This window comes from Erinaceus europaeus, chromosome 9 (genome assembly GCF_950295315.1).
Source record: "Erinaceus europaeus chromosome 9, mEriEur2.1, whole genome shotgun sequence".
Classification (NCBI taxonomy): Eukaryota; Metazoa; Chordata; class Mammalia; order Eulipotyphla; family Erinaceidae; genus Erinaceus; species Erinaceus europaeus.
The window spans coordinates 80,222,231-80,341,433 of record NC_080170.1 but is presented as its reverse complement, the minus strand read 5'-3'; the positions used below and the strand labels follow the sequence as shown (position 1 = coordinate 80,341,433).

Below are 119,203 nucleotides of genomic sequence, written 5' to 3'. Positions count from 1 at the left end.
CTGGAGTGGGGAATTACCAGACTTGATAATAAGGGGAGAAAGCAAATACACCAAAATAACTGCAGTATCTAGCTAATATGAAGTGAGAAAACAAGCTTAGGAGTGAACACTGGGGAAATGATGAATCTAGGGAGACAGTCTAATAAGGAATTTAATAGCTGGTTGTTAGAGGATTATAGAAAACAGATCTAATACATCACTGGGATAGTTTCTGAAATGTGAAGGGGGAAATGTGGCCCATTGTAAGTAAAGTAGAAGCACAAACTGTGGAGTAAAGAATCAGACAGCATAGAGTAGTTGGGATGTAGGAGTGAGATTGATATATAAACTAGGAAAACTTATGTCTGTATTTCCCAGGAGAATCTACAAGAATTTCATTAATCAAGGCAGTAAGAGGTACACATTAGCATTATTTTTACCTCTTGATAAGCTTCAAATGAAACACTATACAAGTGGTCAAGAATTATACTTGCCAATAAGTGCAGCAAGCAAGTAGAAAGACCTAAAAAAGAAGACACCATAAAGTACTTAATCAAATATTTTCTACTTAGACCTAGATACTCTCTTCACCTACTTCCTATTTCACTTCCCTCAATCACTCCAAGGCTATCCTGTCACATAAAGTAAGGACTACAGACACTGGATAAAGGCAAAAGACCAGCACACACTAAGCATGACCTTTTTGGTCAGTACCAGGCCACCCTGCCATCTGGGGCACTAGTCAGGGAATCCTGGGATTCCCACATAAATATGATGGTCCTAAACTTCTAACAGATCCCTCTCTCCACCATCACTGTCATGTCTATCAGGAACAGCATCATAAACCTTCTTGTGGGCCTCTATAGGACCTTGCCATCAATATAGAATAACAATGGTAGGAACTGGCCCACTCTCTGAGAGGAGGCTGGGTCAACATACTCTGCTACTCAAGGTAGGCTGGCCCTGAAATGAGTGCAGCCTGGAATGTTCCTGCTATGACCATGAAATGCTAGCTCAGACCAGTTGGGATGCTGAGGTTATGCAGGCTCATATGCTAAATATGAATAGTCATGAGCCCCAGATCAGATCTATGGGGTATACAGTTAACAGTATTTATAAACTTTCTCCGTATTTGGGAGTTACTCTCTGCCCTGATCCAGCGTTCTAGTCCTATTCCCAACTCTGACACCATCTTCCCAAATAGTACTTCCTGTCTACCTGCATGTTAGCCATCAGGCTCAGGCAAAAATTAGCACTTCTGCTCTCCATAAAGATCTTTGGTCCATACTCCCAAAGGAATAAGCTTCCAGTGGATTGGAGGGGATATGGGACTCTGGTGGTGGAAATTGCATGGAATTGTATCCCTTGTATACCACAATCTTGATCATTTTTTTATTAAATTACTAATAAAAAAAGAGAGAGAGTATAAGGGAAAAGAGAAAGAGAAGTGAGAACACAGTACTGCTCCATCATCCATATAGCTCCCTTAGTGCACAAATAATAGTAATAATAATAATAAATATAATAAAAAATAACATTAACATAATAAAAGCACAGCTAATAATGCAGTAAACCATTTATTGGACATCTCATATGTACTCAACATTGAGTTGGGTATTTAAATATTTTCACATTATAAAATTATAGTACATATACATTAATAATTAAAATAACCATATATTAGATGTTTAAAAATCCTAGGAGTTCAAATATTATTCACATGAGGCAACTGAAGCTGAATGAGCAAGATTAAACAAATTATCCAAGATAGTTTGCAACTGGTAAAGCAGATTTGCTTGTGAATATCAGGTTCTGAACTTGCAGTAGACACTGGAAAAACTTTTTCTGTTTTAGAATTTCTTCTAGTGTCCTTAAACCCCGAATACACACACACACACACACACACACACACACACTCATTTAAAAAACTTGGGTTTGGTTTTTTGCCAAGATTTCTGTTGCTGCGAAGACCTTTCTCAAGATACACTCCTAAACTCTTATGTGCTACTATTTTCTTCAAGCAATACTTTTATTTACTGCGTTATCTGTTCATCTAAGCAGCATTTTTATCTGGATCAGGTTCATCTGACAGCCCCAGAGAGATTTTTCCACCCCTACATGCTTCAAATCCCTTATGCTAGGAGTTTTGCTTTTCTGTCACCTGTTAATTGATTCAGTTTTCTCAGAACTTTGTTTCTTAAAGCAAGAGTTACTTATGCCTTGCTAAGGGCATCCAGGAGAAAGGGAAGCAGAGTCAGAACTAGAGTCTACTTCTGTTTAGGAGTAAGGCTCTGAGAGAACAGGTGTCAGGCAAGATGTGCTTGTTGGTGGGCAAAGAATAAGAGCCACAGGGATCAGACTATAACTCATGACAGGAACAGTTGTGGAAGTAAGCCAGGCATCATGGAGGTCCCAAAACCCATTCTTTCTCACAATACTCCATCTTCAGTTTAATGTGTACAATAGGCAATGAGTGTACATTTCATTTGAGTCTTCTTTTTTTTTTCTTTTGCCAGAGTGCTAATCAGCTCTGACTTAATGTGGTCTGGGGAATTAAACCTCCTCAGACTAGCTGGAGGCATAAAAACTTCTCAGACAAGCAACAGTTGAAGGAATCAAGTATCACCAAGCCTTCCCTGAAAGAAGTTCTGAAAGGTCACCTATAAACAGTCAGACCACAATAAAATGCCATGTATCAGAACACTCCAAAAATCTACAAGAATGGCATTAAAATATCTTCAATCTTTAATATCAATAAGTGTCAATGGCCTGAATTCACCTATTAAAAGGCACAGAGAAGGAAAATGGATAAAAAAAAAAAAAAACCCAAAAATATTTTGTCTACAGGAGACTCACCTAACTCAACAAGACAAACTCAGACTCAAAGGGAAAGCATGGAAAACTATCATACAAGCCAATGCCCCCACAAAAAAGGGCAGGGACAGCTATTCTCATATCTAACATGATAGACTTTAAAATAGATAAAATTTAAAAAGATAGGGATGGACATTACTTAATGCTCAGAGGATCAGTCAAGCAATAGGACTTAACAATTATTAACATTTATGCACCCAATGAGAAGCCATCCAAATACATCAAACATCTACTGAAAGAGCTACAACAATATATTAACAGCATCACAATAATAGTAGGGGACTTCAGCACTCCGCTCTCTCAACTTGACGGATCATCCAATAAAGAAATGAGGGAGTTCACAACAAAAAAAGGAAAGCTACAGACCAATATCTCTGATGAACATAGATGCCAAAATATTAAACAAGATCCTGGCCAACTGGATACAGCAGTATATCAAGAAGATTGTTCATCATGACCAAGTGGGATTATCTCAGAAATGCAAGGCTGGTTCAACATATGTGAGTCAATCAATGTCATTTACCACATCAATAAAAGCAAAACCAAAAACCACATGATTATCTCAATAGATGCAGAGAAAGCCTTTGACAAAATCCAACACCCATTCATGCTCAAAACTCTACAAAAAATGGGAATAGATGGGAAATTTCTCAAGATAGTAGAGTCCATATATAGCAAACCTACAGCCAACATCATACTCAATAGACAGAAGCTGAAAGCATTCCTCCTCAGATCAGGGACTAGACATAGCTGTCCACTATCACCATTACTCTTCAACATAGTATTGAAAGTTCTTGCCATAGCAATAAGGCAAGAAAAAGAAATCAAAGGAATACAGATTGGAAGGTAAGAAGTCAAGCTCTCACTATTTGCAGATGCTATGATAGTATATGTAGGGAAATTGTGAGGATGTGGTTGAGCTTGGCAGGGCTTGACTTGAGGGGACATACATCCTGTCAATCTCAATCTCTCTCTCTACTGAGAGGTTGAGCAAGGAGGGACACAACCCCCCAAGGTTTTCCTCGTCTTCTCAGACTCCCTGCCTCACAAAGCACCCTGCATTCCTGATACTATGGCCTGCTCCTTTATTATCTACATAATAATTATTTTGCCTGAAAGATCCCCACCCATTCCATTCCTCTGATCTATCTTCTTTCTACCCTCAAGACCTTCCCTGCCTGCAGGGCATTATTAATCGTACCAGTTAAAACTCTCGTAACAGTTGCTAAGGAAATTCCTATCATTCCCAGCACCCTTTTGCCTTTCTCTGCCTCTTTCCAAACCATGTCAAGCCATTTCAGTTTCCAACTTGCTACTTCTGCGTCCGACTTTTAAAAAGCCTTGGCTCTCTGATCAATGAAGAACTGAATCACCTCACCACCAGCAGCTCTGTTCCTAAGTCATCTTTTGCACGTCGCTGAGTGAGTAGCAGCCCAGGCTGGCTCCGGTCGCATTCTCTCTAACCCAGAGAGTACATGCCCAAGAAGAGGCACCCCCACACTACCCGGCAAGTATACATAGAAAAACCTAAGGAATCCAGCAGAAAACTACTGGAAGTTATTAGGAAATTATAGCAGGGTGTCAGGCTACAAAATCAATGTACAAAAATCAGTGGCATTTTGTTATGTAAACACTAAATCTGAAGAAGACATCCATAAATCACTCCATTCACTGTTTCAGTAAAATCAATAAAATACATAGTAATAAAGCTGACCAAAGAAGTGAAAGACTTGTATACTGAAAACTATGAGTAGAATAGAAACTGATACCAAGAAATGGTAAGATATACCATGCTCATGGATTGGAAGAATAAATATCATCAAAATGAATATTCTCCCCAGAGCCATATACAAATTTAATGTGATACCCATCAAAGTTCCACCAAGCTTCTTTAAGAGAATAGAACAAAAACTACAATCATTCATCTGACCTGAAAACACTTAGAATTGCCAAAACCATCTTGAGGAAAAGAAACAGAAATGGAGGCATCACACTTCCAGATCTTAAACTATATTATAAGGCCATCATCATCAAAACATCCTGGTACTGGAACAAAAATAGGCACACAGACCAGTGGAACAGAACTGAAAGCCCAGACCTAAACACCTACAACTATGGACATCTAATCTTTGATAAGGGGGCCCAAAGTACTAAATGGAAGAAGGAGGCTCTCTTCAATAAAAGAAACTATCACAATAAAAGAAACAATCACACAAAGAGACCCCTCACAGAATGGGAGAAGATCTTCACATGCCATACATCAGACAAGAGACGAATCACCAAAATATAAAAAGAGCTCAGCAAACTTAGCACCAGAAAAGCAAATGACCCCAACCACAAATGGGCAGAGGATATGAACAAAACATTCACCTCAGAGGAGATCCAAAAGGCTAACAAACATATGAAAAATTGCTCCAGGCTACTGATAGTGAAATGCAAATAAAGACAACATTGAGATACCACCTCACTCCTGTGAGAATGGCATACATCAAATAGGACAGCAGCAACAAATGTTGGAGAGGCTATGGGGACAGATGAACCTTTCTGCACTGCTGGTAGGAATGTAAATTGGTCCAGCCTCTCTGGAGAGTAGTCTAAAGAACTCTCACAAGGCTAGACATGGACCTTACATATGACCCAGTAATTCCTCTCCTGGGGATATACCCAAAGGACTCCATAACATCCAACCAAAAAGATATTTGTATACCTATGTTCACAGAAGCACAGTTCATAATAGCTAAAACCTGTAAGCAACCCAGGTGCCCAACAACAGATGAGTTACTGAGAAAGCTGTGGTATATATACACAATGGAATACTACGCGGCTATTAAGAACAATGAACCCTCCTTCTCTGACCCATCATGGATGGAACTAGAAGGAATTATGTAAGTGAGCTAAGTCAGAAAGACAAAGATGAGTATGGGATGATCCCACTCATCAACAGAAGTTGAGTAAGAATAACAGAAAGGGAAACTCAAAGCAGGACTTGACTAAATTTGTAGTAGGGCACCAAAGTAAAAACCCTGGGTGGAGGGTTAGGGTGGATGTTTAACTTCATGAGGGGGGGTGATGGGATGAGACACAGTCTTTTTGTGGTGGGAATGGTGTTTATGTACACTCTTATTAATTTGTAGTCATATAAATCATTATTTAAATAATACGAGAGGGGAAAAACTGATTAAATGTCTCAAACTTTTTAAAGCACAGGCTGGGTCTGTTTAATACATAGGCTGAGTATTAGATATGTTGACTTTCCTAAAAATTTAGTCCAGGAAGAACAAAAGCAACCTATATGCAAATAAAATCTATATAGCTATATGCAAATGATGTCAAAGGACATAAAATATGTTGGTGGTGTATATGATGCAGCACATCCTAACAAGGGGAATTTTTCAAAGTTAACTCAATTGCCAAATAATGTGATTATTGAAATAACTATCTATTGTCTTCTTGGACCCTAAGACAACAGAATCCTCCCACTTCCTCTATAGAGCCTATGTTTCTCACAATCCTGGAACCTCTGGGGTGGGTCTCACTTCCCTTCATGCTTCTCTCAAGTCATACCAAATGATGCTGCATCCGCCGATTCTAACCTAATCAATGCAACAAGTACAATCTCAGCATGCTTCACCTCAGACTGTGGACAGAGATGTCAGGCTGGGAGTATGGATCGACCTGTCAACATCCATGTTTAGCAGGGAAGCAATTACAGAAGCCAGACCTTTAACCTCCTGCATCCCACAATGATCTTGGGTCCATACTCCCAGAGGCTTAAAGAATAGGAAAGCAATTAGGGGAGGTGATAGGATACAAAGGTATGGTGGTGGGAATTGTACAAAGTTGTACCCCTCTTATCCTATGGTTTTGTCAATGTTTCCTTTTTATAAATAAAAAAAAAGAAAGAAATGAGGGAGGAAATGAGGAGATAGATAAACTAGAACTATTTGACATTTTCAGAGTCATTCATCCTAAGAAACTGGAATACACATTCTACTCAAGTCCACATGGGTCATTCTCAAGGATCGACCATATATTAGGCCACTAAGACAGCATCAGCAAATTCAAGAGCATTGATATTATCCCAAGCATCTTCTCAGACCACAGTGGAATTAAATTAATACTTAACAATCAAAAAAGATTAAAATAGTCCCAAAATGTGGAAGCTCAGCAGTACACTACTTAACAACTAATGGGTCAAAGAGGAAATAAAGGAAGAAATCAAATGTTTTGAGAGTTTAATGAAAATGAAGACACAACCTATCAAAAAAATTGGGATACAGGTAAGGCAGTACTGAGACGGAAGTTCATAGCCATACAAACACACATTAGGAAACAAGAAAAAGCACAAATAAACTACCTAATTTCACAGCGTAAAGACCTAGAAGAAGAATAACAAAGGAACTCTAAAGCAACCAGAAGGGCAGAAATATCTAAAGTTAGGGCAGAAATAAACAACACTGAAAATAAGAAAACCATACAAAATATCAATGAAAGTAAATTTTGGTTCTTCAAAAGAGTGAACGCAGTTGACAAACCTTTAGCCAGACTCACAAAACAAAAAAGGCAGAAGACCCAAATAAATCAGATCATAAATGAAAGAGGAGATATCACAGGAGACACCGCGGAAATTCAGCATATCATGCAAGACTTCTATGAACAACTCAACTATATGCCGCCAAGCTAGAGAACCTAGAAGAAATGGACTATTTCCTAGATACCTACAAACTTCCAATCTTAAGTAAAGAGGAACTAGATAATATGAAAAGGCCCATCACAACTAATGAAATTGAAACAGTTATCAAAAACCTTCCAAAGAATAAAATTTCTGGACCAGATGGTTTTTCAAATGAATTCTACAAAACCTTCAAAGAAGAACTAATACCTGTACTTTTAAAAGTCTTCCAGAAGATTGAAGACACTGGAATACTCCCTTCCAGCTTCTATGAAGCCAACATCACTCTGATACCAAAAGCAGACATGGACACAACCAAAAAAGAAAACTACAGACCAATATCTCTGATAAACATAGATGCTAAAATATTGAACAAAATTCTAGCCAACCAGATACAGCAATATATTAAAAGTTTGTTCATCATGACCAAGTGGCGTTTATCCCAGGGATGCAAGGTTGGTTTAATAAACATAAATCAACCAATGTGATCCACCACAACAATAAAAGCAAGACCAAAAACCACATGTTCATATCAGCAGATACAGAGAAAGCATTTGACAAAATACTACATCCCTTTATGATCAAAACACTACTAAAAATGGGACTAGATGGAAAATTCCTCAAGATAGTGGAGTCTCTATATAGCAAACCTATAGCCAACATCATACTCAATGGTGAAAAACTGGAAGCATTTCCCCTCAGATCAGGCACTAGACAGGGCTGCCCACTATCACCATTATTATTCAACATAGTGTTGGAAGTTCTTGCCATAGCAATCAGGCTGGAGCAAGGAACTAAAGGGATACAGATTGGAAGAAAAGAAGTCAAACTCTCCCTATTTGCAGATGACAAGATAGTATACATAGAAAAACCTAAGGAATCCAGCAAGAAGATTTTGGAAACCATCAGGCAATATAGTAAGGTGTCAGGTGACAAAATTAACATACAAAAGTCAGTGGCATTCCTCTATGCAAACACTAAGTTAGAAGAAGATGAAAATCAGAAATCAGTTCCTTTTACAATGACAGCAAAAACAATAAAATATCTAGCAATAAACCTAACCAAAGAAGTAAAAGACTTGTATACTGGAAATTATGAGTCACTACTCAAGGAAATTGAAAAAGCCACAAAGAAGTGGAAAGATATTCCATGTTCATGGGTTGGAAGAATTCACATCATCAAAATGAATATACTACCTAGAGCCAGCTACAGATTTAATGCTATCCCCATCAAGATCCCAAGCACATTTTTTTGGAGAATAGAACAAATGCTACAAATATTTATCTGGAGCCAGAAAGTAACTAGAATTGCCAAAACCATCTTCAGAAGAAAGAACACAACTGGAGGTATCACACTCCCAGACCTCAAATTGTATTATACGGCCATTGTCATCGAAACTGCTTGGTACTGGAACATGAATAGACACACTGACCAGTGGAATAGAATTAAGAGCCCAGAAGTAAGCCCTCATACCTATGGACATCTAATCTTTGACAAAGGTGCCCAGACTATTAAATGGAGAAAGCAGAGTCTCTTCAATAAATGGTGTTGGAAAAACTGGATTGAAACATGAGGAAGAATGAAACTGAACCAGTATGTTTCACCAAATACAAAAGTAAATTCCAAGTGGATCAAGGATTTGGTTGTCAGACCAGAAACTATCTGATACTTAGAGGAAAATATTGGCATGACTCTTTTCCACATAAATTTTAAAGACATCTTCAATGAAATGAATTCTATTACAGAGAAGACTAAGGCAAGCATAAACCTACGGGACTACATCAAATTAAAAAACTTCTGCACAGCAAAATAAAGCACTACCTAAACCAAGAGACCCCTCACAGAATGAGAGAAGATCTTTACATGCCATGCATACATCAGACAAGAGGCTAATAACCAAAATACATAAAGAGCTTGCCAAACTCAACCACAAGAAAACAAATAACCCCATCCAAAAATGGGGAGAGGACAGAATATTCACCACAGAAAGATCCAAAATGCCAAAAAACACATGAAAAAATGCTTCAAGTCTTTGTCAGAGAAATGCAAATAAAGACAACTATGAGATACCACTTCAAAAAAAAGAGAGAGAGAGAGAGAGATTATATGATCTGAAGAGAAACCAGAGTATAAACAATGATCTTGTACTGGTAGGTTACTCTTTGGAAAAAAAAAAAAGTCTCCTTCCAGTTCTCTTCACCCTATGAATTGTACCAAGGAGGAAGTATTGTTTTGTGGTACATTGCCTTTACATCTCTTTAACAAAGAGGGAGGCTGTACCAGGCTCACCACTTTAAAAAAAAAAAAATTTTTATTTAAGAAAGGATTAATGAACAAAACCATAAGGTAGGAGGGGTACAACTCCACACAATTCCCACCACCCAATCTCCATAACCTACCCCCTCCCATGATAGCTTTCCCATTCTCTAGCCGTCTGGGAGCATGGACCCAGGGTCATCGAGGGTTGCAGAAGGTAGAAGGTCTGGCTTCTGTAATTGCTTCCCCGCTGAACATGGGTGTTGACTGGTCGGTCCATACTCCCAGTCTGCCTCTCTCTTTCCCTAGTAAGGTGTGTCTCTGGGGAAGCTAAGCTCCAGGACACATTGGTGGGGTCTTCAATCCAGGGAAGCCTGGCCAGCATCCTGGGGCTCACCACTTTTGATAGGCAACATTTCCTAAGTAAGATTTAATTTCATCATGTTCTCTTCCTTTTGATGTTATTTCTTACGTAGTTAATTTCTAATTGATGTGTTTTCCACTTACAAAGTGATGTAGTTTCCATTTGAGGTAGATTTACTTCTGTGAGAGAACTAAGTAATTCAAATAAAAGATGTACAGAGGTTATCCAAAGTTTGGATATAGTACAACAGAGAAAGAGTGGAGGTAGTACACAAATACTTGACATTTTGGAAAATAGCCCCTCCCATACTCTACTCTGACAAGAGGATGGAAGAAGGTGAAATGAACATTGCCTTGGAAGTGTTAATCACAGTTCCATTAATCCAGGTGTTGAAGAAGAGGTTGTATACCTTCTTGTCATAAATAATGCCATGGGAGGTAGAAGGTCCGATATGCTAGAAAGTTTTTTTAAATAATTTTTAAATTTATCATTACTAGTATATTACAAGATTACAGTATATAGTTCCACACCATACTCACCACCAAAGTTATGTATCCCCACCCTCCCAAGTATAACCACCAAAGCTCTCACAAGTCTCAGAGACAGTTTCCTTGCTTCTGTTTTTGTTTGTTTGTTTTGAAAGTTTATGTGAGTCAGATTTCTAGATCCCACACATGAGTTAAACCATCTGGTAGATATCTTTTATCTCTTTACTTAATTAACTAAGAATAATCACCCCCCAGTTCTATCTGTTTTGTCCCAAAGGATATAATATTATCATTTTTGATTAAAAGTAGTCTTCTTCTAGCGTTTGCCATTAAAAGTAGTATTCCATGGAATATATATCCCATCATTTCTTTTTTATTTTAATTTCCCATAATTTATTTAGGTTAGAAGTTTTTGAAAGTTTTATCAGCCAGGTGTTATTAATAGTAGTGTATATTAACACCATTCCTGTCACCAAAAGTCTGTGTTCCTCCCCTCTCCCTCTACAGTGAAGCTGAACATCTACACTCACCCTCCACCCAGATTTTTACTTTGGTGCAATACTCCAAACTCAGTCAGGTTCTGCTTTGAGTTTCCCTTTCTGTTCTTCTTCCTCAACTTTTGTTTATTAGTGGATCATCTCATACTCGTCCTTGATAAAAAGAGTTAAATTCTTATAATGTTTTACAACAAAGATGAACTTTAAAATCATTAAGCTAAGTGAAAGAAAGCAAACGTGAATGTCTACAAAAGGTATGGCTCAACTTTTATGAAATGATCACCATAGTTATGAGGGTCAGAGAGAATGAAAGCAAGGGGGTGTGACAGTTAGTGGATTTAGAGCTCTTATTAGAAATTATAAGCATCTCTGGAGTTAGTACTGATTGATATACAACTCTTAGTAGAATCAATATTACTGACCTGTTCACTTTAAATTTTAAGATGAACTTTACCGTGTATCTCAATAAAATTTGTATTATAAAAATTAATCAAGGGAAAAATTAAAAAAATTAATCAAGGGTCAGTGAGGGTGTCTACTTTGTCATGAATGCAACCCAGGTTTGAGCCCAGCACTTTCTCTCTTTCTTTGTTTCTGAGTCTTTGTCTTGATCTGAAAAAGTCAACCTGGAGCCAAGAATCCTACTCAATATACGTTTGGAGCCAAGAATCCTACTCAATATACGTTTGAATTGAGGAAATGCATGTTTGGTTTGAGTACATATGGATGCTGCAGTGGGGGGGTGGGCTGCAAAACACTGTATTCTGAGGTCTGACCTAAGTTCAGGACTAGTATGCAGTCTGCGGTGGTCCAGGAAGGGCCTCCAGTAGGACATTTTCATCAGGTTAGTGTTAACATTCTATAATCAAATGAGTTCTGTGCAGACCCCATTTCCACAGACAAGAGAGGAAATCAAATTCTCCAGTCTCACACTAGGGATAGCTTGTGCTGTCCCATAACTACATTAGACAAAAGAAACCAAAACTGTGCTTTCCTAAGACATGGTGCTGCTCTCATATTCATGTGCCTGAAGAAAGATGAGTTGTGTGGCTTGGTGCCCTGGTCAACCATGTCCACAGGCAATAGCTGATAGCTAAGGACAAGGCAGGGCAGGAGTTCACCATCATTTGTTGTGCCCCAGAGGAAAGTAGCTTGTGTCTTCAGGATATTTAAAGGGGGTTGCAATCCTATTAAGCTCCTGTTAATAAGCACAACTTCCTTATTTATCAGGATAGTGCTGTTTTAGATTAGAGCAAGTGTGTAGTCTTTAACTTTCAGGAAATCAACTATTTTTTCCTGTTTTACACTGCAGCTGTGAATCTGAGACTAACCATTTTGGCACCACAGTGAATTTACTTGGGGTGTATCAAGCTCATACCTGAGTATTTAATCCTCTCTCAGTTTGTGATTTTTAAAATTGTTTCTAGCTAATTACTATGAAATCATCATTATACATATCAAACTTTCTTTCCCAAAGTTGACTTAGGCACTTTTGAGAAGGATATTTCTTGCCCTATTTTCCTTTGTGGTAGAATTAAATCTCCTCAAATTTTAGGCACACCACTGACTGAGACCATCAAAATTTCTAGTGTAAACCTTACTTACCCTTTTAGTTAGATATACAGAATACCTCCTTCAACATGCTTCACTTCAGACTGTGTCCAGAGATTTCACTTGTGGAATGACAACCCTTCAACTTCATTACTCGGGTGAGACCTTTCCTTTCATAGTATACTCTAATTCCATCTCAGGTGGTTCACTTTCTAACAAAGTCCCAAAACCTAGATATACACCAGTTTCTGTGAGAGAGAACATATGTTCACACGTATCCGTAAACTACTGCAAAATATATACCTGAAAGCAGAAGTACACTAGAGTTTGCAGTGAGTACCCCCCTAACACTTCCTCTCCACTATTCCAAGCTTTGGGCCCATGATTGCTCAACAATTTGTTTGGCTTTGTATGTTAACTCTCTTTTCAGTCACCAGGTTCCAGATGTCATCAGGATGCCGGCCAGGCTTCCCTAGACTGAAGACCCCACTAATGTGTCCTGGAGCTCAGCTTCCCCAGAGACCCACCCTACTAGGGAAAGAGAGAGGCAGACTGGGAGTATGGACCGACCAGTCAACGCCCATGTTCAGCGGGGAAGCAATTACAGAAGCCAGACCTTCTACCTTCCGCAACCCTCAGTGACCCTGGGTCCATGCTCCCAGAGGGATAGAGAATGGGAAAGCTATCAGGGGAGGGGGTGGGAAATGGAGATTGGGTGGTGGGAATTGTATGGAATTGTACCCCTCCTACCCTATGGTTTTGTTAATTAATCCTTTCTTAAATAATAAATAAATAAATAAATAAAAAGAAATAGTCTGCAGTGAGTTAATAAATGAAGCAAGCAAGTAGAAAGACCAAAAAAGATACCATAAACCTCTTAATAAAATAGTTTCTACTTAGACCTAGATACCCTCCTCACCTACTTCCTCTTATACATCCCTCAGTCACTCCAAAGCTAACCTTATCAAATTAAGGACTACAAAAGCTGAATAAGGGCAAGAGAATGGAATACTTTAATGATGACTCTTTAGTCACTATCAGGCCACCCCATCAGCGGGAACACTAGTTGGGGAGTCCTGAATTTCCACACTGACAAGATGAGCCTAGACCTTGAATAGATCCCTTTCTCCATTGTCACTGGTCATCTCCATCAGGAACAACACAATAGACCCCTTTGTGGGCCCCCATAGGACCTTGGCCTCAATGTGGATCAACAATGGTAGAGAAAGTTCCATCCTCCAAAGGGAGGCTAGATAGCATACTCTATCTACCACCTGAAGAAGATGGGTCCCGAAATTGGGACAACCTGGAATGTTCCTACTCATGACCACAGAAAGCAAGTTCAGACCTACAGGGATGCAGAGGTTACATAAGTTCCTAAACTGAATATGGGCCCCAACAGATCAAATCGATGGGGTCTACAGTCAACAATATTGATACAATTTTCCCATATTTGGGAGCTACTCTCTTCCCTGATCCAGCTTTCTAGGCCTCTTTCCATCCAGGACATCATCTCCTTAGTCAATAACTTGGGTCCACCTGCATATCAGAGGTCAGGCTCAGGAAAAAAACTAGTATAGTCATGGGCCCTTTGGAATATAACTAAAATAGACCTGACTACTAGCTATCTTCAAAATGAAGACCCCAAATCTTCATCTGCAATATTCCAGCCTTTAGGTTCATGATTAGTCAACAATCTGTTTGGCTTTATATGTTAACTCTTTTTTAAATTTTTTAATTTTTATTACCTTTATTTATTTATTGGATAGAGACATTCAGAAATAGAGAGGGAAGGGAGGAACAGAGAGGGTGAGAGACAGAGAGACACCCACAGCACTGCTTCACCACTTGCAAAGCTTTCCCCCAGCAGGTGGGGACTGGGGGCTCAAACCCAGGTCCTTGCACACTGTAACATGTGTGCTCAACCAGGTGTACCACTACCCACCCCTTGTTACTCTTTTTTCAGCCGTCAGGTTCCAGATGCTACCATGATGCCAACTGGACTTCCCTGGGCAGAGGACTCCACCAATGTGTCCTAGGGCCATGCTTCCCCAGAGCTCTGCCCCACTAGGTAAAGAGAGAGACAGCCTGGGAGTATGGATCAACCTGTCAATGCCCAAGTTCAGTGGGGAAGCAAATACAGAAGCCAGACCTTCCACCTTCTGCACCCTATAATGACCCTGGGTCCATACTCCCAGAGGGTTAAAGAATAGGAAAACTATCAGGGGAGGGGATGGGATATGGAATTCTGGTGGTGGGAAATAACTGGAGTTGTACCCCTTTATCCTATCCTATGTTTTTTATCAGTATTTCCCTTTTATAAATAAAAATGTTTAAAAAGCCTTAAACTTAGAAAAATAAAAAAAAACCTCCTCCTGGTTCAATCCATGTCATAAGCCAAGTGTAATTCAGAAAGATCCCCCTGAACAAGGTTCCTGCAGAGCTGAAACTGTCATTAAAACCTAAGGAAATATATCCAGCTGGTGGCCTTGCAATCAGAACCCCACTCCATCCTCTGACAGTTTATAATGTATTTCATAGCTGGGGAACGGGAGGAAGATGATAAAATAGAGGAAGGAGCTTCTCCTTCTCCACTAAGAAAGTTAAAACGTGCAAGTTGACTGAAGATCACTAGGGCATGGGATAGACTTATAATCAGGAAAGAGAGCTCGGGCCTAGCTATATTATCAAGGACAAGCCAATGTCCTACTGGGTAAAGTTAATACTATGCAATGTTATACTCTGACAAAAACCTGCTCTGTAGCCCCACCTCCCGAAGTTTATCTTAAATCAGCCCTCCAAGCCTTTTTTCTTTCTTTTCTTTTTGAATGGGGCTGGAGCTCTATTTGAGTGACAGAATACCTGACCAATCAGGGCCTCAGCCCTACCTGGGAAAATTAGCTAGAGGTTGCCTTTTTATTATTATTTATTTATACTTCTTATGATTGGTTGTCTTTGCTTGGTTTAGGAAGGGGCTGTGTGCAGACAATCTGGAGCAGTCCAAGCTGTAGACTGACAGGATTTTTTACTCAATTTATTCAGTTTTTATTGAATATTACTAATAATTATAATTATTTATTAATAATTTTAATGAATATAATTAATTATATGTTTATTATATATTTATTTAATATATACTCTATTTACTCTTTTTATTATTACTATTATTATATAACACATGTCCTTTTTCCCTCCTCTTCAGGTTGACCAAAATGAACTGCTGTTGCTTTTTCCATTGATAGGTGACTGGGTGTCCTATCCAATGTGGGAGGAACTTGTTTCTCTCTCCCTTTTCCCTCCACCCTCCTTTTTATCTCCTCCAAGCTAATTAAAAAAAATCTCTTTCCTTTCACTGCTATTTTTCTCTCTTTCTTTCTTTCTTTCTTTCTTCCTTCTTGCTTCTTTTGCTTTCTAAACTCAATGACACTCATTTGTGAATTATTTTGTGGAAGAAATCTGACTTGGAGCAGTCTCATTGTGTGTGTGTGTGTGTGTGTGTGTGTGTGTGTGTGTCTTTTCTACTTTCCTTTCTCCTCTTGTTATCTCTAGAATTTATATTGAACAATAGATTTGCATAATTGTCTATTTTCGCTTTGCCTTTTTTCCTTTCTATTCTTTTTCTTTCTTTTTTTTTTTTTTCTCTTGGACTGGAGGTGTTGTTTGGCTAACTGATATAGGTTGAACTGCATCAATCTTTGCTTCAGTTGCTATTGTTGTAATTTCTGAGGTTTGTGACTGCATATGTGCAAAGACTTTAGTATAGCGTGGCTTATACTCAAAACACAACAACTGAAAAATGACAGAACAGAAAAATACAAATCACATCAATAAAAAAAATGATTAAATCAAGAACAAATAAAACTGCTACCACAATGAATCAGGACAGGAGCCCAGAAGAAACTCCAAATCAGTCAGAAGTAACCATAGACAAGAAAAGTATGCAAGAAATAATAGACCTAATAATCACAGAAATGAAAACAACTATGGAGGAAAGAACTATCAGAATTAGGGAAACAACAGATGAGACCCTCAAGGAAACTACTAGCTACCTTGAGATAACTAGAGAACTGAAAGCTGAAATAGCTGAACTAAAAGGCCAATTAGCAGAACAAGCTAATACTATAACTGAACTGAAGAAGGAAGCTGAAGGAAGGTAAAGCAGATTAACATAAGCAGAAAACAGAATTAGCCAGACAGAGGATGAGCTAGAGAAAACTAAGAAAGAGGTAAGAGAGCATAAAAAGAGATTCAAAGACACTGAAAATAATAAGAGGGACATATGGGATGATCTCAAAAGAAGTAACATTTGTATCATTGGCCTACCAGAGGAAGAAAGAGAGGAAGGGGAAGAAAACATCCTAGAGGAAATAATAGAGGAAAACTTCTCCTGACCTAAGTAACAGAAAGGACATCAAGATTCAAGACACCCAGAGGGTACCAAACAGAATCAACCCAGACCTGAAGACACCAAGACACATTATAGTTATACTAAAAAGAAGTAAGGATAAAGAAAGGATCCTGAAGGCTGCAAGAGAAAAACAAAAAGTCACATACAGAGGAAAACCCATAATGACTATCAGGAGACTTCTCCACTCAAACTCTAAAAGCCAGAAGAGAATGGCAAGATATCTATCAAGCCCTCAATGAATAAGGGTTTCAACCAAGGATAATATATCCTGCTAGACTTTCATTCAAACTAGATGGAGGGATCAAAACCTTTTCAGACAGGCAATAGTTAAGGGAAGCAACAATCATCAAACCTTCTCTGAAAGAGGTTCTAAAAGACCTCTTATAAACAAGAACATCACCATAATACTTGTCATATATCAGAGCAAATAAAAAACTTGTTGAATAATGGCACTAAAATAGATTAAATCCATAATCCCAATAAATGTAAATGACTTAAACTCACCCATTAAAAGGCCCAGAGTGCAAGAATGGATCAGAAAACACAACCCATCCATATGCTACTTGCAAGGAGAATGGATCAGAAAACACAACTCAACCATATGCTGCTTGCAAGAATCCCACCTGACTCAACAAGACAAACACAGACTTAAAGTGAAAGGATGGAAAAATATCATACAAGCTAATGGACCACAAAAAAAGGCAAGAACAGCCATCCTCATCTCTGACATAATAAACTTTAAATTAAATAAAGTAATAAAAGATAGGCAAGGCCATTACATAATGATTAGAGGATCAATAAACCAAGATGATTTAACAATTATTAATGTCTATGCACCCAATGAGGGCCCATCTAAATACATCAAACACCTACTGAAAGAACTACAAAAATACATCAATAGTAATGCAATAATAGTGGGAAACTTCAACACCCCACTCTCACACTTAGATCACCTAAGCAGAGAATCAACAAAGAAACAAGAGAATTAAATGAAGAGGTGGACAGGCTAGACCTCTTGGACATTTTCAGAGTTCTTCACCAAAAAAAAACTGGAATACACATTATTTTCAAATCTACACAGCACATCTTCAAGGATGGACCACATATTAGGCCACAAAGACAGTAATAACAAATTCAAGAACATTTAAATCATCCCAAGCATCTTCTCAGACCACATTAGATAAAGCTAAAATTCAACAACAAACAGAAAATTACTAAAAGTCTCAATTAACTAGTTTCTTCCCTTCTGTTTAATTTTGTGCTTAACATTTGCTAAGTTCTTTCTCCTACCCTGTTTTGAAGGAAAATAACTTAAATGGAAAGCAATCTAGGGTGTGATGAGGCTGTATTTGAACTCTGTATGTGAGTTTATGCTCCTTGAATGTAAGAAAATGGAAACTTTTTGCTGAATATTCACTATGTACAGGCATATTTTTGCAACATGTCATGTAATAATGCAAAGTCCTTTAAATTGAGAGCTATCAGCATTCTATAATAAATAAAATCTGCATTTTGTTTTATACTATTTTGTGTCTTAATATTATTTTGTAAGTGCTACTAAGCAGCTCTATACTTTCTTCTCTCTCACTCTCTCTTTGCTCTATAAGTAACTAAAATATACTGTGCTTATTTAAATTTTAAGGCATTCCTCTCTTAATGAGTTATGTGGTAGTAATGGGACATCTTCCATTAAGTTACCCTACTCTAACTTATTTAGCTAATTTCCTACTGTTGACAGTTTGACTTGTTTGTTTGCTTTTTGTGGTTTTAAATTATCTTTTCTGTAATAAATGATCTTGCCAGGAACATCTGCACTCGTGTGTTACTTTGTTCTGGAAATTTCCCTAAAATGAAATTGTTGCATCAGAGGGGATATTTGTCAGTGATTCAGTGAAATCTAGCAACCTGTCCAAGTAGAGAAGTATGTGTTATATGAGGGTTAAAATGTGGAGTGAGGAGCTGGTTTTCTATGAAAAAAATGACTTTTCCACCTATTTATATAAATATTCAAGCACCTGATAGGTGGCAGGTACTATGCAAGGGGCTGGGGCAGGGATGAATGAGGCTCAGCGGTCTGGCGTGCAGGGAACGCATGTGGCTGGGTCTGACAAAGGAAACCGCACCGACAGGTGCCAGACTCTGGCAAGAGAGAGCCTGCATACCAGCTTGCACAGCAAAGTGGAAGGAGAAAGTTGCTTTGTGAGCCCGCAGAGACAAAATGAGTAAGAGTTTGGGGACGGGATTTGAATTTATTTCACTGTGATTCTCTTGCTTTTTGTCAGAAGGGGAGGGGAATAAAAAGTTTCCCAGTCCTCGCACACAGGTTAGTGGAGTCATTTCCATCTTCAGGGAGCAAGAAGGAAGGGTGTGTGGGGAGGTAGGGGTGGGTCATAGGAGCAGCTTCTGGCGTCCTAGAATCCAGTGGGGCACCGCAGAGGACCTGCGAGGACTACCAGCGTCCCTGGGTCCAGACCCTAGCGCCGTCCTGGGGGCGGGAAGGTGCGTCCTGGGCGCCTGGTTCTAGCGGGACTAGCACAAATCCATCTGGGTTGTAAAGACAATGAGGGAACCGAGCTGTGCCGGGTGAAGATAACCGACCAGAGGACTGAATTCTGCAGTCGGGTGTCCCAGAGGGGTCGGCGAGCGGGCAGCAGGGGAGGGGCGGAGCTCGGAGGTCCGGTCTGTGCTGAGGGTCTGCAGGAGCTGCAGGGGCGCGACCCCAGGCGCCTCTCCGAGGCTGGTCAACTCGGCCATGGGGAGGCGGGCCGGCGCGCAGTTCCCAGCGCACGTCCTGGTCGGTCGCGGTGGAGACTGAACCTGCGGGCCCGCGCGCCCAGGTGAGTGAGCCACTTCGGGACCAGGTAGGATGGAGGAGCGCGCCAGGTGGACTGACAACACTGGGGGAGGAAGTGGTAGTGGCAGAGACTGGGGGTCCAGGGACCTAAGGAGAGACTCTCTCCGAGCAGCTCAGCCCAGGGGTCCCTGGGTGCGGTTGGGACTATTCAGTGACCTGCCTCGCAGAAGAGGCAGTGAGTCTCTTAGTGGATGAGCCTGAGTGCCTGCTGAGACGCGCGAGCTGTAGCGACTGTTTGGTGTGTCTTGACATGTTTTTTCCCCCTCCCATCTGGGACAGAACTGAAAGAACTCTTTCGGTATGTTAGCAAAGGAACTGGGCACTTTCCCCGCGTGAAAGGAGGTAAGTAAGGCCCAGGAGGCCCAGGATAGAATCCCTGATAAAATAAAATATAAAAAACTTCAATCCCTTGGGTACTGTGCCTCAGTGACCCCAAATTAGAGTGTCAGTGTCAGGCCAGCTGCCATATTCTTTAAGGGGGGAGGTTAAAAATAGAGAGAGAGAGAGGGAGAGAGAACCAGATTGATGGGGGAAAATGTTTATTATTTAAATCCTTTTAAAGTTATAGTTTCAATAGGTAATGCGTGATTTAAAAAAATAACAGTAATACGAGACAGAGGTAATACTTGTAACTAGCATTAATTGTCCCTCCCAGCCCCACTTCCCTTACTGCCATTGTTGTTGTTGTTACCAGAATTTCACAGCTCCAGGATGGCTTTTACAAATATAAAGAGACAGAACAAGGGAAAGATACCATAGGACAGAAGTATCCAATGCAGTGGGAGCCAGGCTTGAAACCTGGGTCATGCACTAAGCAAAGTTGGTGAACTATCCAGACTAGTTGTTTTGCTGACCCTCCCTTGGTCCTTGGATTTGGGAATTTATGTTATTTTGATATAGGACATGAAGGCATTGGTATTGGTTTCTGGTAATGAAATCTGGCTGCTATGTCGTATTTGGCATTATTCATATGTGCACAGATTTGGTATTTCTAGAACTGAGGAAGGATACATTATTGCCATAATATTGTTTGGCTTCTTGTGTTGATTATGGTTTTCCCCTGCTGTTATTCTTCCTCTTAGATTAGATTTAATTTTATTCTTATCAGTTTATTGTGCACAATAAAATATTTGCATTGTGATTCAAGTGTAAATCATTCATCTTATTTTTCTAAAGTAGATATGTATGTTGCTGCCACATAAATTTGGCTTGTAAGGTGGCAGTTTATTATTATCACTGAGTGATTTCACAGGTGTGACAGTTTGGCTACAGTATCTTCTCTCCATCCTATTTACTGCTCTAATTGGAAGGATTATCAATATGTTTAGTTATCCTAGTGGTATGCCTATGTAGCTGGAGGAAGTATTATGGTTGCTCTAACAAAAAAAAAAATGATTAGTATGTAGTGACTGATGCACAAATGAGGGTCAATTCTTTTATAAATAACTCTTTTAAAAATATTTTTATTTATTCATTTATTGGATAAAGATAGAGAGAAACTGAAATGAAAGGGAAGCTAGAGAGGGAGAGAGAAGAGATACCTGCAGCATTGCGTCACCACTCATGACGCTTTCCCCCCTCCATTGGGGACCAGAAGCTATATCCTGGTCCTTGCACATGGTAACATGTGTACTCAACCAAATGCACCACCACTTGGCCCCACAAGTGGTCAGTTCTACTAAGGAAGAGATGGGCTCAAAAAAAGGTTCATCAGAGGCCTGCAGGTGGTTCACAAGTAGAGCACACATGTCACCATGAACAAGAACTGTTTGTGAGTCCCAGACACCACATGGGAGCATCTGCAGAGGGGGAGTTTCACAAGTACAACTATGCTATAATGTCTTTCTTTCTTTGCCTCTTACTGTTTATCTAAGACAAAAAACAAAAACAAATGGCCATTGGGAGTGGTGGAGTCTTGTATGCACAAGCCCCAGCTATAACTCTGGTGGAAAAAAAAAAGGAGGAGGAAAGAAAGGAAGTGGCGGGGGGAGTTATGTTTCATGGAGGATTTAAAGAGTTGAATGTTGAAAAATAGACATTCCTCCTGGGGATTTATAGCAGCATAATTAGTAATAGCCAAATCTTGGAAATTAACCCATATGTCCAACAACATACAAGTGGTTAATTAAGCTGTGGTATATGTACACAATGGAATACTACTTTGATTTTTAAAATGATGAAGTTCTCTTTGCCTCATCTTGGATAGAGCTTGAAGGCATAATGTTAAGTGAGAAGCCAAAAAGAGGAAGACAAATACCGGATGATCTCACTTGTAGGTGGGAACTTAAGAGACAAGAGCAGAAAGGAAAAATACAAAACAAAACTTGAACTGGCTGTAGTGTATTGCACCAAAGCAAAATATTCTTGGAAATGGAGGGGATGGAATGAGCCTTGGAGTCCAGGTGAATGATGATGGAAAACAACCTAAGTTGGGGTGAATGTATTCAACAGATACATCATAAGGAGATGTGAAACTGTACCCATGTGTCAATAACTGTACTGTAAACCATTAACCCCCCAGTAAAGTTAAAAAAGAAAGATTAGTCATTCCATGAGACAGACAGAGGGAAGAGAATATTTCAGAAAATGGATTCATGTGCAAAAATAGAGACCTAAAATAACATGTCACAGCCCAAGACTGGGAAGTGACTCAGAAATGGTTGAAGCATATGGAACAGGACTCATTTAAAGATGAGGCTACAGTGGTGAGCAGGCCAGATCCCCATGGGTTAAAGTATGCACTTTGTAGTCACTCAACCCCAGGTTTGAGTTACCACACTGTCATGTTTTATCTGTGGGGCCTTGGTCAAGTAGCTTATGTTCAATAACTAATGATAATGAGGTTTACCTTCCTCCTAAAGTTACTTCAAGAATTGAGATAGGTCATGGAACATTTTACACATATTATGATCAAGTATTAGAGGCTAGTCTTTTCACTATTTATCCTAAGGCAAAAGGAACCATGGGGTGGGGCTTGAGAAGAACAGTGATTTAGTGAACATTTTTCAGAGTATGTTCTAACTATGTGTGGATGCTGGGTTAACCGAGGATAAGTTTGGAGCAGAGTAATCACCTAAAGAAACTCAGATGAAAAGGATGATGTTGACCTAAATCTTAATGACCGTGGCAGTTACCATGGAAAAAGAGAACTGAACGCTTTAAGTATCTGCAGGGTAGATTCCACAGAATTTGGTTACTCATTAGATTTGGGCATCAGGATTCTAGTGTGTCTTTCTTTAGTTCTATCATCTAAGTGACCGTAGGATAAACAAAAGAGAGCCTAGTATAAATCAGGACTATGAATCAGGTATCTAGGAAATGTTTGTGCACAGAAGGTTTAATGATAGGTACCCAATCTACCTTTCTGATTCATAAGACCCCTTGACAATTTTTATATTATAACAAAATATGATCAAAGGAAGTCGGAATGTAGCACAGCAGGTTAAACGCTGTGCTACATTTGTGCAGGCACAAAGCACAAGGACCAGCTTCCAGCCTCCGGCTCCTCACCTGCAGGGGAGTAGCTTCACAAGTGGTGAAGCAGGTCTGCAAGTAACTTCTATCTCTCCTCCTCTCTGTCTTCCCCTCCTCTCTCCATTTCTCTCTGTCCTATCCAACAATGATGATATCAATAACAACAACAATAATAACTAAAACAGTAAACCAACAAGGGCAACAAAAGGGAATAAATAAATATTTAAAAATATGATCAGAAAGGTCTAATTAACCTATAACAAATACAATGTTCTTGCTCTTTCCCTTTCCTTTTGCTAAGCTTACCCCTAGAGTTGTAGTTCAAGTTGATGAACATTACACTTCATCCATTATCTATTCCCACCACCAAAAAGTAGAGCATAGAACCCTTAACTCATGCCTGCTTTTTCAATATGTGTGTGTGTGTGTGTGTGTGTGTGTGTGAGAGAGAGAGAGAGAGAGAGAGAGATAGTAGTAGTTTATAAGATCATAAAATTACAATGGTATAGTTCCACACTGCACCCACTGCCATAGTTCTATGCTTCCACCCTGCCACCCCCTCAAAACAAACACTGTAGTTTTCACAAAAGTATATAGTTAAAGACAAAACTATATAGTTAAAGACAGTTTGGCTATTTTTTTCTTTACAATTTCATGGGCTTCAATTCTTTGTATTGCCATATGCATGAAGTCATCTGGTAGCTGTCTTTCAGAGAAACACAGGTCATTTGGTAACAGATATAAGCTATAACAACAGGAGTTCTTGAATACACACACACACACACACACACACACACACACACTGAAGAATAAACCTTCTTGACTTTACCTCCCCTCTCCTCCATATTTTCCTAAAATGCAGAGCCCAGGGATGAACTTTCTATCTCTGGGATTGTAGGTAAGATATCAAACCTCTGGAGTCTCAGTCTTTACTAGTGCATATTTCTTTCATATTTATGAAACAGAAGTGATACACCCTTACTGGTGATTGTGAGGTTTAAATGAATATGTGCCTAATGTATAGGGGGCTTATATTCTTTGACTCATCTATTTTTTTTTTTTTTTGAGAATTCTACACTGGAAAAAGCATTAAGGATAAAGGCTTGTAATGGTCAGTAACCTGAATTCACTGGTGTTTACGTGCTGCTCATTTAGAATTGACTCCACCTAATTCCCAACTGGGTGGAAACCTGTTTTCCTCCACCCTCAGGGAATGCTTATCAGTAATGATGGGGGCAAAGGTAATATGATACCTGTAGAGAGGGATCTAATTTTAGCTCCTTCTTTCAATATTTCTTCCCCATATGTGCAGGTAAAATTACTGGCCAATAGAACACTGGAGTGATTTGACTTCTCTCTCTCATGTTCTGTCATTTTCCCAAAGCATGTCATTTTCTTGTAAAGGGTTTGTAGATGTCTCTTAGCAAAATGGTGAGATTTCTGGGGGTGCTTTCATTTTATTTTCTCTCTGTGTCCACTAGCTGGAAAATTTTGCTGTTTGCCTTACAATTTCATCTAGCTTTGCTGCTAAACTGACATCAGCACTGGTACATACTTTTTAATTCAATAAGTTTGTTCAGAAGACTTATTTTCCTTCTCTACACTTATTAACCAGCTTTCTGGCAGTAGTGATACTTTGCTTGTGTCTTCTGCCATCTGATGTTCCTCTCTTCAGTGCCTTATTCCTTGTGTGGTTTGTTGTAGCTTTTATGGTGGAGCCCTAATAAAATAATCCCTTAGGACCCTTCATTCTAAGGACTACCATTTACTGTTTTATAGCGTAGCCTGCCTTATGCAAAGCATTGTATATGCTACTTCATTTAATTTTATGAAAAACATTTTAGTTATAAATCACCTTTATACAAGAAGAAAAAAAGTTGAATGAGGTTCTGTGGTCATAAGTAAAACAGCCTAGATTCAAACCTAGGTTACTTAATTCCAAAGCCCATAGTCAGAGTTAGTTTCTGGAATCTCCCTTCTATCCTTAAAAAATAATATTGATTTTGTTTAGTCTTTTTCATTAATGTTATAACAATGTAAATGGATACACTCTTTCTGAAGGAAAATTCAGTGATACAAATAAGAAATATATTTTTTAAATTTTTACATTACTTATTTATTTGATAGAGACAACCAGAAATTGAGAGGGAAGGGGTAATAGAAAGGGAGACAGGTGGTCCAGGAGGTGGCGCATTGGCTAAGGCACTAGATTCTCAAGCATGAGGTCCTGAGTTAGATCCCCAGCAGCACATGTACCAGTGATGTCTGGTTCTCCCTCTCTCTCTGTCTCTGTCTCTGTCTATCTCTGTCTCCTATCTTTCTCACTCTCTCTCTGTCTCTGTCTCTGTCTCTCTCCTATCTTTCTCATTAAGAAATAAATAAAATCTTTAAAAAAGAAAGAGAGAGAGAAAGAAAGGGAGACAGACAGAGAGAGACCTGCAACACTGCTTCACCATTTGCAATGCTTTCCCCCTGCAGGTGGGAACCGGAGCTTGAACCTGGGTCCTTGCACATTGTAACATGTGCGCTCAACCAAGTGTGCCACCACCCAGTCCCTGGAAACATTTAAAATGTTCTCTTTACTATTTAATGTAATTATTTTTGTGTCTGAACTTACAGTATAAAAATAATCATATTTAAAAATTAACCCTAAGAAAGTTTAGAGCAATAATATTCAAGATATGAAAATTTTCAAGTGGGTTTCATGTCCAACAGGAGAAGAAAAACAGTAAAGGGTATGCCTTTCATGCCCAGAGTCCTGGATTCAGTCCCCAGCATTAGACTGAAGCATTATGGATGGTGAAGTGAGCTTTGGTTTCTCTCCCTCCCTTTTCCTCTAAATATAGAATAAAAACTGGGTTAAGGAGGCTGCTGAGTAGCATGACATAAATGTGAGACTCTGGATGAGTTCCTGACACTGCCTTTGAAAAATGTAAAGAATTACGAGATAGAACTAGATTAATTTTTATTCTCTTTTAAATATGTAGTACATGCCTCTTAAGTTGACATTTGTTCTTAGTGTTTTGTTTTGTTTTTAACTGGAATACTGACTTTCAAGATGCAGCCTTTGAACTCCTTATTGGTCACTCTCTCTATTGATGATTTTATACTAGTAACTTCTCGTGTTGTGCTTTTTGCACACCCACCCACTGGGCTGAGCTTGGAAGCTGATCTTATGTTATGGAAATACTGTAGGAAACTGAGTTTTGTCTGGCATTTTGTACCCTCCCATGGGTCAGCAGAGAAATTCATAGTTTGGTTAAACTGAATTTTTTTTTCCATCTAAACTAATGAAATGTCCTCTCCATCCTCATCACTGCTTGGTGTTGGACTCCTGAGAGGGGTGTGGACCTTTCTGACTCAGGGCATAATCAATCATAGAACAGTTCGACTTCAGAAAATAGAATACTAATACAAAGCATTAATTAGCTTTCTCTCTATTAAGAAAATAAAACTGGGGGTCGGGCGGTGGCGCAGTGGGTTAAGCGCATATGGCGCAAAGCGCAAGGACCGGCATAAGGATCCTGATTCGAGCCCCTGGCTCCCCACTTGCTGGGGAGTCGCTTCACAGGCGGAGAAGCAGGTCTGCAGGTGTCTATCTTTCTCTCCCCCTCTCTGTCTTCCCCTCCTCTCTCCATTTCTCTCTGTCCTATCCAACAACGAACAACATCAACAATGGCAATAATAATAACCATAATGAGGCTACAATAAAAGGGGGAAAAAATGGCCTCCAGGAGCGGTGGATTCATGGTGCAGGCACCGAGCCCAGCAATAACCCTGAAGGAAAAAAGAAAAAAAAAAAAAGAAAAGAAAACTAAAACAGGGTCAGCAAAATATCTCACCTGGATAATGTACCTGCTTTGTCGTGTACATGACCCCCACTGCACTTGGTGAAACTGTGGTGTTCTCTTCCTCACTCTCTTCCTATCTGGAAAAAAGAAATTTTAGCTAGGAATGGTGATGGCAAATATATAAGTACATATATATATGTGTTTAAATATAATATATATATAATTATATAGAGATTGAAAAACAAGTTATTATTATAAAGAGCAAATTATTCTTGACCAAACAAAAATAAATGAATTCATGACATTTTCACCTTTGTAAATGAATCCTATGGAAACAATAAGATAGGTGTTAAAGTATTTGAAGGTAGATAAATTGTGATGCTTTTTTAAGAGTAAATAATGAGAAATATCAAAGCTGAAAAGACAGCATAGTAGTTATGCAAAAGACTCTCATGACTGAGGTTCCGAGGTCCCAGCTTCAATCCCCAGTGCCACCATAAGCCAGAGCTGAGCAGTGTTCTGACCTCTCTCCTCCTTTATTAAAATAAAATATTTTAAAAATAAAAATGTTCAGCAGTATGAATGTTCATAGTATGTTCATAGTATTGACTATGTAAATTTTGAGTCATATATACCATATTGTAATCATTAAATATGTGTTTATGGGAATGAATTATGTGAAAGAATGAAAAACAAGTTTTAGATTATAATGCATAATTGATCCCATTCCCATAAAATTATACATGTATGTCATAAAAATGAGGTCTATTGTTTTTTGTTTGTTTGTTTGTTTGTTTTTCCACTAGAGTTATCACTAGGGTTCTGGTGCCAGCTCTAGGAATTCATCATTTCCCTCAGCCATTTTTTGATAGAACAAAGAGAAACTTAAAAGGGAGAGGGAGAATTGGGAGGGAAAAAGAAAAAATAAACACCGGCAGGCCTGCTTCACCACTTGTGAAGCGGCACCCTGCATAGTGCCCTTGAACCTGGCTTGCCTATAGTAATGTATGTGCTCAGACGGGTGCGCCACCATTCAGCTTCCTCTTGCTGATTTTTAATTTTCTGTTTTGTTTTCATTTCTTCGTTATATATTTCTTTTTTGTTATTTTTTTAAGATTTGTATTTATTAAAGAAAGGAGAGAGAGAGAGGAGGAGGAGGAGAGAGAAAAAACAGAAAAGAGAAGAGAAGAGGAGAAGAGAAGAGAAGGGGAGGGGAGGGAAGGGGATGGGAGGGGGAAGAGGAGAAGAGAAGAGAAGAAAAAAGAAGAGAAGAGAAAGGTTCCAGAATGCTCTTTACATAAAGTTAAAAGTGCTAGGTTTAAGGAATACACATCTTTGTGTAGAATATGTACTGCAAAATTATTCCCAAAGTGGCTTTATCAATCTAAATTTCCACCACTGCTGTATGAGAGGTCTCATTTTCCCAATAATCTTGTCAACAAGTTGTTTTGTTTCCAAATTGCACTGGTTTTAATTTGATTACCGATGTATATGTGTTTCACTTCTAGTCTAGTCACTTTTTTCCCCTTCATCAGTTACCTGTTGATTTCTTTTGCCTATTACTTTTCTACTGAGAGGTTTCTGGTTTTGTTTTTTGTTTTTTTGGTTTCTGGTTTTGTTTTTTTTCCAATAGTAATGCTATATATCTTGGGTACTGCTTCTTCTCCAAGAAGAATAACTGCTGTAATTATTTCCTTCCCATTTATAGTTTGTCTTTTCACTCTGTGGGGCCTTTTTGTATCCAGTAGTTAGTTGAATATGCTTCTTTTATTTAAGCAGTCTTCCAACTTAAGGAAGGCATTGCATACTTTGTCCTAAATTTTAAAATTTGTACCCTATCACATTTAAGTCTTCACAACATTTGCATTTGATTTTTATATGGCCTGAGTACAGGAGAAAATTCAGTTTTTCCTGACACGATTATTCATCTGTCCCAATGCCACTACTGGGTAGTCTTCTTTATTCTGTCATGTTTGCAATATGCTGATTATAAAGGTTTTGTATGTTCATGAGGCTGCTTCTGGGCATTCTGTTATATATTTTTTGTCTTCTTTGTCATAATCCACTTCCTAGGTTAGTATTATTTTGACAGCTGAGAACTCACATCACAATAACATTGAGTCTTTCTATTCATGAATATAATAATAGAGTTCTCAGTTTATTTAAATTTGCTTTTATGTTTTTCTTAAATGTCTGGATTTTTTTCCATAAATTTCTTGCACAGATTTAGTCATTCTATTCTTGATAAAATTAATTTTTTAACTATAACTGTTTACAAATTATGTATCTCTGTTATTGATGATTACAAGAAATGGAATTAATTGATATTCATGTCATATATCAGGCAACTTTGCTAAATTATCTCATTAATTCTATGTAGAGTATAAGGTTATCATGGTATCTTTAATATATCAAGTGGGGCTTATTATTCATGGGGATCATAGGGAATGAGACATAGCTCATGTGGTAGAGAGCACACATTGTCATGTACAAGGGCCCAGGTTCAAGTTCTCAGTCATCACATGGGAGTACCAGTACAGGATGCTTCATGAACAGTGGAGCAGCACTGTGGTATTTCTCCTTGTCTCTGTCTCCCTCTTCTACTCTGTCTCTCACTTATTATCTTTAAATTTAAAAAAAAATACTTAAAATGGTGGAATTATGCAGATGCAAATTACCAGAGATACCCCTGATGGGGTGGGGTGGTGGTGGTGACGAAAAAACATGGAGAAAGATGACAACACCTTGTGGTTTTGGGGAAGTACAGTAACAAGACAGCTGTTTAAGTGGCAGTTCCTTTGAAGATCTTATTACACAAAGAAATGGGCCATTGCCAACTAAGATAATAAATGCTGGATAAACCAGAAAGAAAAACCCTAGAAGATGAGAGAATTAATGAAAGTTTACTACTAAATAGATACACTGTATTTATCCTTTTAAAATATCATTTTATTAGTGATTTAATAATGGTATACAGAGTATAAAATTAAACCTTACCCTCCACCAGTTACTCTTTTTTTTTCAATTTCTTTATTGGGGGATTAATGCTTTACATTTACAGTAAATACAATAGTTGTACATAAAATTTCTGTTTTCCACATAACAATACAATGCCTACTAGGTCCTCTGTCATCCTTTTTGGACATGTACTCTCCCTCCCAACCACCCCAGAGTATTTTACTTTGGTGCAATACACTAACTGCAGTGCAGGTTCTTGTGTTTTCTCTTCTGATATTGATTTTCAACTTCTGCCTGAGAGTGAGATCATCCCATATTCATCCTGCTGTTTCTGACTTATTTCACTTAACATGGTTTCTTCAAACTCCATCCAAGATGAGCTGAAAATGGTGAAATCACTATTTTTAATAGCTGAGCAGTATTCCATTGTGTATACATACCACAACTTGATCAGCCACTCAATTGTTGTTGGACACCTGGGTTGCTTCCAGGTTTGGGTTACTACAAATTGTGCTACTATGAACAGAGGTATACACAGATCTTTTTGTATGGGTATGCTGGTTTTCTTAGGATATATCCCCAGGAGAGGAATTGCAGGGTCATTAGGTAGGTTCATTTCCAGCCTTCTGAGGGTTATCAAGACTGCTTTCCACAGAGGTTAAACCTATTTACATTCCCACCAGCAGTGTGGGAGGGTTTCTTTGACCCCACAACCTCTCCAGCATTTGCTGTGATTACCTTTTCTTTTTTTTTTTTTCCCTCATCCAGGGTTATTGCTGGGCTCGGTGCCTGCACCATGAATCTACCACTTCTGGAGGCCATTTTTTTCCCCCTTTTGTTGCCCTTGTTGTAGCTTCATTGTGGTTATTATTATTGCCCTTGTTGACGCAATTCGTTGTTGGATAGGACAGAGAGAAATGGAGAGAGGAGGGGAAGACAGAGAAGGGGAGAGAAAGACAGACACCTGCAGACCTGCTTCTCCGCCTGTGAAGCGACTCCCCTGCAGGTGGGGAGCCGGGAGCTCGAACCGGGATCCTTATGCCGGTCCCTGCGCTTTGCACCACATGCGCTTAACCCGCTGTGCCACCACCCGACCCCCGTGATTACCTTTTCTAATGTATGACATTCTCACAGGAATGAAGTGGTATCTCATTGTTGTCTATATTTGCATTTCTCTCACAATCAGACTTTTCATGTGTTTCTCAGATTTTTGGATCTCTTCTGTGGTGAATATACTGTCCATGTCCTCTCCCCATTTTTGGATGAGGTTATTTGTTATCTTGTGGTTGAGTTAGGCAAGCTCTTTATATATTTTGCTTATTAAACTCTTGTCTGACGTATAGCATGTAAAGATCTTCTCCCATTCTATGAGGGGGTCTCTTGGTTTGGGTAGTAGTTTTGGGAAGCATTTTCCTTCAGATCAGGTACTAGACAAGGTTGCCCACTATCACCATTACTATTCAACATAGTGCTGGAAATTCTTGTCATAGCAATCAGGCAGGAGCAAGGAGTTGAAGGGATACAGATTGGAAAAGAAGTCAAACTCTCCCTATTTGCAGATGACATGATAGTGTACATAGAAAAACCTAAGGAATCTAGCAAGAAGCTTTGGAAATCATCAGGCAACACAGTAAGATATAAGGCTACAAAATTAACATACAAAAGTCAGTGGCATCCCTCTATGCAGACACTAAGTTAGAAGAAGATGAAATCCACTATGCAGCTATCAAGAACAATGAACCCACCTTCTCTGACCCATCTTGGACAGAGCTAGAAGGAATTATGTTAAGTGAGCTAAGTCAGAAAGATAAAGATGAGTATGGGATGATCCCACTCATCAACAGAAGTTGACTAAGAAGATCTGAAAGGGAAACTAAAAGCAGGACCTAATCAAATTGTAAGTAGGGCACCAAAGTAAAAACCCAGTGGTGAGGGATAGACATGCAGCTTCCTGGGACAGTGGGGGGTGGGAGTGGGCGGGAGGGATGGGTCACAGTCCTTTAGTGGTGGGAATGGTGTTTATGTACACTCCTAGCAAAATGTAGACATATAAATCAGTAGTTAATTAATATGAGAGGGGGGAAATCAATTGTATGTCTCAAAGTTTCTCAAAACACAAGCTGAATCTTTTTAATATATAGGCTGTGTATTTGATATGCGGACTCTCTCAAAAGCTTAGACCAAGTAGATTAGAAGCATCCAATAGCACAGCTATATACAAGATACTGGGTACTGTACAGCAAATCCTAACAAAAGGACTTTTCAAAGTTAACCCAATTACCAATTAATGTGATGATAACATTAACTATCGATTGTCTTTTTGAACCCTAAGACAGCAGGAACCTCACATCTCCACTATAGAGCCCCTACTTCTCCCAGTCCTGGAACCCTTGGATAGGGCCCACTTTCCCGTATGCATCTCCCAATCCAAACCAAATAATATTGCATCCGCCGATCACAACCTAACCAACGCAACGATTGCCACCTCAACATGCTTCACTTCAGACTGTGTCCAGAGATTTCACGTGTGGAATGACAACCCTTCAGCTTCATTACTCGGGTGAGACCTTTCCTTTTATAGTACACTCTAATTTCATCTCAGGTAGTTCACTTTCTAACAAAGTCCCATAACCTAGATATACACCAGTTTCTGTGAGAAAGAGCTTATGTTCACACGTATCCATAAACTACTGCAAAATATATACCTGAAAGCAGAAGTACACTAGAGTTTGCAGTGAGTACCTCCCTAACACTTCCTCTCCACTATTCCAAGCTTGGGATCCATGATTGCTCAACAAATTGTTTGGCTTCGTATGTTAACTCTCTTTTCAATCACCAGGTTCCAGATGCCACCAGGATGCTGACCAGGCTTCCCTGGATTGAAGACCCCACCAATGTGTCCTGGAGCTCAGCTTCCCCAGAGACACACCTTACTAGGGAAAGAAAGAGGCAGACTGAGAGTATGGACCAACCAGTCAATGCCCATGTTCAGCGGGGAAGGAATTACAGAAGCCAGACCTTCTACCTTCTGCAACCCTCAACGACCCTGGGTCCATGCTCCCAGAGGGCTAGAGAATGGGAAAGCTATCATGGGAGAGGGTGGGTTATGGAGATTGGGTGGTGGGAATTGTGTGGAGTTGTACCCCTCCTACCTTATGTTTTTGTTCATTAATCCTTTCTTATATAAAAAATTTAAAAAAATAAATAAAAAATAAAAAAAGAAGAAGATGAAATCCAGAAGTCAATTCCGTTTACTATAGCAACAAAACAATAAAATATCTAGGAATAAACCTAACCAAAGAAGTGAAAGACTTGTATACTGAAAATTATGAGTCACTACTCAAGAAAATTGAAAAAGACACAAAGAAGAGGAAAGATATTCCATGTTCGTGGGTTGTAAGAATTTACATCATCAAAATGAATATACTACCCAGAGGTATATGCAAATTTAATGCTATCCCCATCATAATTCCAAGCACGTTTTTTGTTTGTTTGTTTGTTTGTTTTGGAGAATAGATCAAATGCTACAAATGTTTGTCTGGAACCAAAAAGACCTAGAATTGCCAAAACAATCTTGAGAAGAAATAATCAGATCATAAATGACAGAGAATATATCACAACAGACACCACAGAAATTCAACATATCATGCAAGGATTCTATGAACAACTATATGCCACCAAGCTAAAGAACCTGGAAGAAATGGACGATTTCCTCAATACTTATAAACTTTCAAAATTAAATAAAGAGGAACTAGATAATATGAACAGGCCCATCACAGCCAACAAAACTGAAACTGTTATAAAAAAAACCTTCCCAAGAATGAAATTCCTGGACCAGATGGTTTTACAAATGAATTCTTTATTATTATTATTTTCATTTCTAAATAGGAAACACTGACAAAACCATAGGATTAGAGGGGTACAACTCCACACAATTCCCACCACCAGGGCTCCGTATCCCATCCCCTCCCTGATAGCTTTCCTATTCTTTAAACCTCTGGGAGTATGGCCCCAAGGTCATTGTGGGATGCAGAAGGTGGAAGCTCTGGCTTCTGTAATTGCTTCCCAGCTGAACATGGGCACTGACTGGTCAATCCATACTCCCAACCTGCCTTTCTCTTTCCCTATTATGGTGGGGCTCTGGGGAAGTGAAGCTCCAGAACATATTGGTGGGGTTGTCTGTCCAGGGATATCAGGTCAGCATCATGTTAGCATCTGGAACCTGGTGGCTGAAAAGAGAGTTAACATACAAAGACGAACAAATTGTTGAACAATCATGAACCTAAAGGTTGGAATAGTGCAGATGAAGAATTGGAGGATCCTCCATTTTGTAGATAGCTAGTAGGCATATTTTAGTTATATTCCAAAGGGCCTATGGCTATACTAGTTTTTTTCCCCCTGAGCCTCAAATATGGTATGCAGGTGTTAATAATTGTTAGGTCCTCTTGATTGACTGATCCTCTGAGCATTAAGTAATGTCCATCCCTATCTTTTTAAATTTTATTTATTTTAAAGTCTATCATGTCAGATATGAGAATAGCAATTTCTGCCCATTTTTATGGGCCATTGGCTTGTATGATAGTTTTCCATCCTTTCACTTTGAGTCTGTTTTTGTCTTGTTGATTTAGGTGGATTTTCTTTAGACAACATAATGTTGGGTTGTGTTTTCTGATCCATCTTCCTACTCTGTGCCTTTTTTAGGTCAATTCAGGCCACTGACATTTACTGATATCAGAGACTGAAGATATTTTAATTGCATTCTTGTAGATTTTTAGAGTGTTCTGATATATGGTATATTTACGGTGGTCTGACTGTTTATAGGAGACCTTTCAGAACTTCTTTCAGGGCAGGCTTGGTGATAGTTTATTCTTTCAACTGTTGCTCATCTGAGAAGGTTTTTATGCCTCCACCTAGTCTGAATGACAGTCTAACAGGATACAGTAGTCTTGGTTGAAAGCCTTTCTCATTGAGCACTCAATAGATATTTTTCCATTCCCTTTTGGCCTGTAGTGTTTGTGTGAAGTCTGCTGCTAATCTTATGGGTTTTCCTCTGTAGGTGACTGTTTTTCTCTTGCAGCCTTCAGGATCCTTTCTTTATCCCTAGTCCTTTCCATTCTAAATATGATGTGTCTTGGTGTCTTTAAGTCTGGGTTTATTCTGTTTGGGACCCTCTGGACTTCTTGAACCTTTATGTCTTTGATGTTGTCTAGACTAGAGAAGTTCTCAGCTATTATTTCCTGAAGAATGCTTTCTTCTTCTCCCTCTCTTTCTTCGTCTGGTAAGCCAATAATGCGTATATTATTCCTTTTGAAATCATCCCATAAGTCTCTGTTGTTGTTTTCAGTATCTCTTAATCTCTTATTTTGAGATCTCTTACTTCTTTTCAGTTGTCTCTAATTTGTCCTGGATCTTGCTAATTCTGTCTTCAGCCTCATTTACTCTGTTCTCTCTTCCCTCTACTGTTTTCTGGTGTTCATCTATTTTGCTACCCTGTTCTGATACTGTTTTAGTTTGTTCAGCGAGTTGTGTTCTTAGCTCAGCTATTTCAGCTTTTAGGTCTCTAAAAGCTTAACCTTAAGATAGTGCTTTCTTCCAGAGTCTCATCCATTTTTTCTGCATTTCTGATGACAATTCTTTCAAACTCTTTAATCACTCCTGTGACTATTTCCTTTACAAGCATTTGGATGTTAACCACACTATTTTATGCTTCAACCTTTTGGGGGCTTTTAGCTGGACTCTTGTCCTAGTTCATTTCTCCAATGTTTCTTCTTGTTGGTTTAACCATTCTATATAGTATGTTATGAGGTCCCTCTCTCACTACTATTCAAATTACTGATCATTGTTGCCTGGATTGACTTGTTTCTAAGTAAGGTACTTAAAGGGTTCACAGTTTTGGAAATTGACAGTTGCTTCAATATTATTTCAACCCCTGAGTTGGAGCACAGAGGCTGTTAAAAGCCTCTTTTGTTCTTTTTCTTCCCTGTAGGATATAGGAGCATGAAGGCTTTTAAACTATAAGTAGGATTCTTAGCTTAATCCCTCACTCCTGACCAAGAGATAAAGCAGGGTGGGGGAGCAGTAGCACAGTGGTTATGCAAAGAGACTGTCACACCCCCAGGATCCAAAACTCCAGGCTCAGTTCAGCTTCTCCGCCAAGTGGGGCAGCATTGCTGGGCCCTGTGAATTTCTAAACAAGTCCTGTTTATAGTCTACAGGTTTGGTTCTGAGGCAATTATTCACCATGTTCTCATCAAGAGAACAATGTGGAAAGGCTCCCACTATACAGCCCCACTGCAGGGCACAGAAGTATAGCTCTTCTCCTGAGTTTTCTGGTCAGTTCTCTGTTCCCAGATGTCAGCACAGCCCTCCCCCCCCACACACACACACTGAAACCTCTGAGGGCAGAACCATTGGAGAAACACAGTTGCATGTAGTGAATCTTAGGGGAGTCCCCTCCTCCCTTCAGCAGTCTTTTTGTTGGTAAAGCAGACTGGAGGTGGTGCCTCAACTGGTAAACTGCTGGACTGTTACCAGCTGCTTAATCTCTCCTTAGGCTTCTCCCTGTCCACAAGCCACATGTGTTTCCACTCACCGGTGGTTTGGTGGGTTCCTAAAATCATTCTGTTCCTGCCTTGTTGCAGTTACGGGTTGTCTCCTTTGATATTCCTAGTTGACCTGGGAGAGGAGAGGATGGAAACCCTCCACCAATTACTCTTAATGTTAGAAGAAAAAGGGAAAATGTTGAGAGCAAATGGGTCTTAAAGTCACATTTTTTACTTCATGAACTACCAATTTGAACAAAGACATTTTGATTTGGACTCAGAATGAGAGAGATGGCAGGGAAGGTAAGCAGGGAGTCAGGTAAGAAGATAAAGTTATAGCTATTGCCTTTGCTGGCTATAAAGCAATACCAGACATGGCTGGGAGAACCAATGACTAACTCTGTACTTAGGACAAACTCAACTTATCTGATGCTTTTGATACTGCAATTTTACTCACCAACAGTAATCAGATTATTTAAAAAAAAAGAAGTAGTGTAAGTTCTCCTTTCCCTTTCCATGCCTGCTACCAGCTACTTTCCTCTGTTAAGGACTAACTGGCTGTATGGTACATCATATTTCATAGCTGTCTCTGGCAATGATAGTGTACAACATATCAGAGTTATAAGGAAACATTATGGCCCTCAATGAACCAGACAGCAGGTAGGACTTGACACAGGTCGACTAGAGCAACTGAATTCATTTATTTTATTCTACATATTTGTCATTAGGACTGTTTTACTTAATTTACTCACATTTGTACATATAAATTAATATTTTCATACTCTAAAAATTCTGAATAGTTTACCTCAGATTTCTTTTTTAAAAATATTTTTATTATCTTTATTTATTTATTGGAGAGACAGACAGAAATCAAGAGAGAAGGGGGTGGTAGAGAGGGAGAGAGAGAGAGAGACACCTGCTGCCCTGCTTTACCACTTGCAAAGCTTTCCCTCTGCAGGTGGGGACCGGGGTCTTGAACCCAGGTCCTTGAGCATTTAACATGTGTGCTCAACCAGGTGCGCCACCACCTGGCCCCTTTACCTTGGATTTCTCTATGGTATCTTGACTTTGAATAAATTCAATTAGCTTTATTATTATATTTAAGTATATAGAAGCCAAAGTGAATATAACTCTAGGGAGAATTTTGTTCCCCAATTTACTACAAAAAATTCTTTTTAAAAAATTTTATTAGTGATTTAATAATTATTGACAAGATTGTGGCATAAGAGGGGTACAATTCCACACAAATCCCACCACCAGAGTTCCATATCCTATCACCTCCATTGGAAGTTTCCCTATTCTTTATCCCTCTGGAAGTATGGACCAAATCTCTTTATTGGGAACAGATGGTGGAAGGTCTGGCTTCTGTAATTGTTTCTCTGGTGGACATGGGTGTTGACAGATCAACCCATATCTCCAGCCTGTTTCTTTCTCTAGTGGGATAGGGCTCTGGGGAGGTAGGGTTCCAGGATTCATTGATGAGGTCATCTTCCCAGGAAACTCAGGTTGGTGCCATGACAGCATCTGCAACTTGGTGACTGAAAAGCATTAAGATATAAACAGAGCAATTTGTTTAATAATCAGGAACCTAAAGATAAAAGTATAGCAGATGAAATTTGGGGTCTTCATATTGGAGGAGCTAGGAAGTCTGTTGTAGGTATATTCCAAGGGGCTCATGACTTTAATAATTTTTGCCTAGCCCAACAGCTAACATTCAGTTCAGGTGGGCTAGGAGCATTTTCTGGAAAGATTCTTAAACACATTACTTCCTTCTTCAGTGATAGTTCCAAGACAGAAAGATAACACTGTAAATTTCATAGCTGTTAGAATTTCAGCTTCTTCTAATTTGACATGCTAATCTCAGATGCACAGTCAGATCCAAATGGCTCTGTTTCACTCATGTCTGGCTGTCCAGTCTTTCTTAATACTTTTTCACTCTCACTTTAGGATGCATGTATTGCCGTTATTGTGTAGCCCTAGTTGCTGTACTAGGGAAATTTTCTCATGTTACGTTGAAAACTTAGTTCTTTATTGTACAAATTTGATGATTAGAAAATTATTTCTGGGGGCTTGGGCTTAAGTCCCCACCTAAGGGGAAGCTAAGGGGGGAAGCTTCACAAATGGTAAATCAGGAGTATGCAGGTGTCTGTCTTTCTCTGTCCCTGTCTTCCCCTCCCCTCTCAATATCTCTTTCCTGTCAAATAAAATTAGAAAAAGTGGCCACTGGGAATTGTGGATTCATAGTGCCATCACCAAGCCCAGTGATAACTCTTGTGGTAATTAAACAAAATCCTTTCTGAGGGCCAAGTGGTGACATGCCTGGTAGAGTGCACACATTGCCATGCAAGGGCCCATGGTCAAGTTCTCAGTCCCCACTTGTAGAGGTGAAGCTTTATCAGTGGTGAAGCATCTCTGCAGGTGTCTCTCTTTCATTGTCCTTACTTTTGTTTGTTTGTTTTTGTTTTGGAATTAATTTTTATTTTTTATTTTATTAGTGATTTAATAATGACTGACAAGATTGTGGCAAAAAGGGACACAATTCCATACAGTTCCCACCACCAGAGTTCCAAATCCCATCACCTCCAATGAAAGTTTCCCTATTCTTTATCCCTCTAGGAGTATGGACCAAAGATCTTTATGGGGTGCAGAAGATAGAAGGTATGGCTTCTGTAATTGCTTCTCCACTAGACATAGGCATTGACAGGTCAATCTATACTCCCAGACTGTCTCTTTCTTTCCCTAGTGGGATAGGTCTCTGGGGAGGTGGGGTTCCAGTACACATTGGTAAGGTCATCTGCCCTGGGATGTCAGGTTGGTGTCATGGTAGCATCTGCAACTTGTGACTGAAAAAGCATTAAGCTATAAAGTAGAACATTCTGTTTAGTAATCAGGAACCTAAAGTAAAAGTACAACAGATAAAGTTTGGGGTCTTTTTCAGTGTCCTTCTCTGTCTCCCCTTTCCCTCTCAACTTCTCTCTATCTCTATTAAAAAAAAAAAAAAAAAGACTGCCAGGAGCAGCAGTTTCCTTGTGCAAGCACTAAGTCCCAGAAATAACCCTAGTAGCAATAAAAGAGGAAGATGTAGAGGAGGAGGAAGGTTCTTGGTCTCCCGCCCTTAATAACTTGCTGCTTTAGCAGTCACCCAGCTCTGTGGTGCATATATTAACTATAGGAATTTATAGACATGCCCTACTCCCTGTATTTTTCTTACTGTTGGAATGAAGTTGCTAAGACTGTGTCAAAAACTCCAATCTGAATTACTGAAATCAATATTCATTACTTTATCTACCTTTTTGACAACTGCAAAGGGAGGTCAAAGAAATCCAAGATGGGGAGTCGGGCTGTAGCGCAGTGGGTTAAGCGCAGGTGGCGCAAAGCACAAGGACTGGCATAAGGATCCCGGTTCGAACCCCGGCTCCCCACCTGCAGGGGAGTCGCTTCACAGGCGGTGAAGCAGGTCTGCAAGTGTCTATCTTTCTCTCCTCCTCTCTGTCTTCCCCTCCTCTCTCCATTTCTCTCTGTCCTATCCAACAACGACGACTACAACAATAAAACAACAAGGGCAACAAAAGGGAATAAATAAATTAATTAATTTAATTAAATTAAAAAAAAAAAAAGAAATCCAAGATGACATACTGAGACTACACCCTGGTTACTGCAGCTATAGTTTCTAACAGGTGTATATAACAGGTGTATCCACTTAAAAATATCTCTCATTTCTTTTTTTCTTTTCTTATATTTATTTATTTATTTTCCCTTTTGTTACCCTTGTTGTTTCTTATTGTTGTTGTAGTTATTATTGTTGTTATTGATGTCGTTGTTAGATAGGACCAAGAGAAATGGAGATAGGAGGGGAAGACAGAGAGGAGGAGAGAAAGAGAGACACCTGCAGACCTGCTTCACTATCTGTGAAGCAACTCCCCTGCAGGTGGGGAGCCAGGGGCTCGAACCAGGATCCTTACACCAGTGCTTGCACTTCACGCCAAGTGCACTTAACCCACTGCACTACTGCCCAACTCCTTTTTTTTTTCTTTATTAGGGGATTAATGGTTTACAGTTGACTTGACTGTAAAATACAATAGTTTGTACATAACATTTCCCAGTTTTCCACATAACAATTCAACCCCCACTAAGTTCTCTGCCATCATGTTCCACTCTCATTCCTTCTATGTGGTTGTTGCCCAACCAGATTCTGCCAGTTTCCCTGGACCTATATCAATACATCTTCTCACAATTAACTACTCAGTACTTGAACATGTGTCATCCCCTCTACTTTAAAAATTCCAAGATGGGGGGCAGGTGGTGGTGCACCTGGTTGAGCGCATCTATTACAATGCGCAAGGACCCAGGTTCGAGCTCCCAGTACCCACCTGCAGGGGGAAAGCTTTATGAGTGGTGAAGCAGGTGTCTCTCTGTCTCTCTCCCTCTCTATCACCCCCTTCCCTCTTAATTTCTTGCTGTCTCTATCCAATAAATAAAGATAATAAAAAATTGTTTTAAACTCCAAGATGATTTTCTGAAGCGCCTGTGCTTTTGTTGTTGTCATACCCTGCACAAATTCCACCATATGTTCTATAGGTGTGCTGATTCTATTTCTCTGCTCTCCTTTTATGAATCCATCTGAAGAGTCTTTAAAGATTCTTTAATGGAGAATGCTCATTTTACTTAGTGTAGTATCCATGCTATCTATTAAAATAAAAAAATCTTTAAGTGCGCATGGCGCAAAGAGAGCCCCCAGCTCCCCACCTGCAGGGAGTCACTTTACAAGCCGTGAAGCAGGTCTGCAGGTGTCTACCTTTCTCTCCCTCTCTCTGTCTTCTCCTCCTCCCTATTTCTTTCTGTCCTGTCCAATAACAGCAGCAATAATGGCAACAATGAGGGCAACAAAATGGGGGGTGGGGGAATGGCTTCCAGGAGCAGTGGATTCCTAGTGCAGGCACCGAGCCCCAGCGATAGCCTTGAAGACAAAAAAAAAGAGCTTTCTTCAGAGCTTCTCTAAAAATGTACGATTTGTCTTGTAAAATCTTAGAAAGGGGTGTGATCAAGCATTTTCAGAGTCAGGAAACCTATTTCTCCAATGTTTTACTTGTGTGACTTAGAAAAAAGATGGAGGTGCATTTTTTTTTTTTTTTTTACTTTTGAGATCACTGTTCAGTTCTGGCTTGTGATGGTGCTGGGGTTTGAACCTGAGACCTTGAGTCTCATGCATTGAAGTCTTTTTATATATAACCTTTTTGCTATATCCCTAGACCACTATTCTCTCTTAAAATTCAGTGTTTATAAACTTCAGAGAGATAGTGAGACATGGTTAAATTATATGATGGCACATGCTGAATATATATATGTTTTCCCCACCAGGGAAAAATATATTGCTTTTCAGTTATACTCAATTATTCCCATTACAATTAGATTATATAGTATCACTTATAGCCTAGAATCTAATAGCTAGGAGTTAGCCAAATAAAATCAGCTTTGATTGCTGTGGAGTCCTTGAGTTAAAATAATCAGCAAAAGACCACGTGCTCTAACTGGACGTGCAGTATTAGAGCAGGACAATTCTTTATTTGAAAGAACCCAACATTTTTTCACTGACTGAATTAAGGGTCACATGAAAACACATGATAAATGCCTTGCTTTTCTTCAGAGTCATTTATTAACTTTAGGAGTGTGGAATGTGTTACCAAGAGACTAATTTATGCCCCTAAAAGAGCATAAATGAGAGTTTTTTTGGACCACTAAGAGGAATGGTGGAAGAAAGGGAGATGAAAGTTTGCTATATATACCAACTATGACTCCCCCCCCAGCATTTTAAATAATAAATTGGATAAAAAAAATCTTTGTCTACACATTTGATAAAGGTGGGCTACACTTTGATTCTAGCTCAGGAGTAAACCATAGGCACAATGGGAAAGTTGGACTATGGGTGAGACAGAAAATAACATACTGATTTATTTTAAATTAAAATGCTGGTGTGTGCAGTCTCCTTTTCAGTTAAACCCCTTGGACAGTCTCCCATTAACATATAATACTTCTGTTGCTCAGAGGATTCATGGGGATTTGAGTGATGGAAAACACATGCAAATACATTCGAATGACTAACATCTACATCAATCCAGAATTAGCTGTTAGTATTTTAGCCTATTTGCTTCTAACATTTTTTATTTAAAGAAATTTCTCTTGGAATTAAATCCTTACTATAATCTTGTAAATCACTCTTTCTTGTCAGAGTATGACTGACTATAAAGATTTCAAGCCAGACCTTCCACCTTCTGCAACCTACAACGACCCTGGGTCCATACTCCCAGAGGGACAGAGAATGGGAAAGCTATCAGGAGAGGGGATGAGATATGGAGACTGGGTGGTGGGAATTGTGTGGAGTTGTACCCTCCCATCCTATGGTTTTGTTAATGTCTCCTTTCTTAAATAAAAATAAAATAAAATAATAAAAAAGAAAATAAACACATCTATCCAAAGGGAAAAAAAAGATTTCAAATAATGTAGAAAATAACAAAATTGAGTCTTTTTAAAACACTGTACAATCCATCAGCAATGTTTAGTGACCTTTATCCTAACTATTTCTCTATGTACTCATATTTTAAATGTAATCTTTTTTTTGTAAAACTTCCTCCTTTGAGGAAGAATTCATTCTTTGAAAATGGGTCAGAGTTGCCAGAAGCCAGCCAAGTCTGGTAAATAAGGTAATGATTAAGCTGAGTAATAAGATTTTGGCACCAAGTCAGGTATAATTGATTTTCTTGGACAACTCAGAAATGAATTCTACGAGGGAACCCATGTCATAAGTGAGCTAAGCACAAAGAGCTGCCTTCTGAAGGACTTATGCATGTGGTTGCTGAAACTTTGGGAGTCGTAACCTCTAGAACTGAGCCAGGGTGTGCCTCTTGAGAACTGTGGACCTGGGTCAGCTCTTACTCTTGAGAAGCCTCTATTTATTCATCTTTAATGGGATGTTCATAATGTCCACTCTTCACTAACTGTTATGGAAGGAAAATTAGGTCAGAGACATAAAAGCACTTTTTCAAACTGTTAAGCCCTAAGCAAATATAAGGCATTATTATTTAAGTATATTTGTCCAATTAATCTTGTTTCTTGATGGGCACACTTCCTACAGAGCCATTCACTCCATGCATGACCACACCACCAAAGCACAAGTGAGTAGGACTATTCTCTCCTGCTTTTCTCTCCTTGGTCTGCAGGTTTATTTCAAGGTTACATTACCCTCAGCCTCATGATGATTTTATCTGTTTTTTCCAACAATTGTTTCTAGATGAGAGGATTCAGAAAAGAGTAATGGGGGAGTCGGGCAGTAGTGCAGTGGCTTAAGCATACATGGCTCAAAGCGGAAGGACCAGCAGAAGGATACCGGTTCGAGCCCCCGTCTCCCCACCTGCAGAGGCGTTGCTTCACAAGCAGTGAAGTAGTCTGCAGGTGTCTATCTTTCTCTCCTCCTCTCTGTCTTCCCCTCTTCTCTCCATTTCTCTCTGTCCTATCCAACAACAAAGACAGACAACAATAATAATTACAACAGTAAAGCAACAAGGGCAACAAAAGGGAATAAATAAATAAATTTTAAAAAAAAAGAAAAAAAGAAAAGACTAATGGAACATATTTTAAATCACCATTGCTAACATTTCTCTTTCTTTCTTTCTTTCACTCTTTTTTTTTTGCCTCCAGGTTATTGCTGAGGCTATGTGCCAGCACTATGAAGCCACTGCTCTGGCAGCCATTTTTTCCATTTTACTGGATAGGACAGAGAGAAATTGAGAGAGGAGGAGGAGATAGAGAGGGATCGAGGGGGACACTTGTGTATCTGCTTCACTGCTTATGAAGCATCCCCCTGAAGGTGTGGGGAGCTGGGGGCTCAAACCTGGATCCTTGCACTTCATATTATGTGCATTTAACCAGGTAAACCACCACCTTCCCCCATTGTTGGCATTTCTAGCATTCTGCTGCCTGGGGAATAAGTAATTTCAGTCTAGGGTAGATGGCTTGAAATTTTTTAATAATCTGATTGATTTGCATGTTATCTTTTTTTTTAAGAAAGTATTAATTAACAAAACCATAGGGTAGGAGGGGTACAGTTCCACACAATTCCCACCACACAATCTCCATATCCCACCCCCTCCCCTGATAGCTTTCCCATTCTCTATCCCTCTGGGAGCATGGACCCAGGGTCATTGTGGGTTGCAGAAGGTAGAAGGTCTGGCTTCTGTAATTGCTTCCCCGCTGAACATGGGTGTTGACTGGTCGGTCCATACTCCCAGTCTGCCTCTCTCTTTCCCTAGTAGGGTGGGTCTCTGGGGAAGCGGAGCTCCAGGACACATTAGTGGGGTCTTCAGTCTAGGGAAGCCTGGCCGGCATCCTGATGACATCTGGAACCTGGTGACTGAAAAGAGAGTTAACATACGAAGCCAAACAAATTGTTGAGCAATCATGGACCCAAAGCTTGGAATAGTGGAGAGGAAGTGTTAGGGGGGTACTCACTGCAAACTCTAGTGTACTTCTGCTTTCAGGTATATATTTTGCAGTAGTTTACGGATACGTGTGAACATATGCTCTCTCTCACAGAAAATGGTGTATATCTAGGTTATGGGACTTTGTTAGAAAGTGAACCACCTGAGATGGAATTAGAGTATACTATGAAAGGAAAGGTCTCACCAGAGTAATGAAGTTGAAGGGTTGTCATTCCACACGTGAAGTCTCTGGACACAGTCTGAAGTGAAGCATGTTGAGGTGGCAATCATTGTGTTGTTTAGGTTGTGATCGGCAGATGCAATATTATTTGATATGGATTGGGAGAGGCATACGGGAAAGTGGGCCCTATCCAAGGGTTCCAGGACTGGGAGAAGTAGAGGCTCTATAGTGGAGATGTGAGGTTCCTGCTGTCTTAGGGTTCAAAAAGACATCGATAGTTAGTGTTATCATCACATTAATTGGTAATTGGGTAAACTTTGAAAAGTCCTTTTGTTAGGGTTTGCTGTACAGTACCCAGTATCTTGTACATAGCTGTGCTATTGGTTGCTTCTGATCTACTTGGTCTAGGCTTTTGAGAGAGTCTGCATATCAATTACACAGCCTATATATTGAAAAGATTCAGTTTGTTTTGAAAAACTTCGAGACATACAATTAATTTCCCCCCTCTCGTATTAATTAACTAGTGATTTATATGACTACATTTTACTAGGAGTGTACATAAACACCATTCCCCCCACCAAAAGACTGTGACCCATCCCTCCCACCCACTCCCATCCCCCACTGTCCCAGGAAGCTGCATGTCTACCCCTCACCACAGGGTTTTTACTTTGGTGCCCTACTTACAATTTGGTCAGGTCCTGCTTTTAGTTTCCCTTTCAGATCTTCTTCCTCAACTTCTGTTGATGAGTGGGATCATCCCATACTCATCTTTATCTTTCTGACTTAGCTCACTTAACATAATTCCTTCTAGCTCTGTCCAAGATGGGTCAGAGAAGGTGGGTTCATTGTTCTTGATAGCTGCATAGTATTCCATTGTGTATATATATACCACAGCTTTCTCAGCCACTCATCTGTTGTTGAGCACCTGGGTTGCTTCCAGGTTTTAGCTATTATGAATTGTGCTGCTATGAACATAGGAGTACACGCCTCTTTTTGGTTGGGTGTTATGGAGTCCTTGGGGTATAACCCCAGGAGAGGAATTACTGGATCATATGGAAGGTCCATGTCTAACCTTCTGAGAGTTTTCCAGACTGCTCTCCACAGAGGCTGGACCTATTTACATTCCCACCAGCAATGTAAAAGGGTTCCTCTGTCCCCACAACCTCTCCAGCATTTGTTGCTGCTGTCCTTTTTGATGTATGCCATTCTTATAGGAGTGAGGTGGTATCTTAGTGTTGTCTTAATTTGCATTTCTCTGACAATCAGTGACCTAGAGCAGTTTTTCATATGTTTGTTAGCCTTTTGAATCTCCTCTGAGGTGAATGTTTTGTTCATATCCTCTGCCCATTTTTGGATGGGGTCATTTGCTCTTTTGGTGCTAAGTTTGCTGAGCTCTTTGTATATTTTGGTGATTAGTTTCTTGTCTGATGTATGGCATGTGAAGATCTTCTCCCATTCTGTGAGGGGTCTCTTTGTTTGTTTAATAGTTTCTTTGGATGTGCAGAAGCTTTTCAATTTGATATACTCCCATTGGTTTGTTTCTGCTTTAGTCTTCCTTGCAATTGGGTTTGATTCATCAAAGATGTCCTTGAGGTGTAGGTGGGAAACTGTTTTACCAATGTTAAGTATTTGATTGTTTCTGGTCTGACATCTAGGTCTTTGATCAATTTGGAGTTGATTTTTGTTTCTGGTGAGATAAAGTGGTTCAATTTCATTCTTCTGTATGTTACAACCCAGTTTTCCCAGCACCATTTATTGAAAAGAGCCTCCTTTTTCCTTTTTTTTTTTTTGCCGCCAGGGTTATTGCGGGGGCTCAGTGCCTGCACAACGAATCCACTGCTCCTGGCGGCCTTTTTTCCCTTTTGTTGCCCTTGTTGTCCATCGGTGCTGTTGCTACCATTATTGTTGTCGGATAGGACAGAGAGAAATAGAGAGAGGAGGGGAAGACAGAGAGGGGGAGAGAATGACAGACAGACACCTGCATACCTTTTCACCGTCTGTGAAGTGACTCCCCAGCAGGTGGGGAGCCTGGGGCTTGAACAGAATCCAGTCCCTGCGCTTTGCGCCACGTGCGCTTAACCCGCACACCTGGTTAACTGCACACATTACAGTGCACAAGGACTCAGGTTCAAGCCCCTGGTCCCCCCTGGTCTTCCTACAAGGGAAGATCTTCATGAGTAGTGAAGCACGGCTGCAGATGTCTCTCTGTCTCTTTCCCTCTCTTCAGTCCCCTCTCAATTTCTGTCTCTATCCAATAATAATTTTTTTTAAGTTAGTTAGGCAGTAGCACAGCGGGTTAAGCGTGCTTGGAGCGAAGCATAGGGACCTGTGTTAGGATCCCGGTTTGAGGACCTGTGTTAGGACCTGTGTTAGGCTCCCCACCTGCAGGGGAGTTGCTTCACAGGCGGTGAAGCAGGTCTGCAGGTGTCTTTCTCTCCCCCTCTCTGTCTTGCCCTCCTCTCTCCATTTCTTTATGTCCTATCAAACAACAACAACATCAATAACAACAACAATAACTACAACAGTAAAACAACAAGGGCAACAAAAGGGAATAAATAAATAAATATTTTAAAAATTCCTTTAAAAGTTCACAAAGCTATGCTTTAGAAAATATTAACAGTAACTTTAGCTTATGAAGAATGATATATTCTTGCACTTACCCTTCCAAAAGAACATTGGCATAAATAAAATAACAGTTAACATTTGTAAAGCTTTTCCCTGTGCCATGTTCTATCATAACCACATCACTTGCTTAAAATCATTTCATTATCACAAAGAAACTCTATATACATGGGTAGTAAACCACATGCCCAATGATAAATGAGTAGCTAAAAAAGTTTAGGTATATATATATATATATATATATATATATATATATATATATATATATATATATATATACTCAGCTGTTTAAAATGATGATGTCATCTCCTTAGCCTCATCTTGGATGGAACTTGAAAGAATCATGTTAAGTGAAATAGGACAAAATGAGAAGGATGAATACCAGATGATCTCACTCATAAGTAGCACTTAAGAAACAAGAACAGAAAAAACAAAGTGAAATTTGCACTGCATTTGGTTTATTGTACCAAAGTATGGAACTCTGGAGAAGGAGGGGAAGGTAGGGAAGAGGGGCCTTTGAGACCTGGGTGCATTCAACATATATTAATTACTTACTATACACTAGGCACTGTGTGTAGGGGGAGGGGATTGGACAGAGAGAAATTGGGTGAAGTTTCCCTAAGTAAGTGGCAAGTGCTAAGACCCAAAGAATGAGTTGGATTACATGAGCAGAATAAAAATAATTAGATTCCTAGTGGGAGACACAACATAAGCAAAGGCCTTTAAGTTGGAAGGAACAGGATATAGCTATATATCAAACAGTGAGAGTGATGAGTTAGGAATCAGAAAATGAAGTTGGGGGACTAAACCAGGCAAGGTATTGCACACCATATTAAAAATTGCAGTGCCAGTCCTTAAATCAATTGGAAGGCAAAAAAAAAAAAAATTAAGCAGGGTATGTGACCAGATTTCTATACTCAGAGACCATTCTCAATGTAAGAAAACTGGACTGGAGGAGAACCAAGGTAAATGCAGAGAGACAATGTAAGTGCCTTCAACAGGCAATTAAGAGTTGATGGTTGCCTGACCTGGGATGATAGCAGTAGAGCTACAGCAAAGCAAAGAACTCTGGGAAAGGAAAACCGAGAGGAGACAGGCGAGGGGGGGGGGGCAGAGCTTTAGGGTATTGGTGAATGGTGGTAGAAAATGACCTAATATAGCGGCAAAGGTGTTTTGCAGATACCTATCCTAGTTAGATTAGATATTTTACTCATGTACTGTAAACCATTAACACCCCCCCAATAAAATGGGGGGGAAGTGAAAAGATAAACAGTGATTCTAGAAGCAAAATCTATATCAAGAGATATTTATCTTCAGATCAGAAAGCTTGTCCTGTGAATCACATATGAAAGTAAAGATTAAGCGGCAGGGGGAGGGCAGATAGTGTTGCACTTGATTAAGTGCACACATTGCAGTATGCAAAGACACAGGTTCAAGCCCCTGGTCCCTACCTGCAAGGGGAAAGCTACATGAGTGGTGAAGCAGGGCTGTAGGTGTCTCCTTGTCTCTTTCCCTCTCTATCTCCCCTCCCCTCTCAATTTCTCTCTGCCTCTTTTCAGTAGTAAAAAACTTTTTAAAAGAATAAGCGGGATCAATGAAATAACTCATTTGGAGAGTGTGCTGCATTGCCATGTGTGCAACCTAGGATTAAGCTTGACTCCCACTGCATTGGAGGAAGCTTTGGTGCTGTAGTATATCTCTCCTCTCATTGTTTCTCTGCATCTCTGTCTGTATATTTAAAAGAAAAGAGTAAAGAGTAAGAAAATTTAATCTAAAGTGATACAAATCAAAATAGTAGTGACTGAGAGGGAATACACAGGAAGGAGTCTTCTCAGTGCTGAGAGTGTTCTGTCTTCCTTAATCTGGATGATGGCTTCATGAATGGCATACACCTGTAAAAGTTCAAGTCATAGTTTTACAATTTGTAAAGTTTATTACATATAAGTTGCACCGCAGTAAAAACATTTTTAAACAGATAGAAAAAAAGGATCTCTTAGTCCATGGCAAAAACAAAGAAGGGCAATCCCTTCTCATGTCAACGACAAAGAACAGCAATGTTCTTACTTGCCTTTGACCCCTCCTTCTGACTCCAGTTCCAATTCCTACCCACAGCTAAATTGACAGTTTATAACAATAAACTAGGACCAAGTCAAATGATCAGAAATCAAATGATCAGATGATCAGAAATCAAGTGTAACACAGACTGAAAATTTCTAGAGAAATTTTCTAGAGAAATCAGCATTCCTGATATAAGTTAACCTCAAATAAATTCTCTAAATCATATACCAAAGTTTTACACAACTTGAAATGGGAGCTTTAGGAGAAAAAGGAAAATAAGAACAAAGGGGCCATGTAGTAATGCACCCAGATTTGGGGCACACATGTCACCATGCACAATGACCTGATGTTGAGTCCCCAGTCCCCACCTGCAGGGGGGAGGTTTTCCATTTGCATAGGAAAGCTTCTTAAGCAGTGAAGCAATGCTACAGGTGTCTCTTTCTCCCTTTCTATCTCCCCCTTTTCTCTCAATTTCTCTCTGTATCCAATAAATAATTAAAATATTTCTTAAATGTTATATTAAAATAAGAACAAGAAAATCAACAGAATGTCATTATTTTGTCTTAACAATCTATCTACATTATTTCCTGGATCCTTTTCTTGAACATTCTATAAAGTACATTAAATGTTAGAGATATGTTTAGTTTTATTTAACACAGAGCTTACATATAAATTTGACCAAGAATAGTTTGGGAAATTCTACTTTTTAAGACTATCATTTGTATTATTTTCCCCTCTCTCCCTTCCTTGAAGAATCATCACTGTTTCAGCTGCCATCTGGGTGCTAAAGACCTTGGTCCCAGCCCCCTATGCCCCCCCCCACTACACACGTGAAGTTTTCTAAAACTGACCCAACATATTTTAGGTTACTTCTCCATCATTTATTACACAGTGATTTATTCATAATGCTTCACCTTTCTCAGTCTCACAAAGTTCATCATGGGGCCAGGAATAACATCTGTGAAAATTGTTGGAGGAGCCAATGAACAAATATGGATAGTGTGTAATAACTTTTATCTTTGACTCCCCTCTCATTTGTCCATTTAACTCTCAGCTCCCCATTTCCTTTTAGGTCCAATAAGCACATTCTTCACATAAACACCAGAAACCTCTATTCAGCCCCTTCCTTCTTACTCTAGTCATGGTAACTGAGAATGGTATACAGGCCCTAGGTCAGGAGGAAGGAGGCAAATAGTTAAATTTAGCCATAGAATTTTTTTTTCAAGAACAGGAGCTACTTTCTGCCCTAATCTAACTTTCTAGCCCTTTTCTCTACTCTGACACCACTCTCTCTGACAATATTTTATCCAATTTCAGGTTAGCTGTCAAACTCAAGGAAAACTACCATAGCTGTGTGCCCCCAGGGAACATACATAAAATGGACTTCCTAGCTTTCTTCTACCATAAAATCCTTCATCTCATCTGCTCTAATCCTACTTTTTGGATTAACCATTTTCTGTTCTTTAACCATTTTGACTCAACTTAGGTCATGCCACCTTCCAGATATCAAGTTACAGATGCTACCATGACTCCATCCCAACTTCTCTGGGCAGATGACCTCACCAATGTGTCATGGACCCTCACATCTCCAGAGCTCTGGCCCACTATAGAAAGATAGAAACAGGCTGATTGACCTGTCAATGCCCATGTTCGGTAGAGAAGCAATTACAGAAGCCAGAACTCCTACCTTCTGCTCCCCCAAAGCAACCTTGATCCATACTCCCAGAGGGGGAGAAGTGATAGGATGAAGATAAGAGGGCTCTGCACTCCAGCTCCATCAGGACCCAGAGAGAGAGAAGGAAAAGGAGAGGGACATATGGAGGTAGTTATGTTGTCATGAGTTGCTGGGAGGGGAAAAGAGGATTGGATGAGGAAAAAAAAAAGAGGGCAATTATGTATAAATGTGGACAGAGTTATACAGGTGATGGTTGACCCATGTCTACAACCTTAGGGGAACTATGGTGGATTGCAGAGGGGAGACTGAAGATTCAGAACTCTGGTGGTGGGAATGGTATGGATTTAAACTTGTTGACATATACTTTTGTAAAATAAAATAAAATAAAATGAAGAAGAAAGAAAATAAGAAGTTATCTCTGTAACATAAAGTGTGGAGTGAAGCAACAAGTACTAATATAGAAACTGCAGCATGACTGGCTAGATCTTTTATCCAGATTAGTAAAACTTTCTACCTATTAGTAGTGATGTTGTTTGCAACTGTATTATTATTCATGTGTTATCTGGAGTAACACTTTCAGTTTCCTACAGTTATTTTTCTATGTATCTACAATTTGGTTAGCTGGTGTATAAGGCCTAGCTTTTGACATCTTTTAACTTTGAAGCTGAATCATTTTTAGTTGTTGAGAGAGACATTAAACCTCTATTCAGCCCCCTCCTTCCTACTCCAGTCATGTCAACAGAGAATGTTACATGAAAGGGAGAACTGGCTGGCTGCATTATTCCAGGATTGAGGTGGGTTAGCCTTCCCCTAGGATAGCCTCTAAAAGATAGCAACATTACTTCAGAGTAGATCCTATCAAGTGAGATAATGGAGAACAGAAGAGCCCCTGGAGAGATTTTATTCTTTGCTAGGGCAAAGATAATTCACTTTGTCTTGACCTTTGGTTTTCTCATCTGCTAAATAATTCCCAAGTCCCCCAGCAGCTCTCATAACGATAACAAGAAGTACACAAGGTCTGTGCATAAAGTGCCTGGTCATATGCCCACACCACTTTCCCATGAGAGATGTTGGGAGTGGGGAGGACGTGGGATGTATGCTGAGCACATTATTGCATCATTTCTTAAAATGAGAGGCAGAGAGAAAAAAAGAGAGCATTTTTCTAAGTACTTTTGAAATGACTCTGTGACCATCTAGAGGGCTACTTCAAAGTAATGTATTCATCCTAAAATGTATGTATCTATGAGAGGGAAACCAGCACACTGTAGAAGGAGTGGGTTAGAATGGTTCAGCAGAAAAAAAGAATGAATTGGAAATAGGAAGGCTGGTTCCAGATGAGACTCTGTCAACTAACAGTCATGTAATACAAGAGCACTTCGTTTTATTGCACCTCACTTTATTGCATTCCACAGATATTTCATATTTTATAAATTGAAGGTTTGTGGCAACCCTACATCAAGTGAGTCACAGGAACATTTTTCCAATAATGCATGTTCACTTTGAGCCTCCACATTTTGGTGATACTCACAGGGGTTTCAAATTTTGTTGTTATTAGTATTGCATCTGTTGTGGCACTCTGTGGTCTATAATCTATGAGGTTATCATGGTAACAATTGTTGGGGGGTGGGTACCATAGAACAGTGAGCTTAATTGGTAACTGAGTGTTTACTCTAGCACAGTTCTTTCATCTCCTTGGGGTTCTCTATTCCCTGAGACACAATAATACTGAAATTAAACCAAGTAATAACCCTACAGAATGACCTCTAAATGTTCAAGTGAAGCAAAAAATCTCATGTCAAGTGACCCCCCCCCCCCGCAGGTGGGGAGTCCAGCTCCAACTGGGATCCTTACGTCGGTCCTTGTGCTTCACGCCTTGTGCTTCGCTGGGCTACCTCCCGGCCTGCACTACTGCCTGGCCCCCAGGAAGTTCTTATTTCTTGTATCTTACACAGATCTATCTATCTTCAGGCGAAATCAGAACCCTGAGTTCGAGGATTGCGGCGGGGGTGGGGTTGGGGGGGGGAGATTGAAGGGCTGGTGACACAGAAGAGAGGAAAGGCCTGAGAAGAACAGGGTGAGAGGTGTATTTGAGTTCTAGACGTTTTGACATGTATTAGAGCAACAACACTAAGAAGCTGACAGTTACCCCACTGTACCTGCCCTAGCAAGAGCTAAACTGAATCGTGGTTACAGCTACTAGGTTGAGAGAAGATCAGAACCACCACTGCTACACACCTCCTTCTATGTATTCATCTACTCAGCTCCTTCCCACCAAATAGCCTCTCCTCCATTCCCCTCATATGTCCACACCTGCCACCCTCTTCAACAAATACAGTCCTCTGCTACCTGCTGACTTATTCTTTCTGGAGTTCTCAATGACATATTTAGCTTTTTTTTTTTTTTTTCCTGGTAGGGTTTTCCTAGAGCTTAGCACCTACACAGACTCTTCTTCTCCTTCTCCTTCCCATTCCCAATCCCATTCTTATTCTCCTCCTCCTCCTTCTGCTTTCTTCCAGATTAGAGTGTGAGAGAAAGAGGACAAAGAAAGGAGAGATATTACAACACCACTTCCTTGTTCAAGAAGCTTTCCCCTTGCTTAATAATCTCATGTGGTGGCCCAGGGGCTAGAACTTCATGATTGAATATATGTTCTACCTAGTGAGCTATCTCCCACCACCCTGAACATTGTAGTATCCATGATCTGTCAGATTCTTAGGATTACTATGGTTAATATACACAACCCTGTGCTGTGCAATTAAGTTACTAATTGTACAAGATAGCAACTGATTTTGTTTGAGCTTAAAATTTAATAATTCCACCACATTATAAAATTATATTATAGAATTATAGTATTATAAAAGTTATATTGTAAAAAACTTAAGTTATATTATAAATTATAATATTATAAAAGTTATATTATAAAATGTTGCATGTATATTTTGTTGCAAACAATTTTATATTTTCATATATACAATATACCTTTTTCAGTCTGCAAAACTTTTTGTCAAATACTAATGCTTTTCTCTCTCATCTCTTCTTTTTTAATATTATTTATTTATTTATTCCTTTTTGTTGCCCTTGTTGTTTGACTGTTGTAGTTATCATTGTTGTTGTTAATGATGTCATCGTTTGACAGGACAGAGAGAAATGGAGGAGGGAAAGATAGAGAGGGGGAGAGAAAGACAGACACTGCAGACCTGCTTCACTGCCTATGAAGCAATTCCCCTGCAGGTGGGAAGACTGGGGCTCGAACTGGGATCCTTACACCGGTCTTTGTGCTTTGCACCATGTGCACTTAACCTGCTGCGTTACTGCCCAACTCCCTCTCTCTTATCTCTTCTATGCTCTCAAAATTAGGATGCACACTACAGCAAAATTTCTTACTTTTGTGGTAGAATAAATGTATAGTAGTGGGGGGGGCAGTGGTTCACCCAGTTGAGTGCACATAGTACTTAGAACAAGGATCTGAGTTCATGCCCCCATTCCCCACCTGCAAGAGGGATACTTCATGCTCGGTGAAACAGGTCTGCAGGTGTCTCTCTTTCTCTCTCCCTTTCAATCTCCCCCGTCTCTCTCAATTTCTCTCTGTCTTATCCTATAAAATGGGGGGATGTACACCAGGAGCAGTAGATTCCATAGTGCCAGCATCAAGCCCCAAGGAAGGAAGGAAGGAAGGAAGGAAGGAAGGAAGGAAGGAAGGAAGGAAAGAAGGAAAGAAGGAAGGTACTGTAGATAGACCCTTCTCTTCTCTGTAAATAAGCAGTTTATAATTGAAGTAAGGGAGTGAGCTGCAAGACCTGTAGGCTTTCCAAATTTAAAACTACATCATTTGGACATAAGATGTTAATGTTCCACTAGTTTGAAGCTTTTCCATTGCAGCTTAATTTCCTTTGTAGAAAGTTTACACACTGCCTGTTACCATATAATCTTGTAACTCAGTAATTTATTTTTAAAAGAAAGTTTTCACACCAAAACTTTTAAAATAAGAGATCTTTCATTGTCACCTAAGTAAGTTCTATGAAGTGAGTGAATGAACATCCACTCCTAGCACTGCTGCTAGATTCTGATCACTGACCTTGGCAAATTATTTCACTTCTCTGAACTTCAGTTTACTCGTTTGCAAATAGGAGTCTTGGACTTTGTGTAGTACCTCCCATTCTAGCATTATTGGATTCTACTTATGGTTTTGCACAAAGTATGTCTCTGGTCTTAAGGTTCAACAGTCCCTCAGAGGGCCTTTGAGGCATGAGCCTTCAAACCCCCTCATACTTCCACACACTGGGCTGTTTGGGGGGAAGTCATTCTGGTGGGTAGAAAAGCACAAAGGCCACAAGTTCCTCGCAGGGCCAGCGAAATCTTCGCCTTTAGCTCCACACACAGCACAGTCAAGCACTCTCTGTGCCCTGCTGACGCCACCACCTGGCAAAGTGAAAATCAATCTGTGATCTTTCTGCTCTAGCACCACTGTGATGACAGATGAGGGCACTCAGACGCGGGCGGAACTGCGGGGAGTGAGCTGCCCCAGCCAGCTGCTGACCTCAAGATAGAGCCTGCAGGAAACAGTTTCTGAGCTCTGGGGCAAAAGAGTGGGGAGGGAGGAGGAAGACTCACCAGAAAAAGACAAGGGAAAAAACAGGGAGAGTGGTGGCTGCTCAGCCCATCCCTCTGCTGAGAATTCCACCTTCTGAAAAGGGGCTTCCTGGATACCCCAACCTCTATAGCTGCCCAGCCAGACCAATTAACAGATGAAGAGCCCAGAGCCTAAAGCATACCAGAGGCTGGTCCCAGGGAAGAATGCAGAGCTGAGACTAGACTCTCTGCCTCCGGGTACCATCTCTATTTCCTCTTCCATGTCTTTTTAACCAGAGGACATTCTCTTGGTTTCTTCATAAAATGCTTCCAAGCCTTGACTTGTTGAATTGCTATGAAAAGGACAGGAGTTTTTGCACATTGTCTCTCCCTATGGACTCTACAACAGAGCTCACTGGCTTGCCCACCTTGCCACCAGTTTTGACTTTTTGCAGCATTCTGAATGGCATCACATGACCTACCTTAACCTGAGAGACATAAAAAAAGCCCCTAATCATGATGCCAAAAGAGGACAGGGAAGGAATCTCATCCTCCCTGTGGACAGGATGCTATTCATCTCATAAGGTACCTCATTTCTCTCCTCCGTTGTGAGGTAGCTTGCTTGGCTTTCTCCCTTAGGCCTGTCTTATCTGCCTTAGTCCTGTCTTATATATCTGCAGGATATATAAGAGCTAGGAGTGGGGGTACTATCAACATTATACTAAGGACTGGCATTAACTGAACATTCACTATGTGCTAGAATCTATGCTTACAAGTAGTACTTAATATAATTCTTTCAGTAACCCAAATAGTGTCATTCTTTTGTTGCAGTTAAGAAAACAAAGGCATAAAAATTTTTTAAAAGTTTGCCCCAAGTCACCAACTTGAAGAAGATTTTGAGTCCCAGATTCATCTAAAACCTGTGCTTTCAACTGTTATACCTGCTACCATCTATGATAGAATAACAATATCATGATGTAAAGGAAAGGACACTAGAGGAAAAGTGAGGAAATTCAGCTTTCATTATTTCTGTGTCCCTTTGGACAAGTCAGACAACCTTGCTTTTTCAGGTACAGGAAATATCTAAAACATGTACCAGTGCCTTTTCCCCCCATGAAAAGTAGCCATAGTTCACATTAACATCAGAGAGAGACTTGACCTAAATATATCCCTCTAAATATATAAGAGCTTTCTGGGCTATCTCAATTTTGTAATCTTTTTATGCCAAGCATTCTACTCCATGTTTTTTGTAATATTTGGGACAAGCTACTTCTGAGCTGCAATAGCACCTTCAAACTCCATGCCCCTCTGGTTCAGGGAGTGTGAAGGGCTCCTGGCTGCACTCTGACCTTTCAAACACACCCGCATATCCCGATAGTAATCACAGGAAGGAGTCATCAAATTCATCTCCTACCTACTTGCAACACCTCAGCATTTTTACAATAGCTTGCTGTATTCAGCTACCATGAGACTCTAAGTTTATAGAAAGTTCTACAAAAGGTTTCCAAAGTCTTGTTTAAAATTACACTATAGGGGGGCTGGGTGGTGGCACACCTGGCTAAGCATACATAGTACAAAGCACAAAAATCCATGCAAGGATCCTGGTTCAAGCTTCTAGTTCCCCACCTGCAAAGGGGGGTTGCCTCACAAGCAGTGAAGCAGGTCTGCAGGTGTCTTTCTCTCTCCCTCTCTAACTTCCCACCCGTCTCAATTTCTTTTTGTCCTATCAAAAAAATTTTAATTGAACCATAGAAAGAATTCTAGTGGCAGAGACTATTCCAGACTTGTGGTAAATAAAGCATGTGTTGCTTGTCAAGCATCAGTAGTGTCCAGATTATACAGCCATGAACAAGATGGGCCAGATCCCTGGTTGCATGGGGACACAGAGGAACTTGAGCAGAGAAGTACTATGAAAATGAGAACTGGAGGGTCAGGAGGGATTCCTTTGAGAAAGATTGTATAAACTATGCTACCTTCCTTCTAGATGACGTTTACTAAAATACTTAATCACAGATTACCACTGTCACCTGACAGTTTGCAAAAGCCTTCCCCAAAACCACCTTGCACAAGCCCCAGCTCCAAATTTCTTTCAGGCACCTTCACTAAGGAGTCACACAGTTTTACTAGTGCAGTTATAGGAGCAGGACTGGGACTAGGGTTGGCCGTCACAATCAGTGTCTGTTTGATTTTGACCCATAAGTGATTCTCTCTTTTCTCATCCAAATTTGAACTACCTTAATGGTCCTTGGATGAAGGGTATGTATTAATGTGACTGCCCTCCTTACTGTTCTCCTGTAAACAACACCATGAGCCCTGGTGTCATAGGGTAGAATCATGAAATAGAAAGGAAGAAGAAACTGAGGAAGGGAGATGTAGAAAGCCAATTTTACAAGGGGATTTTCTTTCACCTAGTGAAGAGGATAACAACATTAGAACTATCTCTAGAGCAAGCATCTCTCCCCTCTCTTGAAATACCCATCCACTAAATTATGAACAGACTACCTGGAAAGTGGGGGGTCTTTGTTTCCCAGTCAAACCACACCAATCATAACCTCACTTAAAGTCATCTTTATAAGAAGTTAGCAGCTCCCAAGGAACTGACTCATTTGGTAGTCTCAAAAAAAGTAAAAAATCATTGCTAATGATAATTTAACTTTTCAATTTGGATTTTCCACCCTTTGTTAAAATTTTTTCACTGGGCAGAGTCCTTACTACATAGGCCACTCTATTCTGTTCATGTAAGATAGTAAACAAATAAGACCCTTGATGCCTCCTGAGTCAGATGGCAACTAGGGGGAAGAAATTACCCGTTTCTCTGACCATGAAACAGACTGTTGATAGTAGAGTCAACTCCTTTTACACCACTCTCACACCAAGCCCATAACTATTTCCAGAATTGTCAGTGTATAGTCATGGCAAAAGTACAGTTTTCTCTGTGTATAGTTTTATACAAGGGTCAGCAAATTTTCTCTGTAAATAGCACAGAAACAACCACAGATAATATGCAAATGTATATGTATATTTCAATGGAACTTTATTTACAAAAGCAGTTGGGCCAGATATGCCCCATGGTTTGCCAAGCCTCAGATCGAGTGTAATTAACACATTCACAAAGCTGAATAAAAGTGGAAATAACAGCCTTTCCCCATGACGTTTAAAAGTACTTATTTCTCATCAGACAGACTAAAGAGTAAAGGTCTAAAAATGTTAGTTTGGAAACTTTTAGAAGGAAAAAGAGAGAGAAGAGAGAAGAAAGTCAAAATAAGATAACAAAGTTTTATTTCAAAAGAAAAATGGAAAAAAATAAAAAGAAGAAGAATGGGAAAAATCAAGGTGAAAAAAAAGCTCAACAGCTGTGCCTACTCAGGGAAGATAGAGAAACACTCACTGAAGAATGTTCAGGTCCATTCCCACTCCAGAGGGAGAGGGCTTATAAGCCCCTAGAAGGTCTTACAAATAAAACAGAAGATGGTGCTGGACAGAAAGGTTTGAAGATAACTTGTATTGGCTCTGTGTGATAGGAATCCCCAACCTTTCTTTCTGAGGCTAATGGACTGTGAGGACTATGCTACCTTTTTGCACATTATAAAAGGAATTTTTAGAGACATGAAATGAAAGACATGAGTATGAAAGTGGAATTCCAATATTCTTCCAGGGAATGGGAGAGGAAAATGCAAACCACACAGGTAAATCCCCTCCATGTGACTGGGAGAGAAATCAAGAAGTGTCTGACCAGGGTAATGGCCATTTTCTCTAGTTCATAGACCATGCATAACTGATTACAGATTCAGAAAGTTACCCTAGCTATGGAACTATGATTTCTGAACTCTGCTTCCTGGAAGACTAGAATCATAAAAGGTTGGCAATTATTGCATGAGAAAGTTTTCAGGGAAACTGAAGATTGATTAGACATTGACAGGAAACTGTTGTAAATCTGTACTAATGCAAGTTTGCTTTGCTAGATTTTACATGTAAAAATAAAAGTTACAGTGTTGAGGGGAGACGGTTCATTTTGAAATCATTCTTATGAAACAGACTATTTTTTTCAAGTCGAGAATAAGGCTATTCGCCTAAGCCAATGCAGGTAAGAGTTGTCACTTTTGTCTAACAGGTGGTTCTCAAACTTGGATGTACATTAGACTCCAAAAAGCTTGCTAACAAAATATATGTCTAGACCTTCTGCCGAAAGCATCTAATTCAAGGGATCAGAGTAGAATCCTGGAACTTGCATATCTAAGAAGTTTCAATATAATGTCACTGCTGGTGACCCAAGGACCTCTCCTTTGAGACTCACTACCCAACTTGAGCCCAGCTCAATACCTGACAGATGAGTTCTTTAGGTAGAAATGTTGCATTCCTGCTTGAGGGTTATCACTTTACAGGAAATCATGTGGATGATCTTTCTACCATGTGAGAGGACATATAAGGTAACGCAGCTTCAAAGTTAAGTTTATTGAAGCATACATGACCTTTATTTGGGGTGAGGTACACTATTCTCAAACAGTCTCCCTCCAAATCAGCTGAAGGCATCATTAGTAACAGAGAATCTTCTCTTGAAGGACAACTGAATGTGTTATGATTCAGAATTTCTTTCATTTTTTTCTCTATTATCTTATTGGGGGTGGGGTAATAGTTTACAGTATAGTTGTTAACCTATGGGTATAATTTTTCATCCATCCATTATAAGTATCTGCAAAACACTCTTATTCCCAACTTAGATCCAGGACTTCATGCATTCAATCCTGAACTCTACTTCTGAGCCATCTCCTTGGTCCTGTATTACCCAACTTGCTTCCATGGTCCATGGTCTTTTCTCCATTATATTTATATATATGGAAAGCAAGAAGAGATGACTATAATGAAAAGGACTGACAGTACCAGAAGTGGATGAAGATGTGGAGCATTAGAAAGGCTAATGGATGGTCTGAGAGCTGGCACAGTGGATAAAGTATTGGATTCTCAACCATGAGGTCCTGAGTTCAATCCCTGGCAGCACATGTACCAGAGTTATGTCTGGTCCTTTCTCTCTCCTCCTTTATTATTAATAAGTAAAATATTTTTTAAAAAAAACTCATTATTCTCAATGTATGTCTAAAGAAGCACATTAAAAAGAGAGAGAGAGAAGAAAGGTTAATGGGAGATAAATTAGTTACAACCATTTGAAAAAATAAAATTGTCAGTATCTACAAGCCCAAACTCCATGACCTAATAATTCTGTTTCTAGGTATATATTGAACAAATTTATGAAAAGACATGTCTAAGAGTATTCAGAACAGCAATATTCATTAAAACCCAAACTACTTATCAGTGGAGAATAAATAATGTATGATGTGATAGTATCAATATACCACACAACAGTGAGGAATAAAACACAATAGTCACATATAAGTACAGATGAATTTAGCAAGCATATTAGACAAAAGGTTCCAGGCATAAATAAGTACATATTACATAACTGCTTGTATGTTCAATAATGTATATGCCATTCAAAAAACACAAAAGGCTGGTTTGTGATGACAGGTGAAGCTTCTATTGATAGTTACCTTGGGTGAGGGCAATGAGCAGGAAGAAGTGAGAGTGGTATCTCTGATACTGGTTCTATTTCTTCCCAGGCAACCAAGATCATGCTGATTACTACCACTGGGAAAAGTCATTGAATATTTATATACCTGTACAACACCTCAATTAATTAAAAGTTCAAGGGTGTGATCAAAAAGAGGTAGAAAAAGGAAGGTGAAAAAAGATGCACAGTAAAAAGTACCCATAGCATATTTTTCAAAATATTTATCATGGTATAGGGTATGATAAGACAGTAAAGTCATAGTGAAATAGTTTTATTATGTTTTTTCCTTCATGTTTAGTAGTCTCCTGTTTTATGCATATAAATATACCTTTAATATCATTTTACATAATAAAAAATACAATCGTATTTTTCTTTATTATAAGAGCCTTGAGCACTGCTCTGCTACTTTTTTAATTGGGAGAATTAATGGTTTACAGTAAATACAGTTGTTGGTACATATGTAAAATTTCTGTTTTCTGCAAAATGGCCAGCCTAGGTTCTCCTTCACCATCATGCACCAGGATATGAAATCCCCCCACCCCAAGTCCTTTACTTTGGTGCAATACACCAAACCCAATCCAAGTTCTACTTTGTGTTTCCCCTTTATGTTCTTATTTCTCAATTTCTGTCATGAGTGAGATCATCCCATATTCATCCTTGTCTTTCTGGCTTATCTTACTCAACATGACTCCTTCAAGCTCCATCCAAGATGAAGTGAAGAAGGTGAATGCTCTGCTATGTTATGCAGTGCCAGGAATTAAACCCAGGACCACATCCACGCAATGCCTGTACTCTAACACTGAGCCTCCTTCCCAGCACTAATAACATTTTTTTTTTCTGATTTAAAATCTAATGCATGCTTTTTTATCTCAAGAATAAAGAATACAGGAATACATAATTCACTTACTAAGATCTACTCTATTCACTCTTAGCACACTGATGTGACCCTCTCCACCTTTGTTATGATTTGCGTTTTAAAATAAGCAGTGATGGGGAGAAAAGTAAATAAATAAAGAATATGTGGTTCTGGATGTTGAGTTTTTAGTGGGGGAGAGACAGGAGAACTGAATGCAAGAGAGAAACTCAGAGGTAAGGCACTGATGTTCTTTATTTGGAATGATAGATTCATAGATGTTTATTCATTATTTAAAATAAAGAAATAGGAGTGGGCCAATGATGAACCACTGAGGAGGGTGTGTTACCAACCAAGGATTATGATATTAATCTAGTTTTTGTGCACCTGAGACCCATTTAAAACTGCCTTATTCGTGAGGACAACTCACTCTTAGTATGTTGATGTGATCCTCTCCACAGGACTGAAAGTAAATTCAGTCTTCTGAAAACTAAAAATTTTAGACATACTAGGATACACTGACAAATCAGTGGTAAAGGAAAATAACTTTAATTACATTGCTAAATCTCACACAGGTTTTTTAAGGGACTGTGAATTTCAACATGATAAAACTGACCTCTATTATTCAAACAATGCTAGAGTAAAAGGTTTTGGTGTCAATGAGATTGACTTCCCAGACTCCATCTACTTAAATGTGCATTGATTAGATTCATGACCTCGTATTTCGAAACTGCTTAAATCAACTAATAAGGCCATAATGACTTTCCCTAGTCCTTTTCTCCTAATAATACAGGGAATTTTATCTGAGAACCATTATTATTGACCACAGCAAAATGCCAAATGTATGTATTTGTTTACTTTGTGATATCTTTATCACTGTATCTTAAAAATGAAAGATTAGGGGGACAGGTGGTAGTGCACTGGGTTAATCACACGTGGCACAAAATACAACAACCAGCATAAGCATCTCTGTTAGAGCCCCCAGCTCCCCACCTGCAGGGGATCACTTCACAAGCAGTGAAGCAGGTCTGCAGGTGTCTATCTTTCTCTCCCCCTCTCTGTCTTCCCTTCCTCTCTCCATTTCTCTCTGTCCTATCCAACAGCAATAACAACAACAAGGGCAACAGAAATGGGGGGAATGGCCTCCAGGAGCAGTGGATTCGTAATGCAGGCACTGAGCCCCAGTGATAATGCTGGAGACAAAAAAAAAGATTAACTATGGTGAAGAAATCGGGTTGAAATAAGAGCAGAAAGGAAAAGTAATACCAAGACCAGCATTTGATATACATGTGTTTGGTTTCTGTCTTGGTTAGAGTAAGGCCACATATGTGGCTTATAGCTTCCTGACAGAGCAAAGAGGGAAATAGGAGGACGTAGATTTACAATGCCTACTAAAACTTAGGGGATAATTTTTCCAAAGATGGCCAAATTTTCCATTTGCTTAGATAAATAACCCAGTAGTATTTTGCAAGACATCTCCACTGACTCATAAGAGTCAGTAGTTAAATACTCAAAGGTTTTATTTGTTTGTTGTTTTTCAAGAGGATGCTTCTTTTAATCTCCAAAATATGTGTCAACAACTGCTGCATAAACTATTAATCCCCCAATAAAGTGATCTGGGGAAAAAATAGATAATAGACAGACAGAGTATGAATTCTGCCAGAGTAAAAGTAATCAGCAAATACTGCAAGTCAGAGCATTTGTTTGTTTATATGTTTATTTATTATTAATTCGCAGAAGACAGAGAGAAAGGTTAACACACACACACACACACTAGTGCACTGCTCAGCTCTGGCTTGTGGTGGTGCTAGGGATTGAACTTGAGACCCCAGAGCCTCAGGCCTGAAACTGCTTTGCTGATTGTTATTTGTTTTATTTGTTTGTTTGTTTTAATTGCCATCAAGATTATTGCTGGGGCTCTGTGCCTACACTGCAAATCCACCATTCCTAACTGGCATTCCTTCCTTTTTTCTTTTTTTCCCCTTTACCTTTTTGCTTGATAGAACAGAGAGAAATTGAGAAGGATGAGACTGATGGGGGGGGGGGGGGGCGTGGGAAGAGAAAGAGAAGAAAGGTACCTTCAGACCTGCTTCATCACTCATGAAGCTTCCCCTCTGCAGTTGGAGGGCCAGGGGCTTGAACTTGAGTCCTTGAGTATGGTAACATATACACTCAACCTGGTGCACCACTGCCCAGCCCCATTCATTTCTTTTTTTTTTATGCCCTCTTAGAGCGAGCTTGCTACTGCAACTCCCAGCAGCCCTTGTGGGAGGGACACTATACAAAGTGAGAACTGAAGCAAGTGGAGGTTAGGGGGGTGGTGGAGAGAGGACGTCAGAGTAGTTTATGTGCAGGCTTATTGAGAGCAGCAGAAACATCCCTCAGGAGCAGAGAGTGGAAGTATGCCTATGACCAAAGAATGACAAGCATACCTGCATCATCATCCACCTCCACCTCCACAGTTATTTTCCTTTGGAACCTCATGCCTGGTGCTTTGCCCTGTGGTCAACAGATATGTCTCCACAAATACAAATCTCAAAAAAATGCCTCCAAAGCGACTGGGGAAGTCTCAGGGGAAGCCAGTCATGCTATCCACTCGTCCATTCTTACTATGTCTATACAACAGTGTACTGGAGATTCTAATTAAGACAATTGTATTAAATTAGGTTGATTCAGACTGAAAGTATAAAAATGTAAGTTCTACATCCAAACAGAAAACCATGAACAAAGAAAAGAGAGAATTTTGAGCTTTTTATTTTATGAAATGATGTAGCTAGTCAAAGAGGAGCTGGTGATAAAGCTGGGGACTGGCTATTCAGATGCAGTGCCCTCTCCACTATTATGCAGTCTCTCTGATATGTCAGCCTGGAACTGGGGAAAGTTTAAAAGGAGTTGAAGCATACTCTGATTGAAAAATGAAGATACATATACAAGATATGAAGGATGTGGGATGTAAGATGGACCAAATAATTTTTTTCCAACTCTAGAGTCTCTTGCATGTGTGATTCCACTGCTCCTGGGTAATATATATATTACCCATACATATATATATATATGTATATTACTTAAAAATTGGAATTGGAGTATTACACCAAAGTAAAAGACTCTGGGGTGGGTGGGCGGGGAGAATACAGGTCCATGAAAGATGATGAATGACATAGTGGGGGTTGTATTGTTAAGTGGGAATCTGGGGAATGTTATGCATGTACAAACTATTGTATTTACTGTTGAATTTAAAGCATTAATTCCCCCCAAAAAAAAAATTTATTGGGAGTTGGGCGGTAGCGCAGCAGGTTAAGCGCATGTGGCACAAAACGCAAGGACCTATATAAGGATCTTGGTTCGAGCCCCTGGCTCCCCACCTGCAGGGAAGTTGCTTCACAGGCAGTGAAGCAGGTCTGCAGGTGTCTTTCTCTCCCCCCTCTGTCTTCCCCTCCTCTCTCTATTTCTCTCTGTCCTGTCTAACAATGACAACATCAATAACAACAGTAATAACTACAACAATAAAAAAACAAGGGCAACAAAAGGAAAAATAAATAAATAAATATAATTTTTAATTTGTGTGGGTTAAAATAGAGTTCTCTTTACTGATAAAATTTTAGGAGATGGCTGTGTCCTTGTGGCAGAGAATACATATCAATCCCCATACTTTCTTTCCTTAGAAAACTAGGTGGTAGCAACTATTGGGGCACCAGTAAGGGTTCTTTGCAATTTTGAAAGGTAAGGCTGGAACACTATTGCACAGAAATGTTTCTCTCAGGGCCAGGGAAATAGTTCACTTGGATAGTGCTCCACTTTGTCATGTGCATGACTCATGTTCGAGCCCTGCCCTCACTCATTGAAAGAAGCTCCAGTGTTGTGGTATCTGTCACTCTGCCTTTCTGCCTCTCTGCTTCTCTGTCTCTATCTAAATTTTTTTTTAAAAGTATAAATAAACCGAAATTACTTCTTTCATGTAGGATTAGAACTTAAAGCTCTGAAAATTTTTCTTTATTAAAATATGACTCACCCATCTTTTTGTTTGAACTATTTTATTAAGTCTGTGAGCGTTGATATGTTCTTCAACAGAGCTGATGTGAGGCATGAAGGAATATGTTTGAGAACATAAAAGATTTTCTCATGCCTATGTCTCCAAGAACGTACTCACACAGCAAGTGTTGACAATGTCCAAACCCAAAGCCAAAATTCATTCTCAATTCACAAGATTCAGAAGGAAAGAATGTACATGTCTCACCTTCTTAGTTTCTGAGGAGTCAAAGTCTGTCTTGTATTCTCAAGTGCTCATCACCAAGTCAGAGGAAACAAATATTACAAGACCACAGAAAATAAATGCTAGGATGGACTTCTTTTTTAACTTCTTTGTTGGGGAATTAATGTTTTACGGTCAACAGTAAATACAATAGTTTGTACATGCATAACATTTCCCAGTTTTCCACATAACAATACAACCTTCACTAGGTCCTCTGTCATCCTATTCCAGGACCTGTACTCTCCCAGCTACCCACCCCAGAGACTTTTACTTTTTTGGTGCAATACACCAACTCCAGTTCAGGTTCTACTTGTGTTTTCTCTTCTGATCTTGTTTTTCAACTTCTGCATGAGTGTGAGATCATCCCATATTCATCCTTCTGTTTCTGATTTATTTCACTTAACATGATTTCTTCAAGCTCCACTAGGATGAACTTATATACAAAGTGCAACAAGAGCTCTGCAGGGACATGAAGAGATGGGACAGTAGAGAAGTGGGGAGTATTTCTGAGATTTGCTATGATAGGCACTGGAAATACACCACATAGCATTTGTAAATAAAATCAGCATTTCTCATTGTTTTGCAACCCTGACTTGCCATCGTCTCTTAAGTCTCATTCTATTTCCTGTTTCTTTTTTTGTGTGTAAATATTTATTTTATTTATTTATTCCCTTTTGTTGCCCTTGTTGTTTTATTGTTGTAGTTATTTTTCTTGTTGTCGTTGTTGGATAGGACAGAGAGAAATGGAGAGAGGAGGGGAAGACAGAGAGGAGGAGAGAAAGATAGATACCTGCAGACCTGCTTCACCGCCTGTGAAGCGACTCCCCTGTAGGTGGGGAGCCGGGGCTCGAACCGGGATCCTTATGCTGGTCCTTGTGCTTTGCGCCACCTGCGCTTAACCCGCTGCGCTACAGCCCGACTCCCTATTTCCTGTTTCTTAATGTCATTTTCTTTCTTGAGATTGTTTCCTAAACTCACAGGAAGAGTTTTCACAGCATGAAACCTCCACGCATAGTCACTCATTTAGCATTTGTCATAGAGCCCTTCCATGGCCCCCACCAGGAACCTAGGAGACCAGTCCTATTGCCAGAGAGCCCATTATCTCTTTTATTTGCTTTGTCTGGGCTCTTTCTTCCCACCTTGCTCAGGGCCTCATGCTGTTCCTCCCACTCCACTCCAATTCATCCTTTTCCCTGATGACTTTTTTTCCAGTGACTAAAAGGAACCCAGCTCAGCTGGTTTTTATCACGCTCTTGTCCTTGCATTTTTCCAACTCAAGTAAGCTATTACCAGGGTTAAATGAGGCATGGACTCTCCAAAAGTCACACCTGTTGTCAGGGAGATGGAAAGTAACAACTTGTGCAGCTGGTAGGCAGATGACAAAAGCTGCAGAGAGGCAGGCAAGTGTGGCCTGGTGGTTTGTGTTCCCTCAGGCCTGAGAGTTGGCCCTCATTCTAAAAAATGTCCCTTCCTTTAACACAGAGGAAATGAGATCTGACACTGAACCAAAGTGGGTCCCTTTGGTGATGGCAGGTAAGATATCTCTCATTCTTTGGCAAATGTGCACCTGCTGCATCTAGATACTTACATGGTGAATGTGTTCTCAGCATAGAATGTGTTCTCAGCATAGAGGTAAAGAAAGCTCTAACTACTCCATAACAATCCTGGCTGCATACTCCCAGAGGGATAAAGAATAGGAAAGCTTTCAAGGTTTGGGATGGGATACGGAGTTCTGGTGGTGGGAATTGTGTGGAATTGTACCCCTCTTATCCTATGGCCTTGTCAATATTTCCATTTTATAAGTAAAAAAAAATTTTTTTTAAAGCTCTAACTTTTTTTTTGAAACAGTTTTTGTTTTTGTGACAATATTGGTTGAACTTACTCAGGTTGATGTGTTTGCCCTCATTAAAACTCCTGTTTCAAACTGCGTGGTTGATAGTCTTCATGATCAGTGTGAGGACTGGTTGGTGTTGACTGCATACATTACAATGTACAAAGATCTGGGTTCAAGCCCCCAGTCCCCACCTAAAGAGAGGAAGCTTCACTAGCTATAAAGTAGTGCTTCAGCCTCCCTCTCTCTTTCTCTCTCTCTCTCCCTCTCTGTTTCCCCGCCCCTTCTCAATTTCTTTCTGTCCTGTCAAATAAAGTATTTTTTAAAATATTAGAATACGGTAAACCCAAGATAAATTAGTATATTCATACTCCAATGATAAGTTATCTCTATTGGAAATCTATCTTGTTTTCATAGCTGTTTCTCTTCTATGGAACTTAAAGTTTTTTTATTTCTGTAATATGAGAATTGAGAGAATTGTAGTTTTGGGTATTTTTTCTTTTTTCTTTAACTTACCATGGTTTTAAACTCAGAAAGTCTGTGCCCCAGTTTTCTCTAGCTGAAATGTGGGGAAAGTCATTCTGAAGTAGAGTTACACAATTTCCAGAAATGCTCAAGTCAAGAGACAAAAACTGAAACTGGTTTTTTACTTTGATAAAAATTTAAATGTTGTGGTATTCACTCATAACCTGGCCTTTCTTTGTTAACTTGACCTTGGCTCTGAAACTAAGTCTTTTCACTTAGTTTAATAGATAATTTTGTTGGATATCTGTTCAATATCAGGTTCCTTGTTTGAAGCTAAGACACAACTGTAATCACAATGAGGTCCTTGCCCTTGGGAACTTTCAGTCTTGTGGGAAACATATCTCAGAATTTCCCATCTATCCTTGGGTTTAACTGTTTCCCCTTCATTCATTCAATAAACATCTGTGAAATTCCAGGACACTATGCTTTGTGACAGGTCACTGTGGTAAGGAGAAAAGATAGGCCCTCTCCTTATGAAGTCCCAGTCTTGACTGTTAATTTCCCATCTTGGTTTAATCCTCTCCTGGAAGCCACCTGGAGGGGAAAAAAAAAAATAACTTCTCCTACTGTGCCCCTTGAGCACTTTTTTCATGTTCCCTCATAACGTTTATTATGCACTTTTATGTCTCCTTTTAGACTATGAGAACCATGAAAGAAGAAAGTTCAGTTTACTTCCCTCAGTGTCTTGCACTCTTCAGTGTCTGACACCTAAAGGAGCTCATTCAATGTGTTCTAAAATGAATATAAATAATTGCATAAATTCACAAATGCATAATAAACCTATAGAACCATAGGCTGACACACCCTGATCTCCCATCCCACATCTCTTAGATAAATAATTTAACAAATAATCATTTGTCATGCCTCATGATTTCAAGGACCTTCTAAACCATCTGGTCCATGGGTCAATTCCTCTTCCAAAATGTATTTGTCATTGAGAGAAAGAGCAAATATTAGCTTTGATTTTTGTTCTCAATCCATTTTTGCAGGAGGACAAACCTGAAATAAACTTATAATAAGGAGAACAAGTGGGCTTATTCAGGGTCTTGAAGTGATACTGCTAATATAGCTACAGTAAGAAAAAAATACAGTGAGTTAAACCAACTAGGGTCATTTGTTCTGTCACATGAATGGTCAGGATACTCTAGTATCAGAGTTCTGCTCCATGAAATCATCAGCTTATGGCACTATAATTCCCTAAGGAATGGCTCATGACCCAAGATGAGCTCCAACTATCAATCTGCCTTCTTGCAACAGAAGGGAGGATAAAGAGACAAGGGCCAAACACCTGTTATCTCTCTTTTTTAAGAGATTTTTTTACTTATTTATTAAAGAGATGGAAATGAGACCTAACTCCATTCCGGTACATGTGATAGAAATCAAACTCAGAGAACACCAACTCTCTCTTAAGTAAGGTTCTTGGAAGCCCCTACAGAGCACTTCAGCTTAAACATCATCAGCCAAAATTTAATCACATGATCACATATAATTATAAAAGGAGTTAGGTAGGGTGTATGCTTGCCACATGAGCAACCAGGGTTCAAACCCCAGTACCATACAGGAGTACTGCAGCCTTAGGGAAAACTGGTGCTGTGGTGTCTTCTCCTCTTTGTATCTCTGAGTAATGAAATAGTTGATCCAAGGAGCAATGCAATCACACATTCACAATGTCCCATGTTAATAATAACTGCTACTACTACTGCAATAGCAAGTGGCAAGTGAGGGAAGTAGTTTTTAGTTGAACAAATTCTGTTCAACTAAAAACTATTTTACTGTGGCATAAAAGGGGCAGATTCATGGGTTACACTGGAAGACTCCAGTGTATACTAAAATTGAAGTATTGTTAGTGGTTATTCAAGAACTTTTGAGTTCTAATTACTATAAGCTGAAATCATAGTGATGAGCTCTAATTGTTAATCCACTTGCTATGATTATGATAGGCCCTACTCTGGTTGTTGACATGTAGAAGGTGAAAGAAATATGGAGAAAGAAAGAAGTAAGAGTTTGACTAAGGTAGTGGCAACAGGGTAGGAAAAGAAAAGTCAGAGTGAAAAGAGTGGAATCAACCAGAAGAGGTGACTAGATGTTGGAGATCGAGAATGAGTCTCAGCTTTGAAAACAAATTAGATCCAGGTAACTGGACTATAATAGGTGGTTTGGAGACTACATTAAAACTATGGTGTTAACTGCTGCAAATTGACCCAATATCTGTCCTCCATCTATTACTTCTTGCCATGAATTTTTTGTTAATTGAACTAATGAAGTTAATAAATTTCTCCAAGTAGTTAATCTTTCACAGGAAAAATTTAACAGTTCTTAGTGACTAATCCTATCTAGTTATAATGATCCTGCTCGTAATCCAGTACACTATACAGGACTCCTTAAAATTCTGAGTTCTTTCAAGCATTCTTAATTGAAGTCCAGAATCTCTCACTTGAATAAGTTAAATATGTTGATGATCTAGCCCCTCACTGAGGAAAATGGAGCTGGTATTGTTCTCTTTGCAAGTTTGAAGTTTAAAATATGAAATTTAAAAGGAACTTACACAATGCCTAGCTTAATAAATGTTAGTTTCTATCTCTTTCCAGAATATTTTTTATGCCACCAGGTTTATTTCTGGGGCTTGGTGGCTGCAAGATTCCAACATTCCTGATAGCCATTTTTTTCTTTCCTTCCTTCCTTCCTTTTCTTCTTTCTTCACTCATTTCTTCCTTTTTTCTTTCTTTCATTCTTCTAGAGGATGAGAAAGAGAGTCATATGCACTTGCACAAGCTTTGTAGTAAACTTTTTAAAACAAAAATCACAATCACATTTTGTATATTTTAAACCAAAATCACTACAAGCCTTCCCGCATTTGGTGTTGAAACTTACAAGCACTCTCTATAGTCTTTTGAATTGAGAATAAGTGTAAAGGCCTACTTTCCCAGTAAAATTCCAGCTAAAGTGAAGTTAAGGGGGAAATGTCTCCCAAAAGTTTTTGATTATGTTTAAATATACTGCAAAGGATTTAGAATCACTGTGCTGTCATTGTGATAGTACTGTTTAGTAACTTTAAGAGGTATTGCCGTATGGACTTGACATGGAATTCCCAGATTTCTCTCAATCTGTGGTTAACATCAGTGAAGGGAAGCACCACCTAGAGAGTAGAGTAGGATAGGGTATTGTATGGTAGGGTAGGGTAGGGTAGGGTAGGGTAGGGTAGGGTAGGGTAGGGTAGGGTAGGGTAGGATAGGGCAGGATAGGGCAGGGCAGGCTGGGGTGGAGCAAGGTATGGTGGGGTAGCGTAAGATAAGGCGGGGTGGGGCAGGGTAGGGTAAAGTACAGTAAAACAGAACAGAGCAGGGTAGAGTAGAGTAGAATAGAGTTGGCAAGTCTGGGGTTCCAGAAGAATAGATGTATTATATATAGATTAACTATACTAGCAAATACATAACCAAATTCCAAGGAGTTAAATAAAATAGTCTAGAAGCAAGACTGGAGTCAGACAAGTAGAATGATCACAGATATTCAGACATTATTAGAGACAAATGTCATTAATATTATCATTATGCAAGGCACTGCTATCATTAATCAATTCTGTGCATTATTCACAGTAAAATGAATAGATTAAAGTCCAGCTTATCTATGACCTCTTTAAAATGTAACTTCTCTCCTGGGTATCCAAGGAGATACACAGGAGTAGAGCGGTCCTCTGTCTATTCTCTCTCTAATAAAATAAATAAATCTTTTTTAAGTTTTAATTTTTTTATTTACTATTGGATAGAGAGAGAAAATGAGAGGGAAGAGGGAGATAAAGAGACACCTGCAGCCCTTCGCCACTCTCAAAGCTTCCCCCCAGCAGGGCCTTGAACCCAGGTCCTTGTGCATAATAATGTGAGTGTTTAGCCAGGTGCACCATCACCTGGCCCCAAATCTTTTTTTTTAATGTGGCCTCTCTCACTTGAATATAGTCCTTATCCAGTGATGACATTTTCTATATTTCACATGAAATTGTATAAAAATGAGACTTGTTGAACTGCAACACAGCTCATCTGGAAGGGTATCTGCTTTGTCATGAATGCAACCTAGGATCAAACCAGCCCCCGCCTCACTGGAGGAAACTGCAATGCTGTGTTGTCTTTTTGTCTGTATGTCTATATTCCTGTCTGTCTCTGTCTCTGTTTCTGTTTTCTTATCTGAAAAAGTCAGCCCAGAGTGGTAAAGCCCTGCTGATGACAAAAAACAAAGTCTGCTCTCCCAAACCTATACCCTTTCTAAATGGAAATTCTGAACCACCTCTGTTGCAGCTACTATGAACAGATGGAATTTTAGGCCAAGTTGAATTCATTTTGTTTCTCTTTCCTTTTAGAGATATTTACAGATGGTCATTCCATGATGCTGCTTGTTACAACTCAAGGACTGCCTGCCATACTGGTCTGCAGTGGAGAAGGCAGAAATGGGAATATGAATACCACAGCTTCCATTCTGTTATTAATCACTCTGTAAACATGTGCTACCACTACAGGGAGTAAACTGCACCACAGGGGGAAGTTCTTGGGGACCCCAAACCACCAGCACTCTTATCATTTCCTTTAAAGAACCATGGCATTTTATTGCTACTGTTTGATTCTCTTGGCCTTTACCTGGGATATTTCTGCCTATGGACCTGATCAGCGAGCCCAGAAGAAAGGGGACATTATCCTTGGCGGTCTCTTCCCTATTCATTTTGGAGTAGCAGCCAAAGATCAAGATCTGAAATCAAGGCCAGAGTCTGTAGAATGTATCAGGTAAGGGAAGGAACCAGATCAAAGAATATTTTTTCTCCAGGATGACTGGAGAAAAAACTATACCAATTCCAATTCATTTTTCAAATGCACTCTCTCTTTTTAAAAAATGGTGATTAAAAATCATTCGAAAGCATCATATTTCCCCACTTTCTTTTGAAGAAAATGTATTCCAAATATAAAATGTCAAAGACACTGAGTAAAAGCATCTATAGTCTGTAAGGACATATACTCAGTCATTTGGCAAATGTTGTCATTATTCAGTGTCTCTTAATAGAAAACTAAATATATAGAAAGAATTTTTTGTATGTCTTACTAAATCGAGTAATAAAACATCCCATTGGCCTAAATGTTCCATTGGTCAGTAACACTTGAATGCTGGCTACCTGATTCTTAATCTAAGAATTTTAGAATTTAAAAAAGCTTCAGTGTTTAATATGACCCTTCAAAATGACTTCCTACTAGGAAGTCTTTCTTTTTTATTTTAAAGAGTAAGGACTTCCCCAGAGACCCACCCTACTAGGGAAAGAGAGAGGCAGACTGGGAGTATGGATCGACCAGTCAACGTCCATGTTCAGCGGGGAAGCAATTACAGAAGCCAGACCTTCCACCTTCTGCACCTTACAATGACCCTGGGTCCGTGCTTCCAGAGGGATAGAGAATGGGAAAGCTATCAGGGGGGAGGGGATGGGATATGGAGATTGGGTGGTGGGAATTGTGTGGAGTTGTTTCTTAAATAAAAAATAAATTTAAAAAAAAAGAGTAAGGGGAGTGGCTGAATGAACAACCAAAATCAAATGACCAGCTCTAGCTTATGATGGTGCTGGGGCTTGAACCTGAGACCTAAAAGCCTCTGGTATCACTGCCTTTTATATAACCATTAAGCTATCTCCCAACCTGGAAGTTTTCCTAAAAGAATACTGAGCCCCCATGTCTACCCTTCCACACCCACTAGCACAGACTCCATCTGACAGTGTGGAGAAACAGACTCTTTATAACCTTTCATTGTATTCTTTCTGCCATTTAAAGGTAACTTATTTATTCCAAATTCTGGAAGAGTGTAAATTTTCACTGACCCTATTTCTTTGTTAATTTATTTGAAATAATGTTCTTACTTGAAAAAGAATGTATGTTCGTCTTAAGAAACAGAACATTTAAATAAGCTAAAGAACACAATTCTAACAACGTAATGCCACCACCCAGAAACCATCACTGTTTATAAACAGCCTTCCTGTGCATAGTATTGAGGGAAAGAAACAGAAGTTTGCTCTGCTGCAGGGAAGAAAGGGCTCATGTATGTGAGTAGTGCATTATACCTGCTGGGCCAATCTCCTCAACCTCCAAATCCAAAATTTTGTCTCTGTAAATTGGGTTTAAACCAAAGAGTTATTTTTAGGCTCACATGTATTGAAACTATAATCCAGCTGTCCCTTTTTATCTTTCTTTTTTTCTATTCAATGTTGGGAATGAACCCAGAGCCTTTAACATATATGATGATGCTGAGCTAAATGCTGGCCCAATTTTCAGCCTATATATTTTTTTTTCCTTTCTCTTGTCACCAGGGTTTCCACTGAGCAAAGGGTTCCATGCCTGCATAATTCTCCAACTCCTGAAGAGAGCTCTTTTTTTTTTAAGATACAGTGTAAGAGACAGAGAAGTAGAGAGAGGCACCACAGCACTGTTCCACCGCTTACAAAGCTGCCCCATGTTCAAATGCTCCAGTGTGGTGACTGAGGCCTTAGACCTATGTCTTAATATCTGGCAAAGTGTATACTCTATTCAGAGAGCAGGCTCCAAGCCCTAGTCTATATTTTTAGAAAGAGGGGGAGAGAGAGATGGAGTAGGAAAGACATCAAAGCACCTCTCTACCATCCCTAAAGTTCCTTGGTTCTGTCCATAGTGTTCCCCAGGTGCTGGGGATCGAACCCAGCCAACTCCCTAGCTGCTGTCCATTTTTCTTTTTTAAGTATAATTTTTTACTAATTTAATTTTTTAAGGTTTTATTTATTTATTAGAAATGATAGGAGGAAAGAACCAGGCATCACTCTTGTACATATGCTGCTGCCAGAGATTGAACATGGGACCTCATGCTTGAGAGTTCAATGCTTTATCTGCTGCACCATCTCCTTGACCACCCATTTTTCTTTCTAAATCTTTACATCACTTTAAAAAATATATAAGTAGCGGGTGGGGATAGCATAATGGTTATACAAAGAAACTGCCATGCCTGAGGCTCCAGAAAATAAAAGTAGCTTATGTCTGCTACTTAAAGTTATTTTCTGAGAGAGGTAAATGCAAATTACTTGTTCTGTTGCTAAACACAATCTTCACTATTATGACTCTCTTACTCTGCTGAAGTGTCATGTTGAAAATTGCACATAATTATATTAGAATCACAGCTACCCTGTAAGTGTTACCCCATTTTATAAACAGGACAAGGGCTGGGTGGTGGTGCACCGAGTCAAGTGCACATAGTGTATAAACAAGACTTAGGGTATCAAAAAACACAGTATTATGAAACCAAAGAATAAGAGAAACAATTCAGATTCGGCTTTGCCTAGTCCTCACTTTGAAGTAGTTTACCAGAAAACCTCTTGTTTTATTCCACTATTTTTTTTCTTCCAGGTATAATTTCCGTGGATTTCGCTGGTTACAAGCTATGATCTTTGCCATAGAAGAGATAAACAGCAGTCCAGCCCTTCTTCCCAACATGACGCTGGGGTACAGGATATTTGACACTTGCAACACTGTCTCAAAAGCTTTAGAGGCCACTCTAAGTTTTGTGGCCCAGAACAAAATCGATTCTTTGAATCTGGATGAGTTCTGCAATTGCTCAGAGCACATACCCTCCACTATTGCCGTGGTGGGAGCAACTGGCTCTGGCATCTCCACAGCAGTAGCAAACCTGCTGGGTCTCTTCTACATCCCTCAGGTGTGTGTTCCTTCTCAGATAGGACTACATGGGCAGTTTTGGAGAGGATCGTCCCCACTGTCTATTCAGTTTGCTTTTTTTTCCTATCTCTGGCTCTACATTTGCACCAAAGACCCTTCAACTAGTCAAGGTAGTATAGCATGAACAGTTGGGGCTTCTGAGATTCTACTGTCAACTAGACTTTCATGACTCTTCCAGAATTCTTTTAAATATGACTCGCATAAAATTTCATCCTTTTCCCCCCAATATTAAGTTATTTATTTTTAAATAAATATCATTCTTTTTTAGTAAAGGACTTGTTCCCTACTTGTTAAAAGGAATGGGATCATGTGATAGAAGCCCCACCTTTCAAACTCAGAATATCTGTCCTGAACTCTATTGCTTTAAACAATCTCTGCCTCTCTAATATCTGATTGAAATTTTAGTTAGGAATTGAAGCATAATTTCTCACAAAATGGGAAATTAATAATTATTTTGCACATTCTAAGAATGGAAAATATTCTGTTTCATCTGACACGTATCTGTAGAGTGAGTACAACCAGCTTCCAGCCAGCAGGGGCTCTGAGGTGGGAAGATAGCTGCATTTCCAGATACTGACAAGTCATCAAAGCAAATGCTTTATAGGGGGCTTGGCAGTGGTTACCACTCCAAGGGAAAAAATGGCCACTGAAAGCAATGGATTTTTTGATGTAGGCACAGAACCTCAGGGATAACCCTGGTGCAGGGGGAGGTTGTGTTTTAAACCTTTGTTCAAGTTTGCATGTTAAATTCTAAAGGCCACTTTACAGTCTGATTTTTCCCCCTTAGCAAATACAGAAAACCTTTTTCAGACTTAATATTTATAGACATATGACATAACTTAGAATCTTGAAAAACTGGAAACAACCTAAATGCCCATGGATAGGAGGATCAGCTGAATTTCAATACATCCCTTATGTCAAAATTTAAATTAATGATAAATCATACTTTAAATGCTTTTTTCCAACACTAAGTACTTAAAATCTGTAAGTATTCATTTGATAAATTTTATTTTTATGTTGGGAGGTCTCTTTTCTTGGTGATGCTTACCATCCCTTTGTATATTTGTGACAACTGAGAACATTTCTTCATCACTTCCCGAATCCTTACTTGAGAAAATTAAAGGTGTTTCCCATGGGGAAGCCCTGGTTCTAACTTTTGTCCCAAAATGATCTTACGAAACCCACACCAGTAAGAGAGTTAGGTAACATGAAAATAAGCATCTTTTAAACTCGGTGTATTGTACACTTCTATTTTAAATATGTGGGCAGCATAAGTTGTGACCAGCAGCCATAAGCTGTGATTGCTATGAAAAAAATGAAGAACAGGAAGGAGAGAGCTTTCATTTTTTGTGGCTTGGGATGAAAGATAAGACTAGCTTGCATTGAATTGTAAAGTGCTAAGAAGACTTTATCAGTTTCTTTATTATCAGTCAAGCTGGTGTACTTAAGTGTATCTGCAGCAGTGCTTTTCTGCCATGGCTGCAAGTTGAAATCACTTGGGAATCTTCAAGAATGCTTCCACCTGGATCTCAAACAGCCCTGTTCTCATAAAAATGGTTTGACTTATAAAATGCAACCTGGGTATGAGGAGTTCTGAAAGTTCCCAAAAAGTCATTCTAAGCTTGCCAGCCTTGGGAACCACCACTGCAATTTTGTGGCTGAGTTCTGATGCTGTTTTTGAATGAGACTCATGCCCCCAAGTGGTTGAAGCAAGCAGATCGGCTAGAACAGGTTGTGGTTAGAATGTTTTTTTCTGACTCATTCATTAAATTCTCCCCTCTTGGAATACAAAAGTTTTTGTGTGTTTTTAAGGGATTTTTTGGTGAGGGGGCACAAAGTGGTACTTACCCCCACTTTTTCTCTATAGTTTGCTTTATAAAAGCTGGGCATGTATTATAAATGCATCCTTTAAGAAATGAATTATCACAGTAAGGCAATAAATGGCTTGTTCTTACATAACAAAAACAAATGGCCAACCACATTAACATTGAGTATAAGAATCACTTAAACTGATGAGAAATATTTAAGGGGTAGTCTCTTAAATCTCTTCAATTTGGTTTTCTTAAGAAACTTACAATCACTCAAGGAAACTATAGAACATAAGATATTAAATATCCTTTATTTACCCAGAAGCATTTTTTCACTTAGTAAGTTCCCACTGGACCAGGCAGAGGTATACCTGGTTGAGTGCACACATTATAGTGTGCAAGGATCCAGTTTCAAGCCCTTGTCCTGCAGGGTGGACACTTCATGAGCTATGAAACAGGAATGCAGGTGGCAAGTGCCTCTCTCTCTCTCTCTCCCACTCTACACCCCCCAATTTCTCTGTGTCACACCTAAATAAATGAAAAAAAATATGTGTTTAAAAAATCAAAACAAAGAAAAGAAAAAAATCCATCACTTAGTGTAATAATGTTTCTTGCTGTATACTTAGGAGACTTGTACCTTCCTAACTGGTGAGCCAGGACACACAGAAATGCTGCAGATGAGCCACACCTTGCCTAGAGAGTGATGCCTTCAAAGCTCAGAATGAATAGGTCTGGCCTACAGTGGTAGGAACATGGACCCTCCCCTCCCACCACTTCACCACAATTGGTCAGCTTCCCCCATTAAACTCTTCTGTGTTTACCATAGCATCAAAAAAAAAAAAAAAAAGTGGAGTGGTCTGTATTAACAGATTCTTTACATTAGGCTTGAATATTTTAGACAGTGATTTTTTGCCATCAAAGGCTTTCTTTCCTTAATTGTCCATAACCACCCCCAGATAAAGAACTGACAGTGTTTTAGAAAGTGGAAACATACTGTTGAAGCTTTTCCAAGTTTTGAAGATCCGCATCAAAAGCCTATTAAGCAGCCTCTGTTATCACTTGGAAGCAAACAAGGGAATGGACTCTGGATGGTAGCTGAACTCATAGCATGGTCAGGAAGGGAAAGAATGTTTTTCTGATTGTATTTGATGATATATGGCACAAGGAAATTCAGCTTAATGAACCTAATTGACTAATTGGCCTAAGTAATAAATATTTCTGAGAAACAACTACTATTTTGAGTACTAAAATATCTAAAGTACAGTTGGGAGCATACAAGGGGAGATAGATGCAGGAAACAGAATAGCTAGATACAGGAGAAAGAAACTACGCAGAATGTGACAGAAGTCAGTCATGGACAAAGTATTTATCATAGTAAAAGAGAAGTTGAAAAGTATAGAAGTTGGACCGAACAATCAAAATATATATATGTATATATATTAATGTGGCAGCATAGAGAAGCTGTGTAAGATTGCATAAAGACAACGTAAAAGAATAACTCAATCATCTTTTTTTTTAATTTATTTTTTTATTTATTCCCTTTTGTTGCCCTTGTTGTTTTATTGTTGTAGTTATTATTGTTGTCATTGTTGTTGGATAGGACAAAGAGAAATGGAGAGGGGAGGGGGAAGACAGAGAGAGGGAGAGAAAGATAGACACCTGCAGACCTGTTTCGACCGCTTGTGAAGCGACACCCCTGCAGGTGGGGAGCCAGGGCTTGAACCAGGATCCTTATGCGGGTCCTTGTGCTTAGTGCCACCTGCGCTTAACCTGCTGTGCTACAGCCCGACTCCCCACTAAATCATCTTTTTAAAAAAATTTTCTAGTTATAAAAAGGAAACATTGACAAAACCATAGGATAAGAGGGGTACAGCTTTGTACAATTCCCACCACCAGAACTCTGTATCCCATTCTCTCTCTCGATAGCTTTCCTATTCTTTAACCCTCTGGGAGTATGGACCCTAGCTCATTGTGGGACGCAGAAGGTGGAAGCTCTGGCTTCTGTAATTGCTTCCCTGCTGAACATGGGCACTGACAGGTCGATCCATACTCCCAGCTTGTCTCTCTCTCTCTCCCTAGTGGGGAAAGGCTCTGGGGAAGCAAAGCTCCAGGACACATTGGTGGGGTTGTCTGTCCAGGGAAGTCTGGTTGGCATCATGCTAGCATCTGGATCCTGGTGGTTGACAAGAGAGTTAACATACAAAGCCAAACAAATTGTTGACCAATCATGGACCTAAGGGCTGGAATAGTGCAGATGAAGAGTTGGGGGGGGGGGAATCCTCCATTTGTAGATAGCTTGTAGGCATATTTTAGTTAAATTCCAAAGGGCCTGTGACTATACTAGTTTTTTGTGGGGTTTTTTTTTTTTTCCTTTTTCTTTTTGCCCTTGAGCCTGAAATCTGATATGCCAGTGGATCCAAGTCCAGGGAGATGATGTCATGGCTACAAAAGGACCAGAAACTGGATCAGGGAAGAGAGTAGTTCCCCAATATGGGAAAGGGGTATAAATATTGTTGACTATAGACCCCATTGATTTGATGTGATCTGGGGCCCATATTCAGCTTAAGACCCTATGTGACCTCTGCATCCCTCTAGACCTGAGCTCATATTCTGTGCTCATGAGTAGGAACATTCCATGCTGGCCCAATATCAGAACCCATCTTCTTCAGGTGTAGCATAGAATTTGTTGTCCAACCTCCCTTTGGAGGATGGAACGTTCTCTACCATTATTGATCCAGGTTGAGGGCAAGGTCCTATGGGGGCCCACAAAAGGGTCTATTTTGTTGTTATTGATAGAAATGACCAGTAACAATGGAGAGAGGGGTTTATTCGAGGTATAGGCCCATCATGTCTGTTTGGGAATCTCAGGACTAGGGTCTCAGCTGATGGGGTAGCCTGATAGTGACTAAAGAGTCGTCATTAAAGTATCCCAGTCTCTTGCCCTTACTCAGCTTTTGCAGTCCTTGCTTTGATGAGGTTAGCTTTGGAGTGAGTGAGAGAACTGTAATAAGAAGTAGGTGAGGAGGGTATCTAAGTCTAAGTAGACACTATTTCATTATGAACTTGATACTGACTCACTACAGACTATTGTGTATTTTTGCTTTCAGGTGTATATTTTGCCCTAATTTATGGATACATGTGAACATATGCTCTGTCTTATGGGACCTGCTCTATATCTAGGTTTTGGGACTTTGTTATAAGTAAATCTTCTTATTGTTGGATTGACTTTATGAAGGCAGTATTGCGAAGAATCATCCCCTGGGAACTTAAATGCACCCTTGTAGCCTGTCAGGTGATTGGGTTTGGTTGTCTTCACTCTTTCATCCTGCCTGTAAGGAACATGTTTGATAAATAGGATTAATGAATATTCAGAAAGCCACCTCCACGAAGCCCTGAGGCTCACCCAATACCCCACTCACTTATTCTGTCTTTGACTCCTTCCAGGTCAGTTATGCCTCCTCCAGTAGACTCCTCAGCAACAAGAATCAGTTCAAGTCCTTCCTGCGTACCATCCCTAATGATGAACACCAGGCCACAGCCATGGCAGACATTATTGAATATTTCCGCTGGAACTGGGTGGGCACAATTGCAGCTGATGATGACTATGGCCGGCCAGGAATTGAGAAGTTCCGAGAGGAAGCTGAAGAGAGGGATATCTGCATTGACTTCAGTGAACTCATCTCCCAGTATTCTGATGAGGAGGAGATCCAGCAGGTGGTAGAGGTAATCCAGAATTCCACAGCCAAAGTCATTGTTGTTTTCTCCAGTGGCCCAGACCTCGAACCCCTCATCAAGGAGATTGTCCGGCGCAATATCACGGGCAGGATCTGGCTGGCCAGCGAGGCCTGGGCCAGCTCATCCTTGATCGCCATGCCTGAGTACTTCCATGTGGTTGGAGGCACCATTGGATTTGGTCTGAAGGCTGGACAGATCCCAGGTTTCCGGGAGTTTCTGCAGAAAGTCCATCCCAGGAAGTCTGTCCACAATGGTTTTGCCAAGGAGTTTTGGGAAGAAACATTTAACTGCCACCTCCAAGAAGGTGCTAAAGGCTCTTTGCCTATGGACACCTTCCTGAGAGGGCTTGAAGAAGGTGGTGGGAGGATGAGCAACAGCTCCACTGCCTTCCGACCTCTCTGTACAGGGGATGAGAACATCAGCAGTGTTGAGACCCCTTACATGGATTATACACATCTGCGGATATCTTATAATGTCTACCTAGCAGTCTACTCCATTGCTCATGCCCTGCAAGATATATATACCTGCTCACCTGGGAGAGGGCTTTTCACCAATGGTTCCTGTGCAGATATCAAGAAGGTTGAGGCCTGGCAGGTACATCCTTTACACAGATAGTCATTTGCTATGTAATAAAGCAGAGATAAACTAATTCAGGCAAGGGAAATAAAGCAGTTACCTCAAATAAGACAATATCTAAATGAGGCTGCCAAATGTAGCTTTAGATTCAAATTGCCTTTTCAAACACCTGAACAACCAATTCTGAAAAATATCAATAGTCATTTAATTATCTCTTTCAAGCCTTGAACCAAATGTTCTTTAGTCTTACAGTTTAGAATACCTGTTGATTCTGAGAGGCCATGTTCAGTTCCCATACTACCATAACCAAGAGCTGAGAAATTCTCTGATTTAAAAAAAATTAGGGCTTACTTTAATAATGCATTGCTTAGCCAAGAATTTGATTTTGCATATTTTTTTAACAAAAGAACATTGAAATGGTTGTCATGGAAAATAATCAGAATTTGAGTTAAATTCTTGTCAGGTTAGCTTTGTGGGCGGGAAAGAGAGACGACCAGGGACTCATGGCTGAGTGGTATGCAGTTCAGTCTTTACTCATGTGGAACACAGCACAATCTAAGCTATCTCTAATCACAATCCTGTCCTTATATATCCTGAGGCAGAAGAGTCAGGTCCAAAGAGGATGTACGTAGGATAGGGGGTGGGGAGAAGGAAAAAGCATGCAAAACAGTGAGGATTAAACCAATGCCCTGGAGGCAGGGCGGTGCTTAGTTAACAGTGGTAATGTAAATAGAATACAGTGTTAAGCAGGGGGGGATTAAAACAATGAAACAGAAGGGGTCTTAGAAGCAGAATTTAGAAGCATACCAACAAATTCTTATACTCATTTTATAGCTTAGTCTTGTAATTTTGAATTATTCACAAGAAAAGTATAATCTTTTTCATTTCATAGAACTTCTAAAGACAAGAGTCTGGTCCAGGGCACAGAGGTAGCTTACCCAGTAGACTACACACTCTACTGTGAGAATCTAGATTTAAACACTGTCCCCTCTCTCCTCATGACAGCACCATGAATAGTACCAAGGGAGCTCTGTAGATGGTAGAGTGAGTAGTGTTCTGGTTGCTCTCTCCTATCTCTCTCTCTGTCTGTGTCTCCCTACACACACATACACACATTGTCTGTCTACCTGCCTGCCTGCCTGCCTGTCTATCTGTCTGTCTGTCTGTCTGGAGTATTTTTAATTGGCCTGGGCAGCCCAGGAGGTGGCACAGAGATAGAGCTTTGTAGTGACAAGCATGAAGTCTGAGTTCAGCCCCAGCCACCACATATACCAGAGAGCTGCCTCCTCTCCCTCTCCCTCTCTTTCTCTGTCTCCCCCCTCATGTGTCTCCCTACCCTTCTCTTTCCCCCTCCTCTCTCCTTACTGTCTCATGAAATAATTTTTTAAATATTTATTTATTTATTTTTGTTGCCCTTGTTTTATTGTTGTAGTTATTTTTATTGATGTTGTTGTTGTTGGATAGGACAGAGAGAAATGGAGAGGGGAGAGGAAGACAGAGAAGGGGAGAGAAAGACAGATAACTGCAGACCTGCTTCACCGCTTGTGAAGCAACTCCCCTGCAGGTAGGGAGCCAGGGGCTCGAACCAAGATCCTTATAACGGTCCTTGCACTTTGCGCCACATGCGCTTAACCTGCTACTCTACCGCCCAACTCCCAATAAAATTTTAAGTAATATATATATGTTACCCAGGAGCAGTGGAATCACATATGCAAGAGACCCTAGAGTTGGAAAAAAATTATTTGGTCCATCTTACATCCCACATCCTTCATGTCTTGTATATGTATCTTCATTTTCAATCAGAGTATGCTTCAACTCCTTTTAAACTTTCCCCAGTTCCAGGCTGACATATCAGAGAGACTGCATAATAGTGGAGAGGGCACTGCATCTGAATAACCAGTCCCCAGCTTTATCACCAGCTCCTCTTTGACTAGCTACATCATTTCATAAAATAAAAAGCTCAAAATTCTCTCTTTTCTTTGTTCATGGTTTTCTGTTTGGATGTAGAACTTACATTTTTATACTTTCAGTCTGAATCAACCTAATTTAATACAATTGTCTTAATTAGAATCTCCAGTACTCTGTTGTATAGACATAGTAAGAATGGACATTCTTGGGAGTTGGGAGGTAGAGCAGTGGGTTAAGCGCACGTGGCGCAAAGCGCAAGGACAGGCATAAGGATTCCGGTTCGAGCCCCCGGCTCCCCACCTGCAGGGGTGTTGTTTCACAGGCGGTGAAGCAGGTCTGCAGGTATCTATCTTTCTCTCCCCTTCTCTGTCTTCCCACCTCTCTCCATTTCTCTCTATCCTATCTAACAACGACAACACCAATAACAACAATAACTACAACAACAATAAAAAAGACAAGGGCAAAAAAAAGGGAAAATAAATAAATAAATATTTAAAAAAAAGAATGGGCATTCTTGTCTTGTTCTTTATCTTAGCAGGAAAGCATTCAGTTTTTTACCACTCAGTATGATGCTGGCTATACGTTTTTTATAGAGGCCCTTTATTGGGTTGAGAAAATCCCCCTTTTTCTCCTAGAATTCTGAGAGATTTTATCAGGAACAGAGATTGGTTACTATCAAATTATATAGCTTCTCTTTTGTATCATTTAGAGTACTCAAATGCAAAACCAACTGATTTCCTCTCTTACCTTCTTGTGTTATTTCATCATCATTTCTCTATACTTCCTACTTGTTATGTAGCTCTATGCCTTTTTTCTCACTATTTATATGAGATGACAGAGAGAAATTGAAAGGAGAGACAAACAGACAGACAGAGAGAGAGAGAGAGAGGTGGGAAAAATATATGTGAGAGAGCTGCAATACTATTTCAGTGCTAGTGAAGCTTCACCCTTGCATGTGGAGACCAGGAACTGAAACCCAGATTCTGTGTTTGTTCAACCTTGTGCACCATAACCCAGCCCCTGATTCTTCCCTTTTTTGATGAACTCTTGTCTCTGTTGCTTTAGCCCCTCTTCACCTTTTTTCCTCCTATTCTTTAGCACATAAGAAACTTGGTATTTTATTCCTAACTTGATATATATTGCCCATATTGTTCCCTCTGTCTTAAACACCTCTTCCCTTCTCTCCTATGCCAGTCTAAATCTCTACTATGCCCCAAGTTTGAAGTAACCATTTTAGCCCTTTTCAGTCTCATTTCCTCTGAATTTCTCTGTACTTAAAGTTGATACCCCATAAGTTAGCTCTTAACTATATTTTATCTTGCACTGCTTGCTATTTCATCAAATAATGGTAACTTATTAGTAGAACTTATCACCAAAATCTGTATGTAAATTCCACGTGGACTTTATTGCTATGCTTGTATTTTTGCAACCCAGTTCAGTAATAGCAGAAGGTATAAGTATTTTTTTGTTGATTAGTTCTAGTAGTCTAAAAATCTTACCTTGTAGTTATGATGACTTTTAAATGGAAACTTAAAAAAAAATTAAAAAAAAACTAAACTTTAAGAAAATGACTTTTGAGGGGCCGGATGATGGCACACTGGTTGAGCGCACATGTTACAATGCACAAGGACCCAGGTTCGAGCCCCCAGTTCCCACCTGCAGGGGGGAAGCTTCACAAGTGGTGAGGCAGGGCTGTCTCTTTCTCTCTCTATCACCCCCTTCCCTCTCAATTTCTGGCTGTTTCTATCCAATAAATAAAGATAATTTTAAAAATTTAAAAAAAGAAAAGAACTTTTGATTGACTCCTTCTTTCAAGTCAGGATTGTGATAGAAATCTCCAGCCCATGCTAACAATAATGTAGACTATCTATAGCCAGTGATGCTCTTCGTGTCACTTGTCTGTCCAATGTGGCAGATAGTCATTTAACTATGGACTGTTCTTGATCTAGTTCCACTCCTATTCACCCATGAGTCCTGGAGAATACTATTGCAGAGAGGCTGTAGACAGAGAAAAGGTAACAGGTCGCCTATTGTCTGGCACACTGAGAACCGAGAAATTGGAGAAGGATATCTGTGTTAACAGCTCATGCTTTACTACTGCGTGTGCTTTTTTTTTTTAAGTATCCTTCAAGTAACAGTGATATTGCTTGAAGTATATGTAAATATAAATTTATTACTAATATCTCACAATACCCATCATTAACATTCTAAACAACTTGTTTTTTAATTTTTTAACCATCGTTTTTATTTATTGGATATAGACAACAAGAAATCAAGAAGGAAAGGGGTGGTAGGGAGAAAGAAAAAGAGACACCTGCAACACTGCTTCACCACTTACAAAGCTTTCCCCCTGTAGGTGGGAACTGAGGGCACAAACCTGGGTCCTTGTGCATTGTAATATGTCCACTCAACCAGATGTGCCATCACCTGGCCCCTAACATTCTAAACAATTTGTATTGGAGGCAGATAGTATAGCAAAAAAGTCAGGTTTAAATTACAGTACCTACTAGTTGCATGACTTTGACAAATTTCTTGACCTCACTATACCTTGGTTTCCTCACCTAGAAAATTAAGATTGGTTTGAGCCCCCGGCTCCCCACCTGCAGGGGAGTCCTTTCACAGGCGGTGAAGCAGGTCTGCAGGTGTCTTTCTCTCCCCCTCTCAGTCTTCCCCTCCTCTCTCCATTTCTCTCTGTCCTATCTAATAAAGATGACATCAATAACAAAAACAATAATAACTACAACAATAAAACAACAAGGGCAACAAAAGGGAAAATAAATAAAATATAAAAAATATTTTTAAAAAATGAAGATTGATCAGGGTCTAGCAGTAGCACACCCTGTTAAGTGCAGATATTACCATATGCAAGGATCTGTGTTTGAGTCCCTGCTCCCCACCTGTTGCTGTGGTCTGGTGTCAGGCTGCACCACAGAGAAGAGAGAGGAAGTCCGGAGCAAGGGGGTACACAAATCTTTATTATAGGATGGGGGGGTGGCTCAGGCCACATGGAGTCAGCAGACAATGGCCGTCCCCACTACCTGACCACAGGGGGAGGGAAGGGAGAGAGATCTGTGAGAGGGGGAGCCGAGAGCCCAGAGAGAGAGAGCGGGGGGGGGGCTTTTTATTGGGTGACAACCAGGGGTGACCAGGATTGGTTGTGGGGCCAGGATTGGTGGAAGGGGGCACTGCTAGGATTTCACGGGGTGTGGTAAAACCTGGGGGTGGAGACTGCATCTGAATAATTCCTCAGCGTCATCTCGTCCTTTCTCTTTATATCTAAATGGACACAATAAAGAAAAATGGAATGGAGCAGGCTTAAATGTTATTTAAGAGTGCCGTGCTCAGGTGGGAAGATGTAGGACTTTCTGTAGAGGAGGGAAGGCTTAAATGGCTGTCAACCTTGTGAGATTTATGCATCTTCCTGTGCTCAACCCCTCTTTAGAGAGACTTACCTGGAGGGACTCATCTCATAGGCTTAAGCACAGCCTGCTCAACCATCTCTTCACAATATCTCTACATCTTTTCTATCTTTCTATCTAGTAATAGCATAAGATGGTTCAAAGTCTGTAAAAGACTATCATGGAGCAGAAACCTTTTGGGCATAAACCTAAATGATATAACAAAACAGGAAGGGACAAGTAGGGGAGTAGTAAAAACCAGTGTGAAGTGAAGGTAAGGGTTGGTGTGTAAAGGAACGTTCCCTGCTTGGGGGGGAGGGGCAAGGGTACATAATGAGGGGGAGGCAGGATGGCATGACCCACCAAACAGAGGGGCTATTTAGCATTGTATAGTCCTCAAGGCAACAGTCTGTAAAGTCTATGAATTACTCAGGATCAGTCTATAAAAAACCAGCAGCATGAAGGGAAATAAGCTGCTTTAAAATTGTGTAAAATGGGGGTCGGGCGGTGGCGCAGTGGGTTAAGCGCATGTGGCACAAAGCGCAGGGACCGGCGTAAAGATCCCGGTTTGAGCCCCTGGCTCCCCACCTGCAGGGGAGTCGCTTCACAGGTGGTGAAGCAGGTCTGCAGGTGTCTATCTTTCTCTCCCCTTCTCTGTCTTCCTGTCCTCTCTCCATTTCTCTCTGTCCTATCCAACAACGAATTGCATCAATAAGGGCAATAATAATAACCACAATGAAGCTACAACAAGGGCAACAAAAGGGGGAAAAATGGCCTCCAGGAGCGGTGGATTCATGGTGCAGGCACTGAGCCCAGCAATAACCCTGGAGGAGGAAAAAAAAATGTGTAAAATGTCTATAGGGTATGTCAGAAAGTCCGATACAAGTCTCAGTCCAAAGTAGATGGCTAGGGGAAGAATTGGCAGGGGATGAGACGCTGCATGAGGGAGGTCAGCCGCTGGAATTCTGCTTTTCTGTAGATAGCCAGCTGGAACCGCCAACACGCGACAGGCAGATCAGAAGCAGGAACGGCGAGTAGGCATTAAGAAAGTTCTGTCCTTGGAGTCTGTGTATCAGGTTCTTCAGATCGCGTTAAGTGACATCTAGGGTTTCGGGAGGTGTGCCACTGTAGTCATGCCGTCTAGTGGGTGACGTCTTGGTGTGCAGGGGTTCAGATGGTTTTCCGGGATTCCTGTGAAAGAAACACAAACAATCTGCTTCTCGTGGTTAATTTGAACTTGTAACAAGTTATAGGTTTGTTATAGTTGATACCTCGATGATTATAATTGGTTAAAAATCTCTTTATGATTTTATTTAAAGGTAATCTAATGTGACCTCTTGTAGCAGTCTCTACCACATGAACTTGAGACCAATTTTAGCTAAAATATGTATTTTAAACAGACTCAATTTGCTTAGAGAGTTAACGCAGTTTCGTGATAATGATTTTAACATTTACAGTGCCAGATTGATGTCAGATCTGTTGTGGATTAATTTACACAAGATAGTTTACAGGGCACTTTTGGGGGCCCTTCAAAGGTGTCCTGTATATAAAATTTATATATTTTAGTTTTGGGAATGTATAGTCACGTTAAACATTTAGACTTTTACCTAAATAGTTAGTTACCTTAACAAATTAATATTTACCTTGTCTGGTAATATTGTAGCTGTAGGGTTACACTTTTGACCGTTAAGTTAGTGTTACCAAACTTGAGACATACCCATAAACATTTAGTTATAACACACTGGAGGAGAAAGAACTTTTGTTATAAAAACATATTATTTTAAAAAACAAATTTATATCCATCATTAGTCACACAGTTTAAGACTAAACACTTTACATATATACCAAAACTATATATAAAAATCAAAAGAGGGAGAAAACAAAAATTTTGGAATGTTTCTGGATGTCTCCAGACACTTTGGCTGCGTCCAGCATTTTTATATAAAGCCAATTACCTTTTAGAGTACTCCAAGCAGATGGGTCATGCAAAAAATTTTTTTTGTCATTCAACACACTCACTCACAAAAACAACTGGCCAGTTATAGCATAAGACATTCAGGGAAAGGGTAGGAGAGAGGTCTCTGTGAGCCAGATTTTGTAGGTACTGCCATGTCGTATTACGGGTCCTGGGATGTATCCTGCATCTGGTGCTCTTGTAGTATTTCTTGTTCTTCAGGGATAACAGCGCCATCCTGTGGGTATTGTCGGACATGGCGGGCAGGAACCCAGATAGGTTTAGAGAATTTTTGAGGGAAAACACATGCGAAACCCCTTCCCATGGTAAATAGTGGGTCAGGTCCTTTCCAAATTTTATCGAGTGGGTCTCTCCATTTGACCTTAATAGATGGGAGGGTAGATGGTGTTTACCAGTAAAGAATGATAGAAGGTAGGTCCGAGTTATTGTAAATATTAAAGAGACTTAACGTAGTTAAGGCTGTTGCTAGCTGGATATTCGGGGGGTACATTCCTCCTTTAATTTTACTTAGTTGAGCCTTAAGGGTTTGATTGGCCCTCTCGACAATGCATTGTCCCTGTGGATTATAGGGAATTCCTGTGGTATGAGTAATGTTTCAGAGGGAACAAAAATCTTTAAATTGTTTGCTGGTAAACACCGGTCCACGGTCAGTTTTCAGTTGAAGAGGTAAACCCATCACAGCAAAACAGGAGAGCATTTGGCTTTTAAGCTTTTTAGCTCTTTCTCCTGTCTGAGCTGTAGCCCACATAAATTTAGAAAAGGTATCAATTGAGACAAACACATATTTTTGTTTGCCAAAGTTTGGTATGTGGGTGACATCAATTTGCCAAATAGCATTAGCTTTTAAACCTTGGGGGTTAACCCCAAGGGTCTGGATAGCAGGTGTCTTTATGAGACATGCACAAGAAAAGCATGTAGCGAGGATATATTTTAACTGTGGTACAGGAACATCAGGAAATCGAGCTTGAAGGCCTTTAAGATTAACATGGGTTAGAGAATGAAAATTAGCAGGATCAGAGACAGAGACTGGGAAAGTTCTTGTGGAGGCAAGGTGGTCAACTGCGGCATTCCCTTCGGACAGGGAACCAGGAAGAGGGCTGTGGGAACGAAGGTGTTGAATATACAGTGGTTGGGTTTGAGAACAGAGCATAGAGGTGATTTGAATCAAGAGAGGGGAAAGTGGGTTGTCATCAATTTTTACATAAGAACGAGCAAGCCATGGAAGTAAGTTAACAGTGTACACACTGTCAGAAAAAAGGTTGAAGGATTCTGGTACAGCTTTTAATGCAAGGAAAACAGCATAAAGTTCTTTGTACTGAGGGGAATTATCAGGAAGCTCAGTAAAGAGAGGTTTAGGAGATTGTTTGTCTGGGTAATATATAAGGGCAGCAGCTCCCTTTTTTCTGCCATCAGTAAAGATTGTAGGAGCAAAGGGAATGGGATCCCGAGAGAAAAGTTTAGGTGCTAGTAGAGGCAGAAGAGGTAAAGAAGCTATCAATTTATTAGAAGGAAAATGGTTATCTATTTGTCCTGGAAACCTTACAATGCTTATGGCAAAGCGGGAATGATGGCATATAAGCCACTCTGTATCTGTGAGAGAAAAGGGCAGAATAATTAAATCCAGTTCTTTCTCTAAGAACTACACAGACCTATTTCTCCCTTGGTGAACCATGAATGTTAACGCATCTATCTCAGTGAGGAGTCTTGGAGCTCTGCCTACTGGCGTGTGAAGCCACTTGAGAACCCCATGGTCTTGCCACAATGTCCCTACTACTGTGGGGGTGAAATTGAAGATTAGAAGTTTACCGGAGAGGAGGGGGAGAATCGAACAAGGTGCATGTCCTGGAAGTCCTGGTTAACCCTCTCCAATGCCGAGGAGGCCTCGGGAGTTAACTTACGTTTTGAAGAGGGCTGTTTGTTTCCTTTCAACAGGTCAAACAGTGGTTGGAGGCAGCTTGTAGGCAGATAGAGATACTGCCTAAGCCAATTTAAATTTCCTAGAAAACTTTTTAAAGAAGCAAGAGTAAGGTTAGAAGGGAAGGTGACATTAGGTTTTAAGGGACAAATTTGCATTAAAGAAATCTCTGAACCTAGGAAGGATATTGGAGGGATTAGCTGTATCTTCTCAGGGGCTACATTAAGGCCGCTTTTCTTTAATGCAGGAATGAGAAAATCACGTAAGGCATAGAGATCTGTATCTGATTTTCTCCATATTAAAATATCATCTGTATAATGAAAAACATGAAGGCCCTTATGAATATATGGGAAAAGGGCAGATTTAACAGCCTCCTGACAAATTGTAGGACTATTGGCCATACCCTGGGGTAGCACCACCCATTCAAATCTATCAGCAGGGCTGGCATTATTAGAAGGAACAGAGAAGGCAAAACGTTTACAATCTTGCGGATGCAAGGGAATAGAGAAAAAACAATCTTGTATATCAATAGCTATGATTGGAATTCCCGTGAGAATTGCAGAAGCAAGAGGCAAACCCCTTTGGGGGGAGCCCCAGACCTGCATGGTTTTATTTACTGCATGGAGATCTTGAAGGAGGCGCCATTTTCCCGAGCACTTTTTAATCACAAAGACAGGAGTATTCCATGGGCTTCGAGAATGACGAATGTGTCCCAATAACAACTGCTCTCGGACGAGCTCTTTTAAAATTTTTAGCTTATCCCTAGGTAAAGGCCACTGTTCCACCCAGACAGGCTCATTAGAAAGCCGGCTTAAGCAGGGTGTTTGGCTATGAACAGTGGCATTTAGTATTGGGGGTGCTGATTAGACCTGGTCTCGCAGGAGCGAGTGTTACGCTCTGCAGAAGCATCTGTGGATATCCTAACATCAAGACATTCCAGAAGATCCCTGCCCAGTAGGTTGGTGCTAATATTAGCTACCAAAGAGCGGAAGTGTCTGGTAGAGGCTTCCGGGTCTTTCCACATGAGCGAATCTCGTGTGCGAAATGATGGGGTCATCCCTCCTACTCCATGTATACTGGGTCAAGGAAGGAGTTCCCAATCTTGGGACTTGGTCCATGGAGCGTGAAATCCGTCCTCCCTGACCGCTTGTCTGAGTTGTCCGAGCTCTTTAGAGGTGTATGGCTGCCACGGCTGAGGGTTTTGTTTAGAAGGGGCCATGTTTACCGGGAAGGTATGGATTTGGTCCGATGGCACGGGAGAGAGAGCTACAGAAGTGGAAGGTGCCGTGGAAACTGCTGTAGTGGCCTCAGGGGAAACTGAACACATATCTACAGGGACAGAGCCCTCGGGGCGGACTGCACATAGTTTAAGGTCCTTAAATGCTGAAAAAATATCCTTTAACTCTCGTATCTCAGCCACAAGGTCTCTTAATGATGACGTATCAGCAGGGGGCGGGGTCAGAGCCTCAGGAGAAGCTGAACCCGGGGCGGCAGGGGGTGGGGTCAGAGGAGGAGCTTCCAAACACGTGTAAGTGTCTGTGGGAATGGAATTTTTGGGTCTAGCCGTGAAAAATTTCCTATGGTGGAGGGAAACACGGGGCCACAGAGGTGGGCGGATGCCACTTACCTGTGTCTGGGCGGCTTTTGGGGACCTCAGGCTGGACCGTCCAGCGGGGCGTGGGTGCGGAACACGATGGGCGCCAGATGTTGTTGTGGTCCGGTGTCGGGCTGCACCGCGGAGAAGAGAGAGGAAGTCCGGAGCAAGGGGGTACACAAATCTTTATTATAGGATGGGGGGGTGGCTCAGGCCACATGGAGTCATCCGACAATGGCCGTCCCCACTACCTGACCATGGGGCGAGAGAAGGGAGAGAGATCTGTGAGAGGGGGAGCCAAGAGCTCAGAGAGAGAGTGGGGGGGGAGGGGCTTTTTATTGGGTGACAACCAGGGGTGACGTGTGGGGCCAGGATTGGTTGAAGGGGGCACTGCTAGAATTTTGCTGGGTGTGGTAAAACCTGGGGGCAGAGACTGCATCAGAATAATTCCTCAGCGTCACCCACCCACAGGGTGGATGCTTCATGAGCAGTGAAGCAGGTTTGCAGGTGTCTTTCTCTCTCCCTATTTATCTGTCCCCTTTCAATTTTTCTCTGTTCTATTGAATAAAATAGGGGGGATAGCAGGGGGAATGGCCTCCAGGAGCAATGAATTCATAATGCTGGTACAGAACCCCAGCAATAACCCTAGTCACAAAAAAGTTTGATGATCATTGAGCAAGGCTCTTGAGAACACAGGTGTCTGTGTTCATAATAGGATTCAGCCTTCATCCTTTTTGAGAATGGCTCTGCAGTCCTAACTGCAGAACAAAAGAACCAAATAGCAGGAACTGAGGGGCCCCTTTGGCCTATAGGCTTGGAGGCAAAAGTCAGGTTTGCAATGAAGACACTGAAGTAATAAACCATACACAGAGGTAAGGTGAAGTAACGCATGGTCTTTCTGGACTCAGCCACTAAACTTGTCCCAGAGCTGTCACCAAAGCAAAATCAGGTGACTTCTCTTCCTTATTTAGTTTTCTTTATGTTAAATTGTTATTTTTAAATAAAGTGAGTACAGATTTCAGTTGTTAAAAGCCAGTGTTATTGTTGTACGGAAGGTGGCACAGTGGATACAGCCTTGGATTCTCAACCATGAGGTCCCTAGTTCGATCCCCAGCAGCACATGTACCAGAGTGATGGCTGGTTCTTTCTCTCCTCCTATATTTCTCATGAATAAATAAATAAATTCTTTAAAAAAAAAAAAACAGTGTTATTTCTGGAATGGAGTCAAACACAAAAGGTATCCTCAGGACTCTGTCACTTTGTTAGATATATCAGTTCAGTGTGAATAGCAAGTGTTGGGCCTAAGTCTCAGAAAGATAATTTACTGTCCCTGTGCAATACACAACCAGATAAACTATACATGGAAAACTTGTGACTTGTACTCAGAACATTCTGTTCCTCTTTAGGTTTTGAAACACCTACGACACATAAACTTTACAAACAATATGGGAGAGCAGGTGACTTTCGATGAATGTGGTGACCTGGTGGGAAACTATTCCATCATCAACTGGCATCTCTCTCCAGAGGATAGCTCCATCATGTTTAAGGAGGTTGGATATTACAATGTGTATGCCAAGAAGGGAGAAAGACTTTTCATCAATGAGGAGAAAATCCTGTGGAGTGGGTTCTCCAGGGAGGTATGTACTATCCATAAAAAAAAAAAAAAAAAAAACCATATGCTTCCACCACAGGCATTGAGACTACATTGAGAATATTTCTTGTTAAAAATAAAGTAAATAAAATATATTTTATATTTTTATCCAATCAGAGCAAGGTATTTATGCAAATAAAAACAACCCTGAAAGTGATTCATATGGAGGGTGGGGGTAGGTAGCATAATGGTTATGCAAAGAGACTTTCATGCCTAATGCTCCAAAGTCCCAAGTTCAATCCCTGCACCACCATAAGCCAGGGCTGAGCAGTGCTGTGGTAAAAAAAAAAAAAAAAAAAAAATCATACAGAGTTTTTTTTCTCTGTTACCAGGGTAGACCTTAAAAATAAAAAGAATATTTTTGCAAAAATGACCAGTTTCAACTGCGTCTCTTTACCAAATTCTTCTTAGGTTGACACATTTCTAGTGAAATACTGGAATTTCATTTTCCCCTATATGTAAGATAGGTTACTCAAAGAAAGGGTCATAGAAATAATATTCATTATGCAGTTTTTAATTAGCTTCTATATAAGAAGGAAAATCTCAATGTAAAATCAAGACAATTTCCAAAAGGAAATTTCAGGATTCCAGAGACTGTGTTCTTTTTTTGTGTCAACTAAGTTATGTTCCAACTGACTACAATCTGAACTGTTCAGCTATACATCACTTTTCCTCACTATTGAGTTATTCAGGGTATAGTATATCTTGATTATTACACACACTTGTTTGTAGTTGGTGTATATTGATATTTTGCTATTTTGAGATGTTTATTATTTTGCTATTTTGAGATGTTTGCCTCTAGTAGTCTACCATAGTGAAACTATGAAAGTAATTTTATGAGATTTACATAATCTTAACACCAGGGCAGGGGTAGATAGCATAATGGTTATTCAAACAGACTTTCGTGTCTGAGGCTCCAAAGTCCCAGGTACCACCATAAGCTAGAGCTGAGTATCGCTCTGGTAAAAAAAAAAAAAAAAAAAAACCCTCCATAATCTTTTTCCACACTAACAAAATCAAAGAACTGTATAAATGCAGAGAAAGCATTCAGTAATGTTCAAAATAACTTTATAAAATAAAAATTCTATAACTCAGGAATAGTTGGGGACCTTAACTTTACCTCACCCTGGTTAAAGGATACAGCAACCAGCATTTGTTTTCAGATGACTTTATGTATTTATATTATTTACTTATTCATTTCAGAAACAGAGAAATTGAGAGAGGAAGGAGAGAGAGAGAAAAAAAGAGGAAAGGGAGGGAAGGAGGGAGGGAGGGAGGAAGAGAGAGAGAGTCCTGCAGCACTGATTCACCACTAGTACAGCTTTCCTTCACAGGTGGGACCTGAGGCTTGAACCTGAATCTTTGAGTATTGTAATGTGTGTGGTCAACCAGGTATACCACCACCCATCACCAGCAACCACTATTCTTTAACAGAAAAAATGTACAATCACTCCTATTGTGGGTTCAGGAAACAGGGTCCATGTCTTTTACTAGATGATCACATGGGTTGGTAACTAGAGAAGAATTTAAGCAAAGTCTCTGAAGGTGCTATGTTACCATGTTTGAAAGATAGTGTGTATAGTCTTCACTATTTTGTTTCCTTTCTTTCCCCAGGGTCTTGAAAGCAAGAAGTTATCCAATGTCATTTAATGCCATTATTTTGATTCCTGTCTCATTAGACAAGAATGCCAACAATTTTCTGCTCAATTTTTTAATTTATTTATAAAATAAAAAATATCAACAAGACCATAGGATAAGATTTCCACACAAATCCCACCACCAACCCCTATATCCCAACCCCTCCCTTGAAAGTTTTCTTATTCTTTTTTTTTTAATATTTTCTTTTTTTTAAGATTTTATTTATTTTATTAATGAGAAAGATAGGAGGAGAGAGAGAAAGGGCCAGACATCACTCTGGTACATGTGCTGCCAGGGATTGAACTCAGGCCCTCATGCTTGAGAGTCTAGTTCCTTAACCACTGCACCACCTCTCGGACCATGAAAGTTTTCTTATTCTTTATCCCTCTGGGAGCATGGATCCAGGATCATTATGGGGTGCAGAAGGTAGAAGCTCTGGCTTCTGTAAGAGCTTCTCCACTGAACATGGGCATTGGCAGGTCAATCTACACTCCCAGCCTGTCCATATCTATCCCTGTTGGGGCAGGGCTCGGGGAGGTGGGGCTCCAGAGTACATTGGTGAGGTCATCTGCCAGGGAAGTGGCTTAGGAAGCCAGTGGGAGCCCTGGAGAGTTCTCTGCTTGAAAATCTAAAGCTCTTTGTCACCCTTTTATTTATTTTCCAATAGAAGCAACGATAATTAACTTAGTTTCCTTTGTATGTTTAATTTTATAAAATATCTTCAATTCAAGTAGATAAGTTGGGAGAGTCTAACTAAAGGGTTAGCATAGAAATAGAGAAATAGGGGGGGCCGGGTGGTAACGCAGCTGGTTAAGCACACATGGCACAAAGCGCAAGGACCGGAGTAAGGATTCCAGTTCGAGCCCCCGGCTCCCCACCTGTAGGGGAGTTGCTTCACAGGTGGTGAAGCAGGTCTTCAGGTGTCTATCTTTCTCTCCCCCTCTCTGTCTTCCCCTCCCATCTCAATTTCTCTCTGTCCTATCCGACAACAATAATAGTGACAACACCACCAAGGGCAACAAAAGGTAAAAAAAAAAAATGGCCTCCAGGAGCAGTGGATTAGTGGTGCAGGCACAGAGCCCCAGTGATAACCCTGGAGGCAAAAAGAAAGAAAGAAAGAAAGAAAGAGAGAGAGAGAGAGAGAGAGAGAGAGAGAGAGAGAGAAAGAAAGAGAAATAGTATTATGAGCCATACTATGTATCAAGGCTTTTCAACTGTGGTTACAAGGATGAGTATGAAATTGCTCTCTACTATAAAGAAATGTATGCTTTTGCAAAATTGACTTTATTCTTATATTTATTACTTCTGATAGATATATACTGTTAAATAGTAAATACCTTAAATTTCTAGAGTAAATTTTCAGTTAACTGGCATTATCAGAGAATAAGAGAATCAGCAAGACTTTTGAGATATTGAAGCAATGATGAATTAAACAAAAATATAAAAAACAACCCTATAAATTAACTAAAGGCATACACAACAGGTGAAGTAACGTTTTAAGAAAAATGAATGGAGGCTGTGGAAGTGACTCATTTACATTTCTGGCATAAACCCAACATGATCATGGTGATTATTTTTGTGGGGGTTTTTTTCTTCTTTGACTCTTGAGTTTGCTCATTATTTTAGTGTTTTTCATTTATTCCCTGTAGTGAAAAAAAATAGTTGTGTCCTTCCCAGAGCCTCCCAGATCCCTAACACTTTGTCTATAATTCTAGAACTTCTGTGTATCTTTGCTTCTAATAAATGAGATTCACTGCTCTTTTTCAGAATAGAGCTTGCAAACTAATGGAACCTCCTTTGCCCCAAGGCTCACGGAGGCAGAAGAATCTAAGAATTTACATCTCCCTTAGATAACTTTTAACCAAGGAGTAGTATGGAAGTATGAAAGTCCTAGTCCCTTTTTCTTAAGACAGCCCAGACATAACTTAAATAACTTACAACTCAGACTTCCCCTGGGGAATCAGGCAGAAGCTACCCTTTTGAGATTTTGCTTGCGATCACATTCTAGCTTGTCCTCCCTCCTTTTATGGCCTACACCCTCCATTCTCTTACCTGCTTCCTTTGGGAGCACTCTGTTTATAAATCACTTGGACACAAATCCCCAATAAGGATCTGCTTCTAAAAAATGAAACCTGAAATAAAAGAGATCAACCCATTTTTTATTTTTAATAATGTGTTTGTCTGGTTTGGGGATCAAAGTTATACCTTACAGGGGCTCGGGTAGTGGCACACCTAGTAAAGTGCATGTGTTACAATACACAATGATGCAGGTTCAACCTTCCAGTCCCTAGTCACCACCTGTAGTGGGAGAAACTTCACAAGCAGTGCAGCAGTGCTGCAAGTGTCAATCTTTCTTTCTCCCCCTTTGTCCCCCTCCCATCTCAGTTTGTCTCTAACCAATAAATAAAATATATTTTTAAAGTTATACATCATAGCAATGTGTTGGAGGTTATTCCACTTGTTTTCCTAATCTCTGGTAGAGTCTTATACAATTGATCCATTGCTTGTGTTGAACTTCTACTTCCATAAAGTGCAAATGGGAATTGGGGCAGATTACTTACCTTAACAGTGAGCCGCAACCCAAATTCGAGCCTAGACTTCAGTGTACAGGAGAAAATTTCTGGACTATGGTATCTCTCCCTCTGTATCTATGTCTTTCTTTTTCTGTATGAAAAAGTCAGCTCAGTACACTGAGAAAAAATAAAGCAAACAGGTCTCTCATTCTGAAACATAAAAGGGGTAGGAAAATTGCTTATGGAGGATTTGGGCCACTGTGTGAAATTCGATTAAACTTTCTAGCATGAGCAAGAGAGGGTGGAGGAAAGAGAGAGATTGCCCATAGGCATTTCCTTCTTTCTAACAAATAAGAAACAAAGGCCCCTGGGCCTTTCTCTCCCGGAACAAGCCTGAATCTTCCCCATTGCTCCTTGTCACACCCTCCCCCCCACCCCCCTTGCAAGTGTCAGAGGAGCTAGAAGACTGACCCCACAGCTACAGACACTCACTCTTGTACTCTCTGTCCTCCAGGTGCCTTTCTCCAACTGCAGCCGAGACTGCCTGGCAGGGACTAGGAAAGGAATCATTGAAGGGGAGCCTACCTGCTGCTTTGAGTGTGTGGAGTGTCCAGATGGGGAGTACAGTGATGAGACAGGTGAAAAAATACCCCCTTATGGATATAGCACAATTTGGAGCTCTTGAAGGACTGGGCTGGGGTGGTGCTTAGTTTCTCTTTTAACACGATATATCCAAGAATTATGTGAAAAAGGGTCAAGAAGGAATACTGAAGGTCTTTCAAGAACTTGAAAACATCTGTTTTTCTTTAGCTTATTTTGACAATGCTTTTCACTATTATTTAGTGGCCCTGGATGGACAAAATTCTGTTTGTTCCATGTTCCATGGTAAATATATCATGATAAATAAGTTACTGGGTATTGGGTACTATACTTTCTGTCTTGTTTTGCCCTTGCCTCAGTTTCTTCACTTATTAAGTAGGATAACAATAGGCCTATTTTATAGAATTAGGGAATTAAATGATTTAATAGTGCTAAAGCCCACAGTAAATTCTAGGTGTTTGTTAAATTTAAATTTGGGCTGCCATATCAAAAGCACTCTAAACAGTGACTGGTATTATTGTTAGTCTCTCATTTTACCCTCACCACATTAATGAGGTTGCTTTTTTCTTCCATTCCACAGATGAAGGAACTGTTGTGCAGAGAGGCTAAGGAAGGTAGTCAAAGTCACACAGCCAGTATGTAACAGTCAAGATTTCCATCCAGATCTCTGACTGTAAAACCCATACTCCTTTACTAACCATAAACTACATGCTGCTAGGGGCAGAGCAGGGATTTAGCAAATGCTCACTGACTGAATGAGTGTGCAGCTTTCCTGACTGGAAAGACATGGATGTGAATGAGGGGGACAAAGGTCATATGTATGAGATGCTCTCCTTGCATTTAAATAGAGTCTGCTCTGGTATGTCTCCAAAGTCTGCTCATATATCCAATATAAGTCCGGTTGAACTTGAATCACTAAGAAAAGTTAACAGACTGTGTCCATCTTTTACTTTGGCATTCGGGCAGTCAGTCACCTGTCCAGAAAGATGATCATTCTCTGCAGCAAGCTATCATCAGTTAGTTAAAGGAAACATGTAGCCCCCTGTTCTATAAAAAGAAAAACAAATATATATTAAATTAATTAAATACACTATTAAATGCAAGGCAAGGTGCAATTATTATTTCATAGTATGAAAATACCACAATTATTTCATGAATAAAGAAAATTAATCACACCTGATAGTCTGTGTAACCTCACCATTACACACACACACAGACACACACACACACACACTTTAACCTATGCTACACAGTAACTAACTTCTCCCTGGGACATTTTACAGATGCAAGTGCCTGTGACAAGTGCCCAGATGACTTCTGGTCCAATGAGAACCACACATCTTGCATCGCTAAGGAGATTGAGTTTTTGTCGTGGACAGAGCCCTTTGGGATAGCACTCACACTCTTTGCTGTGCTGGGCATTTTCCTGACAACCTTTGTGTTAGGCGTCTTCATCAAGTTCCGCAATACGCCCATTGTCAAGGCCACCAACCGCGAGCTCTCCTACCTGCTGCTCTTCTCCCTGCTCTGCTGTTTCTCCAGCTCCCTATTCTTCATTGGGGAGCCCCAGGATTGGACTTGTCGTCTCCGCCAGCCAGCCTTTGGGATCAGCTTTGTGCTCTGCATCTCCTGCATCCTGGTGAAAACCAACAACATCCTCCTGGTTTTCGAGGCCAAGATCCCCACCAGCTTCCACCGCAAGTGGTGGGGGTTAAACCTGCAGTTTCTACTGGTCTTCCTCTGCACCTTCATGCAGATTGTCATCTGTGTGATCTGGCTCTACACATCCCCCCCGTCTAGCTACCGCAACCACGAGCTGGAAGACGAGATCATCTTCATTACGTGCCACGAGGGCTCGCTCATGGCACTGGGCTTCCTAATTGGCTATACCTGTCTGCTGGCCGCCATCTGCTTCTTCTTTGCCTTCAAGTCTCGCAAGCTGCCCGAGAACTTCAATGAAGCCAAGTTCATCACCTTCAGCATGCTCATCTTCTTCATCGTCTGGATCTCCTTCATCCCCGCCTACGCCAGCACTTATGGCAAGTTTGTCTCAGCTGTGGAGGTGATCGCCATCCTGGCAGCCAGCTTTGGCTTGCTGGCCTGCATCTTCTTCAATAAAGTCTACATCATCCTTTTCAAGCCATCTCGGAACACCATCGAGGAGGTGCGCTGCAGCACCGCGGCACATGCCTTCAAGGTGGCTGCCCGGGCCACGCTGCGTCGCAGCAACGTCTCGCGCAAGCGATCCAATAGCCTGGGTGGCTCCACCGGATCCACCCCCTCCTCTTCCATCAGCAGCAAGAGCAACAGCGAAGACCCCTTCCCACCACCTGAGAGGCAGAAGCAGCAGCAGCCATTGGCCCTGACGCAGCAGGAGCAGCAGCCACAGCCGCAACCGCAGCAGCAGCCGCCCAGATGCAAGCAGAAGGTCATCTTTGGCAGTGGCACCGTCACCTTCTCCTTAAGCTTCGATGAGCCTCAGAAGGGTGCCACAGGACACAGGAATTCCACACAGCAGAACTCCCTGGAGGCCCAGAAAGGTGGCGATCCCCTGCCCAGACACCAGGCGTTACTCCCGCTGCAGTGTGGAGACACTGACTCAGATCCCATTCCCCCGGAGACAGGCCTGCAAGGGCCCGTAGGTGGGGATTGCCAAGCAGAAATGCAGGATCCTGAGGAGATGTCACCAGCTCTAGTAGTGTCCAATGCTCATAGCTTTGTCATTAGCAGAGGAGGCAGCACCATCACAGAAAACATACTGCATCTGTAACTCAGAAGGACTTCATTCTAGGGAGAACCCTGAGGGATTTCCCAGGATCACAGATCCCCATAGGGATGAGGAATTTCCCAGATTCCTTCCCTCCAAAGAGGAAATGCTAGACAAGTCAGATGCCTCCAGCTCAATTGTACTGTTTTAAATGGCAATGAATTGACTAGTGTTCGCTTTAATATGGCACAAAGAAGAGCCATGCTCTCCTGCAGTTGGGTTTGTCAGAGTCGAGACTGCTTTGTGTGCCTTCAGTTCTATTCTGTCCAACAACCGAGAGATGAAACAAGACATTAACTCACCTGCCCTCAACACCGTGGAGAGCCTGAACCAGCAACAAAAGTGTGCAAGACATCAGATTTGCAATCCTGGCATCTGGCACCAGATTACCATCTAAGTTTGAAAGACACCTGTGCTACCCAGCCCCTTGACTTTAACTGTTTAAAACCATAAGATGAATGTGTCCCCTCCTATTTATGAAAACTATAAGATATTTGGTCGTCTACTTGCTGCTGCTGCTGCTGTCATGTGACATTCAGAAGGTTAGTGTACCTCTTGTTCCAAAGTCTCTGGCTTTGTCCAGAACATGGAAGTGATGTCATGTGTAGATTACAGAATCACAGGAATCACCACAAATTGTTGAGAAAGGATGTATGAATCTAGTAAGTTGTAATCAGTAGCACTCTATGTAGCTTAACTTCTAAGAAAATGCTTCTGCTGTTACAGCCCATGGGCAATTTAAACTGGGGTAGGGGGCATGTCTGAGTCTGGCTTATGTAAGACAGTATTACTGAGCTCCACTTTTCTTGACCACCAACCACTAACCACCCTCACATCCATGAGCTAAGCCCTGTGTGAGTCTTAAGGGTCCAGATGCAGATGAGTGGCAGACTGCTGAGAACTCAGGCTTTGGGATCAGAAAGACTTGAGTTCCTGGCCTGGGTGAATCTCTTTCAGGTTGGATAATCACAGGCAGGAATTTCAATAATCCCCAGTGTCTTTGTCTCTAAAATACTCATCCTTTCCTTCCCTTCAGAGCTCCTATGTGGACTAGATGAGATAATGTATGTAAAGTGCTTTAGCATGGTGCCCGCACTTAATAATAACTCAATAAATATTAGCTGATATTATTACTAGTGTTGTCATCATTTTTTTCATTTGTTCAGAATACAAAATAAAGCTTATTTACTGTTGTTTTCGATGGGTTATGTTGTTTTCACCGGGCTGGCTTCACGGGTGGGTAACAGACGACCAGGGACTCATGGCTGGGTTGTACGCAGTATCTCTTTATTCATGCAGGACACAGCACAATCTAAGACGAGCTAAGCTGAACTCAAGGTAAAGTACTCTAAAACTCACAATGCTGTCTTTATATATACTTCTCAAGTAGGGTGGAAACAGGATGTGACATAGAGAGGGTGGAGAGAAAAGTGACTGGTGAAAATCAGGGTGTGACAAAGAAGGGATCAGGGTGTGACAAGGAGGGGGTGGAGCAGGCGAGAATCCTATCACTGAACCACAAATGCCCTGGAGGGAGGGTGGAACTTGTTAACAGTGGTTATGTAAATAGAATAGTGTTAAGCAGGGGGGATTTAAACCAAATGAAACAGAAGGGGTCTCATGCATACCAACAATTTACCATTCATATTTTTCTACTACATGATTCATAATGGTTATGTAGAACACCACTGAATGCATATTCTTTTTTTTTAGTTCTTTTCCATTTTCTTTTTTCTTTTTTTAAATTTTTTATTTATAAAAAGGAAACATTGACTAAACCACAGGATAAGAGGGGTACAACTCTGTTGGGAAATTATACAGATGCAGTCTTTGCCCTCAGGTTTTGCCACTCCCTGCAATATTCTCGCAGTGCCATTTTCAACCAATCCTGTCCCGACACGTCACTCCTCGTTGTTGCCCTGAGGTAGTGGGGGACAGCCAGTTTTTCGGCTGACTCCACCCTGTTTGGTTCATAATAAAGATTTGTGTACCCCATTTGCTCCGGATCTCCTCTCTCTCTTCTCCATGGCGCAGCCCGACACAACTCCACACAATTCCCACCACCAGAACACTGTATCCCATCCCCTCCCTTGATAGCTTTCCTGTTGTTTAACCCTCTGGGAGTATGGACCCAAGGTCATTGTGGGATGCAGAAGGTGGAAGCTCTGGCTTCTGTAATTGCTTCCCTGCTGAACATGGGCATTGACAGGTCGATCCATACTCCCAGCCTGCCTCTCTCTTTCCCTAGTGGGGCGGGACTCTGGGGAAACAGAGCTCCAGGACACATTGGTGGGGTTGTCTGTCCAGGGAAGTCTGGTCAGCATTATGCTAGCATCTGGTTGAAAATAGAGTTAACATACAAAGCCAAACAAATTGTTGACCAGTCATGGACCTAAAGGATGGAATAATGCAGATGAAGAGTTGGGGGGGAGTCCTCCATTTTGTAGATAGCTAGTAGGCATATTTTAGTTATATTCCAAAGGGCCTGTGGCTATACTAGCTTGTTTGTTTGTTTGTTTGTTTTTTCCCTTGAGCCTGAAATCTGATATGCAGGTGGATCCAAGTTATTGTCTGGGGAGATGATGTCATGGCTGGAAAAAAGACCAGAAACCTGGATCAGGGACGAGAGTAGCTACCTAATATGGGGAAGGGGTATAAATATTGTTGACTGTAAAGCCCATCGATTTGAGGTGATCTGGGGCCCATATTCAGCTTAGGAGCCTATGTGACCTCTGCATCTCTGTAGGTCTGAGTTCATATTCTTGAATGAATATTCTAAAGAATATTTAATTGACCTTTCTGGTCAATTGACCTCTAGGTTGTTCAAAGTAATTTTGCTTTTATGCTACCAAAGATGTTCTTTTAGCTCTGTGTTGGTCACCACTATTAGTTACTTCCTTAGGATGATTCCTTTTTTATTATTTTATTTGATTGTGAGGTAATTTTAATTTAGAATATTGTTTATGTTACTTGTTCAAATTCAGTGTACAAGTACAACTTCAGGAGGTTTCATAGTGGCTAAAGTATTGAACCTGGGAGTATGAGGTCCTGAGTTCAACTGGCCACATGTGTCATAATAATCCTCCAGGGTTCTCTCTCCTTCTCCCTCTCTCTCTCCCTCTTCTCTCTCTCTCCTCTCTCTCTCTCTTTATGTCTCTCTTTCTCTCTACCCTCATTCTTCCTCTCTCTTATGTTAATAAATAAATCTTTAAAAAAAATAAATATTGATAGAAGTACAAGTTCACCCACCTGGGTGGTGACCCAATGGATGAAGAATTAAACTTTCAAGCATGAGGTCCTGAGTTCAAGCCCTGGCATCACATATACCAGAATGATTCCATCTTCAATTCCTCTTATTAATGAATTAATATATTTTTTTAAATAAAAGTAAATTCTCAGGGAGTTGTGGAAATGATTCACCCAGTAGAGGACACACTTTGTAATGCCCAAGGACCCAGGCTCAAACCCCTAGCCACTACACAGAGCACCCACACAAGGAAAGCTTCATGAGTGGTGCAGTGATGCTTCAATGTCTCTCATTCTCTCTGTGTTTCTTTCTCCTCTGTCTCTTACTTTAAATCTAAGGAAATAAAAGTGAAAGAAACAAAGGAATTGTTCAGGCACAGAGCCCCAGCAATAAGAATAGTGGCAAAAGGGAGTTGGGTGGCAGCCCAGCAGGTTACACACAATGGCATGAAGTGCAAGGACCTGAATATGGACAGGCATAAGTATTATGGTTCGAGCCCCCAGCTCCCCACCTGCAGAGGGGTCAATTCACAAGCGGTAAAGCAGGTCTGCAGGTGTCTATCTTTTTCTGCCCTTTTCTGTCTTCCCCTCCTCTCTCCATTTCTCTTGTCCTATCCAACAACAGTGATATCATTAACAACAATAATAATAACCACAACAATGATAAAAACAGCAAGGGCAACCAAAGGGGAAAAAAATAGCCTCCAGGAGCAGTGGATTTGTAGTGCAGGCATCAAGCCCCAGTAATAACCCACTCAACTTGGGAGTGATGAGCTTGTACTTACAAAATGCCTAGGAACTGTAAAAAAAAAATTGGGGCACTGAGAAATAGCTCACTGGATAGGGTGTGTGCCTTGCCAGGGATGCACCATATGGGAGTGACCAGGGGAAGCTATGGTGCTGTGGTGTCTCTCCCTCTTTTCTCCTCCCTCTCCCTAGCTGTCTAATTGAATCAAAGAACAACCTGAAAGTGGTGAAATCACATGACTCTGGGGCGCTCCCATATGAATAAAGAATTGTATTACCACACTGCCACAAGTTCCTAGATCCTCTCTACCGCTTGCAATGCTAGCCCAGCAATTACCTAGGAATAAACCTGAACAAAGAAGTGAAAGACTTATATACTGAAAACTGTGAGTCACTATTCAAGGAAATAGAAAATGATACCAGGAGCTAAGGAGCAGCAAGCAGCTGAGTTTCTCTCCTCTCCTCTCCCAGCTCAACTAGGAATACCAAAGGATATCATCTGGGACCACAACAAGGCAGAACTAGAACAACATCAGGAACCCACCAAATCACCTGAGTGAGTGATTTAGCTAAAGAGCCTACTTATAGTTTAAAAGCCCTCAGACTCCCATAGCCTACAGGGAAGTAAAGAACAAAAGAGGCTTTAACAGCCACTGTGCTCCAACTCAGGGATTAAAATAAGATTGAACAACTGTCAATTTCCACAACTGTGAATTCCTTAAGTACCTTACTTAGACATAAGTCAATCCAGGTAAGAATGATCAGTAATTTGAAAAGGACTGTTGTTAGAATTTGGAGGCTCCAGCTGGCCGGGCTAGCTTCACGGGCGGGTAACAGAGACTCGAGGACACACGGCTGGGCAGGGAAGCTGTATTTCTTTATTCAGAAACAATGATTCATAAACTAACCCAAACTAATCACCAAACAGAACTCTCCTGCATCCTTCTCACATGGCGGCGCCAAGAACTCTCTGACTCTGAAACTCTGGAACTCTGGCTGGGTTCCTTGGGGCCGGGACAAGCGGGCCCGTGAAAACTAGCAGGACTGAACCAATTTTCTTGGCAGGGGGAGAACATACAACAAAGGACTGAGAGAGGAACCTCATAACATACTATATAGATGGTTAAACCAACAAGAAGAAATACTGAAGAAATGAACCAGGACAAGAGTCCAGCTAAAAGCCCCCAAAGGTTGAAGCACAAAATAATGAGGTCAATATCCAAACACTAGTTAAGGAAATAATCACAGGAGTGAGTAAAGAGTTTGAGAGAATTGTAATCAGAAATGCAGAAACAACAAATGAGACTCTGGAAGAAAACACTAATTATCTCAAGGTTATTAGAGAGCTGAAAGCTGAAATAGCTGAGCTAAGAATACAACTAGCTGAACAAGCTAAAACAGTATCAGAACAGGGTAGCAAAATAGATGAACTCCAGAAAACAGTAGAGGGTAGAGAGAAAAGAATAAATGAGGCTGAAGAGAGAATTAGAAAGATCGAGGCTGAATTGGAGACAACTAAAAAAGAAGTAAGACATCTCAAAAAGTGATTAAGAGATACTGATAACAACAGAGACCTATGGGATGATTTCAAAAAAATAATATATGCATTATTGGCTTACCAGAAGTAGAAAGAGAGGGAGGGGAAGAAAGCATTCTTCAGGACATAATAGCTGAGAACTTCTCTAGTCTAGACAACATCAAAGACATAAAGGTTCAAGAAGCCCAGAGGGCCCCAAACAGAATTAACCCAGACTTAAAGACACCAAGACACATCATACTTAGAATGGAAAGGAATAAGGATAAAGAAAGGATCCTGACAGCTGCAAGAGAAAAACAAAGAGTCTCCCACAGAGGAAAACCCATAAGATTAGCAGCAGACTTCTCCACACAAAACCTACAGGCCAAAAGAGAATGGCAAGATATCTATCGAGCTGTCAGTGAGAAAGGCTTTCAACCAAGACTACTATATCCTGCTATACCGTCATTCATACTAGATGGAGGCAGAAAAACCTTCTCAGACAAGCAACAGATGAAAGAATCAACTCTCACCAAGCCTGCCCTGAAAGAAGTTCTGAAAATTCTCCTATAAACAGTCAGACCACCATAAATATGACATATATCAATACACTGTAAAAATCTACAAGAATAACGTTAATATATCTTCAGTCTTTGATATCAATAAATGTCAATGGCCTGAATTCACCTATTAAAAGGCACAGAGTACATAATACAACAATATGCTGTCTACAAGAAACCCACCTAACTCAACAAGACAAACAGAATCAAAGAGAAAGGATGGAAAACTATCTTACAAAGCCAATGGACCACAAAAATGGCAGGAAAAGCTATTCTCATATCTGACACTATAGACTTTAAAATCAATAAAATTTAAAAAGATACGGATGGACATTAATGCTCAGAGGATCACTCAATCAAGAGGACTTAGCAATTATTAACATCTATGCACCTAGTGAGAAGCCATATAAATACATCAAACATCTGCTGAAAGAGCTACAGCAATATATTAACAGCAACACAGTCATAGTAGGAGACTTCAGCACCACAATCTCTCAACTTGAAAGATCATCCAGGTAGAAAATCAATAAAGAAATGAGGGAGCTAAATGAGGAGATAGATAACTAGAACTATTGGACATTTTCAGAATCATTCACCGCAAGAAACTGGAATACACATTCTACTCAAGTCCACATGGGTCATTCTCAAGGATAGACCATATGTTAGGCCACAAATACAGCATCAGCACATTCAAGAGCATTTAAATCATCCCAAGCATCTTCTCAGACCACAGTGGAATTAAACTAACACTTAACAATGAACAAAAGATTAGTAATAGTCCCAAAATGTGGAAGCTCAACAGTACACTACTTAACAACTTCTGGGTCAAAGAGGAAATCAATGAAGAAATCAAAATGTTTAGAGAGTTCAGTGAAAATGAAGGCACAAATAATCAAAATATTTGGGACACAGCCAAGGCAGTACTGAGAGGTTCATAGCCATATAAGCACACACTAGGAAACAAGAAAAAGCACAAATAAACAACCTGATTGCACATCTTAAAGACCTAGAAGAAGAAGAACAAAGGAACCCTAAAGCAGCCAGAAAGACAGAAATAACTAAAGTGAGGTCAGAAATAAATAACACTGAAAATAAGAAAACCATACAAAAGATCAACAAAAGTAAATGTTGGTTCTTCGAAGGAGTGAACAAAATTGACAAACCTTTAGCCAGACTCACAAAACAAAAAAGGGAGAAGACCCAAATAAATCATATTGTAAATGAGAAAGGAGATATCACAACAGACACTGCAGAAATTCAACATATCATGTGAGGCTTCTATGAACAACTACCAAACAAGAGAACCTAGAAGAAATGGACGATTACCTAAATACCTACAAACTTCCAAAATTAAATAAAGAGGAACTAGATAATATGAACAGGCCCATCACAGCCAATGAAATTGAAACAGTTATCAAAATACTCCCCAAGAGTAAAAGTCCTGGACCATATAGTTTTACAAATGAATTCTACAAAAACTTCAAAGAAGAACTAATTCTTTACTTTTAAGTCTTCCAGAAGATTAAAGACATGGAATACTCCCTTCCAGCTTCTATGAAGCCAACATCACTCTGATACCAAAAGCATACCTGGACACGACCAAAAAAAGAAAACTGCAGACCAATATCTCTGATGAACATAGATACTAAAATATTGAACAAAATTCTAGCCAACCGGATACAGCAGTATATTAAGAAGATTGGAAAGTCAGGCAGAGGATATGAACAGAACATTCACTACAGAAGAGATCCAAAAGGCTAACAAACACATGAAAAATTGCTCCAGGTAACTGTTTGTCAAAGAAATGCAAATAAAGACAACATTGAGATGCCACTTCATCCCTTTGAGAATGACATACATCATAAAGGACAGCAGCAACAAATGCTGGAGAGGCTATGGGGACAGAGGAACCCTTCCTTCTTCACTGCTGGTGGGAATGTCAGTGGGTCCAACCTCTATGGAGAGCAGTCTGGAAAACTCTCACTAGGCTAGACATGGACCTTCCATATGACTCAGTAATTCTTCTACCCCAAGAACTCCATAACACCCAACCAAAAAGCTATGTGTACACCTCTGTTCATAGCAGCACAATTCATAATAGCTAAAACCTGGAAGCAACCCAGGTGCCCAACAAAAATGAATAGCTGAGAAAGCTGTGGTATATATACATAATAGAATACTACACAGCTATTAAGAACAATGAGTCCACCTTCTCTGAACCATCTTTGATGGAGCTAGAAGGAATTAGTTTAAGTGAGCTAAGTCAGAAAGACAAAGATGAGTATGGGATGATTCCACTCAGAAGTTGAGAAAAAAGAACAGAAAGGTAAACTCAAATCAGGATTTGACTGAATTTGTAGTAGGGCACCAAAGTGAAAACCCTGGGTTGAGAGTGAGGGTGGATGTTCAGCTTCACAGGGCAGGGGGGCGGAGAGAATGGGATGATGGGATGGGACACAGTTTTTGACGGGGGGAAAGGTGTTTATGTACACTCTTATTAATTTATAGTCATATAAATTACTATTTAATTAATATGAGAGACAAACAATTGATTGAATGTCAAACTTTTTAATGCACACATCATAGGCTAACTCTTTGCTATGTTGAATCTCTTAAAAGCTTAGACCACGGAGAACAGAAGCAACTGTTGGCACAGCTATATACAAATAATGTCAAAGGACATAAATTATGGTAATGTTGTGTATGATACAGCAAATCCTAACAAAAGGATTTTTTCTTATAATTTTTTAATATTTATTTATTTTCCCTTTTGTTGCCCTTGTTTTTTATTGTTGTTGTTGTTGTTGATAATGTTATTGCTGTTGGATAGGACAGAGAGAAATGGAGAGAGGAGGGGAAGTCAGAGGGGAGAGAAATACACCTGCACACCTGTTTCACCACCTGTGAAGCAAAGCCCTGCAGATGGGGAGCCGAGGGTTTGAACCCGGATCCTTATGCTGGTCCTTGTGCTTTGGGCCACGTGCGCTTAACCTGCAGTACTACCACCCAGCCCCCCCCCCCCCGATATTTCACAGTTAACCCAATTGCCAAATAATGTGATTATAGCAGTAACTATCTATTGCCTTCTTAAACCCTAAGATAGCAGGAACTTCCTGCTTCCTCTATAGAGCCTATATTTCCCCCAGTCCTGGAACCTCTAGGGTGGGGCTCACCTTTCTGCATGCTTCTCTCAGTTCATACCAAATGATATTGCATCTCCCAATCCCAACCTAATCAACGCAAGGAGTGCCACTTCAAACTGTGTTCAGAGACGTCAGGCATGGAATGTCAACCCTTCACCCTCATTACTCGGGTGAGACCTTGCCTTTCATAGTATTCTCAAATTCCATTCCAGGAGGTTCACTTCCTAACAAAATCCCAAAACCTATATATAGACCAGGTCCCATGAGATAGGGCATATGTTCACATATATCCATAATTTAGGGCACAATATATACCTGAAAGCATAAGTACATAATAGTCTGTAGTGAGTCAATATAAAGTTCATAATGAAATAGTGTCTACTTAGACTTAAATACCCTCCTCACCTAGTTCCTATTATACTTCCCTCAGTCACTCCAGAGCTAACCTTATGAAAGTAAGAACGGCAAAACCTGAATAAGAGCAAGAGACTGGCATACTTTAATGATGACTGTTTGTAACTATCAGGCCACCCGCCTCAGCTGGGGCCCTATTCAGGGAGTCCTGAAACATGATGTCCCTCTCCCCAATGTTACCAGTCAGGAACAACACAATGGACCCCTTTGTGGGCCCCTATAGGACCTTGCCCTCAACTTGGATCAACAATGGTAGAGAATGTTCCATTCTCCGAAGGAAGGCTGGACAACATACTCTATGCTACACCTGAGGAAGATGGGTCCTGATATTGGGGCAGCTTTGAAAGTTCATGACCACAGAATGTGAGTTTAGATCAACAGGGATGCAGAGGTCACATAGGTTCCTAAGCTAAATATGGGCCCCAGATCACATCAAATCCATGGGGTATACAGTCAACAATATTTACACACTTTTTCCATATTTGGGAGCTACTCTCTTCCCTGATCCAGCTTTCTAGTCCTTTATCCAACCATGACATCATCTCCCAGACAATAACTTGGATCCACCTGCATATCATATGTCAGGCTCAGGAAAAGGAAAGAAAAAACTAGTATAGTCATGGGCCCTTTGGAATATAACTAAAATAGGCCTACTAGCCATCTTCAAAACAGAGAACCCCCCGCCAACTCTTCATCTGCACTGTTCCAGCCTTTAGGTTCATGATTAATTAACAATTTGTTTGGCTTTATATGTTAACTCTTTTTTCAGCCACCAGGTTCCAGATGCTACCATGATACCAGCTGGACATCCCTGGACAGACAACCCCACCAATGTGTCCTGGAGCTCCATTTCCACAGAGCCCCACCCCACTAAGCAAAGAGAGGGGCAGGCTGGGAATATGGATCATCCTGCCAATGCCCATGGTCAGTGGGGAAACAATTACAGAATCCAGACGTTCCACCTTCTGCACCCCATAATGACCTTGGGTCCGTATTCCCACAGGGATAAAGAATAGGGAAGCTATCAGGGGAGGGGAGGGCTTACGGAGTTCTGCTGGTGGAAATTGTGTGGAGTTGTAACCCTCTTATCCTATGGTTTTGTCAGTGGTTCCTTTTTATAAATAAATAAATAAAAATAAATAAATAAATAAAACTTTAAAAAAGAATCTTCCCAACAACAAAAGTCCAGGACTAGATGGCTTTACAAATGAATTCTACAAAACCTTCAGCAAACAGTTAATACCTATACTTTTAAAGCTTTTCCAAAAGACTGAAGAAACAGGAACACTCTTCTACTTTCTATGAAGTCATCAACCTGATACCAGAAGCAGATAAAGACACAACAACAACAAAAAAGAAAATATTGATAAAATATGAGAAAATATTGAATAATAGCCTAGCCAACTGGATACAGCAATATATCAAAAAGATTGTTCATCATGACCAAGTAGGATTTATCCCAGGAGTGCAAGACTGGTTCAATATGCGTAAGTCAATGTCATTCACCACATCAATAAATGCAAAACCAAAAATCACATGATTATCTCAACAGATACAGAGGAAGACTTTGACAAAATCCAACACCCACTCATGCTCAAAACACTATAAAAAATGGGATAAGAGGGTACAATTCCAACCACCAGAGTTTCATATCCCACCCCCTCCTCTGGAAGCTTCCCTATTCTTTATCCCTCTGGGAGTATGGACCAAACCCCCACCCCTTTTTTTTTTTTTTTGCCTCTGGGGTTATGGTTGGGGCTCAGTGCCTGCACTAAGAATCCACTGCTTCTGGAGGCCATTTTTTCCACCTTTCTTTGTTGTTGTTGTTATTGATGTTGCTGTCATTGCTGGGTAGCACAGAGAGAAATCGAGAGGAGGAGAAGACAGAGAGGGGGAGACAAGGATAGACAGCTGCAAACCTGCTTCACTGCTTGTGAAGCAACTCCTCTGCAGGTGGAGAGAAGGGGGCTGACTCGGGATCTTTACCCAAGTCTTTGTGCTTTGCTCCATGTGCTCTTTTTTTATTATTTATTTATTCATTCCCTTTTGTTGCCCTTGTTGTTTTATTGTTGTAGTTATTATTGTTGTTGTTGTTGCTGCTGTTGTTGTTGGATAGAACTGATAGAAATCGAGAGAGGAGGGAAAGACAGAGAGGGGGAGAGAAAGATAGACAGACACCTGCAGACCAACTTCACTGAGCTACCACCCAACTCCCTCACACCATGTGCTCTTAACCCCACTACCGCCCACCCCCAGGACCAAAAATCTCTATGGGGTACAGAAGGTGGGAGATCTGGCTTTTGTAATTGCTTCTCCACTGGATATGGGCGTTGGCAGGTCAATTCATACTCCCAGCCTGTTTTTATCTTTCCCTAATGGAGAAGAGCTCCAGGGAGGTGGGTTTCCAGGACACATTGCTGAGGTCATCTTCCCAGGGAAGTTAGGTTGGTGTCGTGGTAGCCTCTGCAACTTGGTGGCTGAAAAGTATTAAAATATAAAGCATAAAATTTGTTTATTAAGCTGGAACCTAAGGCTAAGAATATAGCAAATGAGGGGTCTACATGTTAGAAAAAGTTAGGAAGTCTATTTTAGGCATATTCCAAGGGACTCATGACTTCACTAATTTTTGCCTTAGCCTGATAATTAACATGCAGCTAGGCTGAAGTATTGTCTGAGAAGATGATATCAGAGTTGGAAATAGGACTGGAAAACTGGATCAAGGCAGAGAGTAGCTCCCAAATATGGGGAAAGTATATAAATACCAGTAACTGTAAACCCCATCTATCTGACCTAGGATCCATGTCTATCCATGCTTAGAAAAGGAACCAGTGTACACTCTGCATCCCCACTGGTCTGAACTTGCTCTTTTTTTTCTGTTATTAATTTATTTATAAAATAAAAAATATCGGGGGTCAAGTGGTAGTGCAGCAAGTTAAGCGCACGTGGCCCTAAGCGCAAGGACTCACATAAGGACTTGGGTTCAAGCCCCCAGCTCCCCACCTGCAGGAGGGGTAGCTTTATAAGCAATGAAACAGATCTGCAGGTGTCTATCTTTCTCTCCCCCTCTCTGGCTTCTCCTCCTCTCTCCATTTCTCTCTGTCCCGTCCAACAACAACACAAACAACAATAACAATAATAATAACCACAACAATGTTAAACAACAAAGGCAACAAAAAGGGGGGGATAACCTCCAGGAGCAGTGGATTTGTGGTGCAGGCACCGAGCCCCAGCAACGATGCTGGAGGCAAGAAATAAATAAGAAATAAATATCAACAAGACCATAGGATAAGATGAGTACAATTCCACACAATTTCCACCATCAGAGTTCCGTATCCCATCCCCTCTCTTGAAAATTTTCCTATTTGTTAACCCTTTGGGAGCATAGACCCAGGATCATTATGGGGAGCAGAAGCTGGAAGGTCTTGCTTCTGTAATTTCTTCTCTCCTGGCAGGTCAATCCATACTCCCAGCCTGTTCCTATCTTTCCCTAGTGGGGTGGGGGTCTGGAGAGGTGGGGGTCCAGAGTACATTGGTTAGAAATGCTCTTTTTAATAATTATTATCTTCTCAAGTTTCATAATGATGTCTATGATCTTATTCCAGAACCTCAAACTAATTATTTCACATTCACACGTTTATTAAATCAGCACACATCCAATCTATGTCCCATTAGGGCCTTTGGTAAAAAAAAAAAAAAAAAAAAGTCCAAAAGTACAGACTTCCAATTGTAAAATAAACAATTAATGATGTAATATTTATTATGATGACTATAGTTAGTAACACAATAGTAATACAATACTGTCTATTTGAAAGTTGCTGAGACTATTATCTTAAATATCTTTACAAGAAAAACAAACTTCTGATTATCATGGTGACATATTAATTATACTTCTTGTAAGGGTAATATCTCAATATAAACAAATATTAAATTAGTGTGTTGCACACCTAAAACTAATATGCTAATTACACCTCAGTAAAAACAAGTATGATTTTTACTCAGAAGTTATACAAGGCTAAATATGAATATACTGGGTCAGATTGATGTGGTAAACAGTTAATTGTATTTATATATTATCTTCAAATTTGGGAGCTACTCTCTGCACTAATTCAGCTTTCTATTTCTATTCTCAACTCTGACTACATCTTCTCAGACAATATTCTTAGTTCACCTTCATGTTAGATATCAAACTCAGGCAAAAATTACGAAAGTCATAGGCCCTTAGGAACAGACCTAAAATAGACTTCCTATCTTCTTATCACCTTAAAGTCCCTGTTATTACCTGTTCTACTTCTACTTTCTGGTTCTTTTTTATTAATTATCTTGTCTTGATTCATATCTTAACTGCCTTTCAGCCACAATGTTGCATATGCTACTATGTTTCCATCCAGAATTCTTTGGGCAGATGGCTTCACCTATGTGTGAGGTGAACCACAAATCTCCAGAGTCCTAACCAACTAGAGAAAAATAGAAAAAGGAGGTTCCTGATTATTAGACAATTTGTTATGCTTTATATCTTAATTCTTTTTCAACCACCAGGTTGCAGAAGTTACCATGCTGCCAACCTGACATCCCTGGGCAGATGACCTCACCAATGAGTCCTGGAACCCCACCCCTCCAGAACCCTGCCACACTAGGGAAAGATAGTGATAGGCTAGGAGTATAGATAGACCTTCCAATGCCCATGTTCAGTAGGAAAGCAAATATAGAAGCCAGACCTTCCACCTTCTGCACCCCATAATGATCCTGGGTCCATGTTCCCAGGGGGATAAAAAATAAGGAAGCTTCCAGTGGGGATATGGAACTCTGATGGTGGGAATTGTGTGGAATTGTATTCCTCTTATCCCACAATTTTATTGTTCATTATTAAATCATGAGAGAGAGAGAGAGAGCATTGATAGCACCAGAGGTGGCACAGTAGATAAGATTTTGAACTTGCAAACATGAAGTCTTGTTTCCAGATCAATTCCCAGCATCACATATGTTAGAGTGGTGTTCTGTTGTTCTGTCTGTTTCATAAATAAATAAATCTTTTAAAAAGTAAAAAAATAAATATCACTAGTCTCCAGGAGACCCTATATTTGCCATCATGGAAAAACACTAGAGATTGAATAAGAACTTTGAATGAACTTTGCTATTATGCAAGGTATGAGTTGGGATAAAACCAGTAAAGTGGAGGACAAGTCATAGGGACAAAGGTTATACAGGAATAGAGAAAAGTTTTGACCTTGAGGTGACCTACTAAAATGTCAAACAGGAGGAGGAGACTGGGTAGTAGAATCAAGCTGGGGTTGGGGCTCTTCTCTTCTGCTGAAATAATCACCACATCCCCTCACCCCAATCCTGTACAATAGAGGAGGGAGTTTGGAGGGTTACAAGTAGGGGTATTTGTTTATATCAAAAAATGGGGGACATTGGAGATACCGTATCTAGAAATCTAGACACCAGATGCTTGGATAAGAAGCTAGAATATGAGGCCAGAACCAATAAAAGCACTTAACTCTACAAGTAAGTTCCATCACACTAAAGGCAAATACTTGCTAGCATAGTGAAAAATGGTAGCAGATCAAAGCCTGAGAATTAACTGTGGGATCTGTACAGGATTTGATCTGTAACAAAACAGTCAAGAGATGATTTTAGGAAAATGTGGCCATTCTCCTTGACATCTGCTCAAAATCCCATGATTTTCTCTAAACGTTTGGTTTTTACCTGATCCCTGACCTAATTCTTTCATGGTTCTGCCTTCTAGTTCAAAACTGTGACACAGGGAAACAGACAACAGAAACTTCATCACAGCCAGAGGAAGAAAGTTCCTCTGTCATCATGCTTGGTCCCACTTCTATCAACTTTTCAAGTCTCACATTGGTCACAAACAAAACCAGATAACAGGGAAACTGGAAATGAGGTTTTGCCTTTCCAGCCTCTGCAATTCAAGAGAAACGTGCTTGAAAAGAGGTCTACGTGGGTGATGAATGAGCTGATCTGCATTCTTATCATCTACCAACAGAGTTTTTTTAAGATCAAACACAAAATGGGAAACACTATCCTAAGGGGGAGAAATAAGCAAAAGATTATTCCCTTTCATCTTAACAGCTGTGGCAGATCAGAAATATACAGTCCTGAAAACAAAGCTGCAGCTGGCTTTTTGCCACCAGAGAGCCTGCTAGCAAAGAGAGAGAGAGAGAGAGAGAGAGAGAGAGGGAGAAAGGCAAGCACTTAGTGACCAGGAGGATGGGAGTCCTTGTGTTTTGTTATAAGCTCATTAGTACTCTTTGACATGTTTGATGCTATGCCAGAAGTTCTCGAGCACACACATTATCTCTGAGTCACTTCTCCCATCCTAATCTCTCTTTAGAAGAGAGAGATAAAAGGAGAGACAAAGAGCAAAGTTCTACTCCACCACCCATGGAGTTCTTACTGCTCCCATACAGTGCTTAGAATCAAACCTAGAGCTTCATATATTAAAATCAGATATTTAGTTA

At 40.3% G+C, this 119,203-nt stretch overlaps 1 protein-coding gene across 2 annotated transcripts; it reads left to right on the top strand.

Annotated features, from left to right (window-relative positions):
* Window positions 1-19,220: 19,220 nt before the first annotated feature.
* Window positions 19,221-104,228, top strand: CASR (calcium sensing receptor). 2 transcript variants are annotated; one of them, XM_007536526.3, is made up of 7 exons: window positions 19,221-19,311; window positions 73,654-74,071; window positions 76,694-77,000; window positions 82,273-83,157; window positions 95,336-95,566; window positions 100,246-100,369; window positions 101,615-104,228. In XM_007536526.3, exons 2-7 carry the CDS (start codon window positions 73,887-73,889, stop codon window positions 103,099-103,101), a joined length of 3,219 nt encoding a protein of 1,072 aa, XP_007536588.1. In that variant the 5' UTR covers window positions 19,221-19,311; window positions 73,654-73,886; the 3' UTR covers window positions 103,102-104,228. The 2 variants fall into 2 exon arrangements, with proteins under 2 accessions (XP_007536588.1, XP_060054257.1); XM_060198274.1 differs by lacking the exon at window positions 19,221-19,311 and adding an exon at window positions 19,572-19,926.
* The last annotated feature ends 14,975 nt before the right edge of the window (window positions 104,229-119,203 follow it).

Excerpts from the sequence above, each read along its gene's own strand:
- CASR (XM_007536526.3), top strand. The coding sequence starts at position 73,887 with ATGGCATTTTATTGCTACTGTTTGATTCTCTTGGCCTTTACCTGGGAT. Across the intron at positions 77,001-82,272 it reads GTCTCTTCTACATCCCTCAG|GTCAGTTATGCCTCCTCCAG; the intron begins GTGTGTGTTCCT and ends GACTCCTTCCAG. Across the intron at positions 95,567-100,245 it reads GGAGTGGGTTCTCCAGGGAG|GTGCCTTTCTCCAACTGCAG; the intron begins GTATGTACTATC and ends TCTGTCCTCCAG.